Source organism: Thunnus thynnus, chromosome 6 (assembly GCF_963924715.1).
Source record: "Thunnus thynnus chromosome 6, fThuThy2.1, whole genome shotgun sequence".
Taxonomy (NCBI): domain Eukaryota; kingdom Metazoa; phylum Chordata; class Actinopteri; order Scombriformes; family Scombridae; genus Thunnus; species Thunnus thynnus.
Genome location: NC_089522.1, coordinates 8,897,177 through 9,041,355, shown reverse-complemented (window position 1 = coordinate 9,041,355; position 144,179 = coordinate 8,897,177). Strand labels below are relative to the sequence as shown.

Here is a 144,179-nt window from a genome sequence, read left to right as displayed (position 1 = left end):
TGTCAGAGAGTTATTTATTACCTTTCTCTGAGTGTCGATGATATAGACGACAGATATGTATTCTGGTTGGCCCATGTGCTGTATGGGTGAGCCCTGCCACTGCCACAATGGAGCTTGCATCACGTACTTTTTCAGTTCTTCTTTTTTCCAGTGTTCATCACAGGGTAACTACAGAACAAATATGTGAACAATTTATTAACTACAACTTAACCTGACTGCTTTTTCATGTGCAGTTGTACCCAGATATACAGCAGTTTGTCATTACTAGATAGGAGAGAGGGCAGTGGGTGGGACTCATGGGTTGTGTCTTTGACTTGTATGTTCTGTCGTCTAGGTACTGCATCCATTTCTGTAACTCCGCAGCACTGGGACATATGAAGATCCTGGAGTCCGTCATCTGGCCTGGATAAAAGAAAGAACAGCATACACTATTGTCAGCACTTTACACTGTGTGGTCAGGTCTTGAGTTGAACTTGGTAATTTCCAGTGACTCACTGCTGATCTCAAACATGTGTGGTGAATGTGACATGTCGGGGGCCAGAGAGACGGGTTGGAAGGAAAGTCCAGAAAGGGGAAGGATGCCCTGCAAGATAATAGCAGACAGAGGTTAAGAAAACAGAAACCAACACCAATATTGGTATTCACCATTGTGCAGTATCAGTCTCTGCCCAGTTACAGCTGCCATGTTATGTTTACATAGACCTCTTCAGGTCTACACACCTGTGTTCCTGCTAATGCAGACATTTTAGTCAGATTCATTACAGCTGCTTAAAGAAAAGGGGTAGTCTGCCAATTTTTCACATCAAGATTGGTTTACTTGTCATGAAGAGCATTACTCAGCCTTTGAAAATACATAAAAGTGTCATGTCTTCTGGACTAATGGTTGGGGGGAAAAAAAACCCCTGATGATATCACAAAGGTTATCTCAGTGTGGGCTTGAAGACTAAAAACGTATAGCAGAAAGCCTGCGCTGTACACTATGGTTTGAAGTTATAGAGATGTGGACATTTACCAGGCAGGAAGGGTCTTAAGAAAGGTGCTGTTGAGTTGCATTATGGGAAGTGTAGGATCCAGTGTTTGATCCAGAACTTGATCAGGGGTTCTGCTGCACAAACTTTAACCATATTTTTATTAATCTGTTCTCCCCAACTTTATGAAAGTGCAATACTAAATCACAGGATTTACTCCTTTAAAAGAAGGATTCATATACTGACAGTTGAATCTTTATTCAAGTTTTTAAAAGGAATTAGGGACCGGGTTCAAAATGCTACCCATAACATATATTTCACCTTTTACTTTTGACTTTTTTGGCCACTTGAAGGCAGCAAGACAAGCAGTAAACACAATATTTATATTTCATCACCTTATAAAGTTGTCATGGCTAACAAGTTAGCAAAAGTGGCCTTTTTACACATCCAGCAGACACAGAGCAACAGAAAGTTGAGTGGTAACTCTGTGGCTTTGCCACCACAAGCATCTCCACACTACAATTAGCCATTTGTTAAAATATTGACTAGTGCAGCTGTAAAATGTAGTTGAATCTTTGTGCTGCACTGTGACAACAACGTACAAACAAATCTCTCTTGCTGTGCAAAAATGAATTGATTTAGTTTTTTAGATTTAGTTTAATAGATTTTGGTATTCTTGTCCAGGACAATGTTTTCTCTGTAGTATTGTGGATTTTTCTGAAATGTATCTTCTAATCACCTGTATTTGACATTTCTAAGCGATAGTCCTCTTAAAGTAAAAAGAATACCTCATAATTTAAGTCTTGTCGAGAGTGGTCCAGCGAGAGAAGCAGCAGGTGGAACGAGAATAACACCAGGAAGTATTCACTGGTTTCCTGTGGGGACGAATGAATGTGTGACAAAGGTTTAATACCAAACAAGCAACAAAGCCAAAACATCATTCAGCATGGACTGCTGGCTCCTGATGGATTTGTAAGCTCATTAAGTTCATTTCTCAAACAGTTTGATCAGAGGCTTTGTCAGCTATATGTATGTTCATACAGGCACAAAGATAAAAACTCAAAGCTCAGATTAGGATGCAACTAGAGCACTATCGCAACTGACAAACTGTTAAAAATTAATCCTAAAGTCAATTCATGGCTCTGCTGCTGTCGTTTATGGTGATGTATGGTGGAGCCACACCTCACACCCCCCAGCTGACTCCCGGGAGTGTGATTCCATGTTACCTTAGTGTAGCTGTTGTACAGAGACACCAGGGAGGAGTGGATGATCTCTCCATACGTGTGGGCATGTTGGCCCTGCCAGCCCCTGATTGGCTGCTGGGAGTAAATCCTGTGCTGCAGCTCCTCTCTGCTCCTGCCCCACAGCACCACCTACAGACACAAAAACTGTATCAGACCACATCTGCTGATTTGACCATCTTAAGAAGATAATGACACTTGAGGCTGCTGAGTTAACTCTCTGTTATTTATTATTTTCCCTATGTTGTAATGCCTGGTATGTTGCTGTTCTGACTTTTAAAAATGTGCCTCCTCATATCACTGCCTTCATCAGGATATATGTACAGTATCAGCATGTTTCACACAGCGATGAGTCAAGCATTACACAGCAGACTAGAGTTTGTTTCACTGTTACAAGCCCCCAGTTGTTGCTGTTTAAGCAAAATGTTGCACAACCAGGGGAATTTGATATCCAAATTAAGATCATTGTCCAGAATTTTAGGGATAAATGCACGAGGACTGTGTTATGTTATTCAGTCAGAGTTTGTATACTTTAAAACAATTTCTCATTCAAGTGGAAAAAAGTGTGAAACCTCAGCTGAACTAGTGTTTCCTCCCTCTTGTATTTCCTGTAAAGTTTGAATCACACTAAACAGGGAATGCAGGATCGCTCACTTTTGTCATGGAAATTTCTACAGCGTGTATACAAAGTGTGTCTGGTCTCAACACAAATAACAGCGCAGAGTGGAAACTGTTGACAGTCACGTCTTGTCACACTCAAATGTGTTAAAGTGTTTGCCCAAAGTGAGCACACGCTGTGCAGAACTGAAGTTTCTGCTTATATCTTTCACTCCTGCACACACAGACACACACTCACACGCACACACTCAGAGCACATACTGTGTTAGTGACCTCTTGTTCCAGGTGTCGTATTGAGGGGTAGCGTGGTGGTGGCGGTGGTGGCGGTGGTTGTGGCTCCTGCTCATCTCTGCTGTTTCTCACTGACAGCTGAAGTCTGGTTTCTCCCAGAGTCCACACCCTGAAAAAGCACACTTTTTTAGCACATCTAATAACACTTTCACATAGCTGCAGCCAATGAGGGCAAGTGGTTCAGTGGTTGGCCTCACGGTGCTACCGCTTCACTGCAGCAACTGTGGGTTCAGTCTCTTCTTTGTGGTTTGGTAAACTACACTTTCTCATTGGTTCTGTCCAGACACACATCATACTCTAACCTGTCAAATACTAAAGATTGTAAGTCCGTGTCCATGTCTCTCTTTCCACCCAGCGCATATTTACACTGCTAACAGTCCTAAGTGAGCCTATGCTAAAATAAATAAAGAATGAAGAGCAATCAGAGATACCACAGTTTGAATGACCTGTCTTGAGCCCCTTGCAGCCCAGCAGCAGACAGACATAATCAGATTACAGCAGTCAGAGCAGAGACAGACCCACCTGTTCTGTCACCACCATTTTTTTTTTTTTTTTTTTGCCTTTTCCATTACAAATATGAGCTATGTTACAATTCAGTACTACATACTAATCCTGTGCCTCTAGTGACTAAAGAAAGTGACTAAATTAAGCATACTGAGAACAGTCACTTATTCGTGAGTTTCAATATGATGCTGATATACACAACGGTATGCGCAAAAGAGGTAGAGCAGCTACTCATAGTTGCAAAACAAAAAAAAAAAAAAAAAAATTATGGACTGTGGTGGTAAGAAATGTTCTAAAAAAAAAAACCTTTTTGCTTTATCTTTACTCAGTTTAATTGGGAGTGGCACATTATGAATCAGCACACATATAGCATCATTTCCTGTGAGTACCACTCCATTATTTTCTCTTTGCTGTATACTAACACAGTCAAAATCTGTATGTAAAGGCAATTTGTAAATAGTACATTAAACAATTACTATGTATTAAATTTGGACACGGCTGTGGATTTGTCTGATGTGTCTCAGCACACAAACCTGATCATGTTTGTGTGTGTGTGTGTGTGTGTGTGTGTGAGTGCAGCTTTACGTTGCATGTCTTTGTCTATGTTGTAAAACACAAGGATGACATGCGACCACGAGTTCTGTAGCAACCGCTGAACAGCCACACATAAGGGCTGCCGGCTACTGTTGTGATTAGCCTATGCTAATCTCCCACTTTTAGAATGAGCAGGGATTTGTCCCGCCCATACTCTGTATTAGCCCCCTCCATGCTTCAGCTATTGTCTTTATAGTAATCTCCTAATCACATCAGTGCAGCATCACTGAGTTCCCAAGTTCATGTTGAGCAAAAAAGAGCCAATTAGTTCTGCCTTGTTGTTCTGCTGGGTGCTGGTGGGTGGAAATCCTGTGGATATAATATGTTGTTCTGCAGCTGTTTTCATGATAGTTAAAGGTTTTACAGCTGAACCTTTTCTTCATTAACCTGCCTGAAGTTGTCTGTCTGACAGCACATGCTCTTACTCTGTGAAAACAAGCATACACGTGCACATACATCCTAGAAATTGTATCATTGAATACACTGTAGTTGTAAAAAGGTCCTGCAGGAGGATGCATCTTCTTATGTTTTGCATTGACAGCTGTAAAACATGACACATTGAATGCCAAAGAAAACCACAGAAAGAGAAGCTGAAACAGGATGGTGAGACCTTTTCACTTCACAGAATTAACATTGTTTCCTCCTCCACAACACACATTAAACCAAACCACAATTAAAAAAAACCTAGAACAAGTCTCTCTGAAGCTATGATGATAAGCACTACAAAGCGGACTAAAATTCACATTTTTGATGAGCTCACGTTGGTATTCCTGAAGTTCTTATTTCCACTGTTATATTTTGTTCCAGTATCCAAGCACAGTCATACGTGTATGAATTTCCCACCAGTACATTTCTATATTTGAACAGTTCCTCGCTTTTAACTGTGATCTGATATTTGTGTCTTACCCTAAATTGTCCCCAGAGAGTTCAAGGAGCTCGATCTCATCAGGGCCCACCTCGTCCACTCCAGTATGCCTCTGGGTCACACTGCAGCATCCCATGATGGACGAGTCTGTCCCTCTCCGCCTTGTCTTAGCTTCAGCCTCTAGTCCTCACACTGAGCCCCATCTGCCGGGGCAATCATCCTCACTGTGTGCGTGCCACACTAAAGCCAAAGAGATGACATAAAAACAGGGGCTGGTTGGGTCCAAAAGAGGATATTGTGCACTGCAGAAGAGGAGGGGGGTGCTGCTAAGCTCTAGTTCCCCCTTTTTGCCAGCATGTAGTGAATATTTCCATAGAGCCCTGAGAACGAAAGGTGTTGCTTTTGAAGAGGAATCGAAGACAAAAAGTTTGTGTCGCGTCGCAGTGTAGTGGTTCCTTCCTTCCTGTCAGTTGGCTTTTTACAGAGCAGCTTCCTCAGTTTGTTTTTTTTTTTTACACTCTGAACACACGCTGGGAACCTGCTGATGCTTGAACATGACAAATAAAAACTGTTTCTAAGCATTGTGTTGGGAAAGATCGGACCATGCTGTGCCTGTGTTTACATGCACAGGGCTGGAATAAGTCAAGTGAGATAATTATGAGTTAGGAAACTGAGAGGTAAAGGGCTGCAGTCAAAACAACAAGCCACAACAACTGTAGAATGGAGCCTTGTGTTGATCTGGTTACAATTACAGTGAGATGGTGGGAGGCTTTGTACACAATCATGTCTGCATGTTGTGGTGTTTCCACAGGGCAGGAGCTGTGACACAACTTGGTCTAAGATGACTGATGGATGTATTTTCCATTTTCCACTTGTTTTTGATTTGAGGATGGAGGATGTGTGCTTCCATTGCAGTAAGTTTACCATTACTGGAAAAAAAGCTGCTCTTTATTACATATTCCTTAACAACCAGCGGTAAAATTAAACCAGCTACTCAAGTGATAAATAGTCTTTATTGTCACATTAAGCATTTCTTAACATTATAAAACAGCACCAGATGTCAAAAGTGTTGATCTCTTTTTAGACAAAGCTTTTTCGATCATTGTTCCTCTTTCGTCTCGTAGGCTAAGCTCTTTGTGTCTTCACCAGGTTCCTCTCCTCTTTTGTTTTCATCCGCACACACAGGAGATGCCCCTTCAGTCAGCGCCAGTGATGACAACGACATGACGATCTTCGGCTGAGCCTTTGAGTGTTTCAAGTCATCCGCGGCCTTCAAGTGATGATGCAAAGAACATTTGCTCAGCTTGAGTACAACCCGAGGACAAGGGTTCTTATTCCTAATAGTCTGCATGCTGTTGTTGCTGCGTATACCTGAAGGTCCTGGAGCTGACAGAGAGCTTTGATGGAGAGGTAAGGTGGAGGTGGAGGTGGAGGCGGTCAGACAGTGGCCAGACTTTGAACTACCACTTCCTTCACCGCTCGCTGAGACATTGAAAGAATTATCAGGGAACCTTAAGGGCACAGTTGTGCCCTCCATCACTGACTTACACCTCCTGGGTTGAGTCTTTTTGGTGATTTTCTTGTTGAATTCACTGTTTGTGTTGCTTTTGCCGTAGGCCAACGCAGAATCAGGAGGAGAAACTCCGTTGTACAGCAGCACAAACTCCCTCTGATTGGCCAGAGGAAGGATTCTTTGCCTGAGACGACACTTGTTGAAGATTTCCAGGGTTAAATCTAAACAGGAACATAAAAGAAGTTGCATGTTGGGTGTTGTCACACATCAGCCTGTCACTTAAACTTAATTTACACATTTGATAGGAAATGAGTCTACCATGCAAACAGTGAGATCAAGTGAGACCTTTTCTGTTTGAGTATGGCCTTAAAGTTACATTATAAACATCTACTGAACCCAAGTTTTTATTTTAATGAAGTGATCAGCTGGTGAGCTCACCCAGTGTCTCCACAACAACGCTGGGGATCACCTCCTTCAGCACCTCACAGTTTGTGTGAAGAGCTGGATTACAGTTCATCTCCAGCAGCCACACCTTTCAGGAGCGCATGAAGACGTTTAGTCCAAAAACAGCCACGTGAACATATCACTGAACGTCAATATATTCAGCAACGTCTCACATACCTTGAAGTCCTCGTCAACCATGAAGTCACAGCCAATCAAGTCGAAGAATCCCAGTCGGCAGTCTAACTTGGATTTGACTGCCAAGAAACACTGCGTCATGATCTGCTGCATGCGTTTCTGATTCACAGAAAGAGAGAAAACAATCAGTGTTGTTTCCATCTTTAAGATGGAAAGATGAAAATGCAACTTGTATGTAGACTTTTATTTGTGATACAAAAGCAGGTTTCTGATAAACTAAACGCCACATTGTGATTGGTTATATTTGTGTGTCACTATCAGGGTTCGGGGGTTTGACTCTGACGAGTTCAACTGATGTTAACTGACTGTTCTGTTTGTTGTACTATGGATAAAAACAACTCCCACACAGCACATGTGATATTTTATTGAAGTAAAAAGATGATGCATCCTCAGACAGGAGTGAGATCATCCAAACTTAACCACAAGCTCATTTAGCTGCAAGTGCCAACAACCATCATTATAATAGTAATTGGTCCCCGAGAGCTACAACACACAGCAGCACTCACTGCAAAGGCGCCCAGCACCCAGTCCCTGGGCAGACCCTTGGCAACCTGAAACCTGTCGTTGACGTAGGCGTTGAAGCTCTCCATGGACCACACAGTATCCTCCTTCAGCTGGCTGTACAGAGGGTTCTTCTTCTGCATGTACTGCAGACGGACAGCAGGGGGACCAGAGACACATGAAGCAGAGAGACAGTTGGTGCCACAGCTAATGTCTTCATTTACACAACTAATGTTAGGCAGGGCTGTAAAGAAGGGTGGGATGCAGATATCTCATGAGTAATACTTTTAATAGCAAACTACTATTATCCATATATCATATTATATGATTAATGTTTGAGTATTTTTAAGTTTACATTAAGGGTTGACACTTTTTTTTAACTTTTGCCCTGAAACAGTTAACATGCATATGAAAGTAGAACCCAGAGAATCAAAACTAATCTGCTATTTATTATCAAACTGGTGAATGAATGACAGAGTGTCTGTAAGTCCTCTGGTCTAAAATTCACCAGTTCATCATCTAAAGACCTCTACATGATCTGATCTTGTTATGTGGCTTTGTAGTGACTGTTCAGTAACATGACATTTAGCGGTGTTTCCCTAAAAATGTACAGTAACCAAAAACAAAAAAAAATACCTGCACACGGCTGGTTTGTTCCTTTTTCTTCTTTTTCATTTTCGAGCAGTGTACAGGCATTTTTTTTAATCTTTTCTGTTCAGATAATTACTATCTAGCAACTTCAAAGAAGTTTGTATGTCTCTTTGGTATTGCGACAGTGATAAAAAGGCCATTCAGTTAAAGTAGTATTGACTGATTTATTACTGTATACTGTATGTCAGTGGATTGATTGTATCAGGGCCAAGAAATCAAGGCCACATGTTGAGTGTCGTTTAGAAGCACCATTGGCACGATTCATTCCTTAAATCTATTTTAATAGGATGCATCATAATTTTTTCTACTAACTGCCTGATTTCCAAACAGTGACTCATCTGACATCATCGCAGATGATCTAAACCCGTGTGGGGATTCTTGGTTTGAATGTTGACCCGTACAGGATTAGGGTCTACCTGATTGGTCAGGTGGGCAGAGAGGTTGTTGGAGCCGGGGTCGTAGAGGTCACAGGTCAGTCGCACATATCCGTGGCGAAAGAAGATCATGTAGGGTGCAGTGCAGGCAATCAGAAGGTAAGAGCGCACGTCAAACTTTTTCCCCTTCAGGAGCAGCGGACTCTGGATGTAACTGAGGGAAAAATGTCAGTTTACCTTTAAGACAAACCGACAACTTCAACAGTTATATCTACATTTCTGTCAAAAATCACATTTGTCAACAAGATACAAACACAACACACTACTGTCTAAAAGTCTATGAACATCTGCATACAGACTTTTTGAAAGTAGTTTCAGTTAATCAGTCTCTTCTCAAAAAGTGGCATAATCAAGAGTTTACTAGCTTTTAGTGTGCCGATATTGTTTTTATAGTACTTTATCACCTTCTCATATGAGGTATGTTACTCTTATTATTTAATGTGGCCTGATTTAAGATATCATGTTGAGGTCTTTATAAATCTTTTGGTGCTTCTCACAACCTACTGAAATTTTAAATACATGCAGGATATTTTCCCACTTCCTTGAAAGTTGCCTTTTTTGAGATTGAAAAATGTGACATGATACTATATTTAAGGACCCAATAGTTATGTATGTTCACACACTGTTGGACAATGCGAGCCTGAGGCTGGCGGTGATGTGCCTTCCTGTTGGCCTGGCTGTCCTCCCTGTCCTGCAGCTTCAGTCTGAAGGCGGCTACGTCCTCCTGGCTCTTCAGCAGAAAGATCCCTCTGCCCTGGTTCAGACCCGTGGGCTTACAGATCCACATGTGACTCTCGTTGTTGCTCACACCTGGTAACGGTTGTATGGTTACATTAACAAACTCCTGTCCTAATATAAACATATGACATGTACAGGTATAGTATATAAGTTCTACTCTGTCTGTCTGTTTACTATTTCATCGTCCATTCTTTGATCTATAAATGAGTGCTGCGTGTGAAATCACTTCCTATTTGCTTCTTAGTTCACTGTGTTTACTTTCTGCTTCTGTTCAAACTTAAAAAGTGTAAACATTGTGCTCCCTAAAAATGGCACGACACAATTCTTCACCTTGTGCCAAATGTGTAAATACACATTATGCTGTAGTGGAAGGTAACATTTCCTCAACTACTGCACTTCATTTTGAGGAACTTGCCCTTCACTCAAGCGTATCCATCCTCTGCTGCTTTCAGGGCACAAAATTAGCACCAGCCACCTGCCAAAATGCTGGTAGGATACGCAAGTAGCTGTTAGAATTGCTTCATTCACCAGCCAAAACAACTATGATAATCTAATGAGTGGCTGGTAAAATTTGACTATTCCCAAGCCATTTGGCCGGTGGACAAAAAAGTTAATTTTGCATCCTGGTTGCTTTATACTTGTAGTCAACTACATTATGGAGAGAAATGTACTTTTTTACTCCATTTACATGATAGCTGTAGTTACTAGTTAATTGAAGTTGATTGTAACAAAGTCATCAATTAAACTACCTAACAGTATGTAAAGTAGTTAAAATCAATAGTAATCCTATAATGTAACACTCAGATGAGGGCTATTCTACTATATAATGAGCACTTTTGCTGCTAATACTTTTGTACTTTTAAAATTAAATTACTAATGCAGGACTATTACTTGTAATGCACTAAACCTATACATTGAGGTATTGCTACTTTTACTTGAAGGCCCTGAAAACTTATTTCCTCAATCAGCTTCTTACTTTGAGTAATGGGAAAAGTTTTCTGCCAAAGACAGTTTTGGTTATTTCATGTAAGAGATTTCTGTTTTTTTTTATTGTTGCTTATTTAGTCATAGATATTTAATGTTATAAAGAAATACTTAAGATTTAAAGACTAGTTTTGGGGGCTTTAAGTAGAATATTTCGATACTTCTTCCATCATTGACATTATGTGACACTACAGCTGTCAGCGATGGTGTCAAATAATGAAGATAAACTAGTGTTTGTTATGTAAAGAACAGAGATGAGTGAATGACACACTGTTGACTGTTTTTATGCTCTTATATTATATTGGTTCTGTTCTCTTGTTTTTTTCTCTTCTCTCCCACAGATTCATTTGTCATTCAGAGATCTAAAACAGCTGTCTGTGTCTTTCATCTGTTTACTTAGTGATAACCGTGTTTGTCATAACCTGAACGCCATCATAATGCAGTGTGTCTGCACGCAATCCAGAAACCGGTGGATCATCATTTCATCTCCTTAATGTTAACGAAAAGTGTTTTAATCTTAAATGTATTTCATTTGTTCTGTCCAGAGCTGCAGCAGCACTACATCCAAACCCTGTTGACCGTTTCTCCTTGTGTTTGTGTCTCAGCCCTGCCCTCTGCTGACTCATCTCTATGGCAACAGCATGTTCCCCTGGTGATTTTATCAGGGCCTTATGGGAGGTGAAGTGCATTATTTTCCAACGTCCTCAACCTCTTGATTAAACAATCACTAAGGCAACTGTTGTCTTAACACTGCCGAGCACAAACTATTCAGTTTCTCTTCATTATCGGAAGCATTAGAAGTCAAGTTTGATCCGCTAATTAAACACAAATCCAGTTGAACCAGTCTTGTGTTGTTGTTGCATCAGGACACTTGTATGTTGGGGGTTAATGGAGGTGAAATGTTCGGATGTATTTTACCCTCCTGCTGAGCAAAGAAAGCCTCCCGCTCTCCCTTCACATCCATGCGGAAGGTGGTAGGAATGAACTCTTCCATTTTCAGCCTCCTGTAAAGTACAACACAAGGAGGAAGTCCAAATGTTTGAAACCGCCTTTAGGGCGGGATTAGAAATGTGCTTCATTTATTCAAAATCGAAACTACTGGAGAAAGTTGTTTTAGATTAATGAAAGTTTCAATTAATGTTTAAACCACAAAATAATGAAGTGCTTAAAGGACCATGGCAGTGTTTCGTTCTTTAAAGCATGCTGTAGAGTTGTACATGTACAACTGTGTACCTTCCTTTCAGACAGACATCGTTTCCAATTATTGTATTCAACTACAATATCAGAACTTGTTTGAGTCTGATATTCCTTTACAGTGATCATCCCGTTTGCTTTTACTGTTTGAACAGTTGTATTCAAAGGTAAAATGTGTTTAAATCCAATAATGTTCAATGTGATGAATTGACTCAAGCAAGTTTTACATCTCTGAAAATTAAATTTCCAAAAGGATGAAAGACAGTGGTCTCCCAGAAGCTACGAACAATTCATTAAAAAAAAAGTAATGAGTATGTACAAGTATGCAGGATTTATGGTAAATGGAAAATGTCAAAATATATTTTTGACATTTTCAAACTTAACTGTAACTTTCAAATTCGGACTTATCTGGTTTAATTCACTGTTTCTGGTGTGCAAATTTATATAATCCTTTATTTCACAACCAGTTGCAGAATTTAACTGAAGCCGACTCTTACTGTACTGTACTGAGTGACCTGTGTGCAGCAAATTAGCAGTTATCAGTTCGAGAGACGGGTCACATCACTGAAACTAAAGTTCACAGCTTTGATCATCTTGTTCTCTAAAACAAGTGACTGTATTTCTCCACCAGACATTTAATGTGTCAGTAAAATGAATCCAGTTTGAAAACTGCACTCATTAACTGTTAATGATTAACCACAGAACTATCACTGACATACAAAATGCTCAACACCAAGCCTTTGTTATTATAAACCTGATTTCCGATGATGCAATTTGGCCGTGTTTAATATATAATATCACCGTCTGATATGTCTTCCAATCAGTATTTGCAGAGCCGAGCCTCTATTGAATTTCCTTGATGGTACCAGAGTGGTTGCTAAGAGATCTGTTGCACAAATGTAAAGTCTCTAAAGGAAATAGACTGTTACATCAGATATAGTCTGGATAAGAGATGACATGCAGACAAATGCAGCAGAAAACAGTCGTCCACTTAACACTTCACCTCAATCCTGGACCGTGGTGGACTTTGCTGCTGACACGCTCGTACTCCCGCAGACTGCTGAGGAGGCCGATCTTCGTGGTGAGCACCTTGTTGTTGGGAATCTGGTACACCAGCTGTTCACCTGGGAGCAACACGAGGATTTCATGATTTCATTATGTGAATGGAAGGCAATAAACCTCTTTTCTAAAAGCAAAATGAGAACAAAAATGAAACAAGAAATTAAACATGGCTTGTCTTTTCCAGATACAGATGTCAGGTTCTTTGACATTTCTTCAAGTTAGGTAACAGTGTGGTTAATTTTTACTGTGTGAAGAAGTAAACACGGTAAGATACAACATTCAGATTATGTGCTGTGATTAATATAGTAATTTTTGAAGGTTGTGCACTCCCACTACCCTCTCTGAAGTTGCAGTAGTTGGCCAGAGATTTGATCTCACACCACTTAAGTTTGAAATCCTCCCTGTGCTTGTTGTAAATCCTCTTCCATCCTCTGCTCTCACAGTAACGGCTCACGCTAAAGGAAAAATCCCAGAGTAAATCAATCACACTTCTGCTTTAATCACACAACAAAACAGAGGTTACATGTAAGACTACGGTTCAATGAGCAAATCTTTACTTAGAGGATATCACCTTTCTAAAGATCTTTATTTTGAATAAGGAAAATTTCACGTAGGATGTGAGCAACAGTTTTATTTCATATTTGCATTACTTACATTTCAGCCCCATTAGCTCCTCCAAAATAGTAGAAAGGCCCGGGCCCCCGGGGCTCCTCTGCCTGCTGCTCCCTCAACAAGGCCCTGGGGACGGACCTCCGGGGATATCGCTCCACCAGGCACGCACCTGATACTTTTACACAAACACACAGCAGTCAAGGATGCACAAAGTCATTCATACATTCATAAACATGTAGGTACAGTCTGTGGTACAAAATATCAGTAGATTAAAACATTTGTGGGAGGTACTTCATCATCCTCAGTCACCATGAAGGAAATTGTCTTTTATATTACAGCGAGCAGATTTGATCTATTTGTGTATTTTGTGCAACAATCTTATTTGATGTGCCTCTTTCCCCTCCACACGCACCTGCCCCTCTGTCTCGGTTCTGCTGGTTGACAGTCATGTTGGTAAACCTCTTCCTCTCTTCCTGAGTCTGCATCTCCTCCCTTTGGACCTGCTCCAGTCCACCTTCTGATGTCACTTCCTGCATGCCACTATGGTCAGGTGACAAAGGTCGCTCTCCTCCTGGCTCCTCCTGCCTTGGCCTTCCTGCAGGCAGGTTGTCCCTGCAGGGAACATCCACTTCCTCCTTCTCCACTTCCTCCCCTTGTTGCTTCTCCTCTGCCTGGCCTTCACTGCAGGGCTCCACCCAGCACTCAGATGACATGACCTCCTGCTGGAGCTGACTGCTGGGAACGGTTAGAAATGTTCCTACATGGGAAGAGAGGTGGACCTCTTTTGGTGTGCGGTAACCCTGCGGTCAAATAATGGAGGGCAGGAATGAGGTCTTTTTTTTATTGTGAGGAGAAGATGAAGAGCACCATTTTACCCTTCATTAATAGGACTGTTCATGCTCAGTATGTGTACGGTTACATGAGATCAGTTTTGATTATTGAGGTTCTAAGCATCTGGACACATTGTTTCTGCCCCTCTAATGACAAGTAATGCACATCTGTCTGTCAGTCAAAGCAAAAAATGTAATTTTTAATGTTAACTATTGGCCAGACTGTTGTTAAATTGGCATGGATATCCATGGTCATGGTGTTTCTAATGATGATGGGCATTCGGGGCTGTAGCCCCAAAGATTTTTTCTTTTGCCCCGAATAATTTTCCACTTTGCGTGGTTTATCACTAAAGAAGACGGCAGTGTTGTAATTTTGTATCTTCAGTGAACAGTCTCTGTCAATTCTTAAATTGATGGGGTTACTATGCCGAATGCTAGCTCACATAGTCAGTATGAGGAAAAAATGGATATATGGAGATTTTTTTACCGGTAAAGGGGTTGAAGCTGAAGCAGTGGCACAAACATCTTCTAATGCTGAGCCAGGAAAACAAGGTGTGTAAATGTCTGTATGAGTTGCAAGTTACATGAACATGATATGAGCAGTGCATAAGTTATATACAGCTAACATATTTTGCATTGCACTGTAGCCAGCTAAACCGTTAGCAATAATAGCATAGTTGTGCCTCCCCTTGTCTAGCAACACCAAACTAGCCTGGTCTCATTTTAGATAGCCAAAAAGTTTTATATTTTATCAGTCTGGTAGTCAAACAGTGATAACACCTGAGATAACACCAAGATTTATGACCAATCCAACTTTTTTTTCTGATCATGTCGTACATTGACAGCTAAGTAAACACAGCTTCCATAGAACAAAAATTCAGGCTACTAACATTAGCTGAGGTGCTAACGTTAGTCAGTTTAACAAGTTGACTCACTCACAGAGATGTCAGATTACACTCGGAAACAAACACTGAATCTAAATGATTTAGATGTGTCACACACATCACTGTGGGTCAGTGTCAGCTGTAATATACAGTATATTGTACAGTCATATAGTTCATGGTTCATATGGTTCATATCAAGTAGGTCCATCAGCATGATTTTGCAACCAAATTATGAAAGTTTACACAGGCACTTTGAGTAATTAGCAGTTTTCGACTCTCATTCATGAAACTGCCGTTGTATTATGGGTTTTGAGGATTTTCCATCATCTAGGCCTAGTAATAATGGTAGTAGGTATCTGATATGATGCTCATTTTGGTTTGAGACATTTGAGTGTCTGGAATAGTCATGTGCAGATTATATGGTCAATCAAATCCAAACCCTTCTTTCCATTCCCATGCAAGAAAATGAATGGAAACAGTGTTTAAAAGTACGTTTTTAAAAGTTTTTTGATGGATCTGATGAATTTTGAAGAATCTGGGCTCAGTCCCTGATGGTTAACAGTCCAGCCAACGCCCCTGGTAACCTCTTGACCTTTTGTCTTGCACCACCACTTGACCAACAAAACGAAAACGAATGGCCACATTCCTATACACTTTGCTGCATAGCCTATATTTGGAGTTTCAAGGATGGTATTCCATTTCCTCTTGCAACACCATAAGAGTAAACTGTCGACCTTGTATGCTAGATATTTCACAATCTAACAAGCAGATTGCAATGAAATTTGCATCGCCATTCATCCCAGTGTAACTGTAACAACCTCATGAAAAAGTTTTGTTGAAGTTTAATGACAATTTCAGCCTCTAGGGGTTGTTAGCACCTGTAAAAGGTTTTAGATGTTTAGCCTTAGTTTTTGTCTGTATATTTCAAATAGTAAAATAGCATTAAAACATTCATTTAAACTGGAGCAGTCAAGTGAAGTAAATGTGCTATCCCAAAATAAATATGGTGGAGCTTATTGTAGCTACATTTAGAAGCAAAAAGGGTTTACCTGCAACTCCAGCGTCACACACATGTGCAGCCAGACTCCATGAAAATCTACTCAGCCTATTCTTCTTCCATGTGCATTCAACCTTGCAGTCCAACGGCAGGGCTCGGAAAATCAGTAAACCAACAGACTGAAGGACAGACTTGAGGTGAAATCACATGGTCTGTCTGCAGTTTAGCCCACTGAAATCAGCCATAGTCTGTCACACTGCAATTCAGCAAACCCACTAGACCAATGTAAACAATCACCGGTTACTCTGGTAATGGGACCCTTAGCAACGGTTGCCTCTTGTAGATTGAATCTTACAACAACAGCAGCTCAAGACAAACAAACTACTTAAGATTATGTATCCTGCACCCACCTCACTTCTAACTTTAGCTTCATTCAATATTAATTTCCACTAAGCCTCTGTTGTGTGAACCTTATGGTAACATGAGAGCAGAGTGTCAATCAAAGTGGATTTGCCAGTTTTCCAGGGTATTATATCCTGACACAAAAAGTAAAATAATACTTTCTACAAGCTCAATGACAATAGTGTCATTATAAGAATGTGAAAAATCTGTCCAGGTGACATGTTTAAATACAGATATCTTAGTATCCACCATTAATTTTATACTGTTTAACTGTTTCTAATGCTGCCCCACATCTATAGCTCCATTTTACACGATAAACATCCAAAACCTGAACAAATATTTATCTACGCAAATAAACTGAGGTTCCAGACATTTTCGATTCTCTAATTTAAAAAAGTAAAATAATTCATTATGAGTTCAAAACATCAGAACTTTTAGATACAAATCAATTGAGCTGTAAGTTCCAGTGAGCACTTGATTACACCTAAAGCCTCCGGACATTTTTTTATTATGAACATCAGTTTATGTCAGCATTCATTCTGCTTCAATTATTCTTCGACTCATTATTTTTTATGGAAGAGATTATCATAAATCATATTGTCTAGTGCCAAATCCAGTGGCAGGTATGAAGTTGAGCAACATAGCATTTGTCTGCTCTCATGGCAAATCCACTAATAACCTTCTGTCTCAGTGATTTGACTCAAGAGGAAACACCCAGGCCCGACCATGGATGGCAATTATGCATAATCTCCTCCCTTCCTCCCAACAGCCTGATAATTGACAGGGATGGGTGCCTCTTAGGCCCAGCATCTATGCAACCATATAATTAGACATACAGTAGGGTAACCATGAACACAAGTAACAGGAATATAATTCAAGCGCTCTTCATTTATAGCATATTTAGAGTGAAAGAAAGGACTGTGAAGACTGCAGCATATTTTTTTAGGGACGAGACTTAAACCAGCTACAGGGAACAACCCTGGAAAATGCAAGCGTTTATGATAAGAAGCGACGGAAGTTGACAGCTGAATAAAATGTATTCTGGAGTCCGGTTTCACTTTCGCCATCACCAAAGACTCTAACCTGATGGGATGACACGTTCAAATAAAAATGCAACAAAGTGAACATTTCCTCCATGGTTCAGATCAAAGAAATACAAACTGAGTCATCGCACCCTATGTGGTTTAACACATCTAACACGAGTAAATTTACGAGAAGGAAGCAATAGTCACAGGTCAGAGAGTCAGTCGGTTACTGTAAGTCATTTACACACACGTGACCATAAATATCCATTTAGGAGTGTGAGTATCGTTAAGAGAGAGAAGCTTCACAATGATGTCAATGAATCCAGCTGCTGCACCCAAGTTATTAAAAGTGGGCCTCCCATATTCCTGTTAAACAGAGATTTGTGTGGAGCCAGTTTCAGCCACACCTTGATAAAGAGCCGCCATCTGATAGACACACTGTGCAAAGTGCTGCGTAGGTGGACAAAGAGAACAGGCTTGTTTTACAGCCCTGTCGACCTCATGGTTCACCATCTGCCAAGAGGCTATGTGCATATGTGTGTGCGTGTATTTACATAGAAAGAATACATGTATAAACGTGTAAATATATATGCTTGTGTATTTTGAGTGGTGTATTTCACAATTAAAATGTTAATTAAGACAGTTTGATTTCATCTGTCTATCAGTTTGGGCCGATTTGAGACACTTTCTTTGTCTTTCTCTTCACCTTTTCTTCTCTCTTGTTTATGTTAATGAGGAAATGTGAAACGACACTGGTAAACAGACTTCGTCACTACATCACTTGGTGGGAAAAATCCTCTAAAGAAGTGGATGAAAAAGTTTAAGAGTTTACATAAATGGGTTAATGTGTTCTATCAGAGAAACAAAATATATATTCAGCTACATGAAAATGAAACACATGACAATAAATATATGTCATTATATAAAAAGTATGTGTGTGTGTGTTTGCCTGTCTGTCTCGGGGCGGTGACAACATAAGGCGTGTGTGTCTTTGGAGACTCGCCCATTCCCATGTCATCTCAACTGCCTCCTGCACCAGGAAGTGCTCAGCAATTACAGGGATGCAGCCTGCAGCAATGGTGTCCCTACACAACCCATTATTTGGAGGGATTCTCCTTGTCAAGGTGTTAGCGGAAGGAATGGAGTTAAGTTACGATGTATAGAAAGGCCTGACTCAATAGGGTCCCGCTATTCATGATTTCCTTACAGAATTACACCAGTAAAGCAGAAGGGGGCTGCTGTGGTGGGGGGGCAACATCATGTTCCCAGGGTCTGTATCCTCTCATTCCCACTGGTGACAAATGCAAGATGGAGACACAAAGATATCAAATTTCACCAAGATGTGAAAGTGTGTGAGCCGATATATATTATGAGATTATTTTAATTAAATACAACACGAGTAGTAGAGTATTTTCACACTAAATAATCATTATCATACCAAATAAAATGCTGTTATTAAGACAGTAACGTCAGGTGACTGAGCACCTAAACTGTGATGCTGCTTGCTGCTTTCACACACTGCTGGTGAACGCTCTCTGCTGTGTGTGTAAGAGAGATGGATGACTTTTGGAACAGCTATAAATACTTTGGCCTTCTGTTCGGACGACATGTCATACAACCTAGTTCTTTAAGCCGGCCATTATGCTAAAAACTCCATTAATAAAGTGTCTGATTGCTATTCTTGCTGAAGCAATACCTCCACAGGCTTCCCTCGGCCTTTAACTCTAATGAAGTAAATTGTGTTGTCGAGAGTTTGGTTTATGGTAGTGACTTTTTCAGATCCACCCTTACGGTCGTGATGAGTCATCACAAAATTGCTTAGTAGCATGGGAAAACTCGAGTTTAATGTGGTCTAAGTGATATCCATCATGTAAAAATGACTGATATGGCTTTTAAATACAGACTTCATGTACTCTGTGCAGCTTTAGTATTTCATACTTTTATATAAGATGATGGATGGTGGAGAAAAGCTGCCTCAGTCTCTGCAGTCACTCTAAATGCAGAGAATCATGCATCATGCGTGCATTTTCTGGACGTGATGCATTCAAATGGCAACCTCCTGGATTTGCGTCATTCAGTATGTTGGCTACACCCTCTAAAGCTATGAAAAGACGCAGGAGGAATACCACTGAATTTTGAGATGGAAAATGACTCACCGATAATACTGCAACATAATTTGGCAAGAACATGAGTGAATAGGGAGAGTTGGTGTAACTGTAGCGAAGGAAGAGGTGCTCCATCACAGAGAATTAATATGCTGTAACTAAAGAGGAAGAGTTTGATCCAGTGAATGCTGAGGCCTCTTCACAGGTAGCTGAGGTGAAATCTGTAATATATCAGTAAAGTCTCTGGGAAAGAAGCCGTTATCTCTGATAACAGAAAACTGTATTTGACAAGTATCACAGTGAGGCTGCATGCAAACTTCCAGGACCCTAAAACATCACTGATTTGAGTATCAACACCTTTTCCTGCTGTGACATGCCTCAAAAAGGCATGTTTTAAACAAAATAGAAAAAGAGGGAAATTCATCTTATGTGTAAAAATGTAAATCATATACTTAGCTCTACAAATGACCATACATGTATCCATAAAAAATGGACAACATTGATTCTTTCTCCTTCACACTTTGTGCACAGTGAGAATCAGAGACGCAGCTGCACTCTGCAGAAAGACCTGTCCACAGTGACAGGAGGAGCATATTAGAAATATATCTGTCAAGCGTGCTAATGCGCTAATCGTGGGATTGTTTGTGTGCATTAGCTAAGCTAACGTTATAGTATTTCAGCTTGCCAGTCTTCATGTCTTAAAACAACACAAAGCTAACATGTCTACTCGCACCACATAGCTGCCAAAAAGTGTGCCAACAAGCTAACGTCAAAATTACTTCTTTTTTTTTCTTTTAACTTTATTCAACATTTAGGTCAGTTAACAATGAAAAATACAAACAATTCCTGGTTCCAGCTTCTCACAAAAGCTGCAACTATTAGCTAAATAATCAATGGGTCAAAAATTATTTGAAAACTGATTATCGATTAATCCTTTAATTTTCCAAGCAAAAATGCCAAATCTTTGCTGGTTCCAGCTTCTCAAATGTGAGAATTTGCTGTTTTCTTAACACATATCTGAGTTTTGGATTGTTGGTCAAATAAAAGAAACAACTGTAATAATGTGGAGATTATAACTGGCATTTTACACTATTTTTTGACATTTTATGGTTAAAACAATAAATTGAGAAAAGAATCAGCAGATTCATTTGATATTGGAAATGAAAAACTATTCTCAAATGTGAAGAATGACTTGCTTCTTTCTCAAAATTACATTTTAATCAATTAGTTGTTTTGTTTTCCTTCTTTGCTGTTAGCTAACAGCTTAAGTAAAGCAGTTATTAGCTAAAGTAGCTACATGTAGCAGAGAGACTGTGGTTACTTTGAACCAAAATACTTAGCGTGTAAAAATCTACCATGAAACATACAACCTAACAATCATTTCTCTTCGTGTGGTTTATAAGTATCAGTATGTTTGGGGGAGCCACAGCGTATCGCACAGGAAATGAAACATACAGACTGCTAGATCTAAGCTAGCATACACAATAAGAGTTTAACTATGAACATTGATTTAAGATGTGGAGCAGTTCAATTACAAACTCACCAATTCACATGTAGCATTACCTGCAGGAGGCAAAACTGCCAAAGATTTGACTTTCCTCGGTATATAAACTGCTGCGGCTTGTCTTGCTGATGGATGGCGTCAAAGTGGAGCCTGAAGTCTGAAAATGCTAGTGCTGCAGCTGTCATTTTTATGTTATTGGTTGTCCCTCATTTCAGGTAGGCCACTTTACTTATTTATTTTATGTTTTATCATCAGTGTGGGTGCTTGTTTTTTTTACTCCTCTCCAAAAACCAGGACAGAGGCAGTGTAGGTGTGTGAGTTTTAAGAAGAAAAAAGAAACAACCAGTGCTAACAGGACAGCAGGTGACTACTGAGTGAGTAGTTTCTGTAACATACTGCATTATTTGCTGTGGCCACAGTTGCTCAAATAAGCTGTTACTGCTAACAGTTGGTAGTTGCTGCTTGACCCAGCTTTGTATGTGAATACTACTGTGCTGTCTCTGCAATGTTTTGAGCCTTCCCAAGAACAGTAAGTTAAATTGTTTTTGCTAATACTGTCTTTCCAAATGTTAAAATGCTACCTGGCAGTCCTGTAGTAACAGTCCCAGCAGTGTTAAATATGTTAGCAGTCCACCTTTTTTTATTTGAGATGAATGTCAGTAAACATGTCCAGTTTCAATGTTAAGGGAGCAACTTTTGGCAAGGAAGCATCATGGATGGTCAAATATCTGAAAACATCATTTACAATATGTACTAGAGATAGGAGATGAATGAAAAAAAATATGGGGAAACTGAAAAGTCCAGCAGGGGCGGACTGACCTGACATTTCCTACATACTTAAAGAAGTAAAATAGTATTTTGGTTATCTGCAATAGACCGGCATGCCAGCTCCACATAAGTGTATACAGGGAATTGATAATCATATGCCATTTTTCTTTATCTGGCATATACATACACGTGTAAGTGAAGTGTTGGACGTACATCATCTAAGTTTAATACAGGACACAGACTGCAGTGGTGCTTGAAGATGCCTCTTCCTGTGTCCTTAACCGAGGCACTGGCCTTGGTCTTGAAGTTGGTACTTAGGCACTGGGTTGTGGCTGCTCCTAAATAATTAGGATGGGACAAATGTGGAGGACAAATTTTCCCACATGATAAAATATTTAAGTCCGACAATGCTACTAAGCATTAATCTATTCCACTACTCTTTGACGACCTCTTTGACCTTACTCCTCTTTGAGTGCGTGACAGCTCCTCAGTTAAATCATCAGCACACTCGTAGGTATGTCACAACTGTTTATCCTCTGCTGTGCCGCTGTTCTGCCTCAGTGGCAAACCTAGCTGAAACTTAGCGAAGTGATTCTTGCTTCTTCATCTACAGCCAGCAGCGGTGCAGGAATCTGGTCTGACAGCACCAAGCATGCACAGACCAGCGCAGGAATCCTCTACAGGCTTCCTGCCAGTCAGGAATGTGATTCAGTGGAGTGAGGTCACCAAGGTGGGAAGTAACTAATTACAATTACTGCTGTTACTGTACTGTTTAACTTCAGCGTCTTTCTTCGCTGCATTGTAAGTTATGTCATCGCAAAGTAAACAATAACCTGGGAACAAGCCGAGACCCACAGGGGTTGACAGATTACTTACAGGATAATTTATGGAAGTAGACTAATATGTTTTCTAGTGAAGCAATTTCTTAACATATTTTCGGTCAGATGTCTTTATTATCAAACAATATATGCCATCCTGTTTGTTTTTTTTTAGTAATAGTTAATATTTGAGGGGTTTGCATATTGGGTCAACATTTTTAAAAATCCTTTAAATTCCAGTAAAAAGTAAAATAAGTCATCCAGTGGGCTACATCTACCGGTCTGTGTTTGCCTTCTGGTTGTTGTAAAGAGTCAAGACATAACAGGAAAACTGGAGAAAAATGTGGAGTAAAACTATTTTATTTTTTTTAAATCACAGATCATATAAAGACATACATGTCATCACTTTAACTAACGCATGAGAACCTCGAATAAAAATGTAAAACAATATTCTCATCTGTTTTGCATCACACAAAAAAAGATCACTTTTTCTTATTTTTGATTTTTATGGCACCAAGTTTACTTCTTTTTTGGTAAATTCCATTTTCAAAAATCTTTTTGTAGACATTGTACAGTGTAAATATTCTCATGATGACAGGTCATGTTCTTCGTCATAAAACAGAAACGAACCTCAAACTTCCACTCTGACCCGCCCCCCCAACTGGTCATTAAACAAGATAGATAGATACATAGATATGTATTTAAAGGGAATAATAATGATAACAGTAATAGTTAATTTCATTATTTAAAGTGTGGTATTAGTAGTTTTAGCATGGATATACTTGTCTACATCAGCATTCAGAAAACTATATTGCTGACTTAAACTACAGACAACATACTACAAACATAGTTTTATGAACATTTATCATTTAAACACAGTCTCATAATAGTGTTTTATAGTGTTTTGCAGAGGCCTATACACACACAGACTCCGCCAAATTAATTTTCAGCATTGTAGTTTCTGGTAAGCAGATGCCATTTTGTGTCTTTTGATCACAGTCCTGTGAAAGGTGACTCTGCTGTGAACGGTGCACAGAGATTAATGATTAAATTGGCTTTTGTCACCTTCTTCTCAGGGTTTGATTCTGTATTTGTGTAAGCTGTTATATGACACCATTTTAATCACCCATGAATCACACAGTTTGTGAATAATTAAGAACAATATTATATTAGAAAGGAGAAAAAAAGACAGCTGGCTAATGGCTGGCTGACATGAAACAGGCTAAGAATGCTAATAAGCTCATTTTCATATGGCTAAAGGGCAGATTGCTTGATTTGACTGTACATTAATATTAACATTATGTCAGGAATATTACTGTAAGAGATGTAATGTTTGTCTGACTGAAAAGTTTGTTCTCTATCTGGTCATTTCTTGAAACTGAATGTGAAAATGCTTGAGTGTGAGCCTCCCCAGCTTGGGAGATCAATGAAGCCTGGGGCCTGTTATGCTAAACGGCTAAATGGTTTTTGTGTTTGTGTTCCAACTGATAAAATCAGAGCTGAGTTTAACCAGCCAACTGAAACCCTGAGCTAACAGGCCTAATTAAACACCGCAGCCATGCTGTTGGCTTTGTGTGTGTGTGTGTGTTGCTGTGAGAGATAGATAGAAGGAGAGCAGTGGAGACGACAACAAAAAAAACAAAAAAAAAAACACTCTCCCCTTTAAGTCTGCAAATGTAACCAAATGTGGGCAAAAGTAGTCTACTGTAAGTTTAGTCGCCTGAGTCCTGGCAGTGAAAACACACCTTGTGCTTCTCAGTTTATCAAGCTGGCCTACTGTGTACTGCCATAGAGCGGGACACAATGAGGCCTTAGCTGATGGGGGGACTTCATGGGTAAATTGAGGCATTTAAAAAGAAGCTCTGTTCAGTGGTAACCTGATCCACACCTGACTGGGGCTTGGCATTCCGGTCTGGCTGAGGGACGAGTTCACAATGACCAGAGAAACTGCTACAAAGGGCCAGCACATAAGACATCTGAATAAATTGTATTAAGAAAAAAAAAAAAAAAGATTCTGAAAATGTGCTTGTGAATTTAGAAAAACTTCAGAGACATTTCAAATTTGATCCCATTTTATTTATTTTTTTTCTTTTACATTACATAACATCACATCATGATAAACGTAGTTATGTACAAAGTTAGTCATAGATAATGAAGTTTCAGAAACTGTGCGCATTGTTCTACTGTACCTGGAGAAAAGCCAAGTTCCCAGAAGGAATGCAGTTATTACAGTTATTACATTAAGAGGAAGAAAACAGATCTTTCAACAGATAAAAGCATTTTTTTATAATACGTTTTTTTTTTTTTTTTTTTCATGGCATTCACATTAACATTCCTGCTAAAAGCAGATTTACAGCACAGCATTCATCAAAAAAAGAAGCTCCTACTATAAGTACAACACTTTGCATCCTGGACAGCTGCTCAATGGAGAAACTCTGACTCAAGTCACATGGAAGAAACCCCAAGAAATCAATCAATCTTCCAGTGCGAGGATCATAGTTCCATAGTCATCATCATTCATCACCATCTGCCACAACTATAAATATGTTAACATGCTTTCCTGGACTGCCCTTTGTCAATACACTGCATGTCAGATGCACGAGAGCGAGAGAGGAGAAGTAAGAGAGCGGAAGGTAATGCCATTTAATGGACGGCATTACCAGACAGTATTAGACACCAATAATTACATCTAACCATGTCTGGTAAGACGCCTATCAACAGGCTGGAAGGATGACCTCTGAGCTTTCACCTGTGCAAAGAGGAAGAAGAGAGCCGGAGGAAACAGAGCAGTGTAGCAGAAACAGGTTGAAATGAGCAGTTCCTCTTTTGGTTGCAATTACAGATTCTGTAACACGCTACACTGTAGTTTTCATTCGTTAATATATTTAAATTGGCCAAGCATGCTGAGAGAGGATAAAAGCCACGAGTAAACAGACAAAGGAGAGAAGCAAAGTAAGCTTGGTAAACTCTTTCTGCTCCAATCTTTCTACCTTATTACATCAATACACAAATATGTGACGGCAACACAAAGAAGAGGGGTGACTGAAGGGGGGGAAAAAAAAGGCTATTTCATGTTTCTGTGGTTTGGATAATGGAGCTGGGTGGGCAAATAAAGGTGCGGCTCAATATTTGCGGGGTAATTCTCCCTCCTTAAACAAACACTAGTTTGTGCTCGCTCTATGACTATTATTTCCCTTTGTTTCTGATATCTGTTTGAAGGCTTCACCCATTAAATTCACATTTCTGTCCAGACATTGATGAAAACTTCTTCAGACAGCTCAGCTCTGCTTTAAAGTTGACGGCACACGTTTTACATTTTAGCATAACTAACACAATACAGTTTAATTTGCGTCGGCTCTAAGGTATCATTTGATTGTCTTTTTAGGGATAAAAAGCCTTCAGGAGCTGGGAGGAGGCCACAGCATGTGTAGCTCAGTTTTTTACCAGTAAAGCTCTCTCAGGTGAGCTCATGTGTCAGTTTCAGGATGTGCCACGCAGGTAAGGCAAGTCCAACCAATCACTGCCATACAACACAAAGACCAACGCTGTTTAGGGGAGGGAACAAGGAAATAAGGCCCTGCAGGACCGGTGGAACCATCAACTGACTGCTATTCTTTAACTTGGGTGGGGTGGGGTTGCCATAAAAGTTTTTTTTTTTTTTTTCCTTTTTCTTTTTACAGGGAAGTAAGTTAAGAAGTAAAAAACACAATAGCTGACCTTTAGGACCATTACTGCATAAAAGATCTACTCTTTGTCGTTCCCAACAGGAATCCTTCAACACTAGTCGTCTCTAACAGTTTTGAAAATGAAACGCTCAGACATAAATGTTTATGTGCTTTTATACAAACGGATTCCCCATCTGTCAGCACTGTACGTCATCTGTGCCGCTCTTCCTTTTTATTTTTGACTATCCTCATAGCCAGGGGCATCTATACAGACAAATATATAGTAAAAGACGCACAACTATTTAAATTAACTTCTGAGGAGGAAGTGACACATGTTCCAGTTATACTACCTCAAAATACTGAGCCAACTTTGCCTTTCAGGTTAATCCATCAATGACAGCATCAAAGAGGGTTTCAGCAGTCATTAACATCTTTGGTTTTAAAGTCACCGCAGGTTTTCAGTCACCCAGAAAACATCGTTACCAGACAGTGTTAGAACAACAGTTGTACAATCCAGCACTGTCAGGTAAGATGGATCCTGAGAGCCATTTCTGTTGCTGCTCACGTCTTTGAGCCAAGCCAGGTGCACGTTGCTGCTAACATTGCTAAAATGGTTTGTCTGATTGCAGTCAGCAGATGACTATCATCATCATTACCAGGCAGTATTAGAGAAAGTGATGATATCCAATGCTGCCTCGTAAGATGGAGATAATCACCCAAACACAGAACATCTCATAACTAAACTCCTATAGCGTACAGCACTCAGTGATATAAAGGTTTGGATAGAACATTATGCGATATCTTTGCAAGGTTATTAAAAGCCAATGAGTGAATGAATGTGACATCTGTTAAAGCAGATGTGTGTGCGAACAATACACAACCTAATCTTTCATACGGTTGTCAGAGAGAAAAAAAAGGGGAACTCAACCTTTATGATGGAGGGAAATGTGTACATAAGCGTTAAATAAGTGTCACAAAACACAGCCCAAACATCAACATATTTATCATATTTAAAAAGTGAACCATGTATGGTCCAGAAATAGCATTGTAAATAGGAGTGGGGAAGTCCGTATTTGGAGACCACCTCTCTATAGTATTATTGCTGAGCCCTTGTTGTGGTCAGGGTTTTCAGCTCAAACTCGCTGTCACAGAAGACTGGGCCACAGTAGTTGTTAATGATTGCCCAAACCTGTTCCGACTAGTCTAAATCTACGGCACGGCAAGGATGGGAGGGCTGCTTTTCACACAATACATGGCAGTTACTAATTTCAAATACCGCACGCTGCATATACGCTCAAAAATACCATCGAGTGAAAAGCACGTCAGCCTCGGGGAGTTGATTCTGCTCCACGTCACAACCCGGCAGACGGGAATAGTGTTTTTATGTTGCAACATACTGATCTGGCTCTAATAGAGCAGTGTTGTCAAGTCCATTTCAACAGATGTTTTATGAAATAGAGGAAAGGAGAAGGCCCTTTTTTTTTCTGTTTTCCGTTGGTGGACCTCTCAAGCTGTTGTCTTTGTGTTTGCTGAGTGATGAAAGGCTGATGGAATGCTGCTCGGCTCGACCTGAGCCGACGCCGTGTATGCAGAAGGTCACTGAAACAGCCCTCGTTTACTGAATAAGGTGGATCATTCACAGGTACACCGCATGAAATCCTCACACCCCGTGCTGCCATTTTAAGAATATGTAATTATCCTCCCACTTAACCATTAAACACTAAAGAAGTATTTTATCCATTATCTAGTCATTATACTTTGAACCTACAGTCAATAGATATACAGTATATCAATGGTTAGCAAAGGAGAGTTCGCCTTTTTGCTCTTGTCCTGATATATAAAGCAATTTTTTTAATCCTTTAGAAAGAACAAGGAATTTCTCTCAGCACAGAAACCCAAACAAAAAGGTGAGACATTATCGTGTTCATTAAGAAAGAAAAGGTTTCCAGTCATCTGCAAGCAGTGCAAAAGTAGAGCACAAGGGAGAGAGGGGGAGGGAGAGAGAGAGAGAGAGAAAGAAAAGCGAGTATAAGGGAGGGAAAAGTTCAGGGAAAGAAGGTGGAGAAGGAAAATGGAGAATGCACCTGTAACCTTACCGTCATGAAAGGTACCCCAAGGAAAGAATGTAACAAAACCAAAGTAAGTGAGCACGTTTGGAGGGAGGGGGCTGAAAAAGAAAGAGAAAAAAGATCTTGAATTTCCAGCCCGCTGCCTGAGAACGCGCCGTCTTCCTCCCAGTCAGTCAGGCCCCATGAAATGAGAAAGCCAAGCAGACCTGCTCTCCCAGACTCTATTTAGTTAATCATCAGCATTATAAACCAGTGCTGCAGGCCCTCTGAGGAAGAAAAGAGGGAGAGAGAGAAAGAGTGAAAAAAGATTAGCCCGGAAAATTCAAGCTCGTAGAAACAAGACCAAGAGAATAACAGGACCTGATCAAAGTAGATCATGTCCTATGTTACCTTTTGAAATATCTAGCCAACTCCTACGTCCAACAAACCTCCTCTCAGTTTGTCCTCTGTATGTCCAAATACTTCCTCTGCTGCTCCTAGCCATGGCTATATACTGCAGTTTTTCCCATTGTTGTACCTGGTGCTCTGTGCAGTGGGAGTCTTAACCGCTTACGGCTGCCCACGCTTTTTGCCTGTTGGAAGTGAGGCGTGATCAGGTAACTCTGCCCTCTGTGCTGGAATGTGACTCCGCTGTGAAGCGAACAGCCCGATAGGTAAACTGGCCTGGCCCTTAATCAATAGTTGCTGTCTTTGTGAGAAAACAATGGCAGGGAAACCCAAAACCTTATTTAAGTCCGGACCTTATCTCAGCGTCACCTAACTGGGCCTTCAGACTACTGAGGAGCAGCCAGGTAACAGCAGTATTTAGGCCGTGATACTCCATGCAACTAAAGCTACTTGGATGTGTTTTTAAATGCAAAGTTAATGTTGGACTAGATTTACATATGTCATTTTAGAGCTGGTTGCTCCTCCCCCCTCACTCAGCATCCTTTCACCTTTCTGTTTTGAATCTTTCAAATAAGGACTAAAATATTCAACAAATTTGATTATCAAAAGGGACTTTTCCTTTTCTACTTAATCCTTTTTACATATTTTAATCTAGCTACCTGTCCACCCCTCTTCCTTACTGACAGGTTACTTTTGTTTTATGTTCTGAATATTAGTATATTATATAAACCGGTAAAATTTGTAAAAAATTTAAAAGTTAAAATTATTATTGCTATGTTAAAGAAGGCACAAAATGTAAAATTGCATCTGTTAAAGGGGAAAATATCTTAAATCATATTAGCTAATCCTTCATCATGGCTTCTGGATGAAAAAAGGTAATCCGCATTCTTCAAACATTAGCATAGCATTAACTTTTTAAAATGGCCCCGGCCCATAATGCAGTGTCACTCACCCTATCAGCTGAATCAAACCGCAGCCTTAACTTAACCTCTCACCCCATGAGGTGATAAGACCTATAGTTCCCCTACAGTTCAATACAGTGACTCAAACTAGAACAAACAATGTAAAAATCAGTCCACCATTTCATCTGACCTCCCAGTTATTAAATCTCACTTTCTGTTGAAATTCTACCCTGCGCTTCCCGCCCTGTTGCCACACACTGGCAGAGCAACTAGCACTCATGTGACTTGCAGCTATTCAGGCATATGAAAGAAATGAACAAATGTTTCTCTTTCGCCCAATCACAATCCTCCACCTCGCTCTGCAGCCACCGCTGTACAGTATACGGTCGACATTTTCCCTCCATTTTCTCTTCTCCTTCTCCGACTTCCACGGTACTCATCTGCTTAAAAATGTCTTAGGAGCACCGTAGAAAACATAATAATGTATACCCTCTCTCCAGTGGAAATACTCTGCTCTAATAAGTCCAACGCCGCTGTCTGTCCCAACTTGCAGACAAACCTCTGAGGCAAGGAAAACGGATGAGCAGACATTTTACGTCCGACACCCATCCACTTCATAACAGCCTCTTTTTTTTTTTCTTTTCTTTTCAAAAGCACATGAAACAGGCATTGTTCAATCAAATCTCTAGCTTAAAGAAGAAAAACCAAAGAGGCGGCAAAAACTCTCAATCTCAAAAGTTAACCAGGGATTTACAGTTCAACAGGTTGTAGAGAAAAGTTGCCAAATGAGTTCTGAATTATCTCTTAACAATAAAATGTTCAAACTAATCAGCTATTGCTATTAGGTTATCAATTTGTAAAGCTGTTTCATACCGTTGTTTGGTGGATGTCTCCTTGTAAAGAACATTTTACGCTCTAAAAGACGGAGTCAGCCTCTGTCTTCATATCCTTTGACAAGTCTGGCAGTTTGCCTTTACCTGCCCCAACTGGTCTATCCAGTTTAGGAATGAGCGTTGGCTTCTATTGTTTCCTCTTCTTTCTTTCTGGTTAAATGGAGCTGGAATTTGATACGCATTATTTTCGCTTCCCATCGAAACTACCTAGACCCTCCTATATCAGCACACAATCGCCGAGGGCTTCGTACGATGACCTAATTTGTTTGCCGCACATTTCCTGATCTTAGCCGATGAACAAATGTCCGCAAAGTTTTAACTATGCCGTCTCTGAGCAACAGGTTATGACGACAGCTCAAGTCTTAAAAGATGGAGAATGAAGACAAAGAAGGGATCACATTCGTGAATTTACCCAGTCCTTCCCAGGTGTGGTCACCGAGCCAGAAACCCAAGACAAGAGGCATCATTGTATGAGGGCTCTTGATGCCTCGTTGGCTAGTCTTCCTCTTTCCTGCTCTTGCTGAAGGACAGTCGACCTCTGGAGCGGCGGTTAGGAAAAGAAAAAAAAGCTGTCCCTTTCAGGTAGATGCAGCCGTAGAGTCGGAGGAAGAGCCAAACCCCGGAACAAAACCAACCAGTTTGAAGCGCGTCAGCTCTCTTCCTGCTGCCCGAGCAGAACTTGTTTTTTTCCAGGAGCTCTCATCGGCGGTGTTAGGCGGTTAAGCTCCTCAAGAAGACAGAGACAGAATTTGTAAAGGGCTTGGTTTACATGTAGCCTGACCCCCCTCCTCCCCTTTTCCCCCACAGGTGTAATTTTCAGGTCGCAGCCAATCTCCTTAGCCTCTGGCGCTCACAGGTGTGTCCCCCATGCTGTCTTTGGCCAATGGTGGTTGAGACGAAACCTCCCCCCCACCCCACCACTCTCCCACCCTCCGACTCCCACCTCACCGGTTCGCTCACCTCTACCCTCCCCATCATCCCCCAGGTACCTTGTTGTGTGTTTTTTATGATGTCAGCTCAAGCTTCTGTGGGAACGACCTCCTCTGTTCCTATTACAACACAGACAACAGCTAAACCATCATCCCCAACTGCCAAACACACCCATCCTGTCGGAGCACAGAAAGATAAATCATGAGGCCCGACATACTGTGGGGGCAAGTTTTCAAAAACATGCATCTGTGAGGTTTTATCAGTTAAACCTTTGCCTACTTCTCAGCTGTATACATCTGCCATAACCTGAAATACCTGCCCTTTGCTCCCAGGCCTTCCCTCTACCTCCCTTTGTGTCCACACACCTTTTTTGTCCCAACAATAACCTGGCTGAGTTACAGCGGGAATGACAGGTGAACAAAGTGCAGGTGAGTAAAACTTGAGAAAGACACACCAGTAGTTTGAGGTCAGTTTGTGGGAGGTGGGGGAGCAGCGGCAAGAGGCTGGTGGGGCTCCTGGCCCCTAAGGGCAAACAGGAGCCTAATCCAAAGGCTGGCCAGGGCTTGGCTGGATGCTGGGCAAGGCAGCCACTTTCGGTCTCGAGGTGTAATTGTCGGGATTAGTCTCTCAACAATGAGCACAATGCCAGAGTCGTATCCTGTTTCAGCAGGGGCGTGGCACAGGTTGCTGCAGAACTACGTTGGCAAAGATGGAAGAAGGCGATTGTTTGAATCTGTAAACCCTAAACAAACAGCAGTCTGTGAAATATTGACCCAAAGTACAGTAAAATCACACATTATCCACCAATCAATCAGTTTTACCTTAAATATCTAAGATAGTTATGGCAGTAAAGTTATACGTCATTCCGTGCTAAGCCCCAGGACAAATTGTACTGAGGATAATGAGCTGATTCATGCTGACTGGTTATCTTTTCTCCCCAGAAAACATGTATCCAGACTGCAGACTCCCAAAAAAAATCTGAAAATGAAAAGAAAGCAGCAACTTCAGATAAAATGCTTCTTCCAAAGTCACAATTCTTTAGCTGATTGAATGTTACTTAACATAGTTTGCTGATCTTTTCTGACTACCACATTTACACTTGTTAATATGTTTAAGTAACATATTAGCTTTTTCTGTCTTTCACCAAGTCAACCCTGAGTGAAGCTCAGTCTCTTCAAAGGGAGCAGTTAGTAAATTGCTCTTCTCTGAAAGGTTTGCTTTGTTCAGGCTTTTCATTTGCATACCAAATGAGGTTTGGAGTGAAGCACAGGGGCCTGACCTGAACTTATTTGGGTACTGATGGCTATCTGGCTGGTTGGTCACGCAAGGCAGGATGTAAGGACATCCATCAGCAGCACTGACCCAACAGCCACAAACACACAGAAGCAAACACATCTACTTTCAGACACATGCTCAGAAATATCAAGAAACAACACCCTAAAATGATGTGTTTCCTGCATATTTTTCCTTGTATAAAGGATTTTTTTTTCTATTTTGCAATATGGCTTGTGATTTATGATATTTCCCTTTAGTTACTATTTTATGTCTTCACTGATACACTGTAACCCTGATTTGGTCTGTGTACTGGATGTACTTACAGGACCAGATGTCCTGCAGATTGAAAGATGAGATGAGACCTATATAAAAAAAACTGAAAGAAAATTATTATCTTTAAATGAGTTAATAAGCTATTGAACAGCAGCGGTTTGCATGCATTTGTCTTTACAGTGATCTGACAGCAGACGTGTGGTTCACAGTCTGGAGCCATGTCACAGCTTGTCAACTGAGAAAAGGAAAACAATGACTCATGTTTGTTTCATCTTTCCTTGTTTGCGGTTGCAGAACATTTCCATGTAGCCCTTCACTAATCTGCAATCAGTATCCAAGGTGACTAGTAAAACTGGACATGTATCTCCCCTCAGGCCTTCAACTGTAGTCATGATGGAGCTTTTATGGTGCATAGCCAAGTGAGAATCACAATACACATACAAGGTGACCTTGAGGGCACGCTTAGTCTCCTAAAAAACATTAGCGATTGTGAGTTTAATCTTAAACATAACTATGAATTAATCATTAAACTTGGACATACTTGATCTCTGGCACCACACTGTATCATACTACACGATGTGACCATCAGGAAGTGAAGGCATGACTCGATCATTATGTAACATCATCACCCATGACCTTTTTTCACCTGATTTTGTCAAAGTTACATTGTTCTTGTGCTGTAATGTAGTCAGACTTTCCAATCAGTCTCTCAAAAGTATTACCTAATTATAAGGAACCACACCAAACTTGTGCTTCCTTGTTTTGTTTATTTCTTTTTATCTTGTGCATCTATCAGTATAGTTTATTACATCATAGTGTATTACATTATACAGTACTGAAATAAACTGAAACTAGGTAATCAGGGAGAGAAGGAAACAGACTTAAATATGTAAAACACTGTGGTATCAGTTGGAATATTGGTTGGCAGTAATGTGAGGTATTCATTACTTTAATTGAGCTAAATGGGTCAAGATACTGTAATATATGTTCTTGAGATAATCTCACATTCAACCAAATTGTTCAGTTATACACCTAAAATACTGAAATTGTATTTAAACAGGTTCAGTACTCGTGCATATTAATATTGCACTATTGAAATGTCTCATATTTTAATGATATGTAGTTCAGAATAAACCTGGATATGTGCTGGACGGGGCTGTAAGTCTAGACCACTTAACTAGAGTCCAAATCCAAAAGACCAAACAATGCACATTCAATATTCTTCATAATGTTGTCTTACAGTTGTTCATATTCAGTCACCTGTGATATAACTTCAATCACTCAGTAATACTTTGATTGAGAACATTTTGAAGTGTGATGGAAACAAGAAAAAACATAATTTTGCTTACATGATTTGCTTAAACTATCATTTAAACTCTGAGAAAAACAAATACAATTATATTCAAAGGGAAACACTTGCACAAAGTTACAAGCCAACTATTAAAGTATGATATCTTTCTGCACCTTTGTGCATCAAAGTACACGAATAAAATGAGGATGCTTGTTTGTTACATGGCAAAGACTTTTATGTAAATGACAGTGTAGAGCAGTGCAGGTGATATTAAAAATATTATGTCTCTGTGGGAAACTGACAGTTGACTGACAACAGAGCAGCTGCTATGAGAACAGCGAGAGACACTGGGCAGGAAAAAAAAGGTCTCAGTCAAGAGCAAAGAGCAAAGTCACAACACCGACAAGAGCAGGACATGTCAGAAACATTATAAAGTCTCAAGACCAAGAGTGACTGGAGTCCTACAGCCCAGCTACTGGGCATGTTTAACTTGTATCATTCAACCTCTGCCTCTTTGATATAGTATCAGGAAAATTTTGGGTTGTAAAGGGTAGATAACAGTCAGGTACCCACATGAACACTGAAACAGGTCTTGTTCACTGTTATCATTCCTCCTTTTCATACTGGATATTAGAATATTCCTTCCAAATCTGTAAGTATGTAAGTGATGTGAGACAAAATCCACAGTCCTCATTTTATGCAAAAATGGATTTAAAAGTTTATCTGAAGCTTATATGAGGCTTCAGCCGTCTGACGTGGTCAAATAAAGTGAATATCTTTCACAGTTACAGTGTTTTTAGTAAAAAGAAAGTAACTGTCTTCATGGACAGTGTTTTCCTGTTCATCTGCAGTGGAAGGATCATAACAAAAAGAGAGAATTTAGCACTGAAAAGACTGTAACTTTGAAAGACATCGACTTGATTTGACTCGTTTAGACGACTGAAGCCTCACATTAGCTTCAAATAAACATTTTAAAACTTTTTCTTTTTGTTCATTTATTGTCTTCTTGTCCTTTGTTTTTGTTTTTTCTAATGTTGTGTTTCTGTTATTTGATCACTTTCTGTTGTGAACTATCAGTGTGAATTGTTAATGTGACATGAATTCTTACTATTTATTAGCAGTAGTTTGTATTGTTTTGCCTGGAGGAGTCTGAGGGAAGGGTTGGTGTGGGTGGCGTTAAAGGAATGATATGATATGGTTCAGGCTGTACTGTATTTGTTTTACTTTTATGATTCCTTTTTTTGTCTCTCTCTCTCTCTCTCTCTATATATATATATATATACATATTAGATTTATTTTTTCATAGATTGTGGATTTTATCCCCCATCACTTGTTAGTGCATTATGAAGGGATCTTCTGATGGTCAGTATGAACAGGAGGAATGATTACAGCAAGAACAACATGTGTCATTGTTTATTTGGGCACTTGACTATTGTTTTAGGACAGTCTTGAAAAAATGTGAACCTGCCCTTTCACACACACAATAAGGACATTACATATTGCATATTCAGAGGCTGTCCTCTATAAAACTTCAATCAGCATGACAGCCATTAGTCAGAATAGTGTGTGCATGCAGACGGACTCAATAAGAGTTTATGTCAACGCTCCTCACTTGGTATTTTGATCACTGGAGATACAAACTATGAAAGGACTAACGGACAACAATTAATAAACCAGTAAAACACCACTGAGTATGTTTTTCACTGTGATTACGGGCACTCTGACGAGGCTGTATGCTGACACTTTTCATGTTGTGTAGTAAATAGACACCTTGTATACCAGACAGCCCATGAAACTGATCTTGAAAAATATCCTGTGTGTTATAACATATTCATCAGTGATGAATAATGTATAACAGTCTTTCCATGGTCTCTGAAAGGTCATAGACACAATGTAAAGCCAATAATAGCCGCTGTTCTCGTGGGTTTTCCCGAATTAGAGGCCTTATCACTCAATATGCAGCATCTGTCTGTTGAGTCCTTTCTGTTGTTTTATCCACCTGTCTCCTTGTCCTGCCCTTCTGCTCAGGTGACTATGGGATAATTACAGAGATTTACATTGTCTTAGAGAAAATTGGAGGACTTAGCCCAGGTGTGATGTTTAAAGGCCCCTCATTACACTGATCAGCCCTCAACCACTGATTTCTACCAAGTCTCTCACCAATTAGCTCCCTGTCTGCCTCGCTACCGGGGCAGCAAAGCCCACTCACTATGTTAGCATACAGTAGATAAGGAAAATATGAAATACATCACTTTTTATGTGTTTTCTGCATTGAAATATTTAAAACTGACTATTGAACTTTTGTCTTTGCCTGGTTGTGAGGAGATACAGGCATAATTTCTTTTCACAAAGCCAGAGAATCACCAAGGGAGCAGAGTGCACACAAGCGGTCTAGCAGCCACAGCCGTGCTCTGACTTGCCGCCTGCCACCAGCAGCAGGTAATTGGCCCCGGAGGATTTAGGGCGGGATGGTGTGTGTGGATGGCGCGGTCGTATCCCATAATCTCCAATGGGGCAGTTGCCATAGAGAAGCGGAGTGAGGCATACCAATTATTGCTGCATCTTATTCCACAACACACCTGTTTGGCTCATCTGCTGGTTTAAGGCCAAACTGCCGCTGTGATCAGTCTGACATCAGTGACAAGCAAAGAGATAAATGGAGTAATACCCATACATATTCTATAACCCCACCTGTGCATCTATTTATCATAAACAAAATACATGTTCAGGGAGAGATGTTGCCGCTAGGATCTTATCTGACACAATGTTCATATTGTACAGATCTGCAAAAAAAGTTAGAGGCTATTCCTTCAGTGTTAATGTATTATACCTAAAGTAATGTACATGTTAGGAGCTAAAAGCAATTGGTTAATGTCAAGCAAAGAGGTTGATCAGTTAAATAAGAAAAATGTCTTAAAAAGAAAGACGTTGGTGTTGAAGGCAAACACCCGTCTCTACACAGCACTGTACTGTATAAATGTTATTCTACTTTCTGCATGGCACATGGCAATTGCTATTGAATGACATTCATTGTGGACATTATAAACATTTATCCGTCATTCATGCCACCATTTTCTGAAAGTGAAGTTTCCATCCACCTGTGTTAAATTGAGAAACCTGAGTGCAGGTGCCAGAAATTTGAAAACAAATAGCCAAAAATTCACAAAACAGGTTTTACATGTGCAGGAGGTGGGACAGTTGGCATATAAAAAATGAGAATATGTGATTAAGGTTCATGGAGAGAGATTTTTCAAATCCGTCTTATCTACTATAGACAAAAGAATAAGAACAGTGCAGACATGGTGCTTGTTGCATATCAATCCTCACTCTATCACTATATAGGCTAATTGCAGGGTATACATATAAAATACAAATACCATCTTAGGTGGGAAGCAGTAATGATAAGTCATGGTGTATCAGAGAGACTTATACACAGTTATTTAAGTAATCTTGTCACCCTTCTCCTCTTTAATGTATTTGCATGCAGGTAGCACTGATTCACATTTTGATTTTGCAAGAATTTTAGAAATGCACCAAAGACTTTTAAATTTTCATGGCTCACTTACAAAGTACCACAACTAAGGACGTGCCTATACTGTAGGAATAAAGACTCATGCGTGTGAAATTGTTTGTTTCCTGTTTACTTCACAGTTAAATCTACAGTATGTAATGTGTCAATGTTCCCATCATGTATGAGAGTATCTGACACTTCATGACTTTTTATGTTGCATTATTATAGACATATGTTCTGCATATATCAGAGGGAAATCCTCACTTTCTTTAACTTACATGTGCAGTCACACACACACATACTCTCTCTCTCTTAAGTTTGACTCTACCTGTCAAACACACCTGCAGAGCTGCTGGCCCGGGTCAAGTTTCAGTCATTCACGGTCGAGACGTTGCAGTTTGTTTAGGAAATGAGCGTAAATGCTGACCTCAAGGTCATCATTCATTGTGCCCTACTTATAATAGCACGCCAACCTCGCCTGCCTCACGGCCAAATTTGGTATTGTCAAGCTTTAAAGGATTTGTGTGTGTTCAGTTGAGGGCATTATGAGGAACTATGATAGCATACCATCTCCAAACACACCTGCCTGTTTCTTCCAAAAGACTTTCTATTTGGTCTCATGTAATTAGCTTGCTGTGTAATGTGTTTACTAAGGCATTAGCATAAGGGGAATGACGATGATTTTTAGAGGAGTATGCTTTAGTTCATGTGTGTGTTGAATTCATCCAAGCTTGAAAAATGTTGAATGGTTTTAACCAAAGGTGTGTTGTGAGTGCCCATTACATGAAGCTTTTAGCGTCCTCAGGGCAGAAATTATTCTAAGAGGGAAACATCATCCAGCAGCTGATAATCATTTGGGTCAATAGTCAGTTGCTGTGTGTAAATTCACAGAAAGGAATTATGCAGTTGCTAATGACATGGAAACATGTTACTGCTTTTCTCTCTCTGTCAAACTCATATAGTATTATTTATACATGCAGTCATTTGCCAGAATCAATAAATGCCTGTTAGTATTAGCATATTTTTTCCGCTGCATTAGAAGTTACCCACTCTTCAACTGACAAGAAATGGGAATATTCAGTTAGTTTTGGTAACAACTGGACCTTTCCAACAAAATGGTGCCACAAACTAAGACGTCCATGGAGCTAAATCAGGAACTAAATGTCCTTTTTGCACAATCCTGTTTGCCGTTCCACCACATCTGAACAACCGTGAAGATTTGACAAATAGACCAATAACGGATGAAATAACATAGAATTTTCACTCATGATGAAACATCAACACAGTTATATCATTCTTGTAGTTTACCGTTGCGTGACTGATGGGAAATCACCAACATCAGTTTGTTTTTTAACATCAGGAAGCATTACAAGAAATATACTCCCCTAGTCCTAATATTGATACTAAATGTCATCCACTGTCCGCTCACTCACTGTCTGAATGAATACTGCTCTTGTTGTAGCAGCTTCGAGGCCTGTGTTTGACCGATCATGCGGCAAATTCTGCCCAAATAGTTCCTCGGCCATCAGGAAGTACTACCTTTGCAGAAGGGACTTTTGGGGGGGGGCAAGAACTATCAGAGGAACTAGATCCTGGTTCCTCTAGTTGAGATGCAGGTAAAATCCCTGAGTTCCTAAAAAAAAGTCACTGAGTTCCTGGAAAAGTTCCTGAGTTCCTGGAATAGTTCCTGTGGTGGGAAAGCGCTATGTGACATATATAAGAGGCAACCAAAGATTAATCAGAACACAGCTTCACTCTGGTCACATAAATGAAGCCTCTTTCAGGTGTCATCTAACCACCTCAGCCTGAGTATCTCCATACTATTGATGATTTATTTGGCCATGTGGACACTGATTTCATGGTTGTTTGATCTACAGATACTATACTGTAGGTCAGAAAGGTCATTTTTAGGCAGAAGGGGCCATTACACAATGAGTTAAATAATGGCAATGAATGAAAGTTTGTCCTCAGTCTCATGCAGTGTCTCACTACCAATGCTATTTTACTATGTAGCAACTTTCTAGGTTCATCTTTCTGTCTTACTGTTTGATATAAAGCCCTGACATGTACAGTACATTTACTGTGTGTTGGGTAACGACTGATCTCTCCCACAGAGTGTATCATGGGGTCTGGCTGCAGGGTAACAGCAGGTCCTGCTAATGATGCAAGATGTGTTTGTGATGTGGAGGCTCTCTGGAGAGGCAGGGTTCAGGTGAAGATGTAGCCAGGAGACGACCCGCTGGGGCCAGTTACCAAGGTAGAAACACAGCCCTCCTCCACCCAGCATCCTTACCTGCACTGTACCTCTCCACTTCCTCTGTGTGTGACAGAAGGCTATGATTAAAAAAAACAAAACTGTACTGTAGATTAAATCAGACACCTTGAAGAGAAAAGTTGGAGTCAATCACTGAAATTTAATCTGGTTACATGTAGGTGGAAGTGGTTTTTAAAAATCAATATGTAATTGTTAAATAAACAGCAACACCTTGGTGTAATTACCACACAGCATCATTTCTCAGAAGTCTCTGCATCATTAGCTTAACTGGAAAAAAAAAACCCACCATGTCAGAACAGATTTTCCAGTGACTATGCTTCTGTTTTTGTTGTAAAGTCACCTCCGGCCCGACTGCACACGTTGCAAGATGCACGTAGAAGCTGTCAAACTTATCTGTTTGATTATGATAATTACTGTGCTATTTTCTAATTAATGCATTAAAAAACTATTGATGTTCAAATAACAAAAGGGAGACATTTTATATGCCTGAAATAGTCCTTTCACAAATAGGGCCAGTTTGAGAGGTGTGTACTTTTCTGATAAATTTGCCACAAGGAGCATCTCTCATTAATCCACTTTTTAAGAAAAAGTCTGTTCAGCATTGAACCCTAAAAAAACAACCAAAATGTCCACAAAATCATCAGATGTAACTCAATGTTTCTGTTCTGAAAAATCGTCAGTCTGTGGAGATGCAGCAGCAGCAGCAGGCTGAACGCTTCTCATTCAAACACACATCCTGCACATCAGTGTTTGCTTGTTGTTTCTATATTTACGGCACAGACTTTAGTAATATTTGATTTGCTGGATTCACTTGGTTCAAGTTTTATTTGTTGTATCCTTTGATTAGTAACAGCTGTAATAATTCATTAAGCTTAATCATTAAAGATGAATCTAACTCTACTCTGACAGCAGCAAACTAGATCGTGTTTGTTTCTTTACATAATGAACATAAATCAGCTTCATCCAAAGATACTTTTAACAATCTGCTTTTAGTTTTCACTGTTACTGTTAATGTCTCTGCAGGACTTCAGCATGTAAAACCATCATTAAAGCATTTGTTTCCCATCACTGTCTGTTGGCAGTAATTTACTGCTGAGCAATGTAAAAAAGTTGCAATTAAGTAAGATTTATAGCTCACAAAAATGTACTGTTCTTAGTAATGCTGATGACTACGGCCAAAATATACATCTGACCTAAGCAGTGAGGTGGTCAGGGAGGTACCAAGATATTCAAACTGCCCACTCAAAGGACAAAATTATTTCAAGGGAGAAGAATATCAAGTAAAAAGATCTCAAAAAGCAAGAAAAGCAAAGTCTCTAACAAATGATACTTATGAGTAAAGGTTTGTATCATGTTCACAATAACCGGCTCATGATATTCATCTATAAAGCTTCCAAACTACCTCACATCTCCTCTCTCATTTAAATCAAATAACTACAGCACATGATCCAGTAACTACGTAACCTCAGATACCCCTCATGTTCACACTAATGTTGGCAGAACTGGTTTCTTTTAATTTGGAATGAACTGCAAACTGCCCTCAAACTTGAGTCTTTCATTCCTCTTGGAGATTTAAAGCTTTATTATCTGATGTTTTCATGACTCTTGCAAATGATTTTATGAATTCTTTGTCGATTGTGTTTTTGTGTGTTTCTGTTTGCTGATTGTTGTCATGTCTTATGAATGTTTCTGTTCCTGTTTTCAGGTCTCTCTTGGAAACAAGATCTTAATCTCAATGAGACTGCATAATTAAATAAAGATTAAAGATGAAATAAAATTAAATAATTAAAAAAAAGAACAAAGTTATCCTAAAAGGACGTTTTACTCAGTGAATGGTTTAAGTGAACGTGCTGCATGTGATCTTGACTATAGAGTTAAAGCTAATGACTTGGTTTCATCTGTAGTTTTTGTTCTTCATGCAGGAAATGCACAGCTTCCTCAACTGTAACTGTGCTGTAGAGAAGACATTTTAGAGGAAACCAATTTCCCTCCACACTGATAACAATCTATTGTGCAATTACTGCATGTCACTAATAGTGAACACCAGGCCTGAGCGACAGGTTCAGTGTGTAACATAAATATATAGAACACAGAAATGAGTTATTCCTCTGCAGTAACTTTAACTTCTGATAATAATCAACAGTGCAATGTAATGTAAAGGTTATTATGACCTACAGATAAATTATTGTACTTAGTAGTAGTAATGAAAGTGTGGTTGAAGCTGAATACTCAGGCACCCCAATCTGGAAAAAACCCACATCAGTGCTGACACAGAAACCTGCCCTAAGACTGAATTTGTGCAAGTAAATGATCAGCAGATTTCATTCATTTGTATGAATCAGGAAGAAATGGGTATCAAAGTCCACAGGCCTAAACATTATCTGAGCCTCTCTGTCACTGTGTGAGAGCTACACATTAACACACTCGCTTTCTCAAAGCTCAACCAAGGTTTTACAACCATCCAAACACACCCTTTGGATTTGGGTGCTCTGTCAACACTGCAGTCTCCAGACGCAAATCTAGTAGGTCCACCTCATCCTTTCAGCCAATCATAAAGAAGCAACTAGATGCAACACAGTCCCATGAGAACCTATGGGAGAGCAGGAGCCATGGAGACCAGCTGTTACTCGGTCGATGGTTAAGGAAGTGTTGAGGGTGCAGGTGAAGGTGTCATTTTGGCAAGCAGAGTGTATACAATGGCCTGGACTGATGCTGGTGTTTTATGGCCACTGTACTGCACACAGCGGTGTGTTTATTTAGTCTAATCTTTGATCGTCCAGGAAGAGGCTGGCGTTTAAGAGGCTCTGAATCAACATCCTGCATGTTAGCCGTGCAGCAGATGAAAAAGCACAAAACACATCCCACGACATATAAAAACAGCTTGAATTCAGCAAATGCACTCACATGATCTACTTTTCACTAAACCTCCAGCTACACTTCATACCAGCATATAAAGGATAAAATATGACTTTACCAAACAGAACCCCTGTCTGTGCATTTCCCATGAGCCGAACCTCCCTGCTCTATTTCCACAGTGTTTCCCATCAGGTTGGGTACAGACAGTGAATAGATGTGGGAACACCTCCAGCTTTAACCCCAGCTGACCTACCTCTTGACGAATGTGACCTCCTGCCCTGGAAGATCACCCAATGTCTCCACCTCTTCAAGACAAAGCAGGCAGACAGGGAAGGCATATCTTCAAACATGTCGCCTTAACACCTATCTCCTGTTTAACGGCTCAGAATGGGGAACTTATACTCTCCAGCTCATCCAGGGCGGTGATACAGACTGGGTTTAAACGTGGGAAAAACCAAGGCGAAGATGTTGGCAGCTGTGATGTGTAGTGAGAGGAATGCACCGGTGTTATCACTCACTGAGTTATGCAAGAGCAGTTTGGTGGAAACCTTTGCCTGGTACAGTGTTGGGCCTCGAGCCTCCTTATGCACAGGCTAAACACACACTCAACAGCACGACGGTACAGACACATACACACACACACACGCACATGCAGAGTCAAGCAGATCCTGCCCTGAAGATTTTCTAATTACCCTCAGTGAATGGGAGGCACTTGGACACAAAGAGGGCCAACTGCCTGGGTTATCGCACACACCACCAACACTCCCCGTTTTTCTTCCGTATTTACTATTTTTAGCTTTCATTTATGGCTTTTTTTTCCTTAGAGGGCATGAGGTATAAGGGAGGCATGGTGAGGAGAGGACTTTTTTACGTGCAACTTTGCCAAAATCAAGGCTTTTCTTTAGAGTATTTACTGGCAGTTGCCTCTCCTTCACAGGAAAACTTTTCTGACGTCTCAGAGAGTCTGGAGCCTCAACTAAATAAACAGACATTTGACATTTTGGAGTAAACACACTCTAATGGAAGAAAAAACATCAAAATATGTAGCTTTTTTAAAAACATCTGTTAGATAAAGCCAGTTAGAGGAAAATATGATGATGATGTGGTTACCCAGAAAACATTTGATACTTTTTCACTCCAGCATTTGTCTCTTTGTCGGTTAAATGCTGAGAAAACAGCAAACTTTGCATTTAGACTTTTCAGGTTGTATTTTGTATTATATGTGTGGCTACACACTTCTGCAATCATTTGGTCCTTTAAACTGGACACATGTTGACCATTAAGATATTTTAACTTCTTCCTGCTGCATGTTGGATCTGATAAACAGGTTAGGGGCCTCAGGGTAAAAATGTATTACTGGGCCCCCGTTCTTATGCTGGAATAATACTACCTGGCCCCTGGTTTCTTATGTGTCAATTAGTTTTTGGTAAATTGATTAAACGCAATTTTCTTAAAAAAGAAAAAAAAAAAAAGGACCATATGAGCATGACATTAAAAAAAAGAAAACATAATAAAACTAAAATATTGCTAGTCTAAGGTTTTGATGCAGAACCGTCTCTAATACAGCTCCACAAGAATATAATCAAGGATGCAAGGATCTTAACAAATTTGCAAATTCTCACTTTACCTAAAACCTGTTCACACACAGTAAATAAGCCTCTGGAGGTCTGCGGCTACACAGCAGCCACCCACTTGTCCCAGCTGGTAATCCAGCCTTGCTCACCGGCCACCAGACCAGTATCAAATACTGGAAATTGAGTTCCAGGTATTTATCACAAACCCAAATCTTAAACAAGTTTCCTTAGAAAATACCGGTGGGAATTTTTAGGGGATTTTTAACATGTGAGGACATCATCTCCAAACTTCACTATCACAGGAAAAGCTTCAAACATAACCCACACAATCTCTTTCCTTAGTTGCCTGTAAAAAATATTTATTTTATTTGGAGTGAGTCTATTTGGAAGATAAAGTTTGGATAAAGTTTGTCTCTTTTCACCTGAAAACCACTTTAGTCTACAGAGCACCAAACCCTCACTGACATCAGCAGCTAAGAAGCTCTCTGATAGTACCAGAGCTCATTTCAAACGCAGCTGCACTTTGTTCTGTCTGAGAGCTTTTTTCTCTCTTGGAAACATTCTGAGGGAGGGAAAGGATCCATGGACTCCAGAGGTTGAACTCAGCGTGCTAACAAGCCATAGCCTCGGGCCACAGAGCTGAATGGAGTGACAGTAAGGTGAGGAAGAGCGGTATCAAATGAACACATGAAAGAGGGAGGTCGCTGGATTTAAGGCTTTTTGTCTTTGGGCGCTCAAAGGAGACAGCTGTCGACTGCACAAGCCTCGGCTCTATTCATGTGGGGGGACCGCAGACAGAGACCACGCCAACATACACACACACTTCAAAGGAAGGTGTGTGTGCGAGTGTGTGTGTGTATGTAATTCAGTGCTTCTCCCCAAAGATTAACACTATTATTATAATCATAGAGCATCATTTTATTCACAAAGTGATCAGAAATGCATATCTCACATCCACATGACCGTATTGTCCTCCATGTGTTACTCACAGGGAAGGTATGTAACATCCACAGTTCATGACAGTCTCTGTACTGAGAGCTGTCGTAGGATACTTCCGGCAGTCAGACAGGCCCCGCACTTTAAAGGAACAGTTTGACATTTAGGGAAATACCCTTTTTTCTTTGTAAGAAGATTGATATTACTTTCATCTTTGTGTGTCCAGTACAGAGAGCATGTTAGCTTAGCTCAGCACAATGACTGTCTTAATTTCATGCAGTCTCTTGTTCATTTATCATCAAATGTGCAAAAAATAGAGATTAAGGTTGTAGAGGCTGTAACAGTTGTAATTGCGGTATTTTTGGACAAATAACCATTTAGTCACCCGTCCAGCACCCGTGGACAGATCTTAAATCCACAGCTGGTGTCGGCAGTCCTGACTGTGACTGCAGGTGAAGCTCCTGACTTTGAACCTTGAATTGATCAGGTTGAGTAGATTAATATCATCAAGTGGATAGGTGGGTTTTTTGGGTGGGGGGGTGGGGGAGTTCGTGAAGGGTGGACTAGCAAAGTAAGAATTTCAAGATACGGTGTAACCGCCAGTGTGGATAATAAACTTCTTGAATCTTGAATCTTGAATCTTAAAGTCTGTGATTCTTTAGCTCGTCCACGGTTTTGTTGTCAGTGACCTCACTCAGATGATGGGGCTCTTTTGCTTCTAAAACTACACTTTCATTTTTGCATTTTTATTTCTACATGTGTAAGACATAGAGCCTATAAGAAAATACATTTAAGAGTTGTGAGAAGATGAATAATTTCTCTTAGGATAGTGCTTTCCCCTGCTTTTTATGTGTATAAAAGTATAAGGCAGGTGATTTACTGTGTAAGTAAAATCAACAAGGACTTTTATCTCATGTAACCATGAATTACCAGATATAAACACAGCACAAAAAGTAAGGAAATTTGTGTCTGGTAGATTATTTCTTTGTTGTAACAATGTTTCTTGGCAATAAATCTTACACTGTTGGAAAGCCTGTTTATTTCTCTTTTAAATGGTGCCACATTTGTAAGGAACATGCATTTGTGGGATGAGCAGCAGAGCTGAGTATGTGGGTTGCGCCCATGAAAAATATGCCAAATCTTCTCTGCCAATGCCAAACAGCTCATTCTGCTGTTGACTCTTGTTTGGTGTTTGGTGGATTGGATGATTGCAGTTTGAAGAAACAAGACATATTGGCGATTTAACAATTTATTCATTAAACAAATAGGAGCCTCAGTAGCGTGTGGAAGAACTACACACAGCCACAACAGCCTGGTACAAATGTGGCACCATTTAAAAGAGAAATAAACAGGCTTTCCAGCAGTATACGATTTATTGCCAAGAAGCATTGTTACAACAAAGAAATAATCTACCAAACACAAATTTCCTTACTTTTTGTACTAAGTTTATCTTATTCTTCTGTGCTGTAAACCTCCACTGTTGTCCAACACTATCAAAACACATAGATGATTCATGCTGTTGCACTGGTTGACATGTTCCTTCATTACCATGAACATGGACATTGTAGCTGATTTTGAGTCTGCTGTAAATATTCACTAATGTACAATGTTTATTGAGCTGTGGCAGAAAATAGTCCCCAACAAATACATTACTTACTCCTATTTGAGTTTTATTTGCTAAAAGCTACAGTATCCAGCTGTTGTAGAAAATTACTAATAGTAGAGCAAAATATCCTTTAAGGTGATGTCCACAACATAAGACCAGTGTGTTTTTGGACCAACAATTAATATCTTTCTTTTTTTTGTGTGTGTGTGGCATGAGGTCATGAGAGATTAAATAACATTCACTCTTTGACAGCAGATAAGCAAACAAAAACTGTCCATACTGTCTGACTGACACATGATCTCAAGGAAGTTAAAGCATTGACTGCATACAGTAGCACCAGTGATGTCAGAAAAAACACAATGAAAGAACTAAAAATGTACCATTTGGTCACGAACAAAGTATTATTTCAGGCATCACTATTTAAATGGTAACAAATCAATAAGTATACCGATCCCCTGATATGATTTTGAGATGATTTAGTTAATAAATAGTGAACATGGACCAGACATTCTGTAGAAGGTCTAATCAGGTGCAGAGAAAATCCCAGTCTGATACCGAAAGTCAAATCTCTCTCTCCGTTGCCTGGAGCAGGTTTTTTTTTTTTTTTTCCATGTCTTCAGTTGATATTTGCATCAGAGGCAAATCAGTCTGCCTCTATGAGTGGGAGAGATTGTGTTCAGGGGCTGAGCTGTAGCAGCCATATGCTCAACAGTGGAAGCAATACAGATGTTTCTGAACCTTTTTTTAAGGTTTTGCAATGTAATTCAGCACTAACAGAAACTCTTTCTTCTGTCATTCACTTGTATAGCAGTACTTCTATTGATCAAACTGATAAAAGTGTAATTTTTAACCATGAGGATGACTAAAGTCATAGAAATGTGTTTCAATTGTTGTACAATATGTACACACTCTTTTTTTCTATTCAGCTCAGTACAGGAAGAGTACATCATGTGCATCATTTGTTGCTGGAATTCAGTTTTGGAAACTGAATCCTCCAGCGATGGGTCACACTCCTCCTACTCCCCTTCTCCCAAAGACTTCACTTGTATTTTCCTATGCAAATAACTTTGCATTCACAGAGCGGATGCAGTACCGGCTGCAGGAGACAAGGCTGCTCTGTCATTCGCAGGCCTCTTCCTGACCTCTTTTGTTCAAATGAAACCAAGATGCAAAACTGGCTTTAGCAGCAGACGTAGCTTAACAATACCTTTTGTCCACTACAGTTTGTACAAGGAAAGCAACAACCAGCAGTGACCCTGAACTGACCAATAAAAACAACTTTTTTAAGGTCTGGGAAATATCTTTAAAATGTTATAGCATCAGGATGTCTTTAAATGTATGTGACTGTATTATTTATGGTTCTCAAACCATTTCAACACACTGGACATTTAATCCTCACAGTATATTTCAGTTTAAGTTTAGTAATCTCAGGAGAAAGGGCAACACATGTCATCGGGATCATCAAGCCTTAATTAACCTGCTTCCCATCTAGTTTACCCATCTGCTGTAGTGAGTCCCTCTACATATGGCTGTATTCTCCTATAGGAAATGTAATGACTACCTTCTTAACAAATCCGCAGTAAAAGAGGCACTCTGGGCCGAGGGAACAGCAGGTTGACTACAATGAGGGCAGGATGGAGAGGGGGGGGGGGGGGGAGTTGGGTGGGGTGCAAGTTGTGGCATGGGCAGGCTATTGAAGTGTTAAGCAGGAACTAAAGGTGGGGTCGCACTGCAGGGAGTTAAAAGAGGGCGGTTTACTCTCACATCGGAGCGGTTTAAGCGGAATAGAAATGTGTTATGTGCATTAAAAAACAACATAAAAGTGATCATACCGTAGCTGGAAAACACACAAAGAGACTTGTTGGTATATCGTGAGCAAAAACACATCAGGCCAAAATTAGACCACGTTCACGTACCCAGAGAGTTGATCTCAGCTTGGCTGATATTGCATCAGTGGGAATCCCATCATAGCAACCAGGTGCCTGCGGCCAACCTGGGAGGATGGAGAGAACAGGGATACGGAGAAAAACAAGGTGCTTACATCTCACCCCCATGTTCTGAACTGGTTCATCATTTCAAACGCTATGCACACAAGCTCCTATATCATCCATATCTACTGTACATGTCATTTCTCCTACAGCGCTCTGATTAGGACATGACGAGGTTGGACAAAGCACCCTAAACCTGGGCGTCATTAATCATTAACCACCAGTGACAAAGAATTGACTGTGAGCAGCGGTAAAAGTGTAGAAAGGTTCAGATGAACACACAATCACACGTATCACTGACTGTCAGCAAAGTACAGACTGTTTTCTAGCACATTTCTGGACAGTTACAGCTTTTGTGTACATGAGCAACAGACTAGACTGACTTTGTGTCTGAGCGTTTATCATCTTAGCTGTTTGTTGTGATGCTTCAACGGCAAAAATTTCTTGTATCAGAAACCATCATGTAGGTCATTCACGTGACATCACAAGTAAAGTAATGGGATGACTCCTGCTCCCATGTTTTAGGTGTAAAAGGCAGATTAAGTATTGTCTTAATTTGTTAGTACAGTGCTGCTCCCAGCTGTGACTGCGCTCATAAACCTTTGTGTTCGCTGCAGAGTGACTCAGTCATGTGCAGTGTTGAAGGGTTATTCCAGCTATTTAGTATTTAGTATTTAGTATAGAGCACTTTCATAATGTTGGAATTGCAAGAAGCATATTTGAAAAAGAATGATCAAAATTGAAGCAGCAGCGTCTGATATATCCTGACCAAAAACCCTGAACCCTACATTTCCCATAATGCAGCTTTGAAGTGACTTTCATTAAACCCTCCTTGCTTAGTAAATACTCACATCTCCACACCTGCAGTTTGTATCACAGGTTTTCTCAGAAACAGCATTGGGCACTGAGGAGATTTTGGCATCTAACAATTATTCTTTGTATTTTATTCATTCGGTCCAATGAAATTTGAAAAGTCTAGACAGGCAGTGTGCTAACAGGAAGCCAACAGGAAGTCAGCCGGTTCATCCTCTCAACCAGCTAGCGTGATATATGGGCCCCAAAAAGCAGAACTCTTTGGAGGGAGTTCAATATCTAGTTTTCTAGTTGTCTAGTTTTTCTTTATACGTCCATGATCTCCAAGCCCAGAAGATGATTCAGGATAAGTAACTGTCTCACATTTTAAAATCTGATGGTTTGTTGACTCATCTATCCACCCTGACCGCCTCCCTCTGTGGACTTTGTGGTTCTATAATCGTCACTACAGCCGTTAGAGGGATTTGTCATTTCAACAAAAAAACGTCGTTTTTGGGGTTTTTCTGAAACGACTGATGTTGTGATTTTCCTTTGGAGTGCAGTCTCTGAATAACACAGTTTACAAAGACCTAGCCAGGATAAAATGCTGTTTTAAATAATAAAGTGTTGTTGGAGAAAATCTCTGTTCTTCTAATCTGAAGGAGCAAAGTCTCTCTTCAACAATTGGTTTAAAATTTTAAAAATTCAGAAAACTCAATATGTTGCCTCGGTAACAGTAAACATATCAATATCTCAATTTTGAGCAGGAAAACCGTCATGAAATAATAACGTGCAGTGATGAAAAATTGGGGGAAAAAATGAAAAAAAAAAAATTCTGTATAATCTTTATCACAATGTCACAGATTGTAACATTGATTGATTGAGATGAACAGATTCCCTCACGTTTTGACTTGAAGCTGTCATTAATGTGGTTTTGGGTGGATTTGGATTCTTCTTCATCTACTTCCTCCCTTTGTCTTTCTTTCTGCGAGTGATTTCATCTGACTTTTTGAATTCATGCTAAATAAATAAATAAATAACTTTTTATAATCGACACCTGCTCTTTTTTTTTTCTCAGACATTTTAAATGAGTAAGATGAAACTTGGGGAAACCTGTGGGGAAACAATGAGTCGCTGCATTCACAAAACAAAGGCAGCAACAACACCGTCTCCCTCCCACCCAAACAACCCACTTCCTGAACACAAACCACATCAGCAGGTCTGAAGCAACTGTTCAGCTGCTGCTGATTTTTTTTTGTATGTTTTGCATGTGGAATGTAAAGCAACCGATGCAGCGCAACTTGTTGATGGAAAAACAGGTGTGTAGTGACAGTGTAAACAAAGCCACCTCATCTTGAATTGCTGGTTTCTTCCTGCTGCAGGGGAGTCCATTCACTAAACCGTATAAGCTACAGAAAAGTCCCGGCTTCTTATGTTATTTTCCACCAAAACAACTGAACCTGATTACTGTATAAAGTTCAGAGGACAAAGAGGAGCAACTACCGATGAGATATTATTTTGTGACATTATATCATATAAACTCACAGCCTGCCCTGTTTTTTTAAAAAATGTTTTTACTTTCATTTACTTGATTTCAGGGTTCACTACATTTTTCTTGACGTTTGTTTTACATTATAAAGAAAAAACTACAGAATCAAATGTGGGCTCACTCAGAGTGCCACACCTTGAAACACACATTGGTGGTTCTCATGGGATGGTGGATCCGGCTACAGCTTTGTGGCAGTCAGTCTTTAACAATCAATATGTTTACATAGCACAACCCAATCAGTACACTCAGGTTTTCAAAAATTCAATAGATGTTGGGTTGGGATGTAAATACAGCGTTTCTCTTTTTTTCAGTTCATCACTTCTCGAAAAGAGGAGAAATATTAATTAAATCTCTGCTCTGCTCAGTATAATGTGCAAAAAAGAGGCAAATTCTTCAGTAGTATCTTGAATTTTTCATGTGCTAAAAAATGTCAGCGTAAACCAAACCATCACAAACCACAGTGGAAAATAAAACTGATGTAAGTTCATCAACAAGAAAAGCAATATTTTGTGGTGCCAAACATTAATTCAATGTAAAGTCGGGGTGTTTATGACACTGGGTTGCTGCAAACTGTGCAAACATTTTCACCAAAACATAACCTGTGATAGACCTAAAATCTCAAGGTTCACTTATTGGAGCTTTCAACCATATCCCATGGCTGTCTTCAAGCAAGTGAACCTTGAGTTAAGGATATTTAATCATAGGTATGTGTTCATGAGGTCAAGAATGAATCTCTACCCTAAAACTTACCTTCACTCACACTTACTTGTGTAAACTACCTAACACTGGGATCTGAGGCAGCCAGTGGATCCTGCGTCAAACCATCTCCTGGATGAATCTCCACCATCTTGACATAATAAAATATAGCCAGTCTGATAAGAGCATTATAGAAGAGCTTGTGTTTTCTGTGCATTGAGCTCCCTCGGACACAATAAAGGGGTGACATAACAAAACATCCGCTAGGCTGCAGGAGATTTTCATGTGGTTAACCATACTGACAAGACATTGGAATATAATGGGAGACAGTTTGCAAAAGGGGTCAAGCAAGTACAGAAAATGAGGCAAAATGACGATATAGAAATAGATTTCTGGGTTGATTGATCAGAAACAGAAACGCTGGTTTACACTGATAGTTAAGAACAAGTCCTGAGGTGCATCGCATGTGTCATATTTCACATACAGTAAAACCTCTGAACTAAATGATTTCCCCTTATTGTATTCACGTTCACATATTTTTTGGAGGAGAAGAGGAACAAGTTGCACCACACCAGTAGGCAGTAACAGAAAAGCTCTGAATACAACCACTAATCCATTATTACCTCTCAACACTCAACATCATGTAGAGAAGTTAACTCTTCCTAATTGAGCGAGAACCCAGCGGAAACCTGTTCAACGATTGTTTTTTAAGAAATAGTTGGATATTTTGGGAAATACATTTGTTCATGTTAGATGAGAGGATCAATACAAGTTCAATCAATAAAAGTTGTATTGATCTTCTCATCTAACTTGGCAAGAAAGTGTATTTCCTTAAATCTTAATCTTTTCTTCAAACATGTCATTCTTTGTGAATCATTTTCAAAGAAACAAGTCTTAGTCTGACTGGAACCCAGTTTTATTACTTGAACACAGTCAGGGTGTGTTCTGTTTGTATGTTGAAGGGTTTAACATCCAGAAGCCTGTCTGAACTATTGACTGACCTGAATCTGACTTTATTCACCTAAATAAAGTCTAAATAAAGAGCGCCTGATCTGTACCAACACTCAGAATTATCAGACCTTTCCTCATCTGCTGCTTGCAATCAAGTGAGTGTGATGTCAACTCCGAACAGGCTGGAAAAAAAAAAAAAGTAAATTCATGCCAAGAAAGACACAAGAGGATTACGATGAGGAAAACATTTTTGATGCAGTGTTGATGTGGATATGTTGTGCAGCACAGCAGTAAATGCTGATACCAAGATACAAGAAACATAGTGAGGAAAAATGAGCCACTGGGCAAATAGGAGAAGCAGCCTCAGCACACATGGGTTTCAGGTAACAGGTGGCAGGTAGCGCCCCCTGTCGGACACCAGAGAATGAAGCACTGATGTTCCTTTCTTTCTTTTACCTGATAGAAATGACTCCCGGCTCCACTTACAGTCCACTAAAGAAAAATAAACTGGATATAAATCATTAAGTGCTTGTGTTGTGGTGACAGTTATGAGGCAAACAACTACAAAAATAGATGAAACTTCAGAAAAGCACTCAACCGAGATGCTCTCACCTCCTTTTAAGACAGATATTAAAGGTTTGTCAGCTTCATGAATTTCTGTGTAGTCTGACACTGATGTGTTGGTCTGTTGGATGTAATCGTGCGGTTACACAACAGGAGACAATTGTAGGTTATGTGATTTCCAATGCACCACTAGATGGTGCTCTCATCTCATCATGTTCAAGCACGGCTACTCTGACACACATGGGGTGGACAAAATAATGGGAACACCTTACCTGCAAACTAATAAAGTTTAGAAAGGTGTGTTTTTATAGAGACTGTCAGAGGCGTTGATTCAACTGTTTGAGGTGTTAGATTGGATTATGGTTTCCTCCCTATGTTCATTATTATAGAAATTATGTAAATTATATATAGAAATTAACTACCAGCAGAGCAGCCAGTGTGTTACAGTTAGATAAACAAGAACTTCAGTCAAAAACAGAAGTGGACAACAGGGAACTGCTTATTGTATATGAATATGTAAAAAAGAATGAGAAGACCGTTACTTCACTCACACCCAAGAAAAATGTTTGAGAAGAAAACACAAATTTTGAAACTTTGACTTTTTATATATAATATTCATAGTTCATCGATTCTGAGATAACAAGCCAAATCATATTTCAAAGCAACAAGTTAAAAGTCTTATGAGACATTTAGCAGATATATAGGCCAACACTGTGACTACTAGAGGACATCATGTCACACTGATGCAACCAGTTTCTCAAAATATAAACCATTAGTTCAGTGGATATGTGTGAGATACTTTGAATATAGAAATAATTAGGTTTTTATGCTTTAAAGTTACTAAACAACAACTCTTAGTCCACTAAATAATGAAAATACAGACGTCCACATGTTGTATATCAGCACACTGAATTCATGCAGGTTACTTGAACATTTCTGTCTGATCTTTGTGAATATAAAAGCAAAACAAGGATTTGATAGCAGAGTGTCGTGGTTGGTCCCAGCGTCCAAAGCAGTCACGCTGTCCTCAGAGAGGACGTCACTGCTAAAGCGCTGAGTCATATGCCAAAGCCATCTGAGCCGTAAGACAATTAAGACTAAGAAGTGGCACACAGCAGCATTTAACTGGAGACGTTGCACAGATACCAGCCAGTCTAAATGGGTTACAGCAAACACAACACGCTTGCCTGCTGTTTACATGAACTGAGGAGAACCTCAAGTGTGGGATAAAATAGGTCAAGAAAATGCTGTAATATTACACGTGCTTTACAAAAAAATGTAACAAAATATTCAATGTCAATTGTCAGTCCTTCATCAAGAGAAACCTTTAACAGATACAAACTCCCAGATGACATCACAGGGGGGATCACATGGGAGAAAAGACTTAATTTTGAGAAACACTTATAATGAGAGGCAGTAATTATCTGCCTAAATCACTAAAACATTCAGCTGTCATCGGTGGAGGGAAAATATCAGGCTGCAACAAAGAAAATACAAGTTATTATAACTATTTAGGATGAAACTGAAGTCAGTAAATGTAGCTCAAACCATCAAAACTCTCACAAATGAGTTCAGTTGATGTCTCACTGGATACTAAATATATAGAGGTTATTCTTTATTTCCACATTGTTAATATATTTGATTTTGTTACATTTACAACACTTTTCCAGGCTTGTTTCTCTGTAACATTTGAAACAAGAAAACAGTCTTTCTCCTAAAAATGAAATGTTGAATTCATAAGCAATTAAACACATTCTTGCTAAATTCAGTACACTCAGTGGTTTTACCGTTACAGTCTTAACTGGTCTGGTATAAGCAGTAGCTCATGTTTAACGATGTGTTTAAATGATGCTTCAAAACTTGTGCTACTGTTCTGTGTGACTGGCAGCGCATATAACTGACACTGTATCCTCCCGTGTATGCAGACAGTCCTACATGTCAAAATGGATTCAACATTTAAAATCTACGGAGACTAAATTTGATCCTGTGGAGTTCAGTCAAATTATGTTAAATTACATAAAAATACTGAAGTGTTTTGAAGGAGAAAACCAGAAGTTAGTGGAAGCTGCTTAACATGAACTCTGTGACTGTATATATCTGGACATAACTGATGACTCGATTTCCCGCGAACAATGACTGGACTAATCCCGAAATAACCAGAAGAAGAAATGAAACTTATTTCAGCAAAAAAAGGAAACTCCATCTACACCAAGTCCTTAGAAAACAGTTCCATATTTATTGCAAAATATTTTTGTACAGAATACAACTGAAAAAACACCAACAGAGGAGGAATGGACAGTAAGGCCAACATCAGAACTCCAAGAGCTGAACTGTACAAACACCAATAGTAACATTTTCTGCTTTGTGTTTTTATACATAAATTGTTTCCCGCCCTCACAGCAACCTCCTTAAGGGGGAGACACAAAAAAAAAAACCTCAAACATCTTCCCCATTTTTTTCTAAAACAATAATACAATATTTGCCTGTAAACCTACCAACTTAGCACACCAATGGACAATCCTTAAAATGTTGAAATTTCTGTAAGAAACGTGTCCCTTGATTGATAATGTCTCACAAAATATAAATATATACTTGTAAAAAGCTCCAAACTATATGGGACTGATAACATTTTGGAAGTGAATGTTGTATCACTTGTTGAGATCATGAGATTCAGAGCACTACAGCGAAAGTTAGGAGGCTAACACCATTAGCTCGACATCTAACACCAGTAACTGAGTGTGCTGAGATAATACTTCTGATTTTGAACTAAAATACATTAGCGTTTAAAGTTTGCTTCTTAGCTTTAGTTCCTTCACACTGCTGGAATAACTGAACCCTCACTTGAGCTCGGAGGGGTTTAGCATAGTGCGTCTAGATAAATTCGGGCGTGCATGCCCATGCACATCCTCATGCGATTTGGCACTGATGTAAAAGTACTTTCCTCAAAGTAAACCTCGTGGTAAACGCGTCTCAGTCTCTTCAGCTCCTTCTCTTACATCTTTTTTTCTTTACAAACTCTCCACATAAAAAAGGCAGAGTGAGACAGGATCCTTTTTTTCACCCCCGACATTCAAATGTACATATTTAACATTGGCTCTCCCAAAATTTGGGATCTAATGAAGACAAAAAAGAAAAAAAAAACCTCCTGTCTCTGGAAGTTTATTATAGAAAATAAAAATTAAATAAAGATTAAAATAGATACGATTTTTTTTCTCATATGCATAAGCCCTTCAAGAAAACACACCAAAACATTAGAAAGGATAAAGATGATGTACAATCCAGAGCTCCAGAGGAGAGAGGGGGGGTTTCTTCTCAAATGACTCGATGGGGAAGGTAGATGAGGAACTAGAGATGCAACGCAACAATGTCTTTGCCCTTCTGATTCTATATCTTACAATTTCCTCTATGTTTAATGACAAAACACAAGTATCTTCCTTTAAACCATGAACCCGGTGCTTGCTGATGACCTCTACAGCAGTCTGTAGTCTTCAGAAACACACAGTAGACCAGCACGATGCTCTCGGTCCGAAAATAAACACAGAAACAATGCTGACGGGATGATTTAAGGACAGGTTTTTAGCTTTCTTTTTAAGAGGAAAATGACAGTTTTGTTGCAGAAACTCCTCTGAAATTATTGAAACATTCATTTCTCTAATGATAATGAAATTTTGAGGGTTAATAAAGTGAACCGGGTAGTTCTTCTGTAATCTTGGGTCATTACGCACAACTTTTATGACATTTCTTTCAGTGACCCTGCACTAAAATGATCTGATACTCTGCAGCTCTGTAATGGTGGGTGTGTGAGTGGGGTGGGGTGGGGAGGGGAGGGGAGGGGGGGGTGGGCTCTTTAACCTTGTATGGATATCACAAGTGCTTTCAATGATTTGATACCCTGAGTAGAGGACATAGGCTTGGGGTGAATTTCAGTAGAAACAAAACCTTTTTTTATCCAAGCAAACGCAAACTGAAAAAATGACATTACTAAGTAATACCACCTTTCACACATAAATAAAAATCTGTACTTATTGGTACATTAAAAACCACAAATGTAACCAGAAAGAAATAAAACAACAACGACAACAAATCACCCATGACGACACAGTCATTTTCAGCTTTACAATATGCATATATTCATGCATATATAGTGTGTATTTCCCCTTGCATACAGGCGAGTGGCTGGGGAATATATAGAGAGCCTTTAGTTATACCAACTCCCTCTGCAGAGACTAACACTGATTATTAAGAGATTGATACAAATGATAGCAAACGTAACTCACAGGACAGGCCAGGAGGGGGGAGGGGGGGGCGAGAAGACGGGGACTGATTCTGTGCAGCCTTGTAAACAGAGGAGGCCAGACAGCCAGAGAGGATGATGGGTAACAGACATCCACTTAAAGCAGCAAAGATAGGACAGATTACAGGAGGTGGAGGGTGGGTGGGAGTGAAGGAGAGAAGAGGTAGGGGACCTTTTTCTTACAGCTTACCGAGCAGAGTATGCAAAATGGCAGCGTCACCTCACAACTTAGCCTTGACTAAGCCTTTTCTGCTTCCCGCCGGGCTGAGAGGAACGTCAGTATTGTTTCTGAAAATAAGTTAATGTGATTGACATGTTCCTGCTTCAAATGTAACAAAGAGCGGACTCTCAGCGATGTAACGCAGCGTCTTAGTAAAGCAACCTATGGGCCGAGTGGGTATTCGATCACGGAGGGGGGGACAAGCAGGAGGGTGTGACAGGCAGACAAAGTGTAGGGCGGTGGCAATCTTTATCGTCACTGGGTCTTCAAAAGGTAACAGCTGCCCCCTCCCACCCTCACCCCCCACCCCCTTCCCTCCAGCCCCCTCCTACATCCTCTTTGGGTTGTTAAGAGCTGAGAGGAGAGAAGCTCAGACAAACAACTGGATCCGCTCGCGGATGGTCTGCCGGCAGATCGGGCAAGTCTTGAGCGCGGCACTGCAGTCGATGCAGGAGGCGTGTCCGCACTGGAAGACCAGCTTGATGTGGTTGTCGATGCAGATGGGGCAGGTGATTCGCTCCTCCATCTGGCGGTAGCGAGACTGCAGCTGCTCCAGCAGGTTGTGCTGCTCCGAGTTCTCGATACCGGGGCTGCAGTCCACCTCCGTTTGGTCTGAGGAGAGGGTAATCAACGTGACTTAACATCTTCATGATAATAGAAGTCAGGCTGTGTAGTTTTGTGTAAGATGAAGCTGTTTTACTGTGCTATTGCTTCAAAGATAAAGCTGTAGGCTCTAGTGATTTGATTTTGAGAGCATGGATAAAACATGACAAAATATTTCTGACAGTTTCACTGGTGGTTTGTTCTTGATGTAGATGTGCTCTAATCTACCGTTACAAAGCTGTGTCTCGCTAACGCCTCAGGATGACTGATTATTGATGTTCACACAATGAAAAAAATGCCCAATGTGTAAATTATTACAACCACAACAAAAAGCAAAACTGGTTCACAAAAAGATGAACACAGTAAACCATCTAGACAGCACATGCACATCACAAATTACATGTTTCCTCCATTCAAAAACTAAACAAACCTGTTAAATCACTACTGGGCTGTTCATAAGGATTCATGCTGGACACAGGAGTATTTCTGCCCTAAACATGAATATATATAGAAGACCTGGAATTTTTTGATACCCTACAAAAGAGGATTGTTTTTACCTTGTCGAATTTTCTTGGTGATTGTGACTTGGCATTTGATGCATTTCTTCATTCGATGGGCACACTCTGTCAAGACAAGAACCAGGTCAGCGAGAAGATAAGCAAGAGAAAGAGAAAGAAACATGGACAATAGATGAGAAGGTTCTCAAGAGTTCTGTTTGTATTCGACATTGCTGTGATATTATTTTCTTTAATATCACCATGACTAGTCAGACCTTGTTCACAGAGTCTAGCAGCGCTACTGTAACGCTGATTTGAGATAAATATTGTCTTTTTAACTGGTATAGAAGTGTAAAAACACTTAAAGGGGAGTTCTTGCACAACTGTTGCCAGTGTGTGTACATGATAAATGTATGTTGAGGAATACTGAGCTAAGTTTCTAGGTTGTTAACACAATTATAACACCTCAGAAGTACATTAGAGTGTGCTGTTATGCCTTCTTTTTGATTTTGAATACACCTCAAAATCCCACCTTTTATTTCTTTTTCTTAAATCTCTGTTATGTTTTGTCTCTATATGCTTTTCTTCATACAGACACACACATTATCAGCCTATTGATAACAGCGTGGCTCAACTGCTGATGGCTCCATCAACTCCTCCGCCCATCACAGAGCCCTCCACTCACCTTCACAGGCCACACTGTGCTGGCAGGGGCAGAAGAGAACAAGTAGAGCCAGCTCGGAGCAGATGAGGCATTCGCTTGGCCCCGGAGGTGTAGGAAGAACCAGGTTGGTCATGGTGTTGGGTGTAGTGTGGACTCGCCGCAGGCTGGCGCTGCTCAGGCCTTGTCCACATGTGATGGCTTGCAGACGCTGCAACCTGAGAGACAACACAACATTATAATGAGCCAAAAAACTAAGTACATTTTTTTTTTACTCTAAAATGATTCACTGTCTCTGAAGCAGCTGACTGCAGGTAAAAAGGTATCGGAAGTTTCAAACAAGGTGAACGTAGCACTTAAAATGTACTCTTTGGTGTATCAATATAATATTTAGCATATTCAGTGCTGCTTTTGCAGACAACTACCTGTGTTTCTCAGAGAAGCTCTTGATGAGCTGTAGCATGGAGCTGTCTGCCACCAGGTCCAGAGGACTCTTGCCCTTGTGGTTAGCGTAGCTGATGTCAGCCCCTTCCTGCGCTAGAAAACAAGCGATAGCTGCGCCAACACTCAGCTCGGTATTCCCCAGAAGACCCGAAGCATTCAGCTGTCAATACAGAAGATGACGATGGGAAGAGAGGATGGGAAAGACAGAAAAAAGGAGAAGATGGTGTCAAAACAAAGATACAGCTGGTCCTGCTCACGATCCCACTTGATAAAACTAGGAAAACAAGATGCCAGTGGGCCTTGGACTGAGTATTAAAACCCTTTTCAACAAACATGCTCTCAATAAGAACTGATCTTGTGCCAATGATAGAAGCTGAAACTTAGTCAAGGACACAGCTGATTATAAACTAACAAAAAAGATAATTGAAGTAAAACCAGTGCAATCCAGCTAAGGCTGATACACAAACCCAAATCTAATCAGCAGTGAAGAACTCCCCTAATAACTCATCTGCTGACAGTGGCCAAAAAAGCCCTTAGCACTTAAGTCTCACCACCTTCATGGCTGTGTGTGTATTTGTGTGTGCGTGTTGGTCTGGCAGGTGCCCAGGATGTTGAGAGGAGCTGCAGTGTTTGCGGTCATGTAGACCAGAAAGGACATTTTTCATTGGCGCAATGATATCAACACCTACTGATTTAACAGTATTTAAAGTGCTCATATAAAAAAGAAGCAGGGAGTCAGGTCTTTTAATGAGCAATATTAAACTAGTTCTTGTGAGTCATCAGCTCTTTGAAAAGCAGGAAAGAGATTAAAAGAGACATTAGATTTCTGATCCCCATCACCAGATGGATACAGTTACAATGTTAACGTCCGTTTAAGAAATCCTCCCATGAGTGTTTAAAGCCGCTCTCGTCAATTTTGAACTTACATTCGTCAGGTCACCTGTAATACAACTCCAGATTAATGTTGTGATAATCTTGTTTTATGTCTGTTATATGTGGAAATAGGCAATTGTTGGCTAACACGTTAGCTGTATCAACTTTATAAGGTGATTTTATGTCAGTGTTGTGTTTCCAACTTGCTGTGCTTCCCCCAAGTGGCCAAAAAAAATCTATTAATGTTAGTTTAATCTTAAAAAAAACTGTTTCATAAAAGCTTTCTTTCTGCCAGCCTGCTTTGCCATAATGAATATTCACATAGCTGCACATAGTATTTGTTGACTGAAGTGGTGACTGACTGAGTGGGATCTTTCCCAACAGAATGACTTCACAGAGAAAAACAGACTACAATTCAAAATGTCAAATTGTCACATTAAGGACAGATAGACCAGAGGGAGGCCTGAGGATTCAGCGTCTCAGTCAGTAATATCTGTGCCTCTGAGGATGAATAATAGCACATGACTTCTTTTAGATTCCTTAGATTAATGGAGTGTGGTTTCTGTCCAAGGTTTAGACATCAGGATCAAGACATCCTCCTGGGGGGAAAATGACGTGGTGCGTTCCCACCGTACACCCTGAGCTCCTTCTCTACCAAATCTATATCACTACAGTAAGTGGGCCCTCTTCACCTCTAAACCCTTCAGCACTTCCTCTTTCCATTCAACATACCATCACTCTCAGTCTCTTGCCAATACTCTCTTTTAAAGATATGAGATTAAAATCAAAGACGAGGTAATCAAAGATGAAAATAAATCCTGAATGCTGAGGCTTAATTGTATGTATTGAACCTGCTTTACCTTACACACCACTTCACTGCACTCTTACCTCGGGCTGTGATTGATGATATATATCGTGTGATGATAGAAAAATGTCTATCGTTTCATATTATTCTCTATTGTTTATTCCGTTGTGTCGCAAATCACACGCAATATATTTAATCATTTGGAGTCTGTCCATCTTTTGCACAGATTACATAAATAAATTCCTCTTCTTGGTTTTTTTACTCACGAAGCTTTTATTGCACTAACAGTAACATAGTGACGTATTTGTCGTCAACTCTAGTGCTTCACCTGGTTCATTGTCTCTCCTCTGCTTCGCTGCTGAGCCCCACCCTCGGTGAACCACAGAGAGCAGAGGAGAGTAGCAAAACCATAAATGAAGGCAAAACGCTGTAAAGACTGTTTATTTATGTTATTTACCTAATTTATGTGCACTTGTTTCATTTCAGCGCAGTGTGAGAGTCTCTACTGCGTTTTGCTGTGATTCATGGTCGCGCTTGTTTCTCTCCTCTCCTCTGCAGTTTAGCGAGGGCGGGGCTGAGCTCTCTGTGTGTGTGCTGCACACACAGCGGAGCAGAGGAGAGACAGTGAACCAGGTGAAGCACTGGAGTTGACGACAGCTACACTCGTTACGTTACTGTAAGTGCAATAAAGGCTTGCGAGTAAAAAGCCAAGAAGAGAAATTTAATCCACGCAAAAGATGGACAGACTAATTCACAGAAAATGTGCTATATAGTGATATGTATTGTTAACGAGATATGAGATTTTTGGTCATATCCCATGGCCCTACTCTTACCTAATTACTTTCTCCTCCGTAAACCCTTCTCTCTTGCCCTGTTCACACAAGAGAGCCAAGTCCTTTCTCCTCAGTTAACCCTCTCCTTAAAGTCGTCCCGCTTGACTCACTTCTTTTCCCTCCTCTTACCTTTCATCCCGTCAATTACCAGGTAAAGCCAGCTAACTCCTTTATCCTAAATGAAACCCCCAGACTATAAGCAAATACCCTCACATTCCTTCATTCTGTTTTTGTTTACCATTCCCTCCCTGCTTAAATATTAAGTCTCTTCTTATCCCGTCAGTCTTTATTTACCCAACTATGAGCCTGTTTGTACCTCCTTAAGACCACATTAATCCATCTTCCCACCTTCAGTCTTAATTTACCTGCCTTTGGATCACCATCTACCCCTCATTCAGTCTATATTTACTCCTCTTTGAAAGTTTCATGTATTCTTCCTTTAGTTTATATTTACTGTGGATTCTATTTAGAAATACTCTCTTCAGCCTTTATTTATACTCTCTTAATTTAGCCGTTTTTTCCTCCTGTCTTCAACTTTTGACAGTTGAGTCATCTCTCCAGCTCATTTAGTCCTAACAATACCCTGAAATTCAGTGGTAATGCATCACTCAACATTTATAGTCACATTATCTGTCTCTGTGAAGGCAGATATATTTGTAGCTATCTTCGTGAAGTGCATTACTTTCTTCATATGAACAAAGATGCACAAAATGTCACAACTTTGACAAAAAGACTGTTGAAAATCAGGTCAGTTTAAGTTATATTTTATCTTATTTCCCTTAGTTTTCCCCTAAACCAGATAAAATAAAGTGTTGTGTTGACAACCAACTCCCCTCTGTACTCCCCATCAGTCCTCACCCTGCAGTAGAGCGATGTGGTGGAACACCCCTCGCTGCTTTCCTCCGTGCTGCTGGTTCCCACAGCGGGGCTGAGCATAACATTGGCCAACTGCGGGCGGAGGAGGGCTACGTGCATCGCCGTGTCACCGTCTTCATCCTCCATGTTAACGTCGGCGCCCTCAGCCACCAGCAGCTGCACCAGGTCAGTGTGGCCCTGCGTCACCGCCAGCTGCAGCGGCGTCTGGTTGCGGTTGTTGCGGATGTTGATGTCACAGCGTCCCTGGGGAAGAGGAGTAAAACAACTGATCAATTTCCTCTAGAACATAATAACGGGAAATCAAATGTTTCATTAAATTAAATGAGTACAGCTTGTTTGTTCCATATTCAGCAAAGAATGTAAAAGCTGCAAGAAAGAAAAAAACATGAAAACAGGATTTGCTCTTGTCTTCAGCTCACCTCCTTGATGAGGATCTCAGCGACATCGCGGTGGTTGTTGAGGGAGGCCAGATGCAGCGCGGAGAAGCCGTCGTCCTTCTTAACGTCCACCAGCTGCCGCGCTCGGCCCAGGATCTTCTCCGTGGCCCTGTCGCCAGGACAAACAACACAAGACTCAATTAACGCTGCGACAATGCATCTACAGCAACACCACTGCAGACAGTCTAACATGATGGAAGCCTACACCTCTCACAATATGGAGCGAATACTATCCTGTATCTCACTGTACTTGACATGAGCTTGGACAGAGACCCAGCTGCTGCAGAGTTGTTAACAAGCCGATCTAACAAGAGAACACTGAGGCACAATACGGCAGGCCAAGACTCCAACAGACAGCCAGTTCACACTAAATACAGCCAACTGACCTCCTGATGTCCAACTAACCCACATGAAAAAGACTGACCCCTACATCCAAGGTGTTACACATGTACATGTACACGTTAAATGCTAAAATCTTTCGAGCTCCAAAATTTGAATCATCCCCAGAGTATGAGTATCATGCATATGAGTGTTAACACAAGAGAAAGGCTGCAGAACTGTATATTATGAGGCCACATTCAGTGAAGAAAGACTATTAGAACTTTTTTTTTGTGATTCACGCAGCGGGCTGATGCTGCAGTGTGAGAGGCTGAGCAGCACTGTAGAGTTGTCCTCTGCTCTGTGGCTGAGCCTGCTTTATGACGTGTGAAATTGAAGCGGACAGCCTTAGCGAGCACCCAGGAAGCTGGCATGCCACCATGTGACATGACCAAAGCTTTCTATGGATGTTAGGTTAATGTTAATGTTAGCTCTGCTGGATTTCACTGTTTGGAAATACTGGTGTTGCTCATGTTGGTAAAGGATTCTGCTGTCAGTTTTCAGCAAAATGTATCGTAATGAAGCCAAAAGATGGACAACACACAAGGCATGCTTATTATTTCCAGCCTCTCAACATTAACTTACATCACTGGACAGATAATTATTCCATATTGATCCTTTACGGGGCAACTGGTTTGACCACCAACACATTATTTTGCATTGTTAATGCAGCTTTAATTAAGGTAACTAACAAATTATACGGTTTGCAGTCTAATTAGCAGCAGATTGCTGATACATTTTAAAGGCATCACTGAGAGCATAAGGTGCTTTGTTACATGTATAGTCACATACAGTCAGGATCTCCTCTGGCTTGTATTATTAAGGATGAAGGCTGTTGGGGAGACATTGTGCTGGAGGTCATTGGTACCTGCAATGCAGCTCTGCGTGTGGGTGTGTGGTGATTGATAGGCGGAGATGCTGTGCTTGCTTCGGATTCTTTATAATCATGACTGACTGAATCTCCAGAGAAGATTCATTTGACTAAAGAGCTCAACCTCACGGTTCTGAAGGAGCCTTTCTGATTGAATAACAGTCATGTCAGTTGTGTCACCTTTTTACCCACTATGCCTCACTTCTCTGCATTATTTCCATAATCGTTACTCTTGTGTGTTCATGAATATTCAGTTTTGTGCTGACATGCTCTCACACTCAACAGCTAGAGGGCATCTCGGGCACCCTGGTAATGACTTTTCTAGAGACTGGAGTCATCATTTAGTTATTTTTGTGAGTTTGCGTCATACGTCTTTGTAACTTGTGCCTTGATCAAAGCTTGGTAAAGGAAATGTACTGAAACAGGGAGTAAATGTGACTCAGGAAGGGAAAAAAACAATGATGATTCCTTGGATAATTTGCTATGAGATGCTGTGAAGTTGATCTGCTGTGTGTCCGACATTTTACACTGTACTGTCAAAGGCACAATATAACCTCAGAAAGACAAGAGTAAGTAAGAAGTGGAAGTTACAGAAAACAGAAGAAAACAATGTGTTGTGGGGAACAAAAGGGATCTGGTGAAAGTGAGGCGACAACAAAGAAGCTACGAGCAGTTGAGATTACAGGAAAGAGGGAGAAAGACGGCCAAGTTTTCTTTCTTTTCAAGTAAATACAGTAAACAGACAAACCATCATGAACATCCATTTGCCTCTTATATCAGGCTGAAAACTCCAGAAGAAATCTGGCCGCTTGCCTCGTTTCTTTTTCTTTCCCAGGACTGTTTGTGTACTTGGCCTCTAGCCCTCTTTTTCCATTTCCTCACAATAAATAAATACTCTAATAAACAAAACATTCTCCTCTTTCTGTCTCAAAAAACCAAAAAAGGGCCACATCTGCTCACGGGAACTCCAAACAGTGTTGCATGAAACTAAAAATCAATTTATGGACGGTCTTAACTTTCAAAGCTGAGGACAGTAAAAATCCCAGGCAAAGGTACATGTCATACTTTGGTGGTTGTACATAAAAAAGGTGGATAAACTATTAATGACGTAATAGAATAATAATATAATAATGAAACTCCATAACTATATACTTGTACTTTATAAAAAAAACTCTTTAGAATACTATTAACCTTTAATTTACACCACAAAGATTTAAGTCGTCTTCAATCTGATGCCTGAGTACATTAAACTATATATGATAATCTGTATTTAAGACAGGTAACAAAGTAAGAAAAAACACACAGTAACTGGCTGGTATCAATGTAGTGTCTGCCTGCTGATGATATATGAATGAACCGGTGAACCAAGCTGATCCTGAACACTGTAAATCCTGTGTCTCTACTTTTGGTGCAGCGGCTGATGTCAGGCTAAATGAATGCTGGGGAGTGCAGCAGAAACTCCCAGCACTGCACATATGACACTTGCCAGAACAGATCGGACATTTATTTAATGACTGTCTACTGCGGCCTCCACGCCCGTTCTTTTTCCTCTCTGACTTGCAGTTATTGCTTGCAGACAGTCTTTTTTTTCTCTGCTCAGTTGACATTTATCAATATATTGCACTTATGTCGAGAGCAGCCCTGGGTTTATACGTTTTTTTATAGGACAATTCTCGGGGTTTTTACAAAAGCTGAGCTCCTACAGCCTCGAGGAAGGGGCTGGTTGTTGACTGGTTTAGTACTTGACAGACTGGCACAAGCAGAGTCTGCAGGCAAATAACCAACCACGCAATGTACTCACAGCCTGACATTTTTAACTGATGACAATAACAGGGCTCCTACTCTTTGGAATATAAGTTTCCAGGATATTATCCATCAAATTACATCAGGCAAACTTTAAAAGTCTCTGATTGAAACCTTGAATGAAGTGGCATCGCTTTAGGGAGGAAATTTATGGGGATGCTGGTGTTTTTCATTCTTGCTTCCTTTTCTTCATGGCACCTCTTAAAAAAGAACCAGGGACAATTTTCCATCGCCTGGTTTTGTTATAATTTGGGAAGGAAAGTTCAAATGAGGTCGTAAAAGCCCTGAAGCATGGAAGCAGGAACCTCACCATGGTCAGACAGACTTTGTGTACTGTGAAAAATATCAGCACTTAGAAGTCACTCAGTCCAGTAAGAAGACTTAATATCTTTTTCATTTTTCAAACAGGTGGAAAAATGATATTTCCTTTACCTTAGAAAAATGATCTGCCTCTACATTGACATGTTACAAGACCTTGACTGCGTTGGAAACAACACAGTTGAGATTTTTACTTAAGAAAGATACGTTTTACGTGGAAATAATGCAAATAAATCACCTGTTGTGGTGGTTTTTGGAGCATGGAACTGCAATAAATCAATTGTACTGCTGAAAGCATCAAGGAAACTAATATAACAGATTAAATCAACTCTAGTCAGCTGCAGCGATGCATGCAATATATCTATGATGATCTGATGGTGAAGTGTACATAGTCTTAGAGTGTCATATCTTTCATATCTCTGTGATGCAACATGCACAGAGGAGGACACGGGCACAGCAAAAAGGAGACAGACATAACAGTTGTGTTTGAGGGAAGAAACCTTATCATTGTGAGAACATTCAGCTACCTACTGTGTTTTTCCCTGTCTGGTCGGTGCCCCGTCAAGGCTCAGTTTGCGATTAAGCACTTCCAGTGTCAACCAGCCTAAACCCAATGCAGTCACAAGACAATGGAGCCTTTGTGACAGGTGTCAGGAAGGCAGCCTTGATGTTTGGCCTCAAGCACCTCGGTGTAAATTAAAATGGCTGAACAGATCTTTCACCAGCTCTCCAATAGTGTCACTGTGGGAGACTCGGTTTTAGCAAGGATTACAATGCATACAGCCATTTTTGGGGGAATTAAGGCATGATAGTTGATATTTTCATAAAAATAAATGTGTTTTCATTCGTCTTTCTAAATAAGCACTGAGGCACAGCAGTGACATGACCTCTAGCCGAGTCATGAGAGCTTCAAGGGTTGCTGTTAAAAACAGTGCTGAATACTGTAGGTCTTTCCTGGGAAAAACGACTGGCTCCCTGTTTAGAGTTTGTTTGGATTTTTTTTGAAGTTTTCCTCACTTCTGAATCCCAAATCCTCAAGCTCTGCTTTGCTACATTAAATATAGTTTGTGGAAAAATTTGAACGACAGGTCAACATGTATGGAAACTAGATGGTTGAATAGCAGCCTGCTGACAGCAGCAGAAGCTGCGTGGGAGATTAGCTCTCTGTCTGTAAAGAATAATGTTGAGAGTTGACCTTTGAGTCCCCATTTGAACACACAGGAGAGATTCCCACACACACACACACACCCATAACCTTCATTTCCAAAGCTCACATCAGACACCTGCATTTAAACTACTAAGACACTGAACAACTGAGCAGATTGAAGGGAATGGACATGACACACTGACAATGACTTTCACACATCTTAGAGGAATTCTTGACAACAAGCTAGATTTAGAGAATGCACACCTGGATACTACGGCTATCACCTACGTCTGTCCAGACTGAGTGGCTGACAGGATCACTCTATATTGTCCAGATTTATATGAAAAAAAAAAACACTGGAAATAATAGAGATGATCCTGACTGGACTGAGAGAAAGAGAGTTAACTCCTCAAGTCAAGTTATTGATAACAGCACTCCAGACTTCTGGTGATTTGTTCCTAATGTTAACTTTATCACCACATTTACCATTATTGTCATTATGTATCATGTTGAGTCACATGTGGAATGTTTCTTAAACTCAATTTCTACCAAGTGACAACCACCAAGGCTGAATGTTGAAGCCTTTGCAAACATACAATAAGATGCAGTTCCTCTAATGCCACTGGGATGTTAACTCCAAGAAAACCTCAACTGTATCAAAGTTCTTGAGAAAACACCCACACAACTTCTCTAAAAAAATACATAGTTAAGACATTTTTTTCCCCACTATGTTTTGTGGTCAATTCCTAATTTAACTTCCTACTTACTATGTGCATCTGGCTCATCGTTCAAGCTATGATCTTTACTCACAGTTTGTTTCCTTTGAGGGCAGCGTGGTGCAGCAGGTTGAATCCTCGGTGGTTCTGCTGGGTGAAGTCGATGTTGGGCACCACGACCAGGATCTCAATAATATTGCGGAAATCTTTAGAAATGGCGTCATGGAGCGGTGTGTCCCCATATGAGTCCTGATTGGGGGAGAGAAAAATGGACACGCAGCACAGTGAGTGAGGCTGTTGCACATATCAGAAGCTAAAGTGGTTCTGCAGGTTTTTGGGTCTTTTCTTGAGGCGTGTTGAGACATGACACAGCAAAATGCAAAATACTATTAGCAGATTAGATTTGTTATGATGGAAATCGTATCAATTACAGTTGCTTAGTAGAGAGAAATTGAACTTTGTTTTCAAAACAGCATTATTAACCACTAGATATCTATAGTACTATATCATATGACTATTACAATGATAGTTGAATATCTATAATACATCTATAACAGGGGAGGCTGGTCCATAGAGGCAGAGGAGGTTGCTCCTCCTCTATTTTTTAGAGCCAACAGGAAGCTCAAGATACAAAAAAAGAGTTATTGGTTGAAATACACCATTACCAAATCTCAGTATCATTTATAAAACTAGTGCAGTGCCCGTTCAAAACGTGCCTGTTCGGAACGGGCCAGGTGCTTATTATGCTCACAGGTCAGAGCCCAGAAGCCCCGCCCCGTTGTGATGTGACAGTGTTTATATCAAACAGCCCCCCGCTGTACTCAGACATGGAGCTGAGCAGCTCGCTGTTCGCTTGTTTATTCGAAGTTTGTTAATATTAAACGTGTCGCATGTCCAAATTGCACCAAAAGAGCATCTGCCTCCACAGTAAATCACCTGTTGAGTGTTTGATGGTTGTTTATTTGTGCTTTAGAACGTAACCGCCGTGAAACAATCAGAAAATAACATTTTTATTTCTGTCATTCACAGGCTTTCTCTCTCTCAGACAAAGCTTTCCAGCCTGCTACTGTATCTACCATATACTATATACAGTCTATGGTAGATACAGTAGCAGTCAAAAGTTTGGACACACCTTCTCATTCATTTGATTGACAAACTGTGCCCAAACTTTTGACTGGTTCTGTACATACACATAGACACCCCAATGTAAAATCAGTAAAATCAGCCTTTATTTGCTTTCTTATTCTTTTGATTGTTTTTTAAAGACACAAACAAATCACATGTGCACTTTCCACATGCAAACAAAAACAAAGTCTGGGCTGCTATTCCATGTTTTTAGTTGAGCAGCCTCGCTGCTCAAGCAGAAAAAAATGCTGTTAGTGAATTCCAGGCCTGGTTGCAGGCATGTTAGACAGTCTGGAAAATGCCCTAAAAGAGACACTAAATTGCCTTAATGAGGGCTGAAATGATGCAGGGTCACAGTCAGATACCATAAATGTTTGAATTTGTGTGTGTTTATGACAGCTTGAAAGGGCAATGTGTGAGATGCACATGACATATGTAGAGCAAATGACTGACTCTGCCAGAGAAGGTCACTTATTGGCTACCCAGACTCTCACTCACAGCTTGAACCCCAGTCATTGGCTGTATGCTTAGTCATTGAGCTCCTTCTGTGATCACTCCCGACAAGTAAGTGAGCCAGAGAGGGGCAGGATGAGGGTTTTGTAGAAGAAATTACTTGATTCAAATTGATTACTTGATCCCTGACACATGGATTATGTTGCACAAGTAGTTTTACAGAGTTTTTATAGATGTTTTGATATTGGTTTGCTGTCATAATGAGCATGTGTTCAATAATAGTATATTGGTGGTTTTACAGTGTATAAAATTAACTTACACTGCTCAGGCACTTTCAGTATAGATTTAATTAAAGTAAAACACATGTATCTATTACTTAATCTTAGGTACAGGCCAAACCAATATGGGTTATTGCCTAAAAGAACATCTCTTATCACACATGATGCAAATGGCTAAAAAAGTGAAAATGGACATTAGAAAAAAAACCAAAGTCTTAGATCAGGGTTTGTAAGGTGAGACATTTTAATCAAAGGATAGTTTGCAATAGTAAGTACGGCAGGTCTTCTCACCTGGAGATTGACATCAGCTGAGTGTTCTGTCAGAACTCGCACCACGTCAGTGAAGCCCTTGTTGACGGCGATGTGGAGCGCCGTGCACATGGAGTTGTTCAGAAGGTTTACATTTGCCCCCTTGCTCAATAGCAGCCGAGCGATCTCTGCCTGATTACTACACCGAAACAAACAAACAAAGACACACACACAGATTAATCCTGCCGTTCATTTCTGTTGAATGACTCAACCTGTCCAAAGAGTGTTTTGAATTAAACTAATTCAAACCACGTCCTCACCCGAAGGCAGTGTAGTGCAACGCTGTGTCTCCATCTTCATCCTTGACCTCGATGGAGCTGTTGGCCTGTAGCAGGGCCTTCACCACCTCCATGTGACCTTGGTGTGCAGCGACCTGCAGTGCAGTCTTGCCCTGGTTCTTGATATCCACCTGCCAGGAACACAAACATGGTTGAATATTCATTAGAGGAGGAGATGGCCTGGACACTAACAGAGCTGAACTTAGACTGGCTGGAAGTAATCTGAGCCTGAACAGCAGCCACGTTCGTCACACACATGATACATAATCCTAATAAGTAGTGTAGTCATCACCATGGATAAGCAGAAATGTAATCAACAACACTACAAATATGTACTTATTTATTTTATTTTAATTTAATTGTACAACATGTTGTTACTTTTCTCACTAACTAAAAAAAAACAACTCAGGGAATATTAGACACAACAGAATGGATTAAGTAAAAACAGGTTAGTTATTTTATCTATAAAGTTTCGCCATCATATATTGTGAAAATGTACAATATTATGACACTACAAAATACCATGCACTGTGACAAAAGATTTATTTATATTGCCCACACCTGCCACTGTACTACCTACATCTAAGTTCAAATCCAAATGATAAAAGCCATGATGTTAAACATGATGACAAAAACCATTTATGATAGATATATGATTTGTTTTTTATAGACTCTACAGTATCACACATTTTAAGGGTTCAAACTCCAAACCATCAAGAATTTTATGACTAATACTCAGAGATATGATGAATTATCGGTGTATTTTATACAACTGTTAACGCCTGATTACTTATTAACCTATAATGTCGCTGGCCTTCTCATGTTTTTATGTTCTATAAAAGCATTCTTGCTTTTGCTACAAGACTAATTTGGATTACAGATGAGTACAAATGTGAGTTTATGTGTGCGGGTGATCTGATTTTTTTCAGGATCCAGTTGGAACATAGAGTACATCATTGTGGCAAATATCTTTTTTCTTTTTTTTGATGTCTCAATATCCTCACGGTTGACTGCTGAAATCTGAATTGAACTGAATGAGACGGACAACAGCCAACGAACGTCGGTACAAGAAAAGGAAAAAAGTAGAGGATGTGGTGCATGAGCTCTGCTTCTCCCTGCATTCTTTGGTTCCAGGCCTCTGCTATAAAACCAAGACACAGAGACTCCAGGACTGTTTCCCTCCAAAATCTACCAAACTCTGCATCAAAGCTAAGAAAACCTACTTGTGATGTGAACAGAATGATTTTGTGTGTTGGAAAAATTTGTGCATGTTCGTTTGGCCTTTGAATAATATCGTTGACGTTTAATGACAGTATAACATCTGTTTCATTTGTGCTAGACGTGCCATGTTTGGTGACATTCAATGACATAAAAGCTGACTTTTCTAAATTGGATATTGGACCGGTGTGCAGTATGAAAATTTTAATAGTCCATTATCCGAGTCTTTAGCTTCATCAGACAGGTCGGAAAATGTCTGTATAAAGCGTCGTTTGCCTTATCTGGCTCACTCAGTCACTCTGGGCTTCAAATTCCCCACCCCCCCCAGTCCTGGTGTCCTGGTGAAAAGAGCTCTTGGAACAGGCAGTGGACTGCAGCAAAGAGAGGGATTGCTGCACTAACCTTGTCAGGATACTTCTGCACCAACTCCCGCACTTTGTTGGCACTGCCGTGTGCTGCCTCGATGACCAGCCGGCTGGGATTGTCCTGCTCTGTGGACTGAGACAGCAGCTTCTCCAATACAGAGATGACAGTACCTGAACAGAGATATAGGTAGATGGAGAAGAGGGGCGGGGGAAACGGAAAAGAACAAGGTTGGGAAAAGGGGACAGACAAGAGGGACAAAAGGATTAATTTAGCTTAAAAAGTCTAATGTTAACAACATGCTTAGAAATGGTGCCACAGAGCCTTCCAGAGACCCAAAATAGCACCACAAAGACACAGCTTTTATCTGGTTTGTTCAGCTGAGTTCATTGAAAAACCACAGGAATGAGTCAAAATGTCCCTCCATGCAGTGCAATCTGACCACACACACGCTCACAAACACACAGACACAACACTCTGTTGTCAACCTCCCATCCGCTGAGGTGAACACATGCACAGAATAGATTTAGTCATGATTAAGAGACTGCTGAGAACTTCTGACATGATGACAAATGTCTGTTGTGCTGCCAAAGCCTCTCGCTGTCAACATGCAGGATCATGACATCCTGCAGAGAAGAACATTTTAAAAAAACGGACACTCAGACCACACACAGCTGAAAAGAGACATAAAGAAAGTGGCCTTGAATGTGGCCTTGAATGCGCATGCACGGCAGAGACAGAGCTGGAATGAGAACAGGGGGAGAATGAATGAACGAACGCGGAAGGTAAAGCTGGAGCTGGAGTGTTAGAGATGAGCCCCCTTGTCCCGGCAGAGGCCTTACTTCCAGATTCGTTGGGGTTCTCAGCTGTCATAAGGTTGGCGTCCACCTCCACGGGCTGGGCCGAGAGGCACGCTGGGTTGAACGTCCATGTCTGGCCTCCAAACGCCACTCGTAGGTCACCATCTGCATATACTTTCAGCACCTTGCCGACTTGACCAAGCACCTGAGGAAAAAAAACAGGGAGTGAGGTGGATGTGTGGCTGAGAAAGAGCCTTTGAAAACAAGGCAGACGGCTGACTGGGCTGAATAAATAAATGAATAGTGGAAAAACGGATACTAATTATGGTTTTACATGACTAATGTCTGTCCCTCTTTCATTAGGTAAATAAGCAGGCTCCATTCAAGGAAACGGCTCTAAACTTGATTACTTCCTGATGTACACCCAAGTTTGGTGAATCACGTCACTCTTAATTGAGAGGGATGTCTGCCAAATAAAGACTTTAACAAGTGACACAGTTAACATTATGCAGACAGACAGAGTCAGGACAAAGTCATTGTTTTGCAAGTCACAGTCTTGGTTGTAAAATCCAGAGTCAAGTCCCACACCAAGACCAACAAGTCCTAAATGAAGCCTAGGTGTTAAAACTTCTTTTTCAAGTCCTCATAATGCGTCCTTAACTAAATTCATTCCCGTTTAAAATTTTTAAACAGAGTATCATTTTGTTTTTTTAATTATTACTCTGAAATACATTTTATAACATTTAAAAGCAAAATGATCAGATGCTTGGTATGTTATTCCTGAGATTGTTTTGCATGTTGTATGGTTTTTTTTTGGACCACAGCAAGGTCTTTACATATGAATGTGATAATCTGAGGTATAATCTGTTGTAGCTGCTAGTGTGCACTGCCAAACGTACCTTTACGTACTACTCGGCGCAATGTGATTGGCTTCTATCAGACTATTGGAAGTAAACAAATTGCCAGGAAAACAATGTTAATTTGCAACACGCTTTCTTTTTATAAAATATGTTTTTATTTTATCGGTTTCGAGAGGACAAAGTCAAATAACTTAAGTATCTTTTTATTTTGTCAAGTCAAAAGTCAAGTTGACTTATTATCTCCAAGTCATTGACTCCAGTCCATGTCTCTGTCAGAATATGAATTCAACCTTCATAACTAAATGCTAAAATACCATGAATCACTAATATTATCAGGCATACAGTATATCATCAGGCTAAATGAGCATACAGGAGCCATGCTGTCTGTCCACTCTCCATGGCCAGCCTGCAGTCTCTTGACACTCTCCATGTCCTCCAATACTCTTACAAGTTCGCCGACCCCAAACGTGTTCACCTGGGGGTAAGAGACACAAAAGATATTAACATCAACTGAAAACATACTGTTGGACCAACTAGACTACTGCTAAACTGAAGTTCTGAACTCTGTCAAATCTTCCGGCAGAAACATATCTATAACTTGGTACCTTGGTGAGGGCTCCAGGATGGAAAGTCCAGCGGATGTTGTTGCTGTACTGGACTCTGACATCTCCTCGGTCAGTGATTCTATGAACAGTCCCGATCCGGCAAATGTACTGCAAACACAAATAGGCTGTTTCACCCTGGGTCTCCCTCTGCATGGCTATGACCTTAATGTTCCCTTTAGCAGCTGTGATTTGAGGGTTGTATGCTCTGTTTCCTTTCACTCTGTTGCACATCAATGTCCATCTGAGCCACTTACATAAATATTCTGTACGCCAGCTTCAAGAGGCACGTGTGTTTTGACTGTGAGGCCATGTTTGTCCAAACCATAGAGAGCACATACTACACAGCCAGGACAAAGACTTCATAGTAACTTGTCGGAAAAAAACAAGGGAAGTACACGCTGTACTTCTTCATTATAGAACTCAACAGGGAGTTATGTAAAGCCTATTGTTAACATGTTTGGAATTGTGTGAAGATTGTGTTTGTCTTGCTGGCAGACGAGAAGACTTTAATACCTCTGCCATTTTGGGGTTCCACCCTCCGTGGCCCTCCTGCATCTGTCGCAGAATGTCCACCTCCAAGAGACATTTGACCTTGTCGCCCTGCTGGAAGGAGTGGCCGTCAGCACTCTCCTGGCGCTGCAGCTCTGCGTGCTCTCCTGGATGGACAGACGTCAGCATCAACAAAAAGGCGCCGACTTGCGAGGGTTTTTCAAAGTCAAAACCAGCAATACTTTGAGTTCAAAGTCAGTCTATATTTAGTAATGTCTAAGAATGTCATGCAAAAATACAACCGAACATTACAATAATAAAGGGCCGACAAGTTTTTGATGAACGTGTTCCTACATCACACAAAAATGATTTATCAGTTGACCACCATATCAGTACATAGTGCCATAATAGACTAGAATCACATCTTTCATGTAGGCCAGTATCTGTTCAATATACTGCTTTACCCCTAATTGTGCAGTGTGACCTATTGAACTGAGAAATGGATGAGGAATACATACTTTGAAAACAGGAATCTGTCTTACCGAGCTTTGGTAGGTGGTCTTTGTAATAGAAGCCTCCTTGGCCATCAGACACGTATTTGAGGTCTACCTTGCCCTTGTGGCCCATTCGGTAGACATTGGTGGTGCCATTAGACCAGGTGACACTTGCCACGCTGCGACCAGACTCTGTGTCCCAGCCACGAATGTCCACTACCTTCCCAACCTTACCCTCCCCGCCTACACACACAAACACACATAAATGCACACAAACACACACACACAAATATACAGGAGACAACAGTGCATCAGTGTATGTGAGGGAAGGAGGACGCAAAGACAAAGAGAAGGAAATCTGCGTATTAAAGAAAGAAAAGTCCTGACATAAAGAGAGTGGATTTTGGTGCGTTGTGATCAGGAGAAAAATATGTGAACGACACATGTGATCACAATACGTAAACATCTGGTGAGAATGGAAGGCAGCGATTGTACGACATGAGGCAAATGAGATGACAGACAGAAGTGTGAGAGAAAAGTTTTCCCTGTAGGGACATAAACTGCAGAGTGTCAAAGTCATTCACTTCCATTTTCTAGAGCCAGATCAGTGCTATGTGCTTCCTCCGTGGATCTGAAACCTGACAAAACACAAGTCCCCTTTCTTGATTCGAGTACAAAAGCTTCAAACTGCAAGATTCACCGTTAAACAATGAACATTTCAAAGCTACATTGTTAAACCAGTGACCCGAAAGACTACATGGTGGGCTGGGGGTTTCTGAGCATGCTCAGAGCGTCCTGTATGCACTTACCGCATACACCATTTAAGCCTGATGAGTGACTTAACCAAACCCCAGGGTGTTGATTTCAAAGACACCAAAAGGACATTTTGACTCATTCGCTCTAGCCCAGAAAAGGGAGCGTTGCTATTCTCAGAGACAACGATGACCCCGGACCAGGAAACATAAAGATATATTAACATTCCATCTTTCCCTAAAGGGAACATTCAAGGGCTTTAATTTAGCCCGCTGATGTGGATGATTGTTTTCAATTGCTATTTAGACTATTCAAACATCAACCAGTGGAGACTATTTGTATCTGAGAGAGAGGACATTTTTCAAAACAACAACAGTGTAGACTCGTGGTTTGTCACATAATAAACATATTAACATGGAAGCCATGAAAACACAAATCTCAACTCTCTACTTTCTCAACACTGGCAGCATAGATTATAATTTAAGCGAAGTTTATTCTTCTCAGTTTATGCCACTACACAAGGCTGGAAGGAGAAAAACAAAGAACAAATGTTAATGAACAAGGACTGTGAAAAGACACAGACACACATCTGTGGAACAGACTCAGATGAGTCACTGGCAATATAAATGCACGCAGACACATATTAACACAACATTTCATGGGTTAATGAAATGTGAGGTTAGAATGTTATTATGGGTTGCGGATGGTGAAACACTTTGAAGAGGTACAGCTCCATGGTCAAGAAGGTAGGGGGCCTGCTGAGTTGGCAGCGCCGGGTTAGTGGTAAGAGCAGTACCCCCACACACCACTCACCGTCTTGGTTTCCCCAGTCCCAGTCAGGTCCACGAACCACTTTAACCCCCTGGAAGATTCCTTTGAGGATGATCCGCGGGAGGTTCTGCCTCGGTGCCAAGCTCACTCTGTGATAAAAGCATGGAGACACAGCTGAGCAAACTGCTCTACTTAACGTTGTCTGAGACAACGTTAAGACTTGCTATCAAATCTTAAATACAATACTTTGTTGAAATATGTATATTACAACCCCAACAAAAATGTCTTCTCTTGATAATAAACTCAGTAAGTGGTATAAAAAGCCATATCAACAGAATCTGTGACTGGTCAAGCTAGACACATGACCCAAAAGCCATGAAAACAGAAAAAATTCAGTATCACAATATTTTTTAGCAAATACAATTTACAAATTTACAACAATATACATCAGTACGACGTCATGTTTAAGGATGCAAATAAACACTTAATCAATTAACAATAAATTAATCATTAAGAGCATTTTAATATTAATCATCAAGGAAAAACATCCTTGATGGAAAGTTTATTCACAGCAAAACCCAACAAAATTTGCTGTTCCTGCAACCTGACAACACATAATTCAAAGACTGATCCTGTGCAACTTACAGGCTTTCCTGGAGAGCATTAAGACTTAACATGTAGGACACTTAAAGCCTAACCTACTCTCGTATGAAAGAAAAAGGCTTTAGGCTACAAATGCCAACTGTATACTGAGTAGAAAATAACAATAAAATGGGCTGCCATGATCTCCTGACAACAGCACTAAAGGAAGCTTGAGTTTTCATGTATACAAGCTTACTTTTATTTACATTCAACTTTCTTCAAACAAACTACACAGCGTGTATCCTGACATGCTGAATAAATTAAGTAGGAACCCTCATAAAAACCTGAGAAACCTTTTATGGAATTTTTTGAAACTTGAATTGTTAACATCAGTCGTCTTCTTCGTTTCCTCTTTTATTAGCACATTGCTGCCTGTTTCATGTCACCTTGCGCATGTATACAGATGTGCGTCCTACTGCGTATGCTGGTAGAACATAACATTCAAACAATACAGGAAACTGCTCACATTGATCTACTGATCCCGGTTGGCCACAATAAGCCAGTCCATCCTCTAAAAATCATACAGACTATTTAATAAAAACCAAAATCCTTGATGACATCTACTCTCATATTACATCCTTCATATTATACTGATGTTTCCAAGCTCCACCCTTTACAGAAGATTCATTTAGTTTGCTAAATGACGTCTATTCTGTGGTAGCTCTTCACAAAGTCAACATGAGATAAACAGGATAACCTACTTATCCAAAGTAAGACACCATCAACTCCGATCACACATCCAGACACTTAAATCAGACAGTCACATCCTCAAAAGCTGACATACCTTATGGTAAAGATTTGATCAGATCTTGGTGCAAAAGAGCTGCCTATTCCCATACTTTCTTGGCAAAATCAAACCTCAGCTTCCATTTCAACCAAACAGCTTTTTTGGATAGAGTCAAAATCATATAAAATCCAGTGTGATCAAAAGAAAAAGAGCCCAGTGAGAGTTGTTGTCCTCAGGAAGCCGCATAGAGGCTTTTGCCATGTGTCTCTCCAACGTTGGGGTTTTGCCTAGCTTTCCATGAATGCTTGAAGTTAGGCTTGGTCCCTTCATCCCTTGTCACTGCCCAGATTTTCCAGGTTCCTGGGAGCCACAGCAGGAAACAGCAGTACATTTGGCTCTTCGAGCCAACTAACAGTAAATCTCTGTGTGGGACTGAGCTTGGACAGGTCTGTGCTGAGAACGGTGTGTATCTGAAAACAGAGCTTTGAGCCTAATCCCTGGACAGCAGAGCTATCAGAAAGCAGGCCACCTCAGGGCAAAACATAGAGTGTGTGCCTACGTGCATGGACAGTATATACATGTCTATACATGTCTATATGTATATACACACATTTTACTGCAGTATTTCAAAGCATTACATTGCTTACGTGGCTGCCTTTTCAGAGATTTTCAAGAAATTCGAGATATAAATGGTACAATTGTGATCAGGCTAACTAAAACAATGGTTGGTTACAGTAACATTTCCTGAGTTGGTAGTATTAAGGGTCACGGAGAGAATGTAGCAAGCTGTGCCAATTTCCTGATGGCACGAAGCAGATGTAGTTCAGGCTTGAAGGACGGACTGAAAGCTACTAAGAGAACTGTTTATGACAGGGAGCACTGGCTCAGTAAGAGAAAAGACTATTCCTGAAACTTGACCCAAAATTGTTAAAGCATAAAGAGTATAAAGAGTATGCAAACTGACAGATATCCCTATTTCATGACAAAGAAACAATGACCTCAGTGTGTGACACGTCATGTCTTAGTGTAGCTACTCTGAGAAGCACAACAGCTCTTTCAAGGGATCAAGATTTCTAATCCTGCCTGACCAAATGTCACCTCTGCTCCAGACAGGATCAAGACAAGAGACCTACAACTACAGACACGCTACCTGGGTCAACCAAGCCAAGGGTTAGCTTTACTCTTTCTTGAAATTAAAGCAGTGGAAAACATAGCAAAACCATTTGTTTACAGAAATCAAGTGAACCAACAAATTCACAAGAGAAGAAAAAAGCATAAGAAAAGTGACTTGATAGAAAAATACAGTGAAGTTATGTATTCATGTAATGATAACAGTTGTGGGTGGCATGATGGCTCAGAGCTTTCACCTCAAAGCAAGATGGACCTAAGTTCAAATGTCAGTCCTGTTTGCAGTGTGCTTGTGGTAACTATACTACTGTAAAAATACAGATCCAAACAAGACCAAATTGAGTCTAACAAGACAAATCTTTAAAAACAAATGGTACAAGTAAAAAGTCTGGAATGGGAAAGTGTGTCCACACTTCTGACTGGTGCTGTACATCAATACATTGGACCTCATGTAAGAACCACTTGTACGAATGATTTAAGAACTTTGGTGGCATTCATCAGTTTTCTAATACTTAGAATTTTCTCTTAGGTACGTATGAAATATACAAGGGGTCCAGACCTGTCACACGTGTCATGAATACAAATATAAAGTCCTCATTTGAATTACCTGTAGACTATAATATTCTCTCCTCTGATATCTCGGCGACTGTCAAACTCCTAAATGTGTTGTTTTTTGTCTACTGATTTCTGAAAGCAGAACTTGAAGCTGCGTGGTGTCATCAGGCTGAAACAAGCAATTTATGACAAATTCAGGCAATTAAGAGTTTGTTGAATCTGACTTGGAACATTCATACAAGCAAGCCTCACTGAAAAAGTGAGAGTTTTAGGATAAGAATACAAAAATGTTCTTGAATGAGGCCCATTGTCTTATCATGTCCAACAACTTTGCTTTAGTCCACGTTTCACCTACAAAATCCCCAAAACCCTTTTCAAATACATTCAAGAAAAGAGCAGTTTTGCGATAGGAGTGAAAATGTGATAGACACGAGTGACAAAATCTCTAGAAGTTTAGCTCTAGATACATTTCAGACCAGAAATGATCAGAGATATTCCAATTAGCCAACTAGGAGCAAATATAAGTAGAACTGTCAGGCCATATTGGCAGGAAGACAAAGGACACACTGGAAACTCGGTGGGTCAGTAATGGGGTTGGGTTGGACGTGCCTTAAACATGACTGTGGGGTGGAGAATTGAGGAGGTCAAGGTGGAGCTGTGTAGCAAGGGAAGGATTAAGCATTGAGTTGTCTCGATAGCTTCCCTGGGACTGCATGTGTGTTGTTTGTGTGTTGAAGAGCCGATTAACCAACTGCATACCAACCACCTCCTCGTAAACATATGGTACACACATATGCTGCCCTGAGCACTGTCAGCATGCACACGCATGGCTCGATGTACTATGAAACATATGAGCCATAACCAAATGCAGGACACTGTGAGCCATTCAGAACGCTGAACACAGGAAGCAGCCATCGACAGTGTTTAGCCTTATAGAAAAATTACACTCCAACAATAATTTAATGAAAGTCCTGATATCCTGATTCTCTTAATCTGTGTTGAGAAAACACAATACAGTCAAATAATAAACCTGTGGACATACACAGTTTACTGTTATGTGAACAACACACGTTACTACACCTTGATTTGTTCTGTATCCAACACTTGTTATCTAATACATGTCCTCTAGGAAGTTGAAAATGTTAACATGCTAATCCGCACAGCTGAGAATGCTAGCATGCTAATCCAGTTAAATCTGTTGTAATTACAATGGAACACTCATGCCGAGAACATCCGGCTCAGGTGTCACAACATGTCTGCGATGGTATAACTCCAGTGTCAGCTCGTTTAGTAGCATTTTATAGTGTTGACAGTTTCCAATTGTCCCCTCGGGACACTGATAAACTTTCTGCTTACAGTACGTCTATAAGTTACAAATAGATCTACCCTACTTAAGTTGTCATTTAAACCCTCACACATGTTTGGTCCACATGAAAGCAGTCTCTCTAACTATACTAAGCACAAACCCAGTTTCCTCACAGAAATCACTGCTGGCACAACAAGTCCCACTCATTATGAAACCAAGCTAAATTTGCCTTTCCAGCTAAATATCAGTGTGTCCCATGACTGCCAGATTATAAATTAGTCTTTTGAAATGCTGTCAGTGAAATATGGGTCAGTGTGGTCTGGTAATAAAGAAGTGCTGTGTGTCTGGCACTACATACTGTACAGTACTCCTCTATTTCATTCATCTGATTCATCTGATGAGAAAAGAAGTGACTTTCATGTGATGTCCTCCCAGATGTACACTCTGTCCCAGTGCTGAGCGACAATCACAGCTCCATGTTCACTGAGACTGTGCTTAGATGTCTTTGATAAAAGGAAGAAGAGAGACGGCAAAGATTGAATGTCATGATGGGATAATTTCATGTTAGTATGATGAGCAGCAGCTTGTAATTTGAACAATAATTAAATGTATCAAAATCTCTCTGTTGGCCTGCACAATCTGCATTCACTGGTTCCTTCATCACTACCAGGCAAGCTCAACACTGACTATGTGCTGACAGCTTATGCAACAGTACATCAATTATAAAATCACACAAACATTTGACCCAAAACACACACACACACACACACACACACACACACACGAAGATCACAGGTACACAGGTATTTTCTACAGGTCAGAAACACAGCATGCAATGTTTTTTGGGGGTTTTTTTTTTATAAATAAAAGCTACTTGAAATAGCTAAACAAGAAATTACGGAAATTAAAGAATCATTACAAATTATTCTTTAATATTTGCAGTTAAGATTCATTTTCTTCCAAAACCTGCAGGTTAAATTTCAATCCAATTCAACACCACATTGTAAAAACTAATATGTAATAATTAAGCAAAACATGTTTTTTAAAAGCTGAAATTAATTTGCTGCATAATTTCACCTCTAGGAAGTGTATAATTACAAATAAGACATGGATTGGAAAAATGAAAGGAATGATTAGAATACTAAGTGAAGCAGGACAAGCAATGCTGTAGCCAGACACAAATCATAATGAAGTCTATCTAAATGAGTTCATAATACTGCTACCAGGAACAAAATATGAAACTTATTCAACGATGAACACCAAACCAGCATCCTGAACATTGTCTAAAAAGTCATAAATGCTCTATAGGGAAACGCAGACAAGTGATGTTTGAAGGTTTCATTCACATCATGGCTGGCTGACTTCAGCTGAGTCACAGTCTTTTATGCCACTTATGGACATCAATATACCATTCATGTTTCCGACTGTAAAAATAATCTCCCTGAGAGCCATAATGGAGAGAGAACCAGTGTGTTGTCAGTGACGTCAATCCATTCAGAAGTGATGCAAACTTCTTGAATGGAGCACCATTTTCTCAATATGATTCAGATTAGTGAAGCTAATTAAAGGGCTGCCAGCATACTGACAGGCAATATACATCCATTTAATGAATGTAGCACTGAATCTCAAGGTATCCTACAACAGTCTTTCAACCCTAATCTTGACATAAACTTGTTGTTTGTAGTTAATCCTGGCTTTGCTATTTTATTCCAGTTGGACTGAGCCTTTAAAATGTGTCAAGTGCTATAAATGATATAAAGGTTCTTCAAACCAAAAACAGTAGGGAGTCTCTTGATCTATTTTTAGTTTTCTAAGTTAAGCTTAGTTGCATTCAGACATTATGTATCATAGCTGTGTGGGATTAGAAACAACCTCTAAATAACAGATTAATACAGATGCTAATAGAGCTATTTGACATTTATATCAATAAAAGGCAAAAAGTTACAAATTTCCACAGTGTCAACAATATTCATCTTTCAATTTATTGCTTAAATTTATAACTTAAATTGAGGTATCATAAAAGAGAAAATGTATCATATACTGTAAATTATTACAGTATCATTAACCTTATTAACATGTCAACACAATGAAAAATGACCCAGTATAAGCGAGTATTTGAGCAGCGTCAACAGATGGAAGGCAGTGACCTGTTTTGACCTGGTTGGATGGTCACAGAAAGGTGTTTGTTTCACCTTAATGAAGGACACTGCTGAGCCAAACAACATTTGGGCCTCAATGACAAATCAATATCTCTGAAGAGAAACTGAAGCAGGAGACGAAATGAGATTCCATCTGCCATCAGAATGCTAGATGATCGCTGGCAGAGGCCAGGTTTTACTTAATGCCCGAATCTGCAATTGGTGCGCAGCTCCATTTCCAGCCCAACCATCAGAGTCCACACAGCCTGTAATCAAATGTCAGCCCAAGCTAAATCTGACATAACACTTCATAAAGACATTTCTCATATTAAGTGAGAATGTGCTCACAGAAAATGATAGCAAGACATAAAAATAACTAGAAATACCACCTTGCGTTTTATGCCTACACCAACCAGTCAAGTTGCAGTTTACATCCACGTCTGTCCAGACTCATTTAATATTTGTAGTGAAGATTTTGAAGGAATTTAATAAAAGGTATTAAGTGTATTTTCCTCATATGTGTTCACATGCTTGGCCAATAAAGCTGATTCTGATAGAACACAAAGTTGCAGCCGTAGACCTAGTATCTGTCATTCACACAAGCTATGATACCTGCATTTTAATTGGTGATTTTAACATACATGTTGAACATCTGGTAGATACCGGAAACAAAGAGTTTTTATAATTGTATGGATTTTAAACATCATGTGAACAAATCGACTCACAAACATGGACACACCTTGGATTTAATTGTATCATATGGTTGTAACATCAATATGTCTTCTGTCACCGATCTGGCTCTGTCTGACCACCACTGTGTGTTTTTTAACAGTTTCGATCATTCTCTGCCAAGTACCAAGGAACATATTGTCAAAAAAGGTTGCATTACCCCTGAAGTAGCCACAACTCTCAAATCATATATTGCAACCTACAAAAATAACGCCTTACTGTCATCCTGTGAGGACTGAGTTAATGATTTTAACCCTAAAATGAAAACAGTGCTTGACACAGTCACTCCTATTAAAACCAACAAGAAATAACAATAAAAAAGGTTGTCCCATGGAAAAATATTTAAACCGTGGAACTAAAAAGAGACAGCAGAATTACTGAGCGCAGAGGGCGAAAAACAAAATTAGTAGTACATCACACTATGCTCACCGAAAAACTTAAAAATTACAACAAGGCAATTCAAACATCATGGAAAGCATATTTCTGATAAGCAAAACAACAACAAAAAACCTGATAAACAAAAAACATTCTCAATCCCAGTCTGCTTTTAGTACAATAGATTCTCTGATAAATACCACAACTAACTACAGTATCGAGCTTCCAGGTTCTAAATGTGAAGAGTTTGCTGGTTACTACAGGGAGCAAATACTCAACATTAGATCTGGTATCTGCCAGCAGAACAAGCACACTGCACTTTCACCTATTTCCTCTGTATAGAGTTATGACAAGTGGAAAGTTTTCACCTAGTTGATGCTCAAACTCAAGAAAATAGTAACAGAATTGAAGCCCTCCACGTGCTCCCTTGACCCAATTCTTCCTAAAAAACTATTTTTAAATCTGTATCTGGTGACATCCTTGCAATAGTAAATCACTCCCTACAGCTTGGTGTCTTCCCCACTCATTTTCAAACTACTTTAGTGAAACCTCTTTTAAAGAAAGGGAACTTGGATATTTTACCACCCAGCAATTTTAGACAGATTTCAAATCTCCCATTTTTAAGCAAAATTTTAGAGAAACTAGTTTTTAGTCAGCATGTATCTTTTTAAACTCAAACACTAAAATTAGAAATGCTTCAATCAGGTTTTAGGAGACATTGCAGCACAGAGACAGCCCTGCTAAAAGTAGTAAACCACATCAGATCAAATCTGGACAGCAACGAGCCTTCAGTTCTGGTGCTGCCTGTGATGCTGTGGACCACCAGATTCTTTTAAATAGATTAAGTGAGCATGTTGGCCTGTCTGCATCTGTTTTTAACTGGTTTACCTCATATCTTTGCGGAGGAAAATGTTTGCATCTATCAATGACCACTTCTCCAAACACTATGAGGTTATCTGTTATCTGTGTTACTTTTTAATTTGTACATGCTGCCTGGGGCAGTGTCATCAGGAGGCACGGCATCTCTTTCCACAGCTATGCTGATGACACTCAGCTCTATGCGGCTGCGTCTCCTGGTGACAATGAGCTGATTGACTCACTTTTTAACTGTATTTTAAATATTTAGGTTTGGATGTCACAGAATGTACAGCTCAAACAGGATAAAAAAGAAGTACTGATCATCCGTTCAAAGGCTCAGAGAGAGAAACCGACCTCCAAACTATACACACTCAACCCAAGGACTCAACCCAAGCCAAGAGGCAAGAGATCTAGGGGTGATTTTTGATTCTGATTATAATTTCAAGGCTCATGTGCAGGGTGTCACAAAATAGCATTTTATCGTTTGAAGAACATCTCCAAAGTGAGGCCATTTCTCTCACTGAGCAACACAAAGAGACTGATACAAGCTTTTATAGCGGCTGGACTATTGTAACGGACTATTGTGTTGCACCATACTGGTTTTCAAAAATGCTTTTTGTTTATGTACCAGGAAGTCCCCTTAGATCTTCTGGTTCTTCTCTTTTAGCTGTTCCACAAAGCAGAACAAAAACCTGCGGTGATGCTGCTTTAAGCCGTTACACTTCGAGCCACTGAAACATCCGTCAGAGGATCTGAGAGGAGCTGAAAATATAAATATTTTTAAACATAAACTAAAAATCATCTATTTAGTCTGGCTTTTATGTAGTGTTTTATAATTTTATGGTTTTATTATTTATACTTATTTATTATCATCATTATTTATTTTATTCCATTTTGTTTCATTGATATTTTACTGTTTTACTATAATCTATTTATGTTGTGACCTTGACCTTTGACCTTTAACCACCAAAATCTAATCAGTTCATCCTTGAATCCAAGTGGATGCTGGTGCCAAAGTTGAAGAAATTCATTGAAGGCATTCCTGACGTATGAGGTTCATTCATTCAAGTCAAGACCTGATGATGATGATTTGTAGCAAGGGGTGTAAGGTGTTATTTGTCACTTTGCTGCATTGATAATAAATTACGTCAATTCAATGACATGCTAAAATGCTAAATTTATTAGTTGCATAAATAATAATAATAATAATAATAATAATGATAATAATAATAATGATCACTTGTGAATTTAATTGGAACTTGAATCAAATTGAAGCTAAAGAATATCGAGTCACGATTCACACTTCTGTCTGCAGCATTCATTGGACAACAGGCACGGGAAAATAAATGGGACTGTGTTGGACGTAGACCTTGCTAAACTATAGAGGAAATCTGGGTCATTCATATCACCTCGTTAAAATCAGCGCAGGCCATCCAGCTGACATTCAGACAGTGCCTGAAGCAGTTTGGAGCTTTACTGTGAACTGATGCAGAAGAGTGGATTCTGACAGGAGAACTCACTCCAGTAAATCTGGATACATAGGACACTTCCAATCAGCTCAGTAAACATTTATCTACAGCAAGGCCAAGTGTGGTTTGCCTAAGCTGACTGAAAACACAGAAGCAGCTGCATTGTTACCACCCCTTGTGATAATTCACAGTAACTATGGAAATGCTTGCTGCTAGTGTATGTGCAGAGATTGCTGCCTCTAGTGCTTCTGCAGCATGTCTTGCTGAAAAAAACAGCACTCATATCGAAGAAGTAATTGTGTAATAGCGAACATTATTTACCAGTACACGTGCATCCTAGTGTAACCACAGAAAACACTGCCTATTAGTTGAAAGTTGTATTTTGAATCGGAAAGGGACATAAGAAGCAGAAAGCAGGAGCAAGACATCTCCTTTCTTCTCTTGGTGCTCTCTCAACAAAGCAATGACTCAGGAAAAAAACCTGTGTTTACTGTTGATATGAGAGGTTCAACACTGATTATTTGACACCAGACACCAAACTAATGAAAGTTAATTGGAGGCAGCAACACTAATAGGGTCTTACTTCCTATGAGATGGACTGGATTTGAATAGAGGAGGCAAGCTGACCACAGACATTGTAGTGGACGACACCATAATTACAACTAAAATGGGGATCAAATGTGCTGGGGAAGTGGCGGTGCAGTACTCACGGCTGGGAGTGTGCTGTCTCGTAACGCTCGAAAGCGTGGCTCAGGTCGTGCTTGTTGTTCATGTAACACTGGGTGCACAGGTCATAGTCGAAGCACACCTTGCACTTCCATCGCATTCCCATGATGCCATGCTTCTTGCAGCTGTCACAGATGATGTTGGAGTGACGCACACCTGCAGGGGAAGGAGAGGTGGTTGAGGAGAAGTCAGTGGGGCTTTAAATCCAACATGCCTGAGGTTTCAAAGACATACATTTTTTTCTGAGGAACTTGTCATGTCCTGTATAATAAGATGGAAGTTCTATACTACTCTGTGTCTCCCGTATGCAAATCACTAAGCAGACAAGGCATATGTCATGTCCTTACCGATGTCACAACGGCTAATATCATGAGATGTGGGAGAACTGAGGCACAAACAGAATGACAAAAATACCCCCACCCCCTTAGCTCCTCATCGCTTCTCCTCCTCTTCTTTCGCTTCATTAATTGAGGGGCAAGCTTCTGAGGCAGAAAAATGGCGCTTTAAATGGAGCAAAATGCTAATGAGTCCTGCATTAATGTGTGTGTCATTCAAGTCCAAAAGAGAGCTGGATGGCTGACAACAAGAGATGGTCTTTACTGTACCATGTTTACTAAAAATGGGCTTTGGGAAGGTTGCATGAGCCACAGCGATGACAAATAGGCACAAATATGCAAGATAAACACTTAAAAAAGGGGTTTCAACAAAAAACATGGAAAAAACACTTTGGACAGAAAAGGACAAAGCTGATCCTGAGTGGTATAATAATAATAATAATATGGGTTTTTAAAGCTGAGAGAAATATTTTTGCAAAAGTATTAAAAAAGATGATAGTTTGTGCTGAAAATAAACATATAAATTTGGTAAAACCATACAGAGACCAAGGATGATTGTGTCTGCAGAGGGTTCTCAATGTTGTTGCAGCAGAGTATGAGTATGGCGGACTTCTGCGCTCTATTGTAAAGAGCATGCAGGCAGCTGCAAATTGATTAATTCAAAATGCTTATGTGAATTCAAACTATTTATCTGACATCAACAGCTGGGTATCAAACTTAAAATACTTTTTGGATAACGAGCAAAATGTGTCTCAATTGCTCCAAGTGTAATATTTTATTTAGGCAAAGTTCTTGAACAACAATGCATTTAAGAAATGTGGGTTATTTTGTTAAGCTGAAAAACAAAGTTTTATGAAAAAGCGTTTTTATAAGTGTTTCTTAATGTAACTTATCAAAAAAGTATTGTTTTTTGATACTTTTTCAATACCTGAGTACTGAAACTCAGGTATTGTATTGGAAACAATAACCAGTTCTAGTTGGGCCGGTGTTTTAGTATGACCCTAGACTTCCAATCTAGGGTCATACCGATTTGATTACCGATTTGAGCGTTATCATAGAGCAGCAGGTCGTAAGAGCCCTGGTAGCCAGTGCGGTAGTTGGTCCGTGTGCCGCTGTCCCACTGCACCACTACTGTCTTGTCTGGCGTAGTGGTGCTGCCCTGTCGCCCGATCTCCACCACAGTTCCCACATGGCCCTCGCCGTCATCCTGGTTTCCCCATTTCCAGTCCAGGCCGCGCACTACACGCATGCCCACCTCCATGCTGCCTCTGCTGGGGCCTGGCCTGGGGGCTGAGCGCAACGGCCTGGGCCTGGCAGCGCTGTCACTTCCGCTGCTGCTGTGCCTCCGGGGCTTCTGAGGAGCAGTGCTGGCGCGCGCTGACGATATCGCGGGCAGTGATGGCACCAGCGGTGTTTCTGGGAACAGGTCAGGGGTAACTGGAGGTAACAGGAGATAAGATTAAAAGTTCAGTGAAACCTGGGAAAAATACAGCAGCAAAGTCACAGTAGGATAGTGCAAGTTTAAATGAAGTAGATACATTTGTGCAACAAAGTCATGATGAAAAAAAAAGGCGACTTCTTCACTTCTTTCACCAAGTTACTACTGTACATAACAAACAGCTGATCTTTGCTATGAGCTTCACTAAACTTGGGTCCGTTCCACTGCTTGTAAATGAGGAAATTGTGCAACCTGTGTGTTGTCCGGCTACGTGTCTATCAGTGGCCGCGGAGGGACTCATGAAGCAACGCGCCATATGTCTCATTAATTTCATAGAAATATTTTTTCTCTTTGCTGGTGGATCACTCACTGGAGGCCTTGCTGTGTGTCATGGCACACTTCTGGAGAGGGCAGTTGGACATGACCGCGATGCCCTGCTGCGCTAATCAAGCCCTGACCTGACACACACACTTGTACTTGCATCATTACCAAGACAGTCCATTGGCTTCAATCATGTCCCGAACCACAACCGTAACACTCAACTACCTAAACCTAGCCCTAAACTAGCAATCATGAGGTGTAAGATGTAAAAATGTAAGATGAAACAAGAGTTAAGTTTCACAAAGCATCTGTGCTGCAGCCTATAGGATCAGCCATTCAGCCATCAAGTTGAGTACAGTGTTATTGTGGCTGCTTAATCAAAAGGTTAGATTAAACCTAACCTCAATTACACACCCCACTGGTTTGAAATTTTGAACAAAAAGGTTTGTACTTGTTATTTTCAAGAAGAGGCAAAAAAGTGGTAGCCAATTAACAAAAACAAAACAATACTAACATTTAAAAATTCTCAAAATACTCATATAGCATAGCACACATCTCAGGTCTCAATTTGTATGGACTTGCCTGTATCTGACTGTAATTCCAACATCAACCCTAAAATTTGAATTGAAACAGTTTAAGTGTTCTCTAGAAGAAATAAATAGGTCAAAATCTTGTCTTGAGGACAGACAAACTCACACATTCACACCCTTTTGAATGAATGCTGCCGGGTGCTAGAAATAAGAGCTAACACAGGAAGGAAGTGGCATCTATGTGGTAGCTTGAGTCAGCAATATAGACAGGAACATTTGCTGAGGATCATGACCATCAGCAGATGGCCAATCAGGTGCATTAATAATCACATGTGACACATCAGAAATATCCTTTTATACACTCTGCTGCAGTGTCCTTTCTCCACCCTTACAATTATTAATAAGCACTCCTCGTTGTTACTGCAGTGCTATTTCTGTGACTAATTGTACAACAAGAAATGTTTGTGAGGTTGCAGAAAGAGAAATACGCAGGTTTGTAAAACTCAAGGACAGTATACAGCTTTTGTTCATATGTCGACCAACAAAAAAACTACAGCTTTCAGATTGAACATGCTGTGTTTGTGATTGTTTATGCTTCTGTTCTTAAACAGCATTTAAAGGGCTACTACATTATTTTAACGGTGCACTTCCATATAGTCGAAAGAGACATAAGAGACAGATTTACAAAAGAATGGTCAAAATCGCAGCAGCAGAGGCTGAGATATCCTAACTTTTAGTGTGTAGTATGGAACAACTCCAAAAATACCAGATCCTACATTTCCCATAATGCAACAACCAACATGTGTTCATTAGACATACTTGCCTCGTAAATGTTGAAATGTGTAGTCTGAGCCCAAACTGAGGGTTTTTTTTTTTACAATTTTAAAAATCCTCCAGATCCACATGAGACCTTGTACAACTGTTTGCACAGCCTAAGTAGTTCTCACCATGACAGGGAAACAGACTTAAATGAGTTAAATCAGTCGAGTTCCGCTTTAAGTAGAGAAGCAAGCCCACTGAAGATCTGACATATGCCACATGGGGAAGTAGGCTAATACACAGTCAAGAAAGTTGAGCCTAATTATTGTCACTTTTCACCATTAAGACAGGCTCACACTCACTCCTACTGTGTATTAACATCCCATACAGACAACACTACCTCGGAGGTCTCACATAACTTTTTGAGAATGCTGACATTTGATCGTAATGTGATAAACCTTTAACGAACATGCCAGCCAACTTACGTTATCCAGCAATATTAGGAGGTTAACTTCCTTGCAATACTAACAGCCCAGGATTTACCATTAATGTTGGTAGCATTTATGACCTGTAATAAAATCACTGTTATCACTATGCACTCGTACAGTTGACAAAACAGAAACAGAAAGCTGCATCAGTAACAGCACTTGTATTGTGTGACTGGCTACATTGCAACACAAAAGTGATTACAGAGATGGTTGGAAGTTACACTAGAGAGGCTACCCTGAAATCAAGTGCCATGTTTGTTAAGAGGTTCTATACATCTGGCCACATTCCTCAGCTGATGGTGGTGGTAATCCATCATTTCCTTGTTTACAACCACCACTGAGCTGAATTAGGATAATCGGCAGACTTGCGCCTTTTGTGTGGACAGCAAACATTTAGTAAGTTATCTAAACCATGTAAACAGGGAACATTCAACATGTAAATACTGTTTTTAAATCTGTATGTGTGACTATGACCTTAAGGTTGCCTAATACCCTCCATTTATCTGGTACCTTTTACCCAGGATGCTTTTGTATATAGCCCGATAGGTCAGCCAGAGTGTTGAGTTACAAAATCTTTCAGTAATAGGGCGGACAGATGTCTGTAATGCGGCTGAGATTAAACGTGCACGCTTATCAAGATTACAATGTCATTCTGGTATTAAAAGCATCTGCTTAAGCATAAAAACATAGGGGATGTAGGGGATCAAAGGAGGGAAAGCAGGCTGCTTATACTCAATTTTCTGTCCGAAATGACAGCTTAGCCTCTTTTATGTGCTGGAATAATATCCAAGCCAGTCTTCTAACATTTCAGTATGCAAACAGAGGAGCTGTCACAGGCAGTGGACGGCTTTCATGCAGCTCCCTGCATTCTGGATGTGGATTGATGTAAGAAATGCCAAGTTATGGCTGGTATGTTGTAACAATAGCTGACATTACAATCATGATGAAAAACACTAAAAAACCCTTAATTCAATATTTACTGTATATCAGGCCCATGAGGGTGAAAAGCAGCTGGCTTTGAACAATCTAGCATTCTGGTTTGAGGAACTGTTTTCCAGACACAGACAGAAAAAAAACTTTACCTACCACCTACATTTAAAACTGATCTACTACCCACACATACCCACCCCCCTAACTCGCTAACATGTTCCAGGAGAATTCAGGCCAAGCACACTGATATCTTATCATTATTAAACAGACTACGACTGGCACTGACAGGTAGACAAAACACAGGGGATTGAGGGGACGACTCTACCTACACAACAAGTTCCTATCCCACATCTACAGGGACGCCATTTCTTACTGTGAGCTTTATCTTTGCCCTCCATGCATTAGAAAAAGATGAATACACAAGCTGCACTATTTGCGTTACATGAAATCAGGAGAAATATGCTCATCTTCTTAGGCTAAATCCCATTGCATGTTATTCTGTATTACATTATTATTTCTGTGTTGACAGATGGTCACTGCTAGAAAATCCTCCCCACATATGAAGCGATAAATCGGAATCAAGAGTGAATCCTATAAGTGACTCCTAAACAGGAATAGGCAAAATGTAGAACTGCAGATGAACAGCAGGTAAAGCAGCCTCAATAGCTTTGAAACACAACTCAGTATATATTAACGGAAAGAACAAGCAAGATTTATTGTACAAAACCTTTCTAAAAGCTTTCAAGGTGACTGGTAATATAGTTTTAGGTGTAAGATTGGAGAAACAACACGATAAATAAATACAGATGTAAAAAAAACACTCAGTGTGCTCTAGACAGAGAAATAATATAGCCTTGTGTTTGTAATAACACTCTTCTGGTCTGAACAATGTGAACTCTAACATCATGTTTTATATTTGCACTTTTTATCTTTTACACTGTTTATTTATGCATTTTTATATTTGTGTGTGATGTTATCTACAGCAGGACTGCGCAAACGGTCCCGATGATGAAATCTCTTCTGATTGTTTACTAGTTCACTACCAGGAAATTTGCAATAGCCGAGATGTTGCACGGGTCAATGACAACAACTACAACTGTTATAAATACTGTGACCTATAAAAATAACATACATATTAATAGCTTTTATAAAGAACTCAATAAAAATAAATCACATTACTGACGTAAGTGTTAAAATGTCAGACATACAGCATATCCTGATGGTCATCCAAACTATTTACAACATTCAGTAGCAGTGTCCAAAATTAATTACTTGACTCGTGCCAAAGTTGCAAAAACTCAACAAATTAAACTGAAAGTCCAAAATAGTCCATTTTCAATTCTATGTTCTTGGATACTGAATCAGGTCCTGTTTGTAACATTTAATTAAGAGATGAGAAAAGATTTAGAGCTTTAAATTATGAACTATAGTAAGTTAACTTTGTGTATTTTGACATGTCATAGCTGGACATACACAGGTATAATAACTAATATGTCATAACTTTAACGAGGGGTCTGTTCCACCTACGTGTTCCAGTAAACCACTACAGTGAGCCCGCATGCACAACAGGAGGGACCTGAAACCTGCACATATAAATGGAATGATTCATGTCATTAATTACACATGTGCATTTCCTGGTATGACATGTTAATGTACCCTATCTGATAGAGGGCCTTTTTTAATGTACCGTGTACTGTATTGTCAAAAGCAAGGAAATAGCAGTCCGAAGCAGTTTGACATAGACAAGCAGCTATATAAACAGAAGCCATACAGAAAAAATATTTTGTTGAATCAAAATGTTTAGCAGGAGGCTGTCATCAATAAATCCACCAGAGTCAGATTTTAGCACTATTTGGTCAAATTTCACCTGAATACTAAGTGTAACCTAGATGCAGTTGGCTGGTTTAGCCGGCTTTGCACAGAGTTGAAATTAGTTTCTAACATGGGAGTAGCAACATATCAACAATGCAGGCTAATACTTATTGACATCCAATAGATGCAGCTGCAGCATGTGCTCTGTTGTTCCAGAGGTTAGCTGTAAAGTGTATGTTCACTTTACTTTTCTCTGTAAGGGGGGTTGAAGGCGGCCATGACCAGGCCACCTGTGTTACAGAAATGTCGCTGCCAATCTGTGACTGAGGGCTAAGAAGGGCAGGATTACAGCTCTCTGCCTAACAGATGGGCTGGCTTCCGCCATACACTGCTGAGGGCCAATCTGGGAGGGCAACGTCAACCTCCTTCACACAAACAACCAGACAGGTGTTTGTCCACAACACAAATACATACATGGCCATACAGACACACACACAAAAACTGCTAATGAATATTACGTAATTTCCATAAAGTGGGTGTATTATGCCACTGAAGGTTTAACTTGAAACCTTTTTTTAAACTGCTGCACATAGCATTTTAAAAATCAATAATACATTGGCTAATTAATTATGATAGCTGATATGATTATATTTTTGTACACAAATAAGGTAGAAATCATTCATTAACATATTTCAATTTTCACTACATTTCCCATAAATCCTTTGCAAATTTAGAAAACTACAAATACAAAGTTCAAAAACTTTTAAAGCAAGCGGTAACCTTCATGTGATTTTGTATCTTTTCAAGTTTGAATGTATTGTATATTAAAAACACAGCTATAGTGAGTGAATATTGTTCAATCAGGACTGTGGAACTGTACCATCTTCCTTTTTGTGCAATACAGCAATCTACCTTTGTGCTGTAAAGCAGATCAGCACATTTTCCTCTCGGTGACCAAGACGAACACAGTGTAAAATGTAGTGGAGCGCTAGCACACTAGACACTGTCAAACAGAGTGCTGCAATGGGAATGGGATGCCTCGGGTCCCGCATGATCAGAATCTCCACGAAGTTGGATCTAGTCTTGACTTTCACTGTCGGGTAGCATAGGAGTGATTAAACAAAATGTTTAAGAATCAATACAATGCTGGTACACGTGTCCCTGCTTCTAGTTTAACTCAGCCAGTGTTATATAAGGCTCAGGGGCATAGGCCAATGACATGACAAACTAGCCACAGACATTGATGGTTTCACTGAGCAGATATGGCATATTTGTAATTCTTCACCCAACCTACAGGCAGATCCAGTTCAGCACACTGATAATAATCACTGAGCAGCTTCAAAAAGGAAAATGAATCATGAGTACTATTATTGGCAGACTCATTGCCATCAGATATGTGAGGCAGCAAAGGCCTACTGGGGCTGCATGTCTTATGACACGTGGTCTGACTGGCTTATATCCTCACTCTAATGTCTAATAAGAAGAGGCTGTTTGCCTGTGCTGTTCTTTTTTATATTGCTGCCACTGGACTAAAATGCTTAGCAGTGTGTAATCTACACACAGGCTCTATGACTGCAGCCTCATCAAACTTAATGTCAGAAATGAGTAAAAGCCTGCTGGAACTGGTTTATGTCAGAAACATCTGGTGGCCAGAGGACTTTCAGGAAAATCAATACGGACTCTGAGTAAATAACACATTTACAAAGATTTCTTCAGAGTGGGCGACAGGGCTAAAATAAGACCCTCCATTCTCCGTTTCAGGCTTCTGCTTTGCCTACATTCCTTTATTCTTATCTCACTCAAACAAGCACTGCGTACTCAGATCATATAGCATTATTAGATATCTCCATCCAACCTTTTGAGTGTGGAGTTGTAGAATTATCACAAGTAATTAAACAATCATACAACTACTGAAACAAAAACACAATGTTCTGCATTGATATCACCAAATACTTATCTCATCAGCATTGTCCAAAAGCATCCTTACAAAGCCTAATGGCTGCAACAAAAGATTTAAAAAGCAACTTGATAACAGCAGAATTGTTCCTCTTACTAAAAACTGTGCCACAGCAAACCATACTCCTGAAGAACACTTACTGTACTGTACGTTTGAGGACACTGTGCGGCATTGCTGAGATTATCATATGCTATTATTGTGAATTATCATACTCACTCCCCATGATCTTCAGCCCACTTTTGAACATGTTTGGCAGCTGGATTCCAGTATGCCGTGACACCATGAGGCTTGCGCTGCTTTTATTCCAGGTAGAAGAACAGCACCATCTGAAATCCTGAGCCCTATGAAGCAGTCATCTTACTAATGGGGGAGTGAACCCTTTCTGGCCCATTCTTTGTATTTGGTTTGCTGTGAACTTTGCTCTTCGTTTTGGAACATGCAGTTTTTTTTTTTTCCTGTGCTTGGTTGTTTTCTTTGTCTGACAGATGTTGCTCAAGGACTTGACAAGCCTGATGCTTTATCTGGAAAAAAAAGGCCAAGCTGGCTGAATAAGGTTAAGAAATGACTTACAAAAGAGCCATGCTGATTATACAAAAGCGATTGTATTAGAGGTAATCACATTACTTTGAATTATAATGGGGCATTGTTATGTCACATAATCAGTAGTGTGATTAAGCTTTGATCATTTCTCATGTTTGCTATGACTAGTTTCTTGTGAGATCCACACAACTGTAAGTCCAAACTACGGGGCTCTATCAGCTCAGGCTTGGACATCAAGTCGAATGTCATTTCAAAAGTCAATATTGAGTCACGTGTTGCCTGCGCAGTCCCCAATCTGTACTTGCTTCACCTCAAACAAACAACAACACAAACAAAATCATTCAATCTTATCTAGGCTACGCCTGGATGGTATCATTTCACTCGATGCTTGAAAGATGAAAATCAAAACATATTGTCAGCAACACAATCATCCTCCTTAAATCAATCCTACAGCTACACTATATGATTAGAACCTCTTTGAAAATGATTTTCGAAGTGCTGTAGCCACTGTCTGTATAATATAGTACCAGCTACTTAATGTTTTAGTAACTACTTCTAATAAAGTCAAATACCTGCAAACTGGGCACTTAACATACTGTAACTGTCTGTAATCAAGAATCCACACACTAAAACCCCAAACTGCTTGCACAACTTTAACATCACTGTAAGATTATTGCAATGCAGTGTCTGCAGGTCAGGACAAACTTTTTTTTTGCCTTTATCATAACCAGTATGTTACACAAACAATGATAGCAGCAAGCCAGGCCAGCCAGATGTCTGCCTGCCTGCTTAGCACATCTATTAGCTGTACTACAGAAAGCAATGACATGTGGCAATATTGTAGCAGCATGGCCATGGACATGTACTGGCTGCATGTGTGTTGTCTTTGCATATGTTTATTTACCTGTCTGGGAAGTAAATAGCGTCCACTATGACAGTCTGATGAAAACAGAAGCAGCCATATTTCATTTAAAGAACAAGGAGACTATATGGCTGATCTTATTTATAAAATACAAATCTCCTTTATTTCAAAAAGACCACATCTGACAAGAACGTATACTGCTCTACCTTAAAATATGAACAGTATCATTGCACAGATTTCACTGTTTTACAAGAGAGACATGCACTACCACCTACCAGACAAGACTGACATTTCCTGGATAAATAAACCATGTCCTGTTTAGCTGGTTTACCTGTTGGAATATTGGTGTGCAGCAGGGTGAAGAGATAGACGGACAAAAAAGGAAAGAGGAAGCAGCTCTGACCTCCTACTACATAAATGCATCAGATGGTGATGGTGGTCCCACCAGCTTCCAGCGAGACAAAAAAAATGCCACCTAAGGGCTGAAGCCCTGGTCTGATGCGCTCCCTGAATAAACCGGCCGAGGAGGAGGAGGAGGAGGGGATACAGGAGGAGGAGGAGGAGGCCGGTATTCCAGAGATGTCATATACAGTTGCAAGCAGAAACAGCGTCCTGCTGTACGGGTGAACAGCCTGGCTGTAGAGGATATGAGCTGCAGGAGGAAGAGGAGAGAGCCGCCAGCATTTAGTCCTTTGTGCGTTGTGTCAGCAAGGATTAGCACCGTGGAGGAGGTGGAGAGGAGAGGAGAAGAGAGGAGAGGGAGGAGGAGGATGACCAGGGAGAGCGGCTGCCCGATGAGCGCTGCATTCAGGTTGACGTTCCCTCGCTTTCGCATAAAAACAGGCCAATGGGCTTTGCTCCGCACAGGACTCCTCTGATGCTATATTCCATCAGTAGAGGACGTGAGTGTCAGTCACACGTGTGTGAAGCCGACACACTGTGTTTACTGATCAATATGTACAAACACATGCGCATCAAGCTCTACATAAGGATGTACAGCCCTCTCTTTCATAGCCTGCGGGGACACCATTCGGTCTACTGCCAATGAGCAGACAAGCAGAGGACAGAGGGGAGGGGGGAGGGGCAATACATTTCAGGGGGGAGGGTCTGGGTGTTGTTATTTTTTGGAGGTGGGAGGGGGGTGTTGAGGGAAAAGGAAAGGGGTGGGGTTGGAGGAGATTTGATGAATGGGCACCTGCCATGATTCTCATTTTCAATCGCAAACTGGTTTGTGCAACCGCTGCTGGTGAGCTGGCAATACCAACCCACAGTCTGCTCCAGGCTCACACAGAGAAGAGGGATGAGGGAGATTGTGCATGTGTTCCCCAATGCTTTCCTCGCCTTGAACAATACCCTTTAATGCAGTCACAGCTGTGGGAGACATTGACAATATGGTTCCAAAAAACAGCCGAAACGGCACGCTGCTGATGCTGGCACACACACATGAATGTACAGCTGGTATTGCCAGGATATGAATAGCCAATAAATGAGTGGGGGCTTAGGAAGCGGTTGAGACACAGTCTTATAATTTAGTTTATTACACCACTCTCCCATCTTGTAAACAAAGATGCTTCTGTCCATGTAATAGACTTGGTCCAGATCATATAAAAGAAAAGCATTCATTCAGACAGCTCCTCTTCCAATAGACACTGACACACACACACACACACACACACACTAACACACACACACACACACACATGAACATAGCAGTCATCAGACTGGAAGGACTGTTGAAATATGGGCTTGTTACAGCCTGGGAAAAACACAAAGCTTAGATACTGGGATATAGCTGCAAGGAGTGTCTGATCAACCGGGCATTCTTGGAGGTAATCAAGCATAGTTTGAATCCACTAGTCCGTTACACAAGGCTGGAAGGAACAGCAAACATGTTTAGGACTTTAAAATCCTTCTTGAGCAAGCCATCCTTACTTCTCACACTAAAGCTTATATCATCTATGCATTGTGAATTCAGTCACTTACAGTATATATACCATTAATCTGTACAGAATTTAAGGTAACAGAATAATAAACATTTGAGGCAGAAATGCTTCTAAATCTGGACCTACCGCCTCTACTGTACCTATTCTTATTGGATCTTATCCTCCTACAAACCACTGTCATGAGCACCAAATATTCTCACAAACACTAGTGGAGTTTCTTCAGTCTATTCCAAACTAAATGACTCTCAGTCTCTCACACTTTTAGGGGTGCATGATGCACTGCAGCTCAAACTCTCAACTCTATAAGTATCACAAGACTGGCTTGTGGCCAGAAGGCTGTTGGTCTGAATCCCCAGTCAAGCTGGGAAGATCCTGGTAGGGAATTAGCAAACAAGCCTCCCCTCTTCAACATGTGCCAACTAGATCTAGACCGATGAATCAGCCAATATCAGTTTGTTGCAGCTATATCAGTATCTGTGCCTTTGTAGACAGATACAAGAATCTGCAGTACAGAAATGCCAAAATGGGTGTCATATAATTTAGAAACCATTATACAGTTTTACTAACAAAAAGCACTAACAAGATGATTTTTACACTGTAAAATGTCCCGCTATTATATATTTTGACATTGTACATTTTCTGTAAATTCTATTGAGTAACTTATTATAAATAAACAGGATGGAGATGGCTGTTTTTGGTAATACCTGACAAATCAAGGCACTTTACATTCATCTAAAAATCCTGCAAATCCAGTATTGCCATAAAGCAGTCCTGCTCACTGTTTTTCAGTATCGTCCTTAATGGTGTAATACAACCAAATATAATAATGTGAAAAATTGCAATGCAAAATTTGACAGTACACATTTCTATCATCTCATGATATCATCATATTGCCCAACCTTCAGCAAAGCACAGTTCAGCGGCTCACCAGCAGGCTTAATATGGTATTCTGAATTGCTGAAAAATGCCCTCAAGGCAGTACAGAATACTAGCCAGTCAGTGTCATCCAGTATAGATATATAATGGTTTCTTACTGCAAGCCTTTATTCTGGACTGATTCTAATGCAACATTTCATTTTGTGTCATACGAGTGCTTCAGGTTGATGATCTTGAAACAGTTTCAGAGGCTTTTCCCTCAAAGAAGAATTACATTCCAATGAACAATTGAATAGCACAAAATATCACATGTAAGGCCAGCGATGGCTTAGTACAAATGCTGCTTTCTGCAACCTCAAACAAACAATACTGGTATTGGCCTGTGGCTACCCATACTGGTTACTGTACTGGGGTGACACCTTATGTCAAGCTCCATATTTGAATATCATGCCATCAGCCAAGAATGCCTTTTTCTTTTTGAATTTCATTCTGATATTTTTTTGCAGAAAGTGGTTAATTAACACACTGGATACTGGAGGTGATGAGGAAACACTGCTAGCATTCCTTATTCAAACCAAAGGTGGCTATGATCCACGAGATGGCTTGTTAACTTTAGTTTAACTTAACATTAATGTACACCTACAGTTATGGTGTACATTAATTGTAGCAAATTTGGAACAACTCTAAAATATGTCCTACACACAGAGTCTAAAGAAATTATGTAGGAATTATTTATCCACAATAAAACAAGTTCCATTAAAATACTTGCACAAATGCATACCAAGAATTTATGTAAAAAGATCTATCAGAGGCCAAGAACTAAAAGGTAAGCAGAAACAAAAAAAGGTCCCATTAAATGATCACAAGGCTAGTTTTGCACAGGATACCTTTAAATTACCAATAAAGAGGTGGACACAGTCAGAAACCCTTTTCAAAAGTTATCTCAAGTATTAAAAGTGTCTTACCTTGAGAATTTCCACACATTTTCCCCAATTTCATCTCAATTGCTATCAACTGATCACATATGGCTAGACTGGCTAGCTAGGCATTTCTGTGATGTAAGCCAGCAAACATTTCAAACTAGATTATTGTGATGTATATTAGTGGAGACAAGACAAAGAAACAAGAGTGACTGAAACTTTGCTACCAAGTAGGTGTGGCTGCAAGCAATTGGGACTATAGTATGTCCAGTTTTGTAGCAGCTGCAACTGGGCTTTTGCTTCATCACTACCAAATGTCCAGAAAAATGACAGGTGTTAAGGGTCAGGTCTCCTGTAACAGCTACACTCTTAGCACAGCATAATGGCATAGTCCTAACATATGTCAGTTCAGTCAAACACTAGTAAAGCAACTGTAATTCTTTTACAGTTCTCCTATTTTGTTTTTTTGTCTTTTTGAACTTAGGTGACAGCGACTGTTCCTGCCATCCAGCACAATGCACAGCACAGACTGACAACTTGACCAATGCCGACAGGTACAGTAAAACAACCATGACACCCAACCGGTCAGCTAGACAAAGTTAGTTTTCTGGCTAGTCAAGTGAAAATGACAGTTACGAAGGTAACTATGGTTCTGTGAATCCCTGAATGACTGCCAGTGGCAGTAAACAAAGTGGATATGTCTCCTCGCACTCGACAGTCACATGTGTGGCTGTAGGCTACGTGCGTGTCCCAGCTATAAATACCACGTGGTAGCCTGCATCCGGCCTCTCGGGATCTTCTCGTTCCGAAAGGTTCCAAGAGACTGGCAGTCATCCAGAAATTTAGAGAACCACAGTTACCTTTGTAACTTCCATTCTGTTTCATTCCTTCCTGACTGCCAGTGGCAGTAAACAAAGTGGATGACTCATACCAGTAGTGTCGAAGAACAATACCCACCTACTGGTCAACTGTAGAAACCAATGGCAGAATAGCAGATGCTAGCATGGACCCAGAGGCCACATTAAGGCGACAGAACCTCAAGAATGTGCAAGGCATTGTCCAAGATACCACCACACACATCTCCGATAGTGATACCCCCCTCATTACCACCCAGGATGTGACCACACCCCTGGTAGAATGACAGATAACGTCTGAAGGGGAAGCTTTACCTGCTAATTCATTAACCTGTTTGATTGTCTCAACAATCCAGTGGGGAGCCTTTGTTTAGACAGAGCCTGTCCCTTGTTATTTCCTCTGTAGCAGACAAACAGCTGCTCTAAGCGCTGAAAACTCTACATTGCCTCAATGTACAGCCACAATGCTGGACACAGCAAATTGGCCCTCTCCTCCAGCTTGGATCTAAACAGGGGAGGATGGTACACCAGCTTGGATCTAAACAGGGGAGGACGGTACACCTCCAGTTCTACGGCCTGATTAATATTGCTGGGGGATAAAACCTTTGGTAGGAAAGTGCGTCTATCCCAAGCGGGGAACTGGTCTCCACCGAGGAAAATCAAAGAAGACGATGAGTTGTGCACTCTGAGGCAAATAGATCTACATGGGCTTCCCCATACCGATCCCAAATCATCTGCACTACCTGTGGGTACAACCTCCACTCCCCAGGGGGCAGCCCCTGGCGTGAGAGGTAATCTGCCACAGAGTTCACTCTGCCTGGGAGATGCATCATCTTCAGGGAGGCCAACTGAGGATGAGCCCAGGTCCACAATCTCTAGGCTTCTCTCAAGGCCTCCAGTTACCTAGTTCCCCCTTGATGGTTGATATGAAACACCGCTGAGGTGTTGTCTGTTGGAATGAGCACATGGTTGCCCTTGAGAAAGGGCAAGAAGTGCCTAAGCGACAAGTAGACAGTCCAGAGTTCTAGGACACTGATGTGCAGCCCTCCCCACTGAGGGCTCCAAACTCCCTTGACAGACCTCTTTTACCATACTGCCCCCCAAATCATGAGGTGAGGCATCTATTGTCACCACCTCTTGCCTAGCTGGGACTGAGCCAAGCGGAACATCATGCGGCAGAAATGTATTGTCCTCTACTGTCGGAGATGAACAAGGCACTTGGGGGTGACTCTAACCCACCTGTGTAGACAAGGATCCATGTAGAGGCTGTTGCACCTCTGCAGAGAGAGAAGATGCAGCAGCCCCAGGCCTAGACCAAGCCACGCCTGACATCATGTCAAGATGAGGGTGGACATCAAGCAGCCACTTTCTCATCAAAGGCAGCCACATCATTTGTGGAGGATCAGCGAGTCAATACACTAGCCCACAGGACATGTGATCCAGGCCATGTTCCTCTGCATTGCGCAGTGTCCTAGCATCCCTGCCATGGTGCCATGGTGCCCTTGGATCCCTTGGTAGGTGAGGGTGGAACTTTACAGGGTGGGGCTGCGGGAGTCCATTGAAAGAACAGGTTGCCCACAAGGTGAGTAGCTGGTGCGTCATCCAGTCCAACCTTAGCCAGGATTGCACGCAGTGTCGCTCACAATGGAAAGGGTCCCTACCCCAGCTCGGTACTCCCAGAGCTACTGAGGGAAGTCTCTGAGCCATCCTTAGCCTCTACACTTGCAGACTAAGGCTGCATTCACACCAATTCAGGCGGTGCGGCGAAAACGCCAGTCATCCCATTCATTTGAATGGGGGTAGTGCAGCTCAGCTGCGGCCGTTTTGGCTGCTGCAGCGCCGCACCAGACTGTGGCCAGAAAGTTGAGCATGAGTCAACCAAATGCTTTAAGCTGCTCTATTTCAGCTAGTAAAGCCTCCATCTCCTGGCGAGAGGGAGCTTTCTCCTTTGCCTTTTTACGTTCTGGGCTACTGCACTCTTCAAGCAGTCACTTCTTCTCTAGAGCCAGAGCTTCTATGAGTGAGCCCTGACAGAGGGTGGAAGGTCATCTCCAAACAGGAGGACTTCCACCTGACACAGCCTCTCCTCTCCCACTGAGAGTGGCAAAATGCAGCAGTTAATGCTTGAGTCAGACAGGACTACCTTAAGGTGACCCACACCCACACACTTGGGGCACAAATCATGGCGATCCTCAACCTGAAGTTGAGCTCCACAAGATGCACACGCAAGCATTGTTTAAATCCAAACAGGGGGTCAGGCTAGGAAATCTGAGCGAGAACTGTGACTGTGCCACAGGATGTGAATCAGAACCTCTAGCAGACTTATCTCACAACCACAACTAGACAAAAAAGTGGCTAGCCAGTCAGGCTAGTCCAGCCTGCTGTTTGCCTGTTCACCTGAATTGCACATGTAGCCAGGTAATCCAAGCGAGAACTGCAGCACAGAACACGACTGGATCCTCCAGCAACATCTCAGCAACTAGCTAAAGACCAACTGTAGACTCCAAGCTAGCCTGCCTGTCTTTAAAGTAACTTACCAAGCTAAGCTAGGAAGACCAGACGAGAGCTGTGGACAAACCACTGCACGTGAATGGAACATCCAGCATTTGGAGGAATCAACTCGCACAAGAAACTGTTTAAGACATTTAGTGTAGCTAGTGAGTGAGCCACCACAACATAAGGACACTCGAAAACCTCCAGAGAGGAAAGAGGGAGAAGTAGGATTGCTTGACAATACAAGATCATACAGGCCAGAGGTAGACTACCACATGGTATTTGTAGCTGGAACGGACAGGTAGCCTACACATCACACATGTGACTTTGCTATTTAAGATCTTGACCTGCGCTGAGCCTGAGGAGACATATCCACTTTATTTACTGCCACTGGTAGTCAGGAAGGAATGAGACAGAACTCCACTTACTGCCTGCTCTCTTATGTAGAGACTATAGGGATGTAACAGTGTGTTTGTCCAAACCATTCGGTTCAGGATGTTTGGTTCGGTACTTGACTTTCCTCAGTTCGGTATGCTCCATGACCCAAATAATTACTATCAAAATAGTTCAATAATCTACTTACTCCAATGTGTGGAACAAGTTCAAGTTTATGTAAAGTTCTCACATAATGTTTTGGCAGCGCACCACTAATACATCCATGTAACATGTTCATGGATGTATTTGAGCCGGCTTAGCCAAGTTAGCCTGGTTACCCTGTAGTGTCGCTGCCATCAGAATGACAAACGAGGCCCATAACACTGACCAAGTGCGACACTAGTGCACTATTATTAAAGGCCCTATGAAATGAAAAATACATTTTCCCAGTTTTAATCCTGAGTCCCTGTGTTAACTGTTCATTTATCTCATTATATGTAAAAAAAAAAAAAAAAAAAAAATCAGTATCAGAGTATTTTTACATCAAAATCCCTGTCTTTTCTCTCCCTGTAAAACTCAAGGGTGTTTACAAAAGCTCATCCAATCAAATCTGACTTTGGGCAAGCGGCTAACCACACTGGTCATATAAAACCACACTTCACTGTTTATGGGCCGAAGTAGCGAACAAAGTAATATGGAGAGAGATAGGACGAGATGCGCATTTGGATATTAGTGGGCAAAAACTTTGCACACAAGCACTTTGTCTTTTGGTGCCTGCTCATATCTATGTATGGTTTAATGCTGCTGTGTGTGGCTATCAGGTGATGCTGGACTAGTTGTTGCTTTGAGTGTAGATAGATTTTCAGTTTGTTCACATTAATTCCTGTAATGTCTATTGATTACACTCTGGTGATTGACAAGTATAGCTATCATTGAAAGCTTACTGTTGGATGAGGCCACCAATTTAAATAATACATATAAAATGATTAAATAGCCTACTTGAGGCTTCAGTTTAGGGCTGCTACTATTATTTTCTTTATCAACTAATCTGCCAGCCTAGATTAATTGATCAATCATTAGGTCAAAGAAATGTCAAAAAAATGTAAAAATGGCCCGCCCATAAATGTCCAGCCAGTTACTTTCCTCTGGCGCTGGGACTGGCCACCTGGAATATGAGAACTGCTTCAATCCGGTGTGTTACTAATAGGCACGTTAACTGTGGAGAAGTGCTGCTCGATATTTAGAGAATAAGCAAAAAAATTCAATTTAAAATTGTATTTCCCAAATTACATTTGTTTTAAAATATGTTATCTTAATTTCATATATGAAATGGCCCAAAATGATCACTTTAAACGTATGACTGCCTAACACAATTAAAACAGGGCATGAAATGATTCCATCCCACAATTTTTTAAACAAATACGTGATAATCACTGTAACGTGATCAATATGAGATGTTTCCACTACACATGATTATGATGGGATATGCAGTTTCGGGTCAGGCGCGGATCTGGTGTTGATGGGTCGGGTCAGGTTGTGTTACTAATTGGCCATATGTGCGGGTGGAGGGGCGTGTGCGGTGTTGCACGTCGCCCGGGCGGGGCGGGGCGGGGCTTGAAAATCAGACCCGTGCAGGACTCTGGTTGGCAGTGCAGCGATAGTCTATTTTGGGATTTTAAACTGTTATGCTCAATCGGAAAGTGGCCCATATTCTACATATTAACCTGCTCTGTCATTGTGTACACGCTATAAATACAGTTTGTAGGTAAATATTGTGTAAGTTGTGTGGTCACCCGGTTTCACCAGCCTACCATCTGTTTAACTTGTGATCATCAGTGTGATACTGCAACGAGATTCAGTGTTTCCTCTCAAGCAAGCGATTTAAAAAGACTGAATTCAGGAAAATAAGTGAAGAAATGTGAATGTTTCTTGTTAGCGACACCATTTAATTTACACAATGCAAGACAAAAAGGAGCAGACGCATATATAGTGTGTAAACATTCAGTGTAAGATAATTTAAGACTTTTAGGACACCTACATTTTCTGTTCGTGTTTTCAACAGCTGCCGTCGTAACCACGACAACCACGACTCGTTCCGCTGATAGTCACCGGTTAACACGGTCACCGGTTAAACCGAAACAGGCAGTTTACTGAACACGTTTCATCCTTACATAAAAGTCAGGAGCTGCTTCTGGATCGCATGCAAATGTATCATTAGCCAGCAATATGCCACACCACACAACGACTATCGGGTTAACATACATTTGTCAAAACCGTGAACATAATTCAATGTGGCTCAATAGAGGGTTTGTGGGATTGTGCGTATGACTAGCTTGTCAAACGTTAGCTAGCTAACTCATGTTTGGCCATCCTTTATTGGTATAAAAAACAACTTATTTCATTGTGTAGCTACTTACCGGCTCTCTGTCAAGAATGTTTACTTTGTGGTAAAATATAACTCCATGTCGCTGTCCCCCACCAACGCTGACATGGTTTGTTTTAGAACAAATAAGTATTTAGTGCACTGGAGGGTTTTGCAGCACACAGCCATGACAACACGCCCATGCATTGCGTCACTACTAATGCTGCCTTCATGTGCTCCTCGTAATAAACACAACACAGCCGGATTTTAAACTGGGTTTAGTTTCAAATCACCAGCCACAGAAAAGAAAATCTTTCAAGGTTAAAGTGCCATTGCTTTGCATCGTTTTTTAATTGAATTGAATAAACAGTATTATGGAGGTAAATGGAAGTAAATGTTTGTTGCATATGTATTTTCAAATGCAAAACAAACACAAAACGAGAACACTGGAAATACAGTCTGAATGAAAACAATTACCAAAAAGTGCACATTTGCTATCCCTTCATTCTTCTCCTCCCCGGTGATTGCTGAGTGAATCATGTAAATGCACACTCACTGCATTCATAGTAAGCACAAGACAGAAATAAATAACACAAGCCTACAATTACTTCTACATTAAAAATAAAACTGGAAAATATGTTAACAAAAGTTCACATTCTGCAGCAGAATCAGAAGGGAACTATGCATTACCAGTCTCTTTGAGCACTTTGGCTTTTTTGAAATACAAGACTTCACTGTAGATAACTAAAAGATAACCACTGCCAACAACAACCACTGTATATTAATCCCAAAACAACTGCTAAACAGACCAGACTCTATGGGAATATACAGGGTATAACATGAATAACTCAATAGGAATACTAGTGTATAACCTGTGATTAAGTAGCAATGTGCAAATGTGAAAAACAACAGTCTACACAAATAAATTAAAATACATTTCAAAACTGTTTAACCTGTTTAGTACAGTGTCCTTTAAACACAGCACAAAAACATGTTGCAATTCCACAAAACTTCACATGTAGTTTGGTATTTTGGCTGGCTCATGCTTCAGGCCTGGTATGTGTCCTCTCTTTTCACAACATGTTAAATGAACTCCATATATCTATCTTCTTAAATGCAGACAAAGGCTATTATTTAAATTTTAAATAGCTATTCACAATATTTACAAGATAGGAGTGGCAGTTTCCAATTAATCCGCCCCACATGTCTTTAGGCTATGCGTGGAGACCCAGAACACCCACACAGCTGCAGTGAGAAGGCTGACAGTTATTATGATGACGCTCGGGGGGAGATTCTCAATAAGATTCAATTAATATGTTAAGTCTAGATATAGTCAAATACTAACTTGAGTGAAAAGGCAAAGGTGAAAATATTTTCTCAAAGTATATGACACAGCAAAAATTGCATGCAAAGCAATAAAAAACTATCAAATCTAAATTAGATCAAAATACATACTGTAAAATCAGTTTTATAACTTCTCTGCTCTCATTCCAAAACAGTACATACAGTATGTAAAAGGACAGTAAAAAAGGTTGAGAAATATGAACTTATGAAAGTTGTGCTACAGCCTTACAGTTGTGGTATGTTGCCTAATCAAATAAGCAGTATCAATGCAGATAGAGACCTTTAAATACACAGGACGAAGAAATAATTAAACATTACACCTACAGGTTAAACAAATATTTCTGACCCTAACAGCAGTTAGTAGAGGTTTCTGTACATATTGTCTTAATGGTTGTTTAATAGCGCCCCCTGCTGACTAGTACACTGCTACACAAACCCAGTTCTTTTATTTGGCTGGTTGGTTTTAAGTTTACACATGTCAAATTGAGGAATAGTGACTTTCATTGAAAATAATAAAAATGATAAGAAAGATAGTAAACAAGTAACCTTTTTAATTGAAAAAAGGACTGTGAAAAATGTAGGTGGCATATGTGATGTGTAGTGTTCCTCTGGTGTCTCATGACAGTTTCTTTGTAGACTATATATTGTCTCTGCTGCAAGAGACGGTGTCACTCAGAGCACAGACACAAAGGAAATAACAACAAAGACACTTCTGTCACACTAACAGTGTGACAGAAGTGGTGTGTAGATCACTGTTGGTCATCTTTGTAGCTACATCTCTACCAACACAAGGGAACTGTCTATATAAAGGAATATGCTGATCTACATTCCTGACACAATATTTCAATTATTTTCTTATTCATAGAGTCCACTCTGTAATTCACAGATTAAAGATATCAGGATATATAGTGCACAGGTTTGAACATTTTTTACCATGTAAATCAAACAGTTGACCAATGTTCATCAGTGTCTGATTAAACCAATACTTAACATCAAACTGCTATCCTGTATGTTGGTTGTACTATCATATTTGTTAAGTTCCAAAGAAATGTGAAATTCTTCAGCTTTAATCCACAATGACGACATGGCACATAAGCGTCAGTGAGTTTTATTATAATCCAATGAAATACTATTTGGCTCTCCAAAAAAAAAAGAAGAAAAAATCACAATGAACAAATGAACAGGAAGTACCATACAGAATGAAATGTTTAGAATAATGGTTTATTGATTTTTATGGTATCAGTGTTGTGTCGTGTCTTGAGAATCTACAAATATGGCAACTGTAGGTTTATTGTCTGTCCGTGCGATGAAAACGTAGCCTATGTCTACAAAATGACTCCAACACTTCTTACTTTAACCGAAACATGATAGCGGACTTAATACTGGAAAAAATACATCTGATTATGTCTTCTAATAATCTCTTCAACATATAAATTAGACAATAAATTAAAGCCAGTGAAAGCCCTCAGAAAGCTTCGTACAAAGAGGTACATAAACTAGTCTGTATTAAAACAACAAAATTTGAAATATCAAAGCTAAAGAATCACAGTAACGGCAAGCTGCCAGGAGGCGCCAGGATGATCCCGAACACATAGAAAAGTCCCATGAGGAGGTTGAGCTTGGCGGTCTTCTGAGGGATCTTGGCGTAGTATCGGCTGCGGAACTGCTTCTCCAAGGGGAAGGCCATGGGCAGCGTGAGCAGAGGCAGCGCCATGCTGATAGTGTAACGCGTGGCGAGGATGCAGAAGAGCACGTAGGGGACGAAGAGCATGAGGTTGTAGAGGACGTAGGAGAGCGTGGGGCCTATGAGGATGGCCAAGGTGACAATGCCCGCCTGCTTGTCAGAGTCCATGTCTCTGGTGTTGTTGCTGTGGAGGATGGCCTCTGTGTTGAGGGCCAGCGGGACGGCGTATACCAGTGGCAGCACTGACAAGTAGCCAACCTGCACCGCGTGGGCAAACATGACTGCCAGAGGGCCAAAGGTGATAAGGATTACCACGTCTCCCAGGGCCACGTACTTTAGACCGATGCCTGGGGGGAGAAAAGTAAACAGCAGCCACATTTAGCAGTTGTCAACGCAGTGCCATCAAATCCTGCGTGTGCACAAGTTCACATTTCAGCCAAATAATGCAGCATCTGTTTTCACTGTTTTCATACTCTCTGGTTCCAAAACTTTAAATGATTACTATAAATATGGTCTTCAAGGTTCTGATTAATCCCATTAATAATTAAAAGATGTACTCGAGCATTTTATAGTTATATTCCCAGAAAGAGACTCGTGAGACACATTTTTAAAAAAGAATGGTCAAAATCAATGCAGCAGAGACTGAGATATGCTGACTTGTTTTGGTATGATGTGTAAAACGCCCTTTTTTTATTTTTTTGAATATGAATTAACAATGACAGCCTTGCAAATAGTGCAGGTCATTATTCTTGCTCAACTGTCTTGCACATGAAGTCCTAAAAAATGTTTTAGTCAATCTGGATTTTTTTCAAAGGGGAAAAAAATAGTGTCTGTGGAGTTCCCCTAAAGTAATACTTTACTTTTTTTTTTTTTTTTAAAGGCGCAGCATGTAGAATTTAGTGGTATCTAGCGGATAACAGTAACAGACTTGGCAGAAATGGAATATAATATTCATAAGTTTGTTTTAATTAGTGTATAATCACCTGAAAATAAGAATCTTAGAATGAGCCATTTATAGCTACATAAGGAGTGGGTCCTCTTCCATGGAGCCCGCCATGTCGCACCACCATGTTTCTACAGTAGCCCAGAAGGGACAAACCAAACACAGACTCTAGAGAGAACCTTTCACATTTTCCGTGAGTTTCACAGCCACGTAGGTCCCCCTACACACTTGGAAGGGGAGGGTGAAGGGTATTCAGTTTGTTACAATCTGCAACCTCACCACTAGATGCCACTGAATCCTACACGCTGTACCTTTACATCTACATTAGGGAAATACTATATTTTTAAGTTGAAACATCAAAACAACTTTAGCTTGAATCGCAAAGTGGGGCTGCAAAAGAAAAGAACATCCCGTCATAAAAAGAGCTCCAAAAATCTCCCTGTTCTTCCTAAATGAAATTCTGGTGAAAGGTGTGTTCTGTACATTTCTTCACCCACAGGGAGAGACGCATTGACACTTTAGCCCCTTTCAGACATGCACTTCACCTCATGAAGAAATGTAACACATTAGTGTCATGTCTGAAAAACATGCAGACTGTCTTTCAGGGCTAGTTCACCCAAATTACAAAAAACAACCAGCTGTAGCTCAGTTGATAGAGGGTCTGTCTTTACACATAAGGTTGATCCTGACAAAAGATTGTGTGAAATGTGATGTCAAAACTTTTTATCATTTACTATGTAGCCATGCAGACAGTTAGTTTTATGTGTGCAGGTTTTTAGATATCCTTCTCTGCCACCAAAGACACACCACTGTTGAGTGTTTAACATGTATCTTTTTAGTTCTTTGAGCAGCATTAACACACCACCACTGTATTGGAGTGGAGGCAGACGTTTCATAGGTAAATATCTCAAAACCACATAAAATCCAAACTGTCTGCATGAATAGATAACACCAGACAAAATATTTTTGGAGGTGAAAACTGTTCTTACCAGAGTTTGATTTTTTTGCCCTTTATTTGGTAATAAAACATAACAGACAGACCATGAATGTGATGTGTATATTTTCCTGGCATTTTTCCAGTCACTAACCTTTATCTGGTACCTGGAGCCACTATCATGCAATGTTGCCAAGTGCAGCTTAAAAACAAGACGTGTGTGTGTGTGTGTGTGTGTGTTCTTCATGTGGAGGCAGGAGTCCAAGAGATTCAAGTTAATATTTCACTCACCTCCTGTGTATAAAAAAGAGCTGGAGAGTCCCCCGAAGTAAATAAGGGCTAGGTGCTCCAGTCGAAGTGTAGACAGGAAGTAGAGCAGAGTGGCGCACAAGCACCCTAAAGAATATAACAACGCTCCAAACATAACGACATCCTGCGGTGCCAAGATCTCGTCTACAAGAGTCCTATCATCACTCTTCTTGTGGTCAATCCCTTTTGAGAAGTCATAGTAAGTATTTACAAGGTTGCCTGCCCCATGCACCACGAGGACAGCCACCGCACACACCATCAGGATGACCAAGTCCACAGATCCCTCCAGTTTGTACGCCAAAGCACTGCCGAGGGCCACCGGCGTGAGTGAGGCGCTGAAGCTCCACGGCCTCAGCGCAAGCACATAGGCCGCGCACTTGTGCCTCACGTCCGAGGCGACGCGGGCCATCCTCGACATGTGGTTGGTGCCTGGAGGGTGATTTTGCACCAAGTTATTCAAACCAGTCTGCCATTGTTGGCCAATATGACCATTTGATCCAGCCAGTACAAATGTTTCCGCCCTGCTATGTTTCTGCTCTTTGGCCATGCCTTTGCCAGGGTCTACAGTACCAGCAATGATCCTGAATGCCAGAGTCAGGTGTTCCTGCGGCAGTAAAAACATACCAGTGAAATGTCAAGACAAACAAAGCATACATTCACACCACAGCGTTGACACACACTGTACTATATCACTGATAAAAAATACAGCTCAGAAGCAAAACTTCAATACTTTGAACAGTAATCAAGATGGCATCAACTGCAGGCTTGTTTACAGAAATATGTGTCTAAATCTGGATGCTGGGGGTCCGACATTAACCAGGGTCTGAAATTAACACCCACCAAGTGCCAATTGTATACAGCTCGGAGGAAATCACTCATGTTTGTCCCTACACGGTGTAGACATGTCTACAGTTAACAATGCTGCAAAACTGTAGGAGCACTCCAGACGGTCTGACACAGTGTCTACACAGAAAGCAGAGCAGCAGCAGCATCGAGTGCTCTGTCTGTGTGTGTTTGGCCAGTAAAAATATGCTTTTTTTCATCTACCAGTCCTCTTGGCAGGTGAGTCAAAATGTTAATTTCAGGGTTAGTCTTGTAGCATTGTGGTCAAAATTAACACAATACATTAATATCGTTCTTTTAAGAAAATGTTTTACAGGGTAGAATTTGTGTCTAAGCTTAAAGGACATCCCCTGAAACTGTGCCTCATTTATTTTGGCATTGTTACTATAATAAAAGACTGTGGCAAGAGGTTTACTGATGTCATTTTTAAGGCTGATTTTGTATAAACATGTACTGTTTGGGTTTTTCAGTCACAACAGAAAGAATGGGAAAAAATCTTAAAATTATCTTAGCTAAGTTTCAGTTTTTTTAAACTTCTTCAAGTGTAAGTTTGCTAATAAAAACCTCTTCTCAGTATTTCATAAAGAATGTGAGCAGTACTTATACACCATCTAAATCCTGCACTCATAAGAACACTGTAAAATTGTAAATGAGTGTTGTTTTAATGTTTTTAACTATTCTGTTGTTTTATTTTATGTATTTTTTTTTATTGAAAAAATGTACGGTGAATTAGTGTAATGTGTGACACCTAAGCTCAAATGCATCTATCTCTTCTTCTAAACATGCCAATGAACAGGACGGCTGTCAAATTAAACCTGGGGTGTCATGTAATTGAAATCACATGACTTACATGTGATGCATTAAAGCAATGTTGCCAATTGTTATCAGATTGTGTTTAGGATACATTCATGCATCCAAATACACTATAAAATGGTGAAAACACATACTTCTTTTTTCCGTCAATTCTTTCCATTGTCCCACTTTGGAAAATGTGGTTTGAAAAGTGACAGCATGATTCTACTAATGTGGGACAGTCATATATGTTGTTGAATTGGTTAAAATATGCATTTAAGCACATTAAATGTGTACAAAATATAAGACATTATACTTTTTGTAACAGCAAAAACATAGTAATTACTGAAACTGAAATGACTTAAGTCTTGAGTGTTACTGACCAGAGAAGTTTTTATTGTATGAATTCATTCAGACCTTTCAGTGAGTGTCCCGGATTTCAACGTGAACTGTCCCACATTAGAGAAAGGCACAATTTGGCACAAGGGACACTTTTATATTTGCCATTTCTTCTCTGTGTATGATAAGAGTAGAAAACACCTTGGAGGTTTCAGAATGGTGATGTGTGCGGATATAATATATTTGCTTCATGTTAAAGTATACTGCTGAAGCGCCAATTGCAAAAAATTGTCCCACATTACTCTAATTCACCTTCAAGAGATAAACTGTCTGAACGCTGTGCAGCGGCAGCACAATAGCAGCCAGAAACTCTGAATTCAAAGTAAAGTGGGTGTTTTGGTCTCGCAGTTGACTACTGAGATTATGGGATTAAATGTGGCTGGCTACCACCGAGCTAACCCTGTGTGCCGGGACAGAGAGGAGGAAATGTCCGACTGCAGCTCTCACCTCTTATGTCTTCACCGTCCGACACAAACTGCGCTTCTTAAAAACATACTTCTGGGCCCGCTGAGGCTGCTGAGACGACAGGCAATTGGATATCTTACGTGTCAACTTCGAGGGTACTTGACTGGCTGGCAACTATAAAGCCTGCTGCACCCGACGGGCGCCATTTCCTCCGCCGAACGTGCAACGTCGTAAAGAGGCGGAAGGAAAACGCGCCTCATACAAATGGTTCCGACGTCTTTTTAATCCCGCAAATAATATGTTCATAGAAAAGTTCTGTTCATAGCAAAGTATTACACATTAAACCTAACTGAATTAAAGTGGTTACTCAGAAGATTACCTCAAACAAACAAACAACAAGAGCTTGGTATAATTTAATTTGTTCAAAAGTAAATAATTACTTCTGTCTTCTTATCATTAAACACCCCCTCCAGACATGTATTAAGAAATACGGAAATACCCTGCTTGGAACAATAATGTGGGTCTGATATATGTGTGTGTGTGTGTGTGTGTGTGTGTGTGTGTGTGTGCGCGCGCGCGTGTGTGTGTGTGTGTGTGTGCGTGTGTGTGTATTTATATAAATTACATTGTTAAAATCTCCTCCTTCTCCCTCATTGAAAATTCCAGAATCTATAAATATGCAAATATTTTTTATTTCAGAAGTTTTACTGCTGGACACAAGATGTCTCCTACTTCACTGTAAAGTCCATTCTCAGTGTTTGTGCACTGCAGTTTCCACATCACACTTATGTAAACTGAATATTGGACCATGATTGGCTTCCAAACCAGTTGTGATGTCACAAATCATGGCCCATTGCAATGAGCAGAGAGAAACTTTCCACTTTCAGCAGATGAATGTGAAAACAGCCTTCTAGTGTCACTCTGCACATACATTATTCTTCACAGTGAAGCTCAAACATCCAACAAGGAGAAAACAATGTTTTTGAGTGGAGGGGAACTTTAAGTATCAAATATATAAGGTGATAATCTTTTCACAAACTGAGGCAGTGGAAAATGTATTAGTCTCCACCCAGTTGCATAAAACAATGGATTAAATTCCAGGAGAGGGAAGAGAGGGAAGTAATTAAAGTTTATTTCTTTAGCACCTCTCTAGATCAAAAAAATGGCAAATAAAAATGAACGGAAAGTTGTAACTGTTATTACAAATACAATACACAACAAAGGAATTATTGATTGATAACATTACAATAGGATAACAGATGTAATAAATCAAATATAAGAAGTCAAATAAAATACAGATGAACCCAAGAAAAGTCCAAGTTCAAGGAGGCATGATGATGTGTAATGTGACAGTGATGAAGTAGGTGACCCAGTTCAACCAAACAGCCTGGAAAAACAAAAACTCTGCTCATATCTGATGAGGAGAAGCACACAGGACACACAGTAGAGTGGAAGAGCAGGCCGGACCTCAGGGTAAAACCAAATAGCTTCCTTTGGCAGAGATCTGGGCTCAATAAACAGCCAAGCTATGGAACAGAAAAGCCCAAGTTAGGCTCAAAGCTGAACCATAACACAGCGGATATAGTGTGATTAAACAGTGATAATAAAACTAATTCTTATATACAGCAATAGTGGGGATTTTAATTAAATCACACTCATTGAATATACCTGGGAGTTTCTAAATTGTACCCCTTTTTGACCACCACAGGTTCAAATTATCATCATGTGTCATTTGTCATTGTCCTACTTCCATCTATCCATTTAGCCAAAAAAGACAAGACAACAAATGCATGTTGTTTGTACACCCCATCACCACTCATGGACCCCTGTGTCACTTCGACAACTGGCAGTGCTTCAAACTTAATCCTGCAAGCAACCTGTATTCTCACTGTGGCCCAGCTATGTTCATGCAGTAGACATTTTTCAGACATTTTAACTTGTCATACCAGGAAAAGCACAGGTGTAATTGACATCATGAATCACAGCTATATTCCATTTATGTGTGCAGGTTTCAGGGCCCTGCTTTAGTGCATGCTGGCTCGCTGTCGTGACTTACTGGAACAGCTAAATGGAAGAGAGCAATCATTAATGTTATTAGTTACACCTGTGCTTTTCCTGCTATGACGAGTCAAGTTTCTGCTGTAAAAAGGGTCCATTGTGTGCTGGCAAGTCCGAAATACTTGCAAGTAGTGGGAGCAGCCACAACTTGAAAGTTTCTCAAATCAATAAAAAATGCATCTTTTGGAAGGAAAAAAAAAACACTGCAGCTGCACTTTGCTGTAAATGAAATTAGTTGTCATTTATATGATAACATGCTAAATTGGATGTTGTGCTTAGTCCTGGATCTTTTGGAGTTGAGTCACAGAATATTGTGTAACACTGGCTTCACTTTTTTACAGCAGCGTTGCATAAAACTCAGAAAAAAATCATGTTCAAAATAAGCCATCTGATTCTGCTTTAACTGAGCGTGGCTGCAGCGAGTGATGGACAGAGCGCGTTTGGTTTTCATTAGATTGTCTCGACACTGACCCCTTGCCCCATCTACAGTAATGTGAAACCAGTCCTCTGGCAGGCGCACTGTGCGGAAGAGAGCCGAGCAGAGCTGATGCAGTCTGCACTGCTTTCACTACCCGGTCCGCAGGCTGGACTGCGCTGCTGCACACAGCACCAGAAGCTGCTATCCAAGTAGTAACACAGCCTACTACCGGAACGTGCAATGGCTAGGAAGTAGTGTTCATGGGCATAGATGGTAAACCTGTGTAGACTTGGCTGAGGGACTTTTTTTTGTTTGGTATTTTTTCCTGGAGGTGTGATATCGCAGCCATGGTGTGCTGTCCGGCTCCCAGAGGTTTACGAAGAGGCGGCTGGGGCTTCGCTCCTCTGCTGGCTGCCGCGCTGCTCACCCTTCTGCTCGCAGGGATGCAACAGACCACAGCGTTTCCCTCCTGGAGGTTAGAGGTATGCTGTGACCACTTCATGCAGTGAAAGAGTTGTGTCTGAAACTGCGAAGGTCAATATATTCTTTGGTCTGTAATTATTAGGTTTTGTAAGTAGGTTTCTGTTTCCTTTATAATACCAAAATAACAAAACACCAAACTCCATTCAGAATTCTGTTAGTTAAAATTGGCCCTGCTCATCTGTAAAGCTAGAAAATAGGAATGCTATGGCTTTTAGTTATATTAAAAAGTTAAAGTCACTTTTCAATTCGGCATATTGCTATTACATGAGGCATCACTCATTTCAAATGTTAACTAGTTATAGTCCAACTTCTATTCACTGTCCTCCACTTATGCAGCAGTATGTGACCCAATGTAAAAGTCTGATGTGCACTGAAATAAACTTGGTGGATCCTCTATTATTGTCATTTACCACGACTACATACTAATTAATAATTAATCTTATTATGGGTTGCAATCTGTATCCATTTGACAGCCAGGTAAAAAGGGATTCAATTACATTATTATTTAATGAAGTTTGGTCTTCAGTAGGGGATGGCAGGTATCAGGACAATCACAGGTCAGAACTAGAATGAACAGAGTGAATCATCTTTCAAAGTGGTTTAACCATCATTTACATAGCTTTCTTTCACTGTTATTAAGCTTTAAAATACTTTTAATAGGGATCCACCAGCCATGCAGTTCCAATCATTTCCCTGGTTTCTTTAAACGCATCATTAGTTGTACATCATTAGATGAAATCAGAGTTATGGCATACCCATGGCAATACACATCAAATTCAATTAATGTTCGGTTGAGGTGGAGATAGATTAATCAGATTAGGCTTTGGAATGGATCCCTGTACACTAATAGCTTCAGTGAATTGGATAAATGTGTCCTTCCACACACAACTTCAATCACTGCCACCCACTGGCTGTGTATTACAGCCAGGCCCTGAGGGATCGCTTTATGTCATTTCCTTTGCCACAAACTGTCATTATTCCTCAACCAAAGTGACTACTAGTGACAATTACATAACTGCCTTAGATAAGCATCTTGTAGGCTATACAGAATATGTAAAAAAACAAATTAGAGTATAATTGAATCAGTTGGTGAATGCAAATTGTGGTTTAATTGTAATTTCTGATATATTTACCTTTATTTATGCTAAAAATAATGAACTGTTTGCACCATTCAAAATTTAGATATACAAAAAACACATACAAAAAGTATTTCTACATGTAGATCATTAATTAACACATTTCCTATCAAAATCTGATGGATACTTGATGTTTTTAATTATATAAAGTTAAATAGTATTTGTTGCATTGTCCCTTCAATCTCTCTTCAACTAAGGATGAAATCATAATTCCTGTTTTAACAGTTTTTGGAACTGAGGTTAAACTCTTCCAGACTGCGCTCAAGATCTTCTGGGATTTGTTGTCAGATGTTTTGCCCTCCGCGTCAGCGCTCACCACTGGCTTTAAGGTTTAGTCTAGCGCACTTGTTTCAGCCCTCATGGTTCATCTTTATTTGTGCCAAAGTGGGAGATTAGATTGCAGTGAATATAATAAGACACGACACAGAAAAGAACCGCGCCGGCCTTACTACATTAAACACCTCATAAATCACTGAACACGAGAATCCAGTGTGCCAACTGAGGTCAGGAAAGAAACCGTTGTACAAAACAATAACCGGTATATATATCCATATAATGCAATGCAGACACAGTATCTTTAACATCAGAGCAAGAGACGTCACCAAGTTCAACAGTAGTGTGGGACAGTCTGCCAGACTGCCTGCCCCTGTTTCACTATTTTGGTAAGGAAATGAAGGAAGTACTGCATCTATTTGTCCCGACTGGGCGAAGCAGAAACAGGAACCTGAGGATAGGGTGTAGAATACAAAGTGAAGGGAGTGGCTTTAATATTTGCTCTCCATCTTTAGTATTTTTCTGCAGTAAGAAAATGTCGGATAGGGGTGCCAAGAGGCTCTAAAAAATAAGCATGAAATCTATACATTAAAGGACCACCATGATGATCTTCTTATGAATGTATTTAATACTGTATGGCATGATTGTTTACACTATTGAGACCTTGGTATGCTTTAAACGAACTTCTGAAGCGTCCTCAGACTAAAGGCTACCGTTCCGAAGTGTAGAAAAACTGCCATCAAGGCGAGGGGTAAGACGCAATGAATCTTACAAATGGGGATAACAGAGCTGACTTTCTGTCAGTCTCTCCTCGAAGGTATTCATGGTGTTGTAATCGGTTGTACACACAAAAATGATGGCAGTAGTTGTGTGAAAATGGGGGAAAAAAAGCTTGAGAGGGAAGTTAAGACACTGCCTACTTTCACACCTCAACACATTGGCTAATTGCTGAATGAAGTGGGTATACTTGTCGGATTGTCTGTTTCGGAAAGTTACAGAAATTGTCGGATGCAGCCCCCACTGTTCTGATGTTGGAAAAATATGTGTGGGGGTTGCAAGGAAGTTTCAGATGCTGCTGGATAATCTGACAGGAATTATTTGAAGCGTATCCTCCTCCTGGCTGCATCCCACTACCTCCCTGAACTCTCTCCTAGAACTGTGTTTTGCATATTTTAGTAGATAATCATCTAGGTGTTTGGATAGTCTCTTCTCAAAGACATACATAGTTTTGAGCTCAGTTGTACACACAAAACGTGATGGTAGTAGTAGTTGAGTGAAAAAAAAAAGAGACCTTGCTTGACAAGAAAACCTCGTCTACTTCCATGACATCTGGTCAATCGCTGCGTAAAGTGAACATGATTGTTGGATTGTCTGGTTTGGAAAATGTGTCAGATCCTGACATTTCTGAAAGGATGTTTCTGATGTTGGACAGTCAGACAGCATTTTGTTTGGAGCATACTGAGGCATTTACTCTTCTTAACTGCAATCTGTTATCTCATAGGCAGTCTCTATGCACCCCCTCACATCTTACACCTGATGTCGTGGTCAAAGGTTGAGCATTAGATGTCAAATAAAGACAAATGTAATGGTGTTTCTATGAAGGGATGATATGTTCGTTGGTCTGTCTCCAAGTACACAGAGATAAAGTTTAAATGAGGTAAAGTGGTTGTTTTTAAAGATGTCAAGATTCAGGCTACGTGGGCAGTTTTTCGGTTTTAATGTACACCTCCTTAAATCCTCCTTAAATTTATCAGGTAGGACAGGGAGCCTTCCCGCAGTCAAGCATAAAATGGGCTATTGTGACAGGATCACAGCCCAACTTCAAGTGTTGGAAAGTGGATTTATTACTTAAACCCATCTCCATAAAAAGTTATAGGTTTTATCAACTGGTGCGATCACTGTTATGAAATATTGCAGCCAAGGCAAACCGAAACTTACCTTCAGTCACAGAATATTTATGAAAGCACTAAAATGCAAAGCACCCATAGATGGCCTTTCAAAGCTATAAAAGGAGCATATAATCCAGGTATTATTATTTGGAGTCAATGTTGCTCATCCCCAAAGACACATCAGACAACCTATCTGTGAAAATGATCATACTTAATGTTTGGAAAGCACTTTTACTGCTGACCACTTCCCTTTTCCAAGAGATGGAATGCGAATGTATAATATAATCCGTAACATTCACATGCAAGGCAATGAAATAACGGAGTTCAGTACTGTAGTAACTGTCATTTTTCAAACTTGAGTTTAATACCTGCAGCTACAAAAGTCAAACCCTTTCTGAGGCTTGTAATATGCATTGATGTGCCAAAAACAATCATTCATCTCACTGAATTCCTTCAGAAGCCTAATCAAATCATCTTTAGATTGGTGCCCAACAACAGCTTCAGAGCCCTCAAGGTTCAGTTCCTAAATTCACTTCAAGGGTGATCACAGTGTGAGGTGATTAATTAAAGGTTTTTCTTTGTCCAAGGAAGAAGCTTACACCACTGTGTTGCTCATCGGGATCCGCAAAGAGGCCCGTTCACATGTGCTTCACCTCTCCAGGAACAAGCGCTACACCCTCACCCCGGAGCAGCTCAAATGGGACAAGTTCAAGCTAACATACAAGTATTCATTTGCTGTTCTTCCACAAGTTAACACAGCAGCAAAGCACAGTTTAACAAAAACACAAAGTGTTGGTTTTGGCAGGAAAATACAAGAACACATGTTTTTCAGCTCAATTTTGCATTAGCAAAAATTAAATGCGAATTTTATGTTAACTGCTTTTAATTTCCCAAATGTCTTGCATATACAGCTGTTTGTATCCCTGCCGGTGTGTAGTACTGTGTACAGTATTTTTTAGACCATCACTGGACATTAAAATTGTCATTTCAGACTCAGAATAAAGACATTATCGGGTGGGTTAGCTGCACCTTAATGGAATAATTTACCTGAGCTTGTCAATATATTCTTACCTCATGTCAGTCAAGATGTCCTTTGAAAGTTTTAGGACCACCAACAGTTCAAAGTGCATCATCTGACAGTGAGCGCCTTACAGAACTCTCTGCTTGCATTTGTCAGAGAGGAAAATAAAGGAGTACAGTGGACTTTCACACCCACACAGCAATTGCTTGGCTTCAACACACTTGGATTGTGCTGCACAATCTGTTTGTGGAAGATTCAGGGATACTTTATTATTTTTGGAGCTGAGAAATGATGGTCCCATAAACTTAATAAAGTCATATAGAAGAAGATTGATCTAGCATGGTTGGAACACAGTATTTTGGTGATCCTGTAAACTTTATGATAATGAGCCAAATTTCAATCATTCCTGAATTAGTAAAATTATATTTTTATCTGTTTCATATTGACAGTCAATGACACTAGCTGATCAACATCTGATATTGATTCAAATCATCCATATCAGTCTAATCCTGGCTGAGATGTTAGAGAATATCAAGGTTCAGTAATGGAGCTGTACTTGCAGTGCTTGTGGGAATTCTGGTCTGTCTAAACAGTAGCCATTGTGTTTTGGCAGATTCCTCTGCTGTAGCCTAGAGGAATGTGTGTAGAGACCGGTATAAACTACACAGTTCTGTTGTTTTTTCGAGCAGGTTGCTGTCCTTCCCTACAAACTTGATAAATGCCAGCGACACGCGTCGAGGCATTGCCAAGGCTTTTCTCATGTGGAGCGATGTCTCGCCGTTCAGCTTCAGAGAAGTGCCAGCTGACCAAGAGGCAGACATAAAGATCGGTGGGTACTCTGCATGTGGTTGTATCAATCCCCAACAGATGTTCCATGGCTCCGAGCTCCAGACTTCTGCTTTGTCTTTACGGTTTTTCTCTCCGTGCTGTCATCGCCGAAATGTTTTTTCCTCCAAACTCATTAAATCACAAAAGAGCGACTATATTACCAAGCTTATATTCAGCATGATTCATAATTCTAAATGAAAAAAATAAATATATAAATGCTTAACAACTTCCATATATGTCAGCTCATGGTGAAGCAGTCTAAATTATGCTTTATCTGTCCCTTTGGGTACAAACTCCAGGGTCCTGCATAAATTCTCAGTGACAGTGAGAGGAATGGTTGTCATCCTGCAGGGTGAAGGCTGAAGAAAAAGCTCTGTCTTTTGTAATTCGTCATCCCACTGCTGTAGTCTACACAGAGCAGAAATAATGGAGTGAGGGTTTCCCTCCTCGGCTCTGAGGTATGCGTCTCTCCCTCTCTGTTTTGGCAGGCTTCTACCCCGTCAACCACACAGACTGTCTGCAGTCCTACTTGCACCATTGTTTCGACGGCATCACAGGAGAATTGGCTCATGCATTTTTCCCGCCAACAGGCGAGATCCACTTTGACGACCACGAATACTGGATTCTGGGAAACATGCGCTTCAGCTGGAAGAAAGGCATGCGTTTTTATCATGTTTATTGAAACAGCTAATATATAACCGATAAAGTGATGGATGCAGCAGACGCTGAACTGGACAGCACAGGGGGGTTCACGGCAACTGAAAGAGAAAATAAACTGTATCTTTGTTGCAGGGGTTTGGCTGACAGACCTCGTCCACGTGGCAACACATGAAATTGGCCACGTCCTGGGACTCATGCACTCCATGGACCCAAAAGCTATAATGCACCTGAATGCAACTCTCACAGGGCGCAAGCTAATCACACAGGATGAAGTGTGGGGTTTGCACCGTCTCTATGGTATGTTCATAACCATTATGTAACACTGTTTCGAAAAATAGTACAGGGCTTCAGAGAACCTTTGCCACAACTTAAATGGGAATGTTTTTTCTTGGGCTTTGACAGTGATAAATACACCTGAGAACATTGTCAGTTATCCAGGACATTAGATATCTAGAAGTAGTTAGTCAAATGCAAAAGGACTTAATTGGTCTTGAAGACATTTTGTAATTCATCCAAAACATGAACCACTGAACGGAAAACATCTTCAAGACCTGAAAAGCAAATCCAATTTTCCATCCTGGGATCAGACTACTCACTATCAGCCTGATAATGGGCCGTCGGGAAGAAAAAAAGGCATTGGGCATGCAGTTGCTTGTTTTATCCTGTGTAGCGTTTTGTTGTGGAAGCATCTAGGATGCCTCGCTATATCCCAACATAAAGACCAGTACCAGAATTATTTTTCCTTCTTTCGCCTAGTTTGATAATTTTTACGACAGGTTCCATAACGTTGGCATTAAACATTAAAAATGGAAAAGCGAAAGTGTTGAGTGTTGTAGTTGGTTCTGTCAGGTGGAACAGTAAAGTCAGTCACTAAAGTCATGAAACATGACAGTCTATGATTGGTCAGAGTCTGCCATGTCTCTCAGCCAAGTCACAACAAGGATTCAAGAATTTAAGTAATCTCCTAATCTGACACCGTGACCATCTCAGAAGGCAAAAATGTTGTGTAGTCTGATCCCGGCATTAGACAACCAAAATACACTTGTGAAGAACCAGCGGTACAAAACCTGTGATCCATTTTTGGTCAAAACCAATCTGTATGTAGACCACAGTGTTTGTCTTTGACGGCTGACACTGAAAGCCAACGTGGCATTAATGAATACTGTATAAACTACTCATGAGTCATCATTAGTGTGTATTATGGTGAGTCATTTTCATTGGAACCAAGGACAGATCGGTGATCCAAATTCCTTTGCTGCTGACTGAGAGCTGCTGTCTGATCCTCCTCCTCACTCTGTCTCCCCCTCTCTTCCAGGATGTTTGGACCGGTTTTTTATCTGTCCAGCCTGGGCTCGGAAAGGCTATTGCGACAGCAAGCGCAAGCTGATGCAGAAGCACTGCCCCTCCAGCTGTGATTTCTGTTACGGTAAGACAGAGCAGCAGCAGAAGGCAGCAGCAGTCCAAGGAAAAAAAAGTTTTCTCTCAACTGAGCAGCGCAAGGAGCTGCTGTGAACCGTTTGCCAATGGAGCAACGGGAGCCAACAGGTCCAGCCATGCAGAGCTGCGATGGGGGTTTTTAATAATCAGATTTTAAGGGAGATTACACTTGCCACTGGTGGAGTTTGAGTTAAGTTTTGGGGAGCAGCAGAGTCCCCAGGGAGCCAATGTGTGTTTTGGCCGACAACACTGACAGAGCAGAGCAGGTACCTGCAGATAGGTGTCTCAATGAGTGATGCTTTACACCAAGAATTGATAATACATCAGCAATCTGACAGCCTAAGCCTCTTTAGCTTTACTGAGGGACACACGGGCGCGGATGTCTCCTGTTGCACAACAGGAAATGGTTCCTCCTAACCATCACAGCCCCATAGATTGTTGTGGCTTTCTGGGATTTTTGTCAGCAACAAGGGACAGTGTGGAGAGGCAAGAGGATACGATTCCTGGCTCGCAGTAATCTGTTCCTCATTGTTGATTGGGAGACGTTGTACGGCTGTGGAAAATTCCTGAGTGACTCCAAACCGCTGGAATTTCAGACTGTGGCTTGAGGGTTAGAGACACACAAGGTCAATTTGGATTTTTGCGGCATTAACGAGAGCGACTGTTTTTTAAGCAGACTGTGAGATGATCACAAGGCGGCCTGTTGTGTTTGTCAGAAACCAGATGGGAGAGATTATATTGATAAGACAGCCATGACGCCTGCAGGTCAGGAGTTGTGAAAAGCATGGGGAGTGTCCAAAGTGATAAGGTTTGTATCATTGACATCATCATTGACTTTGACAGTAATCAGAGTTTCAGCGAGGTGTTTGTAAGGGAAAGTTGTGACATATCCAGATTATGAAATACTCAGAAAGGTTTTGATCTCCTATCTCTCCTACCTTCTTTTTTCTGGGACATTGCTTTTAGGTGACCGTAGGGTCATTAAAGTTGCATGTCTTAATTTTAGTATTTACCTGAATGGCTAAAATGTTAAAGCGTTTCCCTTAAATCCTTTTCAGAATTCCCTTTCCCCACTGTGGCTCCCACCCCGACACCCCCGAGGACCAAACACAAGCTGGTCGTCGAGGGCAAAAAGCTTACCTTTCGTTGTGGGAAGAAAATAGCATCTAAAAAAGGCAAAGTATAGTGAGTATCACTGTTTGCTCCGTTATCAGTTCACCTAACCATATACTATGATGTTTCTATGATTTCATTGGGCCTGTTCACACCTGGCATTAACATGCGTCTAGGGGGATCCGGTCACAAGTGGACAGCTCTAAGTATGTCAGTTCACATCTGGCATTAGAATGTGTCTCCACATGCATCTCAAGTGACCACTTGTGATCGCATCTCACTTCCCCGCTCTATATGCTAATAGACACGTACATCATTTCCGTTTGCAAGGACCAAATGCATTGTTTTTAACCGGTTGGAGGCAGCAATGCACTTCCCATGCCTAGTCTGCCGGAAATTAAAAGAAGTTGTTTGCAAAGACCTTGGCGCGCAGGCAAAATCAAAACCCTAAATCAAAATCTAAACCTCTTGGGCCCAAATGGAAATCAGATAGTGTGTTACATTTGTACTCCATCCACGAGAATCCAATGTTAAGTCACTATCTATCGCTGGATAAGGTAACACATTGGTGATTGACTCTATGGCCCGCTCATGAAAGCTCTTGCATTTGCAGTATTATGATTATTACTAACCGGGTGTCAGTGGCAACTTTCCTGCCATGCATTCAAATCACAACCAGCGCAGTTAGTGACACGTTTTCCATCACCCAGTAGTTGCAAGCAACAATTTGCTTGTGCTAGCGTTATGTCACACAGCGTCAGTGACACTGTTCGCGGTCCAAAAAAACACCTGCAATTACCGCTTAACACCATATGGTGCTGCCAAAGAGCACAAAACGGAGATCTTCGAGATTACCACTTTAAAACGACTCTGTTGGCACGTGAATGAGTATGTACTTCCGCTACGCAGAGAACGTCAGTTGAGTAGGTGGTCCTTTAGCTGCAGTCCTGCAGACTTATCCTAACCCTTAACGACACCCCTCCCCCAACCCACTCTATGAGTGACAACGCTCCAAAACGGTCAACATGGCCAGCTACATTGTCGCTGAGCCGCTGTTGAAGTGTTGCTGAAGCACTCGTTGACGTAGTTATGTCATCATGGGCTTGTGTGTGTCTGTAAACATAGATCATCAGATGAGAGCACCACAGTCCACAGAAGCTAATGTTGGCTAGCATAGTGTCAGACAGCTAAATAACGCACTACCACAGCTAGCCATTGTGCGTTTACAAATTGTAAAGTTACGTTACATACCTGGTACTCCTGCAATAGCTGCCACCCTCTGCCAAGCTGCATTTTATAAATTTCTGTCACAGTAAAAAAAGAGGGTAACATTAGGGTTAAATAGTACAGAGAACTGGCTAACGACAAGGATGAGTTTTCCTTACATTATTTTAGATGGAGCAGAAAAGGAAGTGGAAATGGTGAAGCTAAAACATATGATTGGTTGACACTCCACTGCATCATTGCAGCGCTAAAAAAAAAGTTGAGGCCAGCCCAACTTTGCAGGGCGTCACGCCCGTCATGCAACAAGAAGTGTCAGGCGTCAGTTTGTAGCTTCATGTCGCCTGCTTCTATTGAAAATAACTTGTAGCCTGTTGCTTTGTCGCTGGTAGTCTGAACACACAGTAACCCAAACCATCTCACTGCTCATGCCTAAACCTCACCAAGTCGGTGTCGTAAAGTGGGTGTGTCGTGTAGATACACGTCCGTTCTACGGCTGCAGCGGACTGTACTTTGCCCAGGACGCAATATTTTTTTCCTAGGATGGCTAAGTCATGACCCGCCCTACTCTGCCTCTGATTGGCTTACCCTGATATTCTTACCCTAACCCTAACCAATCTCACTCCTCATGCTTAAACCTAACCAACCCAACCAACGAAGGCAACGAGTACTAGCCAATCAGAGGCAGAGTAGGGCGGGAACTGACTTCGCGATCCTAGGAAAAAAAATGTATCCAGGACACACTCGCGCACACACCGCTTAAAAAAAATATGGCCATATACGACCCAGACCACCTCTGAATGTGGTTTGAGCGATCGGATCTCAGTGCGTCCTCAATGCGTCTTGGGTGCATTCACACCTGTACTTAGAGCGTGTCCACTTGTGATCGGTTCACCCAAGACACGTTAAATCCAGGTGTGAACAGACCCACTGAGCTCTGTCTAACGTCTGACTCCTGTTCCAGCTGGTACAAGGACGGCGAGCTGCTGGAGTACTCCCACCCAAACTACATCTCCTTGAAAGACGACCACATAACTATAGTGGCCAATGCCATCAACGAAGGCACATACACCTGCATCGTGAAGAAAAAAGACAAAGTTCTCACGAACTACTCGTGGAGGGTGCGCGTGCGCTTCTGAAAGGCCACGCCAGCTCCTCTGCACACTGAACAGGACGCGCGCGCACACACCACACACACGGTCACGAGGAGACCTCATTCACTAGGGCACATATTTCTGTTTTTTTAAAAAAAAGTTTTTTCTCTTCTTAACTTTCTACACACAACTGTATCGTTGATTATTTGTCGTTGTGTAAATGCATTTTCATATGTGCAAAAAATAAACGTTCCGTGACAAGTAGTGTTTTTTGTGAACACACCACCTGACTGTGAAAAGATGTTCATTGCTGTTTCCATTTTATGTGGTGATGAAAAATCTGTGCAGCCGTCGTCAGCTGTTTGGGATAATAACAGCTACTCTATTCATCAAGCCTGGACTTCTTCAAAGCTCTTGCTGTTAAGGAAGTACTGGGGTCCAGGGACACCCAGGGATTCTTGGGGTGTCCCAGCCAGATGTTAAACTAATGAATCACTAAGGTTTAATTCAAAAAGATATTAGCCAAGTTGGAGACTGTATAGGAGTACCTTCTCATATACAGTGAACACAAAATCTTCCATTATAGGGCCTTGGGGAAAAGAATCATCCAAAAAAAAAAAAAAAAGATCCATGTCCCTGACGTGTTTCTTTTTGGGGGCCTGAAAAGGTTGAGAAGCCCTTGCTTAGATGCATGCCTTTTGAATAATTTACGCACTGACCAAACTAAGCTACTAAAGCCAGAATAAGCAATGTTATCTACAGCCTTTGGAACTATTTGGACCTTAAACCACATATGGAACACCTCAGACGTCTAGCTTACTTTACTAGCCTCACAGTGAAGCCAACAGTCTGCCTCCGGAGACGGTGCAGTCAGTTCCACCAGCAGCTCTCCTTCCAAGCGTATTCAACACATCAGGCGTAATAATCTGCAGAAGGGCTCCGGTGGGGGTAGGGGATAGATAAAACTGATTAATGAACATTTCCATTTGGTTCTGGCTGTCTAAGTCCCAAGACGAGAGGGGATTTTTTTTTCTGCGTCTGTTCCAGTTAAAGCAGTAAGCAGTCTTGCAGGGAACTAAACTGTACTGTTTATTTTTCTTCGGCTCAAAATCAAAGAATTTATTGGTTTAATCCTGGAGTCGCAGAGCCATTTAAAAACAAAGGCAAGAGTGAAGTCTGGGCCTCTTTCCCCCTGAAAGAACAAAGTACGGAGACAAAGTGTGCAGTGCAAAGAATGACATCACTTTTGGACAGCTACAACCGAGTTGGGTTCAAGGCTGGATTTTTTTTAGGCTCGACTTCCCTTCGTTTTTTTTCTCCTCTGGCAGAGTACAGTTGTGTTTGCATAGCTATGACAGAGTTTATAAATACATGGAGAACAGCAGACAAAACAGTTTCAAACTTTATTTCTAGCAAAAACATTGTCCCCCTGTCATAAAGTGAGCTGACAGTCCTAAGTAAATTTCTAACATTATGTTGGATGGAAAGCACATCCAATGCTGCATCATTATACAGTAGCTCGGGCAGGCAGGAAATACCAACCATTTATAAAATCTGGTCCTCTCTCATGAAGTATAGAAGGGAAAATAAACAAAAGTCAAAACATGAGATCTAAACTTCTAACAGACTTATGGTTGTCTCTTTTTTTCAGAGATACAATCGCCACATTTAAAATGGTGAAATGGCTTGAAGAAAAAAAAACACAGAAGACAAAAAGTTGAGGGAAAATTCTGGAAATTCATCATGTTTGAGCCATCAGTCTTGCTGTGAGACAGTCCCGACTATTTGGTAACAGTTGCAATTGAACAGATATTGATCTGGTTTACGGTTGTAAACCAGTGATGCCGTCCAGTTCCAACAAAACAACAAGTCCCAGAATTCTTTGCTCCCCTCTTCCTCAGTTAGACAGCCTGCAGTGTCCCGGTTGTCCTACAGTTCTGGGCTCAGAATTTGAGGCTGAATCCTGGACCGACTGCAGACGCTCCCTGGTTGCTGGTTGTCAGGTGGAAGCCTGTGTCTTTCAGGTCGTCATCCCCCTGGAGAGATCAGAAAAGGAAAGTGAACTCATGGTAAAGACCAGCAGTCAATCAATGTTCAATCACACCTCTGATATCATGATCGTGCAGTTTAATTTCTTACATATTAATTATAGAGCTGAAAACTCTTCACTGACTGGATTCTCATGAGACATTTTTGATTGTTTTCCACACATGTATACAAGAACATATTATTGCTATTATTATTCTTCCTGGATTTCAGTGGAGAGTCTGTTTCACAAGTTTTTCTACCTTGACAAGAATAAAATATAAGATAAACGATGAAAACCATTGGCATGAAATGGTCTAATTTTTTGGTAAGACAGCAAATATCGACACTGATTTCAAAATTGAAAAAAATAATAAAAATCAGCCTTAAAACTGACTTCTAGGTGGGTAGGACCACTGTTAGGAACTAAAGGGTGCTCATCATGGAAAACACGAGGAGGAAATACCCGGACACAAAGCAGAAGCCTGTAGGTCTGTAATCTATTTAACACAGACAGCGTTCGGAAAGCCTGGTAGCTGTATGTAATGGAGAAAGTGGAGCCTAATGTCCTTACCAGGTGACTGTAGCCCAGGCCTCCCTCGGGTGGACGAGGACTGGTGCCTCTCTTCACCCTCTGTTGCTCGCTCTTGGCCGGCCAGGTGGGGAACATGGACGGGTCGATGGGCAATGGCGTCTCGCGGAAGTACTCGTGCTTCAGCGCCTCGTCTGATAAGATCCTCTTACTGGGGCAGTAGGTGAGGAATCTGGAAAACAGTCAACGATACAGTTCATGTGGAGATGCTAATACACTCTGGCGACGTTTCAGCAAAGAAGCACAAGCAAACAGGCGGCTCGGGAGTGTTGCATGGGCTTGGAGTCTTCACACAGAGACCTCCATGTGTAGAGCAACGGTTAAAAATTGTGAAACTTCCCTTTAATTTATTTTGTTTAAGACTATATCCTGGTTCCAGACTCCTGAGTGACCGCTCTCATCTCAATCTCTAATTCAAATAGGCCTTGTGTTGTTCTCGCTGATGGCAGTTTTCCTGGTTGGAAAACCAAATGGGCTTTGTAGGCGGGATTAAGAAAAATAGTGACAAAAAAATGGCCAAAAAATGATGCAAGCAGGGATGAGATTGATGCAGTTACACAGGTTGTTGGAAATTTGCTACACCTCTCGACTGCTACCTCTAAATGCTTCTGTGTTGACGGGACAGACGGGTCAGTCACTACTGATTGGTGATGGCGAAACATCCCGCCCCGAATAAAAAACAGCTGAATAATGTCGTGAAATAATAATGGCAATTCAGTCTGGTTATCAGGCCACTGAAGAGGTACACTGGTTATAGAAAATAAATTTGCACATCATTTGTGTCCCCAAAAAAAAATGTGGATAAGAGAGATAGAATTTATCCAAAGGAAATAAATTACAAAAGACAATTTGAAAATTGAGACTTTGCATTTAACATCATCTGTATTAACTAAACTACATCTAGACACACGGTCTGAACATGAGACGAGATGCACCCTGGTCTGTGGGGCCAGTGGGTTCATGAGTCCTAATTATACATGACAGGAACAACACAGCATAATGGAGAGCTGCTTAATTGTGAAAATTAGCTTTCAACCTGTGTCTGATTAAAATCTTCCACATGTGAGTGGGTGCAGTGTGGTAAATGATTAACCTGAAAAGGTTTTACTGAACTAACTCTCCCTTCTCTATGTGAGAGGAACCCCTGAGAAGAATTACTAGCTGCTACCAGCTTCATGACACAACACTGGTATCGAAAGGGACAAACTTTCACTACTGTTTTTGGTTTCGAATTCCAAGAATGTGCGCTCTTCCTGCACCTGTGAGCGTGCTACTCAGGGCCTGCAGGACCCAAAAGCCCTGCTGCTTTTCATTTAATCCACAAAGACGCCTTCATAACTGGGTCACCTGGCCATGGAAATTAATTGGTAAAATAAATAAAAAACGGTCAAACATTAATATTGGAAAAACAGTCTGAAGTAGTAAATAAAGTAAAGTAAGTAAAGTGCAGAAATCAATTGCATGTCTAAGTCTCCTCCGGTTGGGTACCGAAGTCCTCAACCTCTAAACACTCACTACACAGAGGTGTGTGATATTCCAAACAGCTCTGTGACGTCTACCTGTCAAACTACCCCTCTAAACCTCTACTACGCTGCTCTGTCTCAAGCTTTTCAAATAGCTCTTCTCTACGTTTTGACCTCCTGTGGTCTGAACCGGTCCTGCCAGCCGTCTGACAGCTGGAAGGTTTCAGCAGCTCTGGAAAGGTGCCAAACTTCCACTGAACCATGATTCCTCCGGCAGAACAGTGGACATGTTGTTACCGTCCTCTGCAGCTGTGAAGTAACGGAGCGGCAGGGTTTTTGCCATTTAAAGGTGTAGGCTGTGGGTGGGTAAAGATCTGAGAGGAGAGCCGAGAAGCTTGAGTCTGCTCAAAACCCGCGGCCGCTAAACAATGCTGATCTTCGGAATGTGCAACAAAGAATTATGAACCCATTCCTCTCAGTGTGAAAATGATTTTCCGTATTAAACATTTTCCTGTAGTGTGGAGCGTCACCATGGTGAGTGTGTCTGTGAGACGGAACATGGGGATGGAACGGGACTGCTGCTGAGGCATGTTGATGAATTACCAGTCCGCTACCGTTGTCATGTTTTAAGTCAGCTTGCCAGAAATGCAGACTGAATAAAAGCTCTGGAAAGACTAACAGAATTTGACAGGATAGCAATGCATTGATCCAAGTAAGGCAGTTTCCACTGCAGCAGTCACGCTGCTTTTTACTGATATTAGTGGTTGATATTTGCCTGTCATAAACATATGATATCAGTATGTATCCCATCAGTAATTGACTAAAAAACACTTGCCATCAAATACTTAAAGACTGATTCTATACTTCTGAGCTTTGAGAAATCTGTCAAATTATGCAACTAACAAACACTACCATGAAAACGGATCCTTTTTCGTGCATTTCATAATTTTCTTCCTATGTCAGTGGCACAAGCTCGCCATGAAGTACTCATGCCTTAATAGCAATGGTCGTTTATCCAGAACACAGATAGAAAAAAAGATGCAATATCAGAGTCAGACTCACTGTGGTGCAGTAAAGATGCAGTGTGTGTGTGTGTGTGTGTGGTGTAATGTTGCCTCTTGTGTGAGGAATAAAACAGCCTTTAAGAATCCTACTTGTTCATGAGGTCAAAGCCTTGGTCTGACAGCAGCGCTCCAAAGCGCTTTCGCAGGTTGTTGTAGGGATACTCTGTGAAAGTCATCTTCTTCACAGCGGGCAGCTCGCTGTAGCCGGGCCAGATCTTCTCGCTGGGTGATCCCAGATCCTACAGACAACACACGCAAGTCAGCAGACATACAGCGCTGTTAGTGTAGGGAGAGATGGATATGAGGTATTCCTACTTTGGCTGATGTATTCATCAACCACAGACATGTGGCAATAGACCAGTCCTAAGTACATTTCAATACTTTAATTCATCATTGGTAAAGACTGTAGGACGTCTTGGGAGGCCCGAATGACATCAGTGCACCCAGCTCTCGTGCGCTATGCAGATGATCTACTGAAAATTATTCAGGCAACCAGGGTGGGCTTCTCAGTTTCCTAATAACTTCATCTGGGTTGACGTCTACCTGCAGCTCTACCCTGTGGTGCACTACTGAACTGCATGCTGACCTACTCGTGACAGATGACACACTCAGAAGATTTACAGGCTGTAAACACAAGAGCTTTACCTTTAATGATGAGGATTTGCTTCATTTTATAAGGGCAAGTCAGGGCATTTACCTTGAAGATCTTGTTAATTTGGTCAATTTCAGATTTTCCAGGGAAGAGAGGTTTCTGGGTGAGGAGCTCGCCAAATATGCAGCCCACTGACCACATGTCCACAGCTGTGGAGTACTCCTGCGGAGAGAAGAACAAACATAGTGGCGGTCCGCAGAAACATAAAGTAGACAGTCTGCCTGGCACGTTTCTATGTTCGTCTGTCTCGTGTGCGAAAGTGGATGTGCTCTGACGGCTGCTGGAGCCCTGCCGCCTCACTGTGTAAATCATACTCTGTAAAACTCAAATTGTGTTTCAGTGGTATTTGGTATCTTATGAGCCAATGCCTCACAGATGTTGCCTTCTCTTGGAAATATATCTTTGGGAAAAACAATGAATCAAGATGATATAACCACATCTATGAAAGTACATCGCCTTAATATTTGTAGTTTCGGCTGTTGCATAGGCATTTGACCTGGCTCTTGCCATGTAGGGAAGCGGTGTGAACTTCAGTTCTTACCTTGGCTCCAAGCAGAAGCTCTGGTGATCTGTACCACAGGGTGACCACTACAGGGGTGTAGGGCTTCAGGGGGGACCCGTACTCCCGGGCCAAGCCAAAGTCTCCAATCTACAGAACAAGACAGATGAGGAAAAAAAATAGAAATGTGTATGTAAATTATTATATTTTTTAAGTCTTGATACGATTCCTCCAAACGTGTTTATTTCACGACGGTTCATAGTGGATCAAATGTATCAGTGCACAAGGTGGTTATATCTGATTTGAAAAATTACTGTGATTCATATTTTCTATTGTCAGTTTACATAAAATTCACACTAACAAATGTCTGAGAATCTGGTTTATTTACAGACCAGCCCAGTCTGCTGCTCATTTTGCCAGAAATTCATGCTCTCATTGACTTTTAGTAATCATGTGTTGTTTGTGCAACTGTGTTGTGTTGCTGCTAGCCCAAAGGAAAGTTGTGAATCATCCTGAGACGGATTAAAGGAATGACTTTTTTGATTTTCTGTACTATGTTAAAAATAAAAAAACTACAGATGGATTTTTTTAAACGAAAATGTGTTATTTTAGGGTTAGTTTTTTTCTGTTGGGTTGTGGTAATATTTAACAATTAAATCATGAATCTGGGCTGGAACTCAGAGCAGATTTAAAGTATCATAACTCTCTAGTGCCCTTAAGCCTTCAGACCTTCTTAATCTTCAAGTCACATTCTCCAAATACTCATATTAGAAAATCCACTTTTAGAAACTAATACCCCTTACACCAAAAGTTAACCCTTTGTGGCATTGTGGCTCTACATCTGTGCTTATAAACTGGGTTTAATACGAATGTGACATGAACAGACTTTGGTATGAACACTAGTTACTACCTACAATAGTTCGACTTCCCCCCAAGTTGCCCTGCGTGAGAACCGCAGTGCTAGCTTACCTTCAGGATTCCCTTGTGGCTGAGCAGCAGATTGGACGTCTTCAGGTCGCGGTGGAGAATCCAGTTATCGTGGAGGTGTCGGACTCCTCGAAGCAGCTGAATCATCAGAGTCTTAACTTCACCTGAAAGAAAGAACGTTATGTTTTAACAGAGATGCTGCGCAGCGGAGAAGAGACGTTCACTGCTTAACCCACGAATAAAGAGAGAACACCACTGTTATCCCATTCAACCTTTTAAACACAGAAATGGACTAAAGCTCCACATTACCTGGCAGGAAGGGCTGCTTCATGGTTTCCATCAGACTCTTCAGGTCATGTTCTACATAGTTCATCACGATGTAGATCTTGTCCATATTGCTTCCAACAACTATTTCCTGATTTAGTGGGGAAAACGGTCAGATTTCGTTAGAACACTCCAAGAGATACAATAACCAATAAAACTGTAAATACCTTAGTAAGTATTTCTCAAGTTCTCTTACCCTTACTGTGACGATGTTTGGGTGCTGAGCTTTTAGGATCGTGTTGATTTCTCTTAAAGAGGTGATGGGGAATCCCTCCTTCTCTTTCTCCATCTTCAGTCTTTTCAAGGCCACTATTTCGTCTGCAAACATGAGACCACATTTATTGTTTCACCAATAAACACATCTGAAACCCCAAGAGCACACTGACCTACATGTTCAGTCTCATACCGGTCTTTTTGTCCTTGGCTCTGTACACCACACCGTAGGTTCCCTCCTCTATTCGGTTCAGACACTGGAACTCCTCCACACTGCGACAGCCCTGAAGAACAAAACACAGTGTAATTGAAGACCTTAACACACCATTAAAACACCACTAACCTGCATTAGATGATTACATATGTATATTTGCATAACTTGTGGCTTATATGGATGAATATTTGTGTGATGTTGATTCTGACCTGTAAAGCAGGAAGATACTTAGGCAGCTCCTTCTTCAACTCTACAGGTGAAATTGGAGGGGAGTCAGGGATGTAGTTCTCTTCGGGGGTGGGGGATCGGGAATGAGTCTGAGATTGAGGCGTAGGGTCACCGTCCCCTGCGTCATCCTCGTCCTCCTCCTCGTCATCCATGTCTTCACCACTCTCCTCCGAGTCGTGGTCAAAACGGGACTCTGGCACTGAGGGAGGAAGGGTGAAGTCAGTTTAGTGCTGTTAAGTGCATTTGATGGGCGCTACTAGAATTTAGATATGGGTCGGTCACTGTTACTATGTATTTGATGATTAATTTAGGGCTGTAACTAACAATTATTTTTATCATCTACTAGTCTGACAATTATTTTTTTGATTAAAAATGGCCATTACAACTTTCCCAGAATACAAGTTGACATATTTAAATAAGTCTGACTTGATTGTGTTTGCCAACTGATTGTAAATCTTAATTTAAGTATTTTACTGCGTTTCCTCTGTACTGTAAACTACAAACAATGATCAGAATAGGAAAACTTATTTTTGCCTGTTTGACCCCAATCTATTTAAGACATGGTCTACAAAATAGCTTTTTCCAGAGCTTTTAACTGCAGTTTAAGGTGAAAAAGGAAGTTTTTTTTTCAGGGTTTTTTTTTGTTTTGGTCAAACTACTGTTTCCACTACTATTTCACAGAAGACATTTTGACATCACATTTGGAAAAGAACAGGTGTAAGTAATAAAACTAATGATGGCTGAACTCCATGTGGCTGTTTCGGTTTCAAGGTCATGGTATTGTGCATGTTGGCTCACTGTCACAGCTTACAAGGTCACTTGAATAGAACAAAGCCATCGTTAATGTCCTTAGTATTTTTCCTACTATGACGAGTCAAAAACGTCTGCTGTGTAAAGGGACCATCACACTGTCAGCAAGTTCCACTCCTGTGTTTTCAACCTTTGGTGGTGGAACTGCTTTTTCATTTGAATCACAGATTGTGCCTTTCAGGAACCTGCAGCAAAAGAGTCCTGGCAAAGAAGTTTCTTAACCTTCAAGAGAAGAATTATGAATAAAAACCCCCAAATGTTCAGCAGACAAAGCCAAACCTTTACTGATCCAAATATGATTTATGCACTCTCCCTCCTGGCCATGCAGCTCTTTCATCTAAAATGATTTCCAGATAAAAACTAAACATAAAAACATTTATACACTCAACACAAATAATTACAATTTAGTTGAGCATATACAATAGCTACACAGACATCATATGACGTGTTATAGTAGCATCAATGGGGTTTACTCACCTGCAGGAATATGATTTCCAATTTCTCTCTCCTCTTCAAAGTCTTCCTCTGACTGCTCGTCCTCACTCACGTCCTCTGAAAGGAAGAAGGCCGCTCTGTTAAACCCGTGTTGCTGTATAACTGACTTGACGCAGCCACATCAGTCAAAGGAACATTTATTTTTTACCTGCGCTCTGCTCAGACCTGCCTGAGCCTGAGACAGACTCATCCTCCTCTTCTTCTTCACCCTCACTCTGGCTGCTGGACTCTTCGTCCTCATCGTCATCATCCTCTTCGTCAGAGCCTGATCCTGATGCTAGACAAGGTGAAAAAGAAACATAGTCAGGGGTTTACCATCTGAAATGTCCTTCCAAAGAAGTCATGCTTCCCAAGAATGTTAGCTATTTACAGCAATACAAGCCTTGGACAAGCCTAGCGTGGTGTTTTAGTTGTAGCATCGTCTTTGCGCTCGCTGTCTGCTGGTTGCTGAAAGTGTAGGTCACGTCAATTACCTAAAGACGATTCTCCTGTGCTGGTCTTCCTTTCACTGTCACTGATGTCCTGGAGGTCTGCGAGCAGGTCTTTGCCCTCTGGCTTCTCCTCCTTTGATGCTACAGACATAACACAGTGTGAGCTACACTGAAATATAAAAGATGATCTTGGGAAAGTAAATGACAGGATAGTTAAGAATAGATATGATAAAAGCAACTTTTTTAGAGATAAACTCACTTGCACTTTTCCTTGGTTCGCTATGGTCGGATCTGTCCCGTGCAACGCGGGTGGGACTGCGGCTGCGGTGACTTTGTTTTGGCTTTTCACCATACTCGTCAGGTAGCATCCGATGGTGAGACGGCACTGTGGACAGGAAAGTCTCTTAGTAATCATCGCTGCAGATTTAGCTTTACAGTTCACGCGGGGAACTGTGTTTAAGAAAATACAACCCTTATGGCTGGAGCTGTTGTCTGGATGTGTTTAACCTATCTTAGAAGTAGGAATGAAGAAACACTTAACTTAACTCTGTCCACAGTGAAAAAATACATCTTTTGTCCGACAGTTGTTTGGGTTCAATCACTGACCTTCTCGTCGAGACCCTCGCTCTTTGCGTCGCTCCTCAGCCCTCCTCTCTCGATCCTTCAGCTCCCGTTGCTCTTTTTGCTGTTCACGAAGCTTTCTGTCCCGTTCGCGCTGGCGTTCCAGCTGCTCCAGCCGGTCCCTGTGGTCCAAAAAAAACCCAGGAGAATCCAGTCGAGGTCTGTCCAGACAACCAAAACCCCAATCTTGTCATTGTTAGTTTTCATTTTAGTTTAGGTAGTAAAAGCTTATTCAAACATACAGTTAGTTTACAGCTGCAGGGTTGTTTAGTTACCTTCAGCGTTGTTCTCAGTGACAAACATACAGCCATTAACAGCCTAACCCACATGGATTTGTTGTTAGATGTCAACTTTTTTAATTTGCTAATAAGAGAAAACACACTTTCAGTACTTCTACAGTAGATATAGATTTGAAAGAAATAGAAATCAAAATCAAGTTTCATGCTGCTTAAAGGCTTTAACATCCTGACAAGAAAACAGGGAACACACAGAACACTTGTGACTTTTCAACAGCTCCAATCCAACAAAACATGTCTTAGCATACATAAACATCAGTACTGATTAGGGGTGAAACGGTACGGTCGTACAAAGAATACACTCTGTGACCCAAACAATCACTGTCAAAATAGTTTAGTAATCCTCTTACTCTGACATGTGGAACAATAATCCTAGGGCATGAGTTCCACCTGTAACATTTTGGCAGATTATATATATTATTATATATATGACATCATTAGATTATTTATACTGAAGCATCAGTGTGTAAGCAGCATGTTACCGTTGTAGCTGCTGGAGGTGGAGCTAGTGAAACAGCTGTCAGTAGGCGTCCTGACTCCTTGTAGGAAACAGAAAAGTTGTTTTCTGTTTCCACTGCAGCACAACTAAACTGTTTCCATAGAAGTTTCCACTGCAGCACAACTAAACTGTTTCCATAGAAGTTTCCACTGCAGCACCTTTTTTTTTCCTGCTGTACCGAAAGCACACCAAACCATGACCGCAAAACCGAGGTACATACCAAACCGTGCGTTTTGAGTACCGTTACACCCCTAATGTCATTTAATACGTGGTCATGGGTCAGTGCTCACCTCTCTCTGCGTGAATGGGCCCTGGCCTGTTCCCTTCGTTTCTGCCGCTCCCAGTCTCGCCGGGCTTTGTCTTCTTCCCATTGACGCTTTCTGCGATCGCTCTCTCGCTCTTTTTCTTTGTCTTTGGGTCGTACATGTTTCCCTGCTGTAGAAGCAAAAACCTTGAGTGGATACAGATCCGCAAAAACAGTTCCAAACCTGTCATATTCAGCCGTAAAACATATGTATGTGTTTATGTAATTACGCAGCACTCCCACACCTCCTTCAGCAGAGTGGCTGCGATGACGTCTTTTATCTTTTCTCTTCTCCTCCTTTCTGTGGTGAGATTTGTCTTTCCTTGCTATTTGCTGTGGAGGCTTGATTGCCAGTGATTCATCTTCCTCTCCCCTTCATAAATGTAAAGAAAACATTGTGAGACTGTTGCATACCGTTTGTAAACTTTTTTTTCTTTTGTTACCAAAGTTAAACTACTGAATACACTTTTCCAAATTAGCAACCAACTTTGTTTCCTACAACTTAAAGTACCTGTCCTCTGTTGAGTCTTCCCGGGTGTACGGGGAATTCCGAATTGTTATTTCCATCTTTTGATCCCGTAGTTCTCCTTCCTCCGGAGTATCTCTTTTGGCTTCCCGATCATCCGCCTGTGGAACAAGGCCCTGGGTGAACTTTCCAAGGCCAGAAGAACAGAATATGTGGTTAGTGCCAGAGAGACAGAATATACTGCAGAAATGTTTTTTGTATTTGTCTTGCTACAAAAGCTTCTGAAATAACAATCAGAGAGTGGGAGTCATGTTTAGGTTCAAAATGATGATGAAATTAACAAAAACATTAGGCCAGTATACATTATTGTGTTTAAATTAACAAACTTATTTGCACAAATACCCGAATGCATGAATATTAAATTAGTTTTGAAATACTTTACATTTTTCTGGCGCTTGGGATCTGTCCTCTCTTCTAATTCTCTTCTACGTTTTTTCTCTAGCAGGATTTCGTCAAGAGTTTTCACTTTCCAGGTCTCCTTTTCGTCCCCCATCAGCATCCACTCTGCACCGCCTGCATCACATCACACGTACACACACAACACACAGATGTTCAATACGGGTTACAATTCAGCTCAGCTTCATCTTAAACATGAAGAGGTTTATACCAAAGATAACAAAAGGAGCCAAGATAATTGTAATAGACCCATAGCGGAGAAAAGCCTGCCAGTTGTTGGTCATTGTTTCTTCTATTTATCATTCATTTTACATTTTATGTAAGTGTCAAAATAAGAGCAATGGTAATTTTGTAGTGTTAGAATCTTATAGTCTGTCTCACTGTTACAATGTGTTTCATTTTAGTCTGCTTCATTAGGAAATACAAGAAAAATAAAGAAAATTTCATTCAATTTCCTTTGAAAGTGTGAGATCTAGATGCCCTTTTTGTGTCAATAATAATAATACCTACCATAAGTGCGCTATATTAATTCATTTAAATGTGGGAATCAGTCGCCGCAGGCATTAATTATATTATTTAATTAAGGCTTTCAATAAAATGTCACTTTCAACAACTGATTATACGCCTCTGATTCCCACTAAAATGCATTGTACGGCTCACTTCCACTACTATAGAGAGGTACTTGTCAGTGGTTATAAGAAACAATAAATAGATATGAATCAAGATTTTACAATGTGAGTTAAGTTTGACATGAGGTAGTTATCGGTATTCAGCTAAACCTGCTAACTGTTGGAGTAACTTAACGTTAGGCCAGTTAGGAAGACGTAGCTAACCTTATATACACTGTTATTATTGTACAGTATTGTTTTATATATTATTTCTGTATAGACCGGTTAGTTAAGCAGCAAACTGAGTGAAACGACGGGTCAGTGAACGACTTTAACTCGCTGTTTGTGGTTGTGAGTCAAGCGGCGGATGCTAACACATTAGCTAGCTAACTTCAGCTAGCTACAACTAGCATGGGCGAGATTTGCTAAACAAGTTTCTTTAGCTAATTACGTGGCTGTTAAAAAATATAGAGAGTATAGCTGGTAGAGCAATAAACTGGAGAACCGACAGCTGTGTCCGCAGCTCTGTTTAAACCTCTGGCTGCGGAGAGGGATGAAGATAATCACCGAGCAGATAAAATAGTTAACAAACCTGAGATACGCGCAGCGGTATTACGGCGCACCGGAGGTCTCAACGCGCTGCAACCGTCTGGAAAACTTCCGGTGTGAAACAACGACTTCCTGCCATGGAAAAAATCCATGCTTCCTCTACTAAAATTTAATAATATATCATTTATGTCTCATTTTATTCCTATTTTCAACGTAGTTTTCCTTTATCTGAACTACTGGCATAATATTACATGTCTTGTTAATGTTGTTCACGTAATCTGTAAAATTTACATTTCTAACTTGTTCTTGGTTGCTTAAGACCTCTTTTACAGGCCTAATTATAATATTGATTATGATATTGATTCAAGCAAAGCCTTATAGGGCAAAAGAGGCCTATACTCATCTTTATGATAC

The 144,179-nt window shown here is 40.6% G+C and overlaps 6 protein-coding genes and 2 long non-coding RNA genes across 22 annotated transcripts in view; 2 read left to right on the top strand and 6 right to left on the bottom strand.

Annotated features, from left to right (window-relative positions):
• LOC137184157 (probable pleckstrin homology domain-containing family N member 1) overlaps window positions 1-5,987 on the bottom strand; it is a 9,294-nt gene extending 3,307 nt beyond the window's left edge. For 2 of the 3 annotated variants that reach the window (XM_067591574.1, XM_067591572.1), the window contains exons 1-7: window positions 5,123-5,987; window positions 3,089-3,227; window positions 2,195-2,341; window positions 1,757-1,843; window positions 496-583; window positions 266-402; window positions 22-168 (exon numbers count right to left, since the gene is read on the bottom strand). In XM_067591574.1, the coding sequence (XP_067447675.1) occupies window positions 22-168; window positions 266-402; window positions 496-583; window positions 1,757-1,843; window positions 2,195-2,341; window positions 3,089-3,227; window positions 5,123-5,217 (840 nt within the window). In that variant the 5' untranslated portion in view covers window positions 5,218-5,987. The remainder of the gene's footprint in view (window positions 1-21; window positions 169-265; window positions 403-495; window positions 584-1,756; window positions 1,844-2,194; window positions 2,342-3,088; window positions 3,228-5,122) is intronic. The other variant, XM_067591573.1, reaches the window with a different exon arrangement.
• Window positions 5,988-6,075: 88 nt separating this feature from the next.
• ttll10 (tubulin tyrosine ligase-like family, member 10) lies at window positions 6,076-43,512 on the bottom strand. Of its 8 annotated transcripts, none has more exons than XM_067591566.1 (12): window positions 43,323-43,512; window positions 13,822-14,166; window positions 13,452-13,584; window positions 13,134-13,252; window positions 12,739-12,859; window positions 11,460-11,545; window positions 9,443-9,629; window positions 8,802-8,973; window positions 7,740-7,880; window positions 7,216-7,332; window positions 7,033-7,126; window positions 6,076-6,815 (listed from the first exon to the last, which is right to left on the bottom strand). In XM_067591566.1, the coding sequence occupies exons 1-12, from the start codon at window positions 43,417-43,419 to the stop codon at window positions 6,181-6,183; spliced, it is 2,247 nt and encodes a 748-aa protein (XP_067447667.1). In that variant the 5' UTR covers window positions 43,420-43,512; the 3' UTR covers window positions 6,076-6,180. The 8 variants fall into 8 exon arrangements, with proteins under 8 accessions (XP_067447667.1, XP_067447669.1, XP_067447665.1 ...); XM_067591568.1 differs by having other exon boundaries at window positions 13,822-14,209; window positions 43,323-43,394; XM_067591564.1 differs by lacking the exon at window positions 43,323-43,512 and adding an exon at window positions 21,216-21,474 and having other exon boundaries at window positions 13,822-14,209.
• Window positions 21,285-41,364, top strand: LOC137184158 (uncharacterized). Of its 3 annotated transcripts, none has more exons than XR_010928622.1 (7): window positions 21,285-21,371; window positions 21,451-21,530; window positions 22,538-22,654; window positions 26,128-26,203; window positions 31,466-31,643; window positions 31,921-32,016; window positions 40,053-41,364. It is a non-coding gene; the product is annotated as an uncharacterized lncRNA (long non-coding RNA). The 3 variants fall into 3 exon arrangements; XR_010928624.1 differs by lacking the exon at window positions 40,053-41,364 and adding an exon at window positions 33,317-34,886; XR_010928623.1 differs by lacking the exon at window positions 26,128-26,203.
• Window positions 43,513-55,938: 12,426 nt separating the features above from the next.
• mib2 (MIB E3 ubiquitin protein ligase 2) lies at window positions 55,939-108,961 on the bottom strand. 3 transcript variants are annotated; one of them, XM_067591554.1, is made up of 20 exons: window positions 108,801-108,954; window positions 97,737-98,041; window positions 90,324-90,722; window positions 88,935-89,106; window positions 78,340-78,446; window positions 76,822-77,016; window positions 76,304-76,446; window positions 75,791-75,898; window positions 75,556-75,660; window positions 74,368-74,530; window positions 73,565-73,698; window positions 71,927-72,075; window positions 71,649-71,805; window positions 69,596-69,750; window positions 64,251-64,377; window positions 63,814-64,074; window positions 60,426-60,604; window positions 60,025-60,218; window positions 59,400-59,465; window positions 55,939-58,851 (listed from the first exon to the last, which is right to left on the bottom strand). In XM_067591554.1, exons 2-20 carry the CDS (start codon window positions 97,801-97,803, stop codon window positions 58,610-58,612), a joined length of 3,123 nt encoding a protein of 1,040 aa, XP_067447655.1. In that variant the 5' UTR covers window positions 97,804-98,041; window positions 108,801-108,954; the 3' UTR covers window positions 55,939-58,609. The 3 variants fall into 3 exon arrangements, with proteins under 3 accessions (XP_067447655.1, XP_067447656.1, XP_067447657.1); XM_067591555.1 differs by lacking the exon at window positions 97,737-98,041 and having other exon boundaries at window positions 108,801-108,961; XM_067591556.1 differs by lacking the exons at window positions 97,737-98,041; window positions 108,801-108,954 and adding an exon at window positions 99,254-99,393.
• A 2,331-nt stretch (window positions 108,962-111,292) lies between these two features.
• ubiad1 (UbiA prenyltransferase domain containing 1) lies at window positions 111,293-116,646 on the bottom strand. Its single transcript, XM_067591557.1, has 3 exons — window positions 116,441-116,646; window positions 113,942-114,563; window positions 111,293-112,120 (listed from the first exon to the last, which is right to left on the bottom strand). Exons 2-3 carry the CDS (start codon window positions 114,504-114,506, stop codon window positions 111,633-111,635), a joined length of 1,053 nt encoding a protein of 350 aa, XP_067447658.1. The 5' UTR covers window positions 114,507-114,563; window positions 116,441-116,646; the 3' UTR covers window positions 111,293-111,632.
• Window positions 116,647-117,068: 422 nt separating this feature from the next.
• Window positions 117,069-118,499, bottom strand: LOC137184148 (uncharacterized). Its single transcript, XR_010928621.1, has 2 exons — window positions 118,345-118,499; window positions 117,069-117,924 (listed from the first exon to the last, which is right to left on the bottom strand). It is a non-coding gene; the product is annotated as an uncharacterized lncRNA (long non-coding RNA).
• Window positions 118,500-118,912: 413 nt separating this feature from the next.
• mmp23ba (matrix metallopeptidase 23ba) lies at window positions 118,913-130,290 on the top strand. The gene is made up of 8 exons (XM_067591553.1): window positions 118,913-119,356; window positions 123,243-123,379; window positions 124,366-124,505; window positions 124,993-125,160; window positions 125,297-125,461; window positions 126,480-126,590; window positions 127,660-127,786; window positions 129,900-130,290. Exons 1-8 carry the CDS (start codon window positions 119,222-119,224, stop codon window positions 130,072-130,074), a joined length of 1,158 nt encoding a protein of 385 aa, XP_067447654.1. The 5' UTR covers window positions 118,913-119,221; the 3' UTR covers window positions 130,075-130,290.
• A 1,127-nt stretch (window positions 130,291-131,417) lies between these two features.
• On the bottom strand, window positions 131,418-143,913 carry cdk11b (cyclin dependent kinase 11B). 2 transcript variants are annotated; one of them, XM_067591551.1, is made up of 20 exons: window positions 143,809-143,913; window positions 142,595-142,725; window positions 142,198-142,337; window positions 141,932-142,059; window positions 141,673-141,817; window positions 140,573-140,748; window positions 140,226-140,351; window positions 140,009-140,107; window positions 139,684-139,812; window positions 139,518-139,592; window positions 138,212-138,429; window positions 137,982-138,072; window positions 137,772-137,893; window positions 137,561-137,666; window positions 137,294-137,415; window positions 136,367-136,474; window positions 135,871-135,987; window positions 135,264-135,412; window positions 132,629-132,818; window positions 131,418-132,065 (listed from the first exon to the last, which is right to left on the bottom strand). In XM_067591551.1, exons 2-20 carry the CDS (start codon window positions 142,709-142,711, stop codon window positions 131,973-131,975), a joined length of 2,451 nt encoding a protein of 816 aa, XP_067447652.1. In that variant the 5' UTR covers window positions 142,712-142,725; window positions 143,809-143,913; the 3' UTR covers window positions 131,418-131,972. The 2 variants fall into 2 exon arrangements, with proteins under 2 accessions (XP_067447652.1, XP_067447653.1); XM_067591552.1 differs by having other exon boundaries at window positions 140,573-140,709; window positions 143,809-143,912.
• Between the last annotated feature and the right edge of the window lie 266 nt (window positions 143,914-144,179).

Bases quoted from the DNA above. Each gene is read 5' to 3' on its own strand.
- cdk11b (XM_067591551.1), bottom strand. From the start codon at position 142,711: ATGCTGATGGGGGACGAAAAGGAGACCTGGAAAGTGAAAACTCTTGAC. The intron at 138,430-139,517 runs GTGAGTAAACCC...TTCCTCCCTCAG, and splicing joins TGGAAATCATATTCCTGCAG to TGCCAGAGTCCCGTTTTGAC. The intron at 132,066-132,628 runs GTAAGGACATTA...TGATCTCTCCAG, and splicing joins GCCTGGGCTACAGTCACCTG to GGGGATGACGACCTGAAAGA.
- mib2 (XM_067591554.1), bottom strand. From the start codon at position 97,803: ATGGTGTCACGGCATACTGGAATCCAGCTGCCAAACATGTTCAAAAGT. The intron at 73,699-74,367 runs GTAAGGCCTCTG...ATCTCTGTTCAG, and splicing joins GAACCCCAACGAATCTGGAA to GTACTGTCATCTCTGTATTG. The intron at 60,219-60,425 runs GTAGTTGTCTGC...GTTGTCTCTCAG, and splicing joins AGCTTCTCTGAGAAACACAG to GTTGCAGCGTCTGCAAGCCA.
- ubiad1 (XM_067591557.1), bottom strand. From the start codon at position 114,506: ATGGCCAAAGAGCAGAAACATAGCAGGGCGGAAACATTTGTACTGGCT. The intron at 112,121-113,941 runs GTGAGTGAAATA...TTCTCCCCCCAG, and splicing joins CTCTTTTTTATACACAGGAG to GCATCGGTCTAAAGTACGTG.
- mmp23ba (XM_067591553.1), top strand. From the start codon at position 119,222: ATGGTGTGCTGTCCGGCTCCCAGAGGTTTACGAAGAGGCGGCTGGGGC. The intron at 119,357-123,242 runs GTATGCTGTGAC...TCTTTGTCCAAG, and splicing joins TTCCCTCCTGGAGGTTAGAG to GAAGAAGCTTACACCACTGT. The intron at 126,591-127,659 runs GTAAGACAGAGC...AATCCTTTTCAG, and splicing joins CAGCTGTGATTTCTGTTACG to AATTCCCTTTCCCCACTGTG.
- ttll10 (XM_067591564.1), bottom strand. From the start codon at position 21,341: ATGACAGCTGCAGCACTAGCATTTTCAGACTTCAGGCTCCACTTTGAC. The intron at 14,210-21,215 runs GTAATGCTACAT...ATTTGACCGCAG, and splicing joins GGCAGTTTTGCCTCCTGCAG to GGTTACCGCACACCAAAAGA. The intron at 13,585-13,821 runs GTGCGTGTGGAG...TTTGTGTAAAAG, and splicing joins GAACCGAGACAGAGGGGCAG to TATCAGGTGCGTGCCTGGTG.